Source organism: Sinohyriopsis cumingii, chromosome 12 (assembly GCF_028554795.1).
Source record: "Sinohyriopsis cumingii isolate HCF-2022 chromosome 12, ASM2855479v2, whole genome shotgun sequence".
NCBI lineage: Eukaryota > Metazoa > Mollusca > Bivalvia > Unionida > Unionidae > Sinohyriopsis > Sinohyriopsis cumingii.
This window is the reverse complement of record NC_142972.1, coordinates 42,157,555-42,301,733: the sequence shown is the minus strand read 5'-3', so window position 1 is coordinate 42,301,733 and position 144,179 is coordinate 42,157,555. Positions and strand designations below refer to the sequence as shown.

General features: G+C 38.6%; 1 protein-coding gene and 1 pseudogene across 1 annotated transcript; one reads left to right on the top strand and one right to left on the bottom strand.

Moving 5' to 3' along the window:
- Positions 1–61,816: 61,816 nt before the first annotated feature.
- On the top strand, positions 61,817–119,060 carry LOC149786333 (NADPH oxidase 2-like). The gene is made up of 15 exons (XM_089976743.1): positions 61,817–62,206; positions 64,961–65,053; positions 70,631–70,741; positions 78,091–78,178; positions 79,416–79,555; positions 80,214–80,314; positions 82,939–83,019; positions 85,626–85,764; positions 86,712–86,804; positions 88,640–88,774; positions 90,367–90,485; positions 97,053–97,172; positions 107,402–107,591; positions 112,641–112,765; positions 114,769–119,060. Exons 1-15 carry the CDS (start codon positions 62,165–62,167, stop codon positions 114,884–114,886), a joined length of 1,695 nt encoding a protein of 564 aa, XP_089832869.1. The 5' UTR covers positions 61,817–62,164; the 3' UTR covers positions 114,887–119,060.
- Positions 119,061–124,684: 5,624 nt separating this feature from the next.
- On the bottom strand, positions 124,685–127,122 carry LOC149786332 (uncharacterized; annotated as a pseudogene).
- Positions 127,123–144,179: the final 17,057 nt, after the last annotated feature.

Genomic DNA, 144,179 nt, shown 5'->3' with positions numbered 1-144,179 from the left:
AAAAAATAAAGTCCATTTAGGTAATGGTGACTATACGTATAAAGCTTAACGCCATTGCAATGTGGTTTCTTGTACACGGGAGGAAAGAAAAAGAAAAAATGAAATCCATTAACGCATTGTATTACGAACTGAAAACTTAAGCAATCAAATTTAAACTCAAGTGAGTTGTCTCCCCTGTAATTGTTATCGATATAACTGTTCCAACTTTCAGGTACTTGTTTCTTTTCTTTTTTCTTTATTTTATACGATGCCTTTTGCCATTTTAATTGTTTGCACCGCATACTTGTTAATTTGCAAGTCCAGAAGCGGCAAAGGATGAGAAAAAAGGCGTGATGGCCTGTGTCCTGATGGCACTGGACGGCAAAGGATGAAAAAGGCGTGATGGCCTGTGTCCTGATGGCACTGGACGGCAAAGGATGAAAAGGGCGTGATGGCCGGTGTCCTGATTGCACTGGACGGCAAAGGATGAGAAAAAAGGCGTGATGGCCTGTGTCCTGATGGCACTGGACGGCAAAGGATGAGAAAAAAGGCGTGATGGCCTGTGTCCTGATGGCACTGGATGGCTCCTCTTGATCCAATTTTGAGTCTTTTGCAATTAAACTTGGTTGTTGTTTTTTGAAACTACAACCCTGCACTTTTGGTGGTAAGGTTAGATAGGTAATGTTATATCAGAAAGCGTAATAGTGTGTACCGAATCAAGTTCAGGATTTTCCTAAATTTTGTAAGCAATGTACCTTTATATCATGTTGTATCGTGGACCTGGTGGTTTGGGTTTATGACCACCTTATGTTGTCTTGTTTGTGGGCCTAGTTTTGTCAATAAATCAATACTGGATCTATGTGACCCATAAAATACAGGAAATTCTCTAGCAAGAAGACTTTTTCATACAAAAATAAATGGATGGCATCTGCTAAATGTATATGTTCTTTCTTCATACAACACTACGGAGGTAGAATGTATGACTAAACTGAATGAAACATACGGAACTCCATGGAAAACTTTATATTGGCAAGCGATTATAACTGGGAGAGAGAAGATATTGATCGGAGTACAGGGGTTCTTGACCAGGGTATTTTACTAAAGAAACAAATAAATTTCTTAACCTAGCAAAACTATAGATACATACAGACGTTTAAACATGGTCGGGGGGAATTCACTTCTATATAAGGACAATATGGTAGTAGATTAAATGGGGAAATGGATACTGGAAGTTAAACAACAAAATTCCTCATGAACGAGAATATAGAGACAAAATTATTATATTACAAAAGACGTTTCAGGCACATACACATGACATAATTCACCAATGGAATGACTTGAAATCTTGAATACAAAAAAGCAACAATAGTAGTGAAGGGGGATACATTACGTACAATGGAAATTAGCATTACAGACCCCCTTGGGAACATATACGTACAATGGAAATTTAACATGGCGAAAAATCGTGGGAACATATACGTACAAGGGGAATTAACATGGGAATAAATCGTGGGATACTATACGTACAAGGGGAATTTAACATGGGAATAAATCGTGGGTCAATATACGTACAAGGGGAATTTAACATGGGATTTTTTTTTAAATTTTAAAAAAAGGGGTAGGCAATTCAAAGGCTATCTCTTTTCGAGAAATATGGGGGCCCTGAAAAGGGCCTTTGGGTTTTCTTTTAATTTCTTCTTTTTCTCCACCAAGTTCTTATTTTATCTCCTACACTCTTCTTCCCTTTCTTTTTTTTCTTCTCCTCCTCTTCTTTCTTCTTCTCTTCCTCCTCTTCTTTCTTCCTCTTTTCATTTTCTTCTTCTTTTTCAATTTTTTCGTTCCATTTGCGTATTCTTATTCTTTCCTCTTCATCATCCTTCTCCTCCTTTATCTCTTTCATAACGCAACTAATCTTGTCCTTTGCTTTTCTTAAGTTATTAATTTCCATCTTTACACGATGGGGACTATAGGAATAATGGTCTTCAACCAGTCTTATTAGCATCTGTTCCATTATTCCTAAGTTGTCTAAAACGTCTTGCAAGGTTTGTATTTTGTCCATTTGGTTTGACGCCATCTTCTTTTTATTCTTTGCAGAATGGTTTGAACGACGAACACTGTGGGTTCTTATAGTGAAAGCGCGTACGTGAAGGAAAACATCCCCCTAAAACATAAAATGGATCTTACCTAGATCATGACCCAACAACGCGCGGACGTGAAGGAAAACATCCCCCTACTTTCTCATTTCATATAATATAACCCTAACTATACTCTCTACATACGCTAATAATCAATAAATAAACCCATAATCTACTATTCACACAAACTTACTTCAGCATTTACAAACACAAACACACAAACACATACACTTCCACTATTCATAAAGAGTTAGTGTTTATATTCACACTACTCTACCTACACACAATGGCAATTCGATAGTTATTTCTTTTCTAGAGTATTGGGTAGCCCTTAAAAGGGCTGGTTTTTTTTAACTCCTGATGCACCTATCTAATGGTTGCACCTTCCTGGCCTGGCGCCACACACGCATCTTCTTCCCCAGTCTTCTTTCACCTTTCTTCTGGGGAGCGCAGAGGGAGGATGATTCGCTTCAACACCCCAATCCTCTGTCTCGGGAATATTGAACGACATCCTCTCTTCTCTTTTCTTTTCCTCTTCTTCCCTCTCTCTTCTCTCCTCCTCTTCTTTTTTCATTCTTGCTTCTTCTATGATAGCCTCCGCTGATAGTTCGTTTACTATGCGCCTGGCATATTCCAGGTGCATCTGGAGTTCTAACAGTTTCACTATTCTGCTATTCATTCTTCTGGCTGTGTTGATCAATCAACAAGGGTAGCTAGACTGCCCAGCGAGTTTCAATTTATAGTGAAAGCGCGGACGTGATGGAAAACATCCCCCTAATAACATAAAATTGATCTTACCTAGATCATGACCCAAAACAACGCGCGGACCTAAAAGAAACACTCACTCACTTTTTTATGCTACCCATCACTATTGTAAAATTTTTATAAATCACTTCAATAGACTATCCACATACGCAAAGCAATCCAATCTAACCCAAAATATACACCTCTAACAGCCAAAAAAACAAACATCATTTTAATCTACTATCCATACCAACTTACTTAACCACTTACTAACACAAACACACAAATACATACACTTCCAGTATTAATAAAGAGTTAGTGTTTATTTTCACACTACTCTACCTACACACATTGGCAAATTGATCGTTATTTCTTTTCTAGAGTATTGGGTAGCCCTGAAAAGGGCTGTTTTTTTGTTTGCTATGGCATTCTTTTTTAGTTTCTAAGAATGCGATGTCCTCTGAGGATAGACTTTCTGGCGATAGGTCTGCTTCTTCGGAAAGAGAAGAAGAACTCTTTGGTGTCGATACGGCAATCGACAAAGCCTCTGTCAGCTTCAGGTTGCTGCTGTTGTTGTTGCTGCTGTTGTTGCTGTTGCTGCTGTTGCTGCTGTCTCTGAAGTCTGTACTTCTCTGTCCATTCTTCTTTTTCCCTGTTCATTTCTTCTCTGAAGAGCTCTTCTATCAGGTCTTCAGTGATTTTTAACATTCTCACATTCTCTATTTCTTCTGGCTTCGGTATCAGACTGTGTCTGACCCTATGCAAATTCACGTAGGCTTCGTTGAGCTTAGCTAGTTTGGAGCACATCTTCGTAGGAGGATGAGTCGACAATGGATGGTTAGACTGGAAACAACCCCGGTTCTTAAAATCAAAGCGCGGACGTGAAGGAAAACATCCCCCACACGGTTTTCGAGCCGCAACGTTCAGTGAGTGTCATGAGAGGGATAGTAAGAAATCAAAGAGCATCAATCCAACATTCTTATAGCTAAACAAAACCACAAAGGCATTTTTTCAAAAGACAACATTTTTTATTCAAAAAATCACTTAACACTAAACAACAACAACTCTAACATTTTTTAACAATAATCCAACACTATAACATCAAACAATTTTTTTTTAAATCACAAACATTTTTTTTCTCAGTGGACAATCTACTTTGAACAGGGTTGACAACGTTGTGAATGAAATTGTGATTTCCACTGTTGGAAATCATTAGGCCATTGATGGACACTACGTTTCCTAGCTTGAGACAAAAGATAAGCATAATGGTCACAAAACCATCGATCTACTTTCACATCGTTTCTTGAAGAAGAACGAGGATCAAAATGAGTCACTAAATGTTCTAAGGAATAGCCCAGGCTGCGATGATGCAGAAAATACACACAGTACTGTCCACACACCAAGGAATCTGTGCCTTGTAATTTCACGTTATTGAATCGGGTGGTTTGAGCATTTCTTCTCATAAAGTCAATGATATCGTCTTCCAAAGGGGGCAATCCGTACGAATCGAAATATTCCACACATCCTTCTTGAGGAAAGTAGACGGCTACCCAGTGGGTTCCTGGGAGATGACTGTCGTCCGTGTTGATCACGTAAGCTTGATGGTCTTTAGGTTTGCGATGAGGGAGTTCATCTTTAGCACAGACGACAGGATTCCAAGAAGCCGTATACGAACTGTGGTTCAAAAGGTAATAAAGTTCCCAGGTATCCATTGTTTTGTGTTTTCTTCTTCACAGGTAATAATAAGTCGTCAATTCGATCCTGACTTTTTGCTTGAAAATGTCTGACGAATAAACGGTTATTCGTTCTGTTTCCTCACTCTGATTCAGGAGAGCTTCGATACGATGGATCTCTTGAGTGGTTAATGGTGGACAAGAATGTTCACGCAAGTCTTTATACCACTGGTGCAACACGTCTTTGTTCGAGATGAGACTCCAAGCTTCGTCCAGATACTCGTCCAATTTTTCTTCTTGACTTAACATCAGGCATTTATCGTGTTGAATTTGACTGGGATGATCGTTTTGACATCCATAGCAATTTTTCTTGATCAATTCCGTCATTTTATCGACCAAGTGTTTGGCAAAACAGGAGACTAAATGGGCTTCTTGTTCTGGCCATCTCGACTTCATCATGATCACTTCTTCTTTTTCCACGGTCTCCTCACATTCCATCTTTAAAGTTTCTCCACTAGGTAAAGAGGAATAACAGTCTTCCATGGCTTCTAATAATCTAGAATGACTTCTCTCAAACTGTTGATTTCTATGGTATTATCGAATTCTGCATACAGGATGACGTTCACTGTCTTGTCCAGTTTATCTGCAAACTGAAGTTCCACACGAATCTGGCCGGATTTTATAGGGTGGAAATGTCCCTCGTCGCTGCCTTGGTCTGGAGTGAAATCGAAAGCCCACAAAGCGTAGCCTCCTGCGTAATCGTCGTACGTAATCCCGTGACTGGTGTTGGTTCCTAACTGACCGGTGGCTTCGTACAGGGACAAGTACGATCTCAAGTAATTGTTCTTGGTAAAGTCAGGTTCGAAAGGTCGGGTACACAAGGTCTTGCCATCACGACTGACTTCGATTTTCTTCACGTTGAAGTGTTGAAAGTTGAAAGGATTTTTTTTGAAGGCTCCGTTGAAGGCTTCATTCTCGACCATACCAAGGATTAAACGTTTGGGTAACTGTCCTTGGAAAAGATGATCTTCGATCATGGAATGATGTCCAGCAGGAATGGTGAACGTTTTCACTTCCACACGTCGTATGGGATACTTGGCGGTGGTTCTGCTCAACGTTTGACTGATCTCGTTTCCTACTTTGGGTAACACTTCCACGCGTCGTACGTAGAGTTTGGCCTCCTCGATTTTGCTTTTAGGATTGCCAGTCTTAGTAGCATCCTCATCAGCCAACAAATGGAAAGTGGCACTGCTGCGATTCAGTCTCAAGCGGACATTGACCCCGTTCAGCAAATATTTCTCTTGCAACCACATGTCCAAATGCAAACGATCCATCAGTTCTAAACTCTTTCCACTTGTGATTTTCTTTTGTCTTTCCCCGAAGCCGTTATTGTCTTTATCTGGGTCGTCAAACTCCTTCGCTTCGTCAGGTTCCCACAGCACACAAGCATTGAGATGAGTATCCTTGGCATCTATTCCGTACGACAAGAGATTTTCCAGGTAGGCACGGTAAGGGTAAGTATCCATGCTGCTGCTGACTAGTTTGTTATTCAAGTACAAGTCCACTGAGCTGAACAAGGAATGCATGAAATTGTTGACGGGAGCTATATTCTCAGCGTCATCTACTTCACCATTAGCCTTATCTAGAACTTTGACTTTCAGGTACAAGTAACTGCTATTCAAATCGATGTAATCTTCGGGCTGTCCTTTGATTTCAAACTCGATGGGAGCGGAATCGGCCAATGAGGAGACGGGGTGAAATTCCACCCATTGGGATTCTTGCATGGTCATCATGGTGGGTGGCATGGCAAACAGATCCAGTTCCGTCTTGGAACAAGCGCAAGACTCTCGGTGCATCATTTTTCTCTGTGTTTCAATAATCGAAAACGTCTAAGTCTCGAACGGTTCTTCTTTTCTTGGCCTTTCTAGCTTGAAGTCTGGTGAAAGGGTGTTTTCTTCGTCGTCTCTTTCTGCCTTGTCCTTGCTGAATGCCTGACTCGGTAGCGTGCAGGGCATTTATAGGTGTGTCTCGGCGACCCAAAATGTCTTTACCCGTTTGCAGCAAGACATTTTTGCCTGCCCTCATGAAGGCTTCTTTAGGGTTTTGTTTGTCGATGATGACATTTTGGAGAAATTCTTTGCCTTGCGTCAGTGCCGCATCTTTCAAGGCGTGCAATCCGCGTGTCACCATCGGTTTCAACACCGGGGCCACCGAACGAAAGGCCGATTTTAACATATCTCCTAAACCGTGTCCTCGCTGTCGTGCAACCCCTCGGTACACTGGATACATGACTTACTTACGAGTCGTGAGAGAACCGTTTTCGAAAATGGAGTTTCACCGTGACTTTTCCTTTGGTGAATGGAATATTTTGTCCCAGATCTCCTTTTATAGCAATGTTGACCGTGTCCAAATAAGACTTGCTGACAGGCAAATAGTGAGGATGGACAAATTCGCGGTGGACGTGGTAAGTGTTTCCACCTTCCTCGTCAGTGACCGTGGCAGAATTTACTTTGAAAGGAATGACACGCAGTAACGGTACGGAGGTGTGTCCCACCACGTTGTACTCCACCACATCGGAGTACACGAACATCAAATTCAGTCCTTGGTTCAGTTCTACCGGGAAACGAAAATACCTTGCAAAATGCATGTCGTTGTCAATCTCTGCCATTTTAATAATTTTTTTGGTCTGCTTATCCGTGATCATATTGAGGTCTCCACCCAAAATGTCATACAATTCAGGGCAAAATTTAATACGTATACTTTTTTCCTCACTTTGAAATTTAATGAGTAGACGGTGAGACAGTTTGTGGTACTCGATGGTGACACGTTTTTTTGCTGTGGTCAGAACTTTGTCAAAGGTTGCATAGAATTTGTCAGCGATGGCTTCCACCAGATGTTGACCACTAAAATAATGGCCTGAGTTAATTTTAAAGTGATAAACGAAAAGAGGAGGAGAAGTGTCACTGCTGCGGGGTAATAGGTCCTTTGCAAGATGTGAGTTATGTTGAGGACTGCCCGTCATGGTTTGCTGCAGTGCTGGGTCCAAAATTTCGATGTCAAAAGTGTTTTGAGTTTCAGTGATGTTTTTGATTTGTGTAGGGTGAATCATTTCCACTAAAGCCACTTCCCAATGGGCCTCGTGATCTAAGGGGATGGCCTGAGGTATTTTGGCCGTGTAACAGCACAACGTGTTGTGGGGAAACACCTCCATGGAACTGTCACTGGGTAAAGTTAAGTAAAATTGGTTTTGGTGACTCATAGTTCCAGAGTTCTGTGGCTGTCCGAGGGGTTAGTGGACGTCAGAGGCGTGTCTCCGTCTAAAATGGGGTTCTGATTGTGGTTGTTGGAGTGGTGACTGACACTGGCGCTGGACACAACGTTCCCGTTCGAGGAGAATTTCAGGGAGGGATTAGGAAGCAGGTAACCGATGCAACTGCTCAATAAAATGGTCCACAATTGTTTGTCTCCTTGTTGCAAACTCAAATTGGCGATGGCTGCCCCGATGACACAATACACCACGAAGATTTGGCAGAAAAAGACGATTTGCGTTTTAGGCACACGTTCTCCACACCACACCCACAAGGGTTGTTTTTGTAAATCTTGCACAGAAGAACTAGGTGAAGAAGGACTGGTCGACGTAGCTGCGTCTGCTGTGTGAAAGGGCATGATGGTCACTTCTTCTTTTTATAGTCGATGACTTGCGAAGCGTCGATCCAAGAATCGAAACTGGGTGGATATCCTTTCCAACGTACTTTGACTTCTTTGACACGTCGTTTGCGCACTTTACGGATTCTGCGTTCGAGAATGCTTTCGATGTCGTACACGTCGTCTTCTTTTTTGGTCACACGTTGTAACTCGGGCAAATAAAACGTTCCTTTGAGTACTTCTCCGTTCATGTCTTCCAATTTATAGACGGCAGGATGACGGCCATGCACTCGTCCAGTGACGCGAAACAATTCGGTCGTCCAGTTAGGTAAGTAACCTTTGTCGAAAGTGCGTTTGGTTTTGCCAATGCGCACCCAATCTCCTACGGTCAACTCTCCACTTTTCTTGGGGACAGCCCTCGTCGGGGACGTACCAAACAGGCGCTCAAACACCAGCACTTCGTTGTCGGGAGTCACGTCTTGCGGGGCACGTCCGATGCTTCGATGGTAAGATTGGTTGTACGCTTGCACCAGGTGCGGTAAGATGTCGATGTACTTCAGAGTGTGGTGATGCGTAAAATATTTCCACATGCGTTCTTTCAAAGTGCGTTGAAAACGTTCCACGATGCTGGTTTTGGTTTCGGGATTCTCGGTGGTAAAAAAATGAATGTCACGTTTCTTTAATTCTTTTTGGAAAGCTTGGTTCAGAAATTCGGTGCCTTTGTCCGTTTGCCATCGAAGAGGGTGACGACCGCTTTGTTTCAACACCCGTTGCAGGGCTCGCACTAACTCGCTGCTGGATTTGGAAGTCAAGGGCACGACCCAGGCAAATTTGAAAAGACGTCGATGACACAAAACAAATATTTGTAACCACGATTGTAGCTGGCCAAATGAGAGACATCGGCTAAATCGGCTTGCCATTGATGATCGATGCCTTCCACTCGGGTGCGACTTCTGGCAAACTTGCGTCGAATGGGTTTGTGTAAAGTGTAGGTAGCTTGTTCTTGTAACCATCGTTGCACTTGAGGTAAACGGAGACTTTTCAGTCGCGTTTTGGCAGCACGATACAATTTTTGAACTCCTGCGTAACCTGCAGGATGGGAGGGATCGTAGTAAATGTTGGCTAAGACTTTTTCCATTTTTTGTGTGTTAATAAGTCACCCACTCTTGGAGGATGCTACTCTTTTTCTCTTGGGGTATTTTCTTGGATTGCAATGCTTTGCGTGTGCGGCCAGCAATAGGTGTTGAAGAGGAGGATGTCTGAACGGGGGATATCGGTTCTTGTTTCACTTCTGTCTTCACTTCTGTCTTCACTTTCTTTTTCTCTTGTGATGAAGAAGGGGTGGCCATCATCTTTTTAATCCATCCAATTCTGGAGGTAGGTGGTGTTGTTAACTTGCGTACTTTTTCTGGTGGAGTTTGAAACCCTTCTTCTTCTTCTTCTTTTCCTTTTTCTGTCTTGACCACTGGTACCGGTACTGGTACTGGTGATGGTGCTGGACTTTTCATCAAGGTCTTAAAATCTTTCAAAGTGGGTAGAGCTGTTTCGTCTAAAGCTTTCTGGTGAAAGAGTTGCAATCGTTGCAATAGTTGACCGTACTTTTGCGATTTTTCTGTTTCGGACAAATCTTGGCGATCCATCAAGGACTGCAATTCGTGTTGTAACTGGGACATCTCGCTCAAATTGGGATTGGGAGGTAAATGCGGGGTGCGTTGTTCTTGCCACCGATGGTATTCCATCCATCGTTTGTAAGGCACTAAAGCTAGTTTTCGTCCTTCCATGGGGTTGTCAGGGGTCAATTCTGAGATCTTGGGACTTCCGAGGGCCTTTTTATCTTGCTCCCACCAGTCCTCCCAACATGGTTCCCAAGACTCCTTTCAGTATGGGGCCTAACAAGAGAGGCAAAATGCCTCCACGTTGGACCAACATCTTCTTTTTTTGACGAATGGGAATTTTCTTTCGAACCATTTGGCGAAGAACGTGACGATGTTTGCCTAAGCATTGTTTCTGGTGTTTGGACAAAGGGATCGTGCCTTTCAAAACGTTCAAACAACATTCGCACACGGTATCGATGACCTCTTTGGAGGCCGTTTGAATGAGTTTTTTTCGTAGGGGTGGAGAAGCTTTGGACAGGACAGATAACAGGTCCCCATGTTTGGCTAAACGTGGTGGCAGTCCTTTCCTTTTCTTTCCTTGGGGTTTTCTGGAGGGTGACATCTTTGAGTCTTTAGGAGCACCTAAAAACACTGATACCCTACTTGGTCACAGGCCTTTTTTATACTGGAACGCGTCGCCACTGATTGTCTTTACGTCGTATCAGTTTGAGGACAGGCATGACACGTCGTGCAGGGGTACGTAACGGACTAAATCGAGTCAGTTCTTGCTTGGACAAATCCAGTAAACTTTGTAACATGCCCGATCTTTCATGGACTTTGATTTTGGGAGAAGGTACTTTGTGAGCAGCAGCCACTGCCGCTAAATTGGAGGGTCCTGCCACTGGGGAAGTTCTTTTGGGGGTCATCAACGGAGAAGTTCTTGGTGTGATCAACGTCTCCAGGTACTCTTCAGTTCTGGGTGTCATTAACGGAGAAGTGGACAAACGTGAGGCTGCTGCAGACGCAGTCACCGCTGTGGCAGGTCGTGGTTTGCGAGTGTAAGGTTGCGTCCTGGCCGAAGTGCCTCTCTTGCGACTAGTTTTCTTCTGTGGACTTTTCTTTTTCTGAGGACTTTTTCTCTGTTTCTTTTTCTGGGGCCTTCTTTTCTTTTTCCGGGGTGGTGTCTGGTAAGAGGAGGGTCCTGCCACTGGAGAAGTTATTCTTCTTGGGGACCTGGTCTTTTTCTTTTTCTTCTTGGGGCTTCGTTGGACTTTTGTCTTGGGGATAACTTTGGGGGCATTAGGATCCCATCTTAAGAGTGAGCGAATGATGACCCCTCCTAGAGTACCGCTCCCTCCAGGTTTCAAAATGATTTGTTTTTTGGTTTGAGTGTCGATGCGGGGATCGGCCAGTTGGACCAAAGCGACTTTGTTTCGATCGAAAAAGCGTTTGGTTTGATGAGGAATCTGAATGATTCCTTGGAGTAATTGACGTGCCGTCACCGTGAACCATCGTAAGACTTCTTTGAGACTAGCTTCTAAGACACGAGCTCGTGTTTGTGGGTCTTTTTCTCGACTGATGCCATACAAGGCACGAATCAATTTGACGGGAAGATGCGACTGAAGGGACGTCATGTTCACACTGTGTGAGACAGACAAAAAAGGGTCTGAGGTTTTTATAGATTTTTTTCATGGGGAGTGAAATGAAGTCGAGGACGGAGACGTGTACAGGACAGGCCCTCCGTCTTGGCACCAGTGGTGAAACAAGTGGGTACGAAATCGCAAATCCTCGGGGGTCGTAGGTTTCAAATCGACGAGTAAATAGGCGTGTGGCGTTTGAGTGGCATCGTCGTACGCCTGAGTTAGCCAAGGCGTTCCTAACTGTTTGGCTAAGACTTGCACTTGCGATTTATCTCGAGGGCTTTTAAACAAGACCACGTAATGCGCACTGAGACCGATGGTGCGATGGGCTTTACTTTGTTGAAACAAATTTTGGGTGATGTAAACGACACTGGCATTACGGTGATGCCCTTTGCGCGTAAACCACAATTTAATTTCTTCTTCGTCTTCTCCTAACATGTCGTCGAAAATGACCAAATGGATTTGACGGGAGTCAGAGACGATGCCGTCATCTTCTTTAGGAATGCCTTCCACAAACACGATGGAATCGCCTTGACTTTCTCGCAAGAGGCTGTACGCCGATTGCCACTCTTTGTAACACCACACGATCCTTTGAGGGGGCCGATCTATCAAATGATGTTTATGTTCGATCAAACGTTTGACGAATTCGGTTTTGCCAGAACCGCTAGGTCCAGCAATGAGCATGTTAAAGGGATGGCGAAGATACAAAGCCTCCCAACTGGTACGATCTAAATGTTCGTCGATGACTTTGACAGTAGAGGAAGAGGGAGCAGAGACAGCAGAGGTAGCCATGGTGTGAGAAATGTCACTTGTGACACGAAAAACAAACAAGACAAGAGTTTATATACTTTTTCAGAACACGTTTATTGAATGTTTTTTTATCAAACATGAATACGAAAGACAAAAATACATAAAAGCCAAAGGCTTAAGTACAAGGATAAAAGGCACATGATAACGATGAACGTGGAATAAACACAAGTGTCTGTACAACAACCACATCTTTTGGGTAATGTTCTAACCAGTTCTATAGTAGGGGGTAAGGTCACACAAGTGTCCTCCCGAAAGGGTCTTTCAGGTCTGTCCACGACAGTCCCGTCCTGGGTGACGGGTTCTTCTGGCACCGTCACTAACACGGGTTGAAAAGTAACTTTTTTCCTTGAACAACTCTCGTGCATACTGGGCCACTTCTTGGGTCCAAGCCTCAAAACCCCATTCTTTCCAGGCACGGACATCTGTCCAATGGGAATGTAAGTCACAAGCTACACACACATCGTCATACACGTCTTGGGTAGCTAAAAGTTGACGAATCTTTTTTTCCTGTTGAGGTCGAGAAGTATCCAGATGAAAACGCAAGGCTTTGAGCAAAAGGAGTTTTTCGTGACCATTTAAGGCCATTGAGGTGGTAAGTACTGATCGTAAAGAGTCCACAAAGAATCGGCTGGTAAACGAAATCCCAGAAAACAAGTCACTAAGACACACACCACTTGTCGTCCCAAATTGAATGGATACAGTTGTTGTAATAATTGATGGTAATGATCCACGGTTTGAATATGGTCATTGAGTTCCTTCCACGGAATCTGTTGGATGACATACGACATAAGTCGTGGCATAACAGCCTGTTTTTATGGTCTCTTTGTTTCGAAAAGAATACACGTACTTTCTAGCCAGAGATCTTCGTTCTCCAGTTGGGAATGTAAATCTTGCATACTGTAACCGAAACGTCAGAGTTCGATTAGAAGTTTCCTCTTCCGCTAAGTAGATTCCACGTAACAAATGTTGGTAATCCTTTACCTTGTCTTCCTCAATGGGTTGCTCTAGGTGAATCTCGAAGTAACCAAAATAATCAACACGTGAATCATCGGGGGCCTGGAAGTATTGAACAAGGTCTGACCACTGAAACAATTTCTGACGAATCAGTTCTCTTATACCATTCAGGTACCAGTGGTTAAAGATCTGGTGACGTAACGGATGCAATTGTTCTTTACGTTTCACTTGTATTTTCACCAGCTCTCGGTAAATGCGTTCTCTCAACTCCACAGGCAAAGCACGAATGTTCTCTAGCAAAGTATCCATGAATAGGTCATACTAAATTCTCTTTGGTCTGACACAAGAAATGTACTCTTTGCACAAACATGGTTTCACTTCAGTGTCGAATTTAAATCGTTGAGTCACTAATCTACACATTACAATTCGTTCAGAAGTTTCCTCTTTCACTAAGTTGACATTGTGTTCAAGATGTTGGTAATTCGTTAACTCTTCCTCTGGAATTCGATGCAGTACGTTTACAATGATGTAACTACAATCGTCCATACCAAACCAATCCTTTTTAAAACTAGAGGATCGTTGATCAATGTCTGTCCGATGGAACACTTTCAATTGAATCAATCCTTGTATAGCCTTCAGGTACCAGTGGTTCAAACACCGGTGACGTAACGGATGCAATTGTTCTTTACGTTTCACTTGTATTTTGACCAGCTCTCGGTAAATGCGTTCTCTCAACTCCACAGGCAAAGCACGAATGTTCTCTTGTAAAGTATCCATGAACAGATTATTATGGTAAGAAGTTACTTCAATGTCTCGGTCCTACTAAGGGTAAGTAATGACAATTCGGTGACCATCGAGCATGTTCTACGTAGGCCGAATCTTGCGGTTCCCAGTGGTGAAGTGACACACCGCAACTGAAGCACTTGACTTTATCTACTTCGCCCAAGTAGAAAAATCCGGCTCTGGCTAATTCTTCGGGGGTCGGTCCTCCCAGATACTTAGGCCATTTTCCTTTGAACGATTGAAGACGATTTTCAAAGTCACAGTATTCCGACAAACGCACAGGAAACGAATATTCGTCTTTCACAGGTTCGTTTCGATGAGGGTTGAGTGACATGGGTAGGAGTTTGCTCAGGGCTGGATGACATCCGTAGGGGGGTAGACGTGAAGGTGAACATTCCCCTTTAAAACGAAACCCAGTAAAATGTCCAAGAGGACGAGCGGCATCGCTTTCGCATCCCTCAGGTTTGACACGCACAGCATCACTTTCCATGATAGGGGCAGTGAGAACAAAGTTCCCATGATGCTTTACGGCATCGCTCAGGTCACAAGGTACAGTATCGTATCCATCGCAAGGCTCACAATCGCACTCGTCTGCAAACTCCGTTACGCAATTACAATGGTAACCACATGGACAATCGCAGTTTCCTTCCGGACATTTTCCGTCGCAATGCATGGGTCTTATCCATCCAATATTAGTCACACTAGAGGAAGATACAACTTTTTTACAATCCCCAAACTGGAACGATGCCTCTTTCAAAGTATTCATCTTGTTCGCTCGGTCTTGGTAGTCACAATGAACTATCGATCTTGACCATAGCCCTTTTTTATACTAGTCGCAATGCAGTCTCCAGCTTGTACATCTTTCCTTTTTTACGTTTTTTATGTCTTGTTTCGGAAGGTACCGTCTCTAAGGTACCGTCAACATTGTACCGTAGTGTGATGGGTGGAAAGGCCATAGAAAGGTAAGGGCAGTGCGGAGACCATCGAGTATGTTCCAGAATAGCTGAATCTTTATAGATACATAGATCCATTCGTAACTTCAGACCGCAAGCGAAACACTGTACCTCGTATCCCAATCCTGACTCAGGTCCCAAGTAGACAAATTCTGTTCTAGCTAAAACATGCGAAGAAGGTAATCCTTCCCTATCCGTAGGCCATTTCTGAAACGTGTCCAATCGACGGGCACAATCACAATAGTCAGGTAAGAAGACTGGAAAATGATAGGGTTTGAACTTGGAGTTCTCATCGGGTTTCTCACTCGATTCTTGCTGTGACGAAGTCATCTTTCTGGTGAGTGGCTATCCTCTTACAACCAATGTTTTATACCAACGTGTCCATACGGTAAGGTGAAATGATTGCGAAGTCGAACTCGCTTCTGGTACACGATTTGATAAACTTTTTCCAAAGGTCGACTGACGATGTGGTGAGTGGGTAAACGTACAATCTTGTTCGGTTGGTAAGTGGTCACTTTAAAGTTTCCATCCTCTCCCGATTGCAAGGCTTCTTTCAATACCCCAAAATTGACCACTCGACTGGTACGATAATTCAGAGTCAGTCCTTTCACTTTGCACGTCGTGTGCACTTCTCCTTGTTTGTCCCGGTATTCGTAGCCGTAATTTTTGGGACCGCCACTGACGAAACTTAGAATCTTGTCGTCGGGATGCTCGTCTGTCCAGGCTCCTAAACGGTCTCCTTCGATGTTAGGGTGATGTTGAATCGGGTGATGGATGTAAATGCAACTGTCCGTGTCAAAGTACAGGACGCGTTCCCCTAACAGTTCTAAAGCTTCGTACAATTTTAAGCGAGCATGGGCTGTCACGTAAGCCGCAATGATGACGTTTCCAAAAGGGTCGTCTTGTACAAAGTCCAGATCTTCTTCGTAATTGACCAAGATCAAATTCTCTCGAACGACGTCCACGTGTTTCATGTATTTGGTTTTGTCGTGAATCATCTGGAAGTAGCGGGAAGGTTCTGTCAAATATTCCGTCTTGGGTAAACACGGTCGTTGTGCCATTTTACCCCACAAGCAATTTAACATCACTTTGGCAAACGACCGCCTGCCTTCGTTTTTCTCGATGTGGTCTAAAGTGATGCCTTCTTGTTCGTAGTATTTCTCTTTGAATTGTATTTGGTCTTCGGGAGTGTGACACCAGGAAGGATAGCCGCTGGCTTCTTGCTTCAGTTTCAAAAAGGCATCCACGTAGTCGGCGAAAATGCCTTTCTGAGTAGGGTCACCCTTGTGGTACTGTTGTGTCTTGGGAAAGTGGCAAATTTCGTACACTTCTAACAGTTGGTATCCCATGTCCAAAGCTTTGAACAATTCTACGCTGACCCAGGTTCCCGTCAAGGCCCGTTCTTCCTGGCTGTGATGACAAGGCTGGTCTTGGTTGCACGTTTCGGCACAAGTACGGCACAAGGGAAACATCAGTTTGCCTTGACAATGGTGAGGTAAGACGGGATGGTATAGGTTCGTGGGAGGCAAAACTTTACACTTGATCAAGCCTTCGTATTGTCGAATGTTTTTCAGGTCGATGTGTTCCGTTAACAATTGCGGGTGCCCTACAGGAAAGCGACAATATTTGCACACGTAGGGATACAGCGAACACACGTCCAAGTATTTGATTTCTTCTCCTTTCTCTTCGTCGGCTTGGTACAGCAAACAGGTGGCATTGGTCCTTCCTCCGTACAAACTATCCCTCGGGTTCAGCGGGTCCATGAACTGGTAACTTTCCACGAGGCGTTTAAACTCGGGATCGGTTTTCATACGGTGATCGTACTCGTGTTCCCACATTTCCACCACTTGGTATCCTTGCTGTTCTAACTTTAGGCGTCGCTGACAAGTGTCCTGGTACAAGTCTTGCATGGTTCGTTGCAAAAACTGATTTTTAGTGCCACGGTCAGGGTAACAAACAGGACATCCGTGAAATAAGCAACCGTTAAACTCGTACACGATCTTGGGGTTTTCTAAGTCCCAGCCATCGACCGAATACGTTCCGATGGTCTTTTCGCCCCCTCCGTTGCGGGCATGCTGAATCCACTTGTCTTCCTTGTCGCACAAGTAATGTAACCAGCGTAAGGCTTTGACCGAGTATTGACGTTTGACAAAGTGGGTCGTTTGAGGGCTGATGACAGCCACGGTGTTTTTAGGCATGAATCGTTGTCGATACACTAGGGAACACGCTTTGGCAATGGTGCAAGCTTCTTTCAAAGGATCGACCCCTCCGTGTTCCATGAACAGTTCTCGAAATTTTCCACAGCAACGCCGTAAAATGTCCACGTCGGAACGACAATACTTTAGCATTTCTTCCTGAAAGTCGAAAGGGTCCGAGGCGTGAATCTGGTACCAAGCGTAGAAAGCTTCTCGTTGTTCGGTACGCATGTTGTCGGGGTCGTAATAGTGAGCCTCAGGCAAATGGGGTAGAACGGCATGTTGATTGGCTTCCGTATTGAAAAAGTGTGGAAAGTACCCTTTAGACATTTCTGTCATTCCAAACGTTTTAGGCATTCGACTCAAAGGCATGGCCAAATAGTTCATCGAATCTTTAAACTGTACTTGTCCCACTTGCATGAAAATGATTTTGGCTCCGTTCAAAGTGACTTTAGGACGCTCGGTGCCTTGTTCCGTATAGTATCTTAGAAGAAACTGTCCATCGTATCCGGAAAAATTGTGAGCCATCACTGTGGCATGACGATGACAATCTCCGTAACGTTCGATGTCCTCTTGGCTCCACGTCTTGTCGACGGGGTCTAAGACCCATTGGGCAAAATCGGCTAACGTGTTTGGTCCCCGAAAGATTTTTTCACGCCCTCCCGGAATCTTGCTGCAGTGAGGGCAATGACTGAAGATAGGTTCTTGAATGCACTTCTCGCACGCTCGATGAGCCACGCAGAAATTAGGAATGTGAATGCCAGTCTCTTGCATGCATTCGAAATCGAAAAAGATGAAATTGCCTTTCTTCTTGTGACCGTCCTCTTTCTCTGTTGGGGGTTGGTATTTTTGCACGTAACATTCGTGTTCCAAGTCCACGATGTGGTGACAAATGTGACATTTTTTCTTTCCTGAACATACGTGTGCCTTGGTATTATTGGTACGTATGACTTGTTCACACGTAGAGCACAATCTCAGGAGTTGACAAGCGCATTTTTTCTGTGAACCTTGCGTCTTCAAATGTTGTTGGTAACAGGTAGGGCTGACAAACGTACGCAGACAAGTTGAACAAGGCACTGGTTCTTCGCTCAGACAGGGTGAAGAGGCCAAACATCCTGTGCATTTCGATCCACAATGCTTGTGTTGCTCTCGATTGTTATAACCATGGTCACATTTCTCACAGTAATAACCGTATCCCAGGAATCGGGTGATACTGGTAATGGTATCGAAATGGTCATCGTGATGATAAACATGAATGTATTTTCCGTCCTTAAAATCTTGGCCTCGAAACAATAGAGGCCCGCGCATTTCTTGAGGGTGCACTTTCAAGGTGTATCGTGGAGCTAGGACATCTTGCAATTTTTGCATCTCAGGAATGCCACAGGGTGTGTCTTTGGACAGTCCGGCTTGTTGTAACAGGAGTTCTGCTTCGTTTCGTTGTTTGGCTCGGTCGGAACGTTGAATAGTGTTCCAGGTTCTTTTCCATTCTACCGTGTCGTTCTTGTTGGCATAGGTTCGTCCCACCACGATGGCACGGGCTAAACACATCTGGTCTTGAGGGTTGTTAATTCGGACGAGACTCTTTTTGGTGTTGCGAAGGTCGTCCACCAATAACATCTTTTTGCGTCCAGTCCCTTGAGGAGGAGAGACGTGGGTCATGTCCAGTGTGGCTTTACCATCGGTGATGTCAAACTGATCATTAGATTGTTGTACGTGTTGAATCTTGTCCATGACTTTGGAAGCGGTCAATTCTGCAGTGGTGCTAAATTCGATCCAAACAGGGGATTTCAAACCGTCGTGTTGTATGGAAAGTCTCAAGCGATCGTCTTCTTTGGGTTGACATTGTCGCTTGAGTGCAGTGAGCAAAGAATCCCACACCTCAGTGATGAACCCTTCTGCTTTCTCTAACGGCACTTCAGCCTTGAAATCTTTAAACTTCACTGTGTATTTGTAAGCCGTGGTTCTAAATTTTCTAGAGGAGCGCTTTTCCGTCTCTCGAATGGAATAGTGCTTTTCAGGGTTGACTAAGGGTGGTGAACTTGGTTTAGAGGGTTCGGATTCTGGTTCACTCATGTCCTCTTCAAAATCACTGGCGTGAATTTGTGCCAAGATTTCAGCCCTGGTACGAGGCGATAGATCACGTTTCTGCCTCTTACTTTCTTCTTCTTCTTTCTTCTCGAATGAATGGGATCGTTTCATCTTGAAAGCAAAAAGTCAAATGACTCAAGTTCAAACACCATGAGCTACTTTATAGTCATGGCAGACCAGCGTATATAAAAGGGTGTGTGTCTTGTCCTTTCACTATTCATTTCACTCTCAAGCCGAGCACAACGATGGAAGAGACTAACCAGATGGAACGTTTCGTCAGAGCTTTGTGAGGGGTCATTAGAAAATTCTCTTCAGACCAGCCTACGGACTACTCTCCTTCCTTTAGAGATAAAAGTCAAGATACTTGCTATATCTGTCAGAAGAAAGGGCATTGGTCTTCAGAGTGTCCAGACCGTCATAAAAGAACAAAAACAGGGACTAAAAAAGACAAAAGTCAAGATACCTGTTATTACTGTCAAGAAAAAGGACATTGGTCTCCAGATTGCCCAAAAAAGAAACAAAAGGAGTCAGAAGAAAAGAGGGATTCTTCAGAAGAAGAGAGGGATTCTTCGGAAGAAGAGAGGGATTCTTCAGAGGAAGAAGAGGAAGAAAAAAGACAATTCTATTTACAAGAGGCAAAGAAACAGGAGAAGAAGAAAAGAAGAAGGGAAGAAAATGAGGAAAAGACGGTGAAGAAATTCAAAAAACAGAGAGACTAAACAAGGAGAAAGAAGAAGTCAATGAACTTTTTATTAAAGTGTTGTGTTGAGAATTGTGAATTGGATTGTAAAAAAAATGGATAAAAGAATAAATGAATGATATAAGGTAAGAGTCTTTTAGTTATGATTTTAAAATAAGAACGTACACTCACGCACTCATACACAGAAACGTACTATAAGGGTAAAACGGGTGGGTTTTTTTGAGTTATTGGCAAATTGAAATTGTATTTCTTTTCGAGAAATGTGGGTGGCCCTGAAAAGGGCCTTTTTTCTCTTTATGGTGTAGGGGTGAGTTTAAGCAATCAACTTTAACTGCCTTATGCCTTTGCCACGGCCAAGGCCTACTTCTGAACTGCGTAATGTTGATGATGATTGGGTTGAAATCACTAAGGGTGGTACGGTAGGCTTAGTCACAGGTTTGACGTGTTTGGCTAGGGAAGGTCGTATTCTCTTCGGTCGTGATAAAGAAGTCTGATACATTTGTTTCAGACTTCTTAACTCCGCTAAAATGTCCAACAGTACCGTGACCGTTTGATTTTCACCCTCTTGTTTCTTTGCTGCTACTTCTTCTTGCTGTTGTTGCTGTTGTTTTTTTCTTACCTCTTCTTCTTGCTGCTGTAGGAGAAAAGCTTGTTCCGCTTCCTTTTGTCGTTGTATAAATTTCTCCAATTCTTCTTTCTGTCTCTGTCTAAAATTTTCCACTTGCGGTAATGAAGAAGGTAACGAAGGTTCCGGAACAAATTCTTGCGAGGAGAGAAAATCCACAAAATCCCAATTCACCTCTTCTGAAAGTAAGTCCGGGTTCCCTTGGGCAGTCTCCCCTGTTGGTGCACCCCATTGGATCGTTTTCTGAGTTTCCGTCATGTTGAATCACTGTCGCATAGATTGACTACACACAAGCGCTAGCGAATCTATATAGACTACGTGACGTCACAGACTGCTCTCTTCGGATTGGATGCGGGCTGACTGAATTTTGTAACGCGTGTTCGGATTGGTGAATGAACTCAATCCGTTTCAATCCTACCTCTGCCTATAAATAAGCGCAGTTCAGTGCATTGATTCACCTGTTCTCGTCGCTTCAAGATGTGGACCACAGTTGAGTCATCCACCCTTGTGTCTTCCATGATGTTTCGGACAGACTTGCTCATGTATGTCCGATCCAAGTGGACCGTTGTCCACAGGACAAACACCAGCCTGTGGATACGTAGGATCTACGTTGAAAGACAAGGATGCCTGAAAAGAGTGCTAATTTACGGGCCAACAGTGAGACGCAGCCTAAGGACAAGAAGAAGACCAATGCGGTGCCATTTATGTTAATGAATACATTAACATAAACCCAAAGGCCCTTTTCAGGGCCAACCATATTTCTCGAAAAGAGATAGCCTTTGAATTGCCTACCCCTTTTTTTAAAATTTAAAAAAAAATCCCATGTTAAATTCCCCTTGTACGTATATTGACCCACGATTTATTCCCATGTTAAATTCCCCTTGTACGTATAGTATCCCACGATTTATTCCCATGTTAATTCCCCTTGTACGTATATGTTCCCACGATTTTTCGCCATGTTAAATTTCCATTGTACGTATATGTTCCCAAGGGGGTCTGTAATGCTAATTTCCATTGTACGTAATGTATCCCCCTTCACTACTAACAATAACCTATTGTAGAGTAAGACGGGTGAAGCAACAAATCCTAAAGTGCAACTGAACTATGCCATGAACAGTACAAACACTACAGAGGCTGAAAAAAAGAAGAAAATTTGGAGATTTATACAAATTAAAAAGGTACAGGAAAGATCAATCACACAAATTAAAATAGGAAACGACATGCACACGGACAGGCGTCATATCTTAGAACACATATATAATTGACCTTACGCGAGATGATAGATCGCTCCGTCTACCAAAACACGTGACAACACTACCCGCTAACCTCCGACAAACATACAATATTTGGCAAGAAAATATGTTTCAGCTTAAGTGATATGTTTGTTTAAAATGATTTGTATTATTCTTGAAAATGTAAAATTACAAAGTTACAAAAATGTAAAATTACAAAGTTACATAAATTATTCTGCAGTAGACAATATTTAGATTCGTAGTTTAAGTTCGTATAGTAATAATCTAAGTGTTTTATTTCAGTAAATAATAAAATTTTAAAGCTGCTCGAAAACTTATCCAAGTACAAGGAAATTCGCCCCAAAAGATGCTAATGTATTTAGTGTATAATCTTATCCTTATTAATTTGTTCTGGCTTATGTCCATGCTGCCTTGGAAGTACATTAATTAAAAATTAATAACAAAATCGTAAATAATTGATGTTTAGAAGTATACTGTTGTACATAATAATTTTAAATTTCTACTATGTTCGTCAGATGGAATTTTGAGCAAAGATGTCTGTTGAAGTAAACATGTAAATGAATGCTTAATATGTGAACGATATTTGCCTGAAACCATTGTTTTTGTATTTCTTTATTATTACATTTTTGTATCCCCACCCCTCCTTCTACCCAACGAGAAAGTAAAGAGTCACTCAAGTGTCTGAACGGTTGAGGCGATAAAGCATTGTTTTTAGAACAAGCCAACATTAAAGTGTATATTTTCAAACTTTAAAATAATGCAGTCTGGGGTTCGGTGCCTCCTATAAACGAAAAATAATACACATCAAACCCCGAAAGTTGGGGTGTTCTCTACCCATATTCTAGAAACGTTTATTTTTACATATATTTTTCAATTTCAGTTCTTTTTTCCCTTCAAGCCATCGACGGGCCATGTTTTTCTATATAATTCTATGCAAACAAACACGTTGTAACCGACATCAGTTGTTTCCCTATTCAGCTGATCGTACACGCGACCACAAAAAAAGCCTTTATCCATCGAAGTTTTGTCTATGCTTCGGGAACGGAATGAATCTAATTCCTCCATGCAGTCGATCTGGATATCGACAGTCAGAATTACAATGATCCAACTGACTTCTTACCGATCGAGAAATCAATAAATCATTGCAAAAGTTGTAAATACTTATCATAATCAATTCGTTATTGCCACAAGCAGCTTGTCGGAGGAAAATGGCGGGTGTAGGCAATGCCTGGAGGTGTGTCTATTTTACGTTCACTGACTGGTTAATTGATCAGTATAACTGACAAGTGGCGGTAGGTCATTTACCATAAACAACTATATACCTCCCAAGATAATGATGAGGTAATTATCCTGGAAAATTGTGAAGATTTAAACTTTGTGAAAATAGACACCAAATGTAGACACAAATGTGATGATCCTATACATGGGCGAGACATGGTGAAAATAATGGAGAGTCTAAAGAAATGAAATCACCCGGCTCTCATGGTCTTAGTTCAGAATTCTATAAAACTTTAGCAGCAATCTACTACCGATCCTAGGGTCTCTATATAATAATATTATCTTAAGGGGCGAAATGTTTAGTAATATAAGGGAAGGGATTGTCTCAGTTATCTATAAGATAAAAAGAGAGCAAACTGATCTTAAAAACTGGCGTCCAGTCTCGTTATTGAACACTGATAATAAAACAGTCGCATCATAGCAACGAGGATTAAACTATTGTCCTCACCAAAATAATCAATCCTCACCAAAGTTGCAACGGAAAAGGTGGGAATATTCAGTGCAATATTTAAATATTGATACAGCTATAGACCAAGAAAATGCTTCTGGTCGACTTGAATTTAACTATCGGGAAAATCTTGGAAAATAATAGCTTTGTAAATATTTTCTAGAAATGGGCTAAACCCTTATACAAGAATATTGTAAGAAATCTGCAGTATGCGCAGTTGTTTATAACTATCCATTTTAAGGATTTCCTGGAATTTTTTGATTACTTGTTTGATTATGGGAAGTCGGTGATGGGGAAATAGTCCTCAGACCGAATAATTAGCCAATTACTAGGAGCAAACGTCAAGGAGTGAAGTTTTGGTGAGATTTCATGATGCCATGGTTTACTGTTAGTGAATTCAGGTCCGAACCGCATGAGTGTCCCTGTCGCTCAGCAGTCCCTATTTAAATCAAATTGTAAAAATTGACTGTCGGACTCCATGTGCAGTATTTGTGACTGGGGACTGGTATAATGCACAATGGAATAAACGGGACTCTTCCGTCGTCGAGAGATGCTGTTGTTTGTTGTTATGATGGTAAATATGGTATAGAGTTAAGGCTAAATAAGGCTTAAAATCATGATCTGACTGGCTTAAGGTGGTGTAATAAAAATAGTTCCACGTATTAGGTGGTTGATTGTACATTTTCACAGCGTGAAACACTGACGGTACTTTACGGAAATGTAATCGGGTGAAGCCATGCGGTTGTGAGGTTTACAGGCAACTGTGAAGCTGGGAGATTTGTGATCATGTATTAATTAGAGTAAAATTATTTATAAACTAGCCGCGTTGAAATTTCCAGTTTATAAGATTAGTTCTATAGAAGTCTTTGGAATCAAGGGGAAGCATGTGACTTCTAACAGGATTCACGCCAGGGTTGAAATGGCTCGGTAGAGAAACCCCTTTGGCTGATTACAATATATACTCCAGAGTACAAATTAACAGGATGCTGGAAGTCGAGGGTTCGATCCCCGGCCGAGTCATACCAAAGACTTACAAAAATGATACTAACAGCTGCCTCGCTTGACGTTCAGCATTAATTAAGAGGTTAGTGTTAGGACCGGTCGGCCTGGTGTCAGGATAATGTGACTGGGTGGGACATCATGCTACATGTCTGCGGCATGATGCCCCAGTGCTAGACATCACTATAAACTGCCACAATGCATACATCGTAGCGATATGACTGAATAATTGTTAAACTACGTTAAAAATCCAAATCTCAAACACACACACACACACACACATTAACGGTGCAATTACACTGGTCAACAGTGAAATCATTACTGACTTGAAAAGGCCCTAATCTGTAGTATTTTGGTGTGCCGAACACGAATATAACCGTGAAAAATTTGTATTGGCTCTCGTTTTGAAGATATTCATATACCTCATTTTCTATGTTTCACTGTGTAAATTTCTCCAGTAGGACTGCAGCAACATCCGGAATAATGATGTAACATTGCATAATACCATCATGCTCACATCATCCACAGTTGATTGCATCATTTTCTGATGCAATGCAATACTAATGCCATGCGGCTGCTGAAGTAAGTTGACGTCAGCAGTGTACTATACATGTGTAGGCCTATTATACTAATGCCAGGCGGCTGCTGAAGCTGACGTAAGCAGTGTACTATATAAAGCCCAATCAGATAGGTTCAGCATTTAAAATATTTTAGACGTTGTGCGAGACAGTTCAAGCTACTGTTACATAAAACTTATTATTTTATCCATTTACGTACAATAAAGAACAGTAATGCCTCGAAAGTGTGTTAATACCGCGGACAATTTTTGCTATATTTGTGGGGAAGTGACATTTGCCAACCAGAAGAAAAGTATCAATTTTCAAGTGAAGAAGGCATATCATCTTTACTTCGGATGCAAGGTTGGTGACCAAGACAAGCCTTGGGCTCCGCATATATGCTGTGCTACATGTACAACACAGCTTTCACAGTGGTTGAATTGCAAAAGGTCATCAATGCCGTTTGCAGTCCCAATGGTGTGGAGAGAGCCAAGCAACCACCTAAATGACTGTTACTTCTGCTTGGTTCCTCCTCTTTCCGGCGGAATAACGAAGCGAAAGAAGTCGAGAATAGTCTACCCAAACATTCCGTCTGCATTGAGACCAGTTCCACATGGTGAGGGACTTCCTATTCCAGAACCTCCAGCAGAATATTCTCTTGATTCATCTGACGAAGACAAAGGTGAGTCGACCTGTTCTTCTCCTGGTCCATCAGCATGCAGTGATCCAGATTTTCACTGTGGTGCATCATCAACCCCACACAGAATAACACAGGAAGAACTAAATGACCTGATTCGTGATTTGGACTTATCAAAGAACAAGGCAGAATTGCTAGGATCAAGACTCCAACAATGGAATCTTCTAGAAGAAGATGTCACAATTACTGCATATCGAAAGCGCCACCAGCAATTGGAGCCTTTCTTCAGAAAGGAAAGTAATCTGATATTCTGTTCCGATATTGAGGGCCTCATGAATGCTTTAAAAATCACTCATGACCCACAAGAATGGAGACTATTTGTGGACTCTTCGAAACTGAGTCTCAAGGCTGTGCTTTTGCACAATGGAAACATTCTTCCATCTATTCCAGTAGCGTATGCTGTCCACATGAAAGAGACATACGATAACTTAAGGCAGCTACTGAATTCCATTGAGTATAACAAGTACAGCTGGCACCTCTGTGGTGATTTGAAGGTAGTTGCCCTTTTAATGGGACTGCAGCAAGGATATACAAAATACATGTGTTTCTTTTGCGAGTGGGATAGCCGAGCAAGGGAAATGCACTACATGAGGAAGGAATGGACTCACAGGCAGAATGTAGCCATTGGAGAGAAGAATATCCAACACCCAGCTCTGGTTGAGGCTCAGAAAATCTTGCTACCACCCCTTCACATCAAACTAGGTTTGATGAAGAACTTCGTGAAAGCCATTGACCGGACTTTGCCAGCATTCCGATACCTGCATGAAAAATTCCCTCGACTCAGCGAAGCAAAGATTAAAGAGGGAGTTTTTGTGGGTCCTCAGATTCGAGAGCTTTTCAAAGATGACCGGTTCAACAACTTGCTGGAAGGTGACGCGAAACAAGCATGGAATGCTTTTCGCCTAGTTTCTACAAACTTCCTCGGAAATGTTAGGGCAGAAAACTATAAGGAACTAGTAGAAGACATGTTGATGAAGTATAAGAAACTTGGCTGCAATATGTCTCTAAAGATTCACTTCCTTCATTCCCATTTGGATTTCTTTCCTAGCAACTGTGGTATTGTTAGTGATGAACACGGCGAACGTTTTCATCAAGATATCGCAACAATGGAACAAAGATACCAGGGAAAATGGTCCACTACAATGCTGGCTGACTACTGCTGGACACTCCTCAGAGATGCTCCCGAACAGCTGTACAAGAGACAGGCGAAGAAATCTAAGATGTAGTCAATGACTTGATTTTTTATAGGTAGGCTATTACAGTTGACCTTTTACTATTGGAATGCATTTCGTTATGTAAACATTAATTTCTTGCAGATTACAAAAAAACTAGAGCCAATTTTGCAATTTGACTGTCATATTCGTGTTCAGCACATAAAAATTGATAAGAATTGACTAATTTTATTTCAGTAACATGACTTTTGTAAAAATTTGTTGTCCAGTGTTACTAATGCTTTTCAAATAGAAAGCTCAATGAGACAAGTATGTCCGCTATCTATGCTATTATACGATATAGCAATATAAATATTAATCTTCAACAACTCAAAATAAGGATTTTTAAAGGTATCAACAATACTAACATGAAAGATGAACGGCTACAACATGCTGATGGCTGCACCGAATTTAAATACGACCATTTCTCCAACAAACATCTTGAAAATGAGTAGGATAATTTTGGAATAGCCTCATGATCTAAAATTAATCATGATAAAACAGATATTACTAATAGAAAAACTGGAGGCGGAACCATCCGGGACTACACCCCCCCCCCCCGTAAGATTAAAGTAAATGTCAGAGCACTGGGGGTAATCTTCGGACAAAACAAAGAAGAACTGAACTCTAAGAAAATTATGATATAGATACAAATATAAAATTTGGACTTTGATTTCATTCGATATTATAAAAAGGGTGTAGGTCGCACACCTATATTTACAGTAACATATATCACGTTTTAAAGTCGATCTATACTATATATAAAAATATCTATATACCACAGAAAGGAAAATTATGCATTTTATTTGGAAAGGGAAGCTCTTTTGCCTAATACATGAGTATATGTGTAAAGAAATAGTAGAAGAAGGATTTAATCTAGCGATTCTTAAATGTAATAGAAATGCGAACACCTTCAATAGATTAAGAAAACTGATAGGGAAACCAGCATACGTATGGGAAATCATTATATCATACGAAGAATGTTATTTAAAAAGTACAACTTAGGAACCCAACTGTACAATGGGGGAAATTTAAGAAAAATTGGGCAAGAGTAGCATAATCAAAACAACAAACTATGCTCCTAAAATGCTGATGTATGGCCAACAGGCGAAGTCGCCATACGTCGCATCCTCATTAGAATTTACCTAAATGTCCCCTATGCAACGGGGCGTTATTCACTAAAAACAGTGTTACCCTCTCATGTCAGAAAAACAAACAAGAGAGAGAAAATATAATTAAGAAACTACAAGAAAAAGGTACATTTAACGAGAAAACGAGAATCATATCCTATATATGGATCGCATACCCAATAACAAAATCTTTAATTTAATATTGAGGTGTATTGTGTAACATATGACATATGAACATCTGTTCCCCTTCTCACACTGCTTTAAACAGAGCTGAGGGCATTGTGAGGAAAGTCATGGAGGAAGAAGTAGTGAATTTACAAGGCTATCTAGACGAAGGAAGAAATGAAAAAACAGAAAAACAGAAGTCTTCAGAAAACTGAATAGCAACTAGATCCAGGTCCAGGAACATTTTAGAACAATGGGTCATCCTGACTCGATCCTCGAGGAAGAAAAGAAGAAGATTAATTTACTGCTAAAACTAAGGAAATGGTGGAAGACCGGAGGGCCGAGAGAAAGTAGAAAATACCCAACGGCCCTTTTCAGGGTCCTCACATCGCCTAGAAACTCTTTGACTATTGTCCCAAATAAATTGTACGTCTTTGTGTTGTGTAAGTATTTATTTGTCTAGGTTTGGTTTGTCTCTATAAACACGTCTGTCCCTATAATTCTTTTTGAATCTATAAACATAGAGTAGCTCGTAATGACGTCAACTCAAACACTGTCACTAATTCACTGCCCGATTGAGGTCAGACACTTGTAACATTGTTGCCATTTTTCCCCCGTGTCCAATGTGCTGACCCATGTTAAATTCCCATTATCCTCTAAGTGCCATTTCCATATAAAATTCGATTTGTCCCTCAAGTAGCGACGTCACCCATGTTAAATTCCCTTTGTTTCCTGCGTGCTCTCGTACTTTTACCTATGGAAAATAGCACTATCCCCAGACAGACCCATGCCACAGCTATTCAGAGATCAACAACCAGCTTTCAGATATTATTGAATTGACTGACATTAGCTAAGGTAGTGTGTCGAGTCAGAGTCTATTTAGCTAAATTGCATAGTAGGTAAGTAAATAAAGTAGAACAGCCCAATTCGTCTAAGTACATCAAGAGACTAAAGAACAGATATTATTAAACATCACTGCCTCGAATGAGAATGTTGAAGCCGACTTTAATAAAGTTTGTTATCAGCGGCAAAGTTTCTCTGAAGTCGGATTTTTACTCCATATATAAAATACAAAACAAATTAGTTGCGTGAATAGTGTTCAAGCGTGATTCATTTCCGGAGAGTGTGATTCTGGAATCGAGACGCTATCAGCAAAATACATGTCAATACTGCAGGTAAACGGAGTTTTACATTTTCAAGCACAGCAACAAGGGGGAGTGTTAGTTGATAATTTCTTCGTACGGACTGGGCTTGACGCGCAATTGAGATAGGTGAAAACATTTGGTTCACTCATATTTTATCCTTAATCTTGCCATGCAAATATCTAATTTCTTCATCATAGAATTTTTCAAAAATGAAACTTGAAAAATCACGAGAATACATTTCAGCATGTTATTGCTTATAAATACTTATTTTTATTTTAAAAAATAGCAGGCTAGAAGGTTTTCTTAGCTATCAAGGACAAAGGTCTAAAAGGGTAAAAACTGATCTCCACATAGCAAATAAATTCAACACGTAGTTGGGATGTCGTAACTTCAACGTGGAAGCAAGGGTATTAATATTAGTACTAATCCGATACTCTGAACTGAACATTCTCTTTTATTATTATTCGTTATCTTAATTTTGTTGACTACTAAATATCATTTGACCCATGATTTTCGGGGTGATTTCAGCCATTAAAGAGATTGATGGAAGGACAACAATAAACACACGCTTGTTTTTCCACAGTTGATACGTGTTACTAAAGCATAAACACCCGTACTGGACAGAGGCAATTATTACTGCTTTATTACTTGTAAGGTCCTAGACCAGCAAGTTGTTCTCCACCTTTTTTTTGTTTGACTGGCGGCGGAGACCAACGTTGTTCTGCACCACTCGTTGTGAGACGTCCGAGCTATGTCACCTCGGATGATCGGACCGCGCGCTATTAATTAATAAATTTATTTAGACTAACCTTTGTATCCAGACGGTAAGTATAATCCCTTTTCTAATGATCCACAGCGTTAAATTCTTTAGAACACACACTTTTTCAGTATAAATCCCTGTCATAACAGAACACCTGTGTATTCATCGGCTGTTGACCTGAGATGCGTGTAAAGCAGCATCACCACGAGGCAAGAGTAACACGTGAAAACCGTCAGTAGTAAAAGGGGTGAGATTAGCGTCAATGGGAATTAGCATTAAAAACACCCCCTGGGCGAGATTAGCGTCAATGGAAATTTAACATTAACCACCCTGGGCGAGATTAGCGTCAATGGAAATTTAACATGGGCAAAAAACCCTGGGTAAGATTAGCGTCAATGGAATTTAACATTGGAGAAAGGAAAAAAAAGGAAATATTGAGATTAGCGTCAAAGGCATTCGAACAATGGAAAAAAAAATATCGATTCTAGGGACAAAGGCAATTGAACATGAGGAATAGAGTTTGGGTCTGTCTAGGGACAAGGGGAATTGAACATGGGGAATAGAGTTTGGGTTTGTCTAGGGACAAAGGGGAATTGAACATGTTAGAAAAAAAACTACTTTAGGGACAAGGGGAATTGAACATGGGATTTTTTTTTTTTAAATTTTTATAAAGGGGTAGGCAATCGAAAGGCTATCTCTTTTCGAGAAATGTGGGTGGCCCTGAAAAGGGCCTTTGGGTTTATGTTAATATTAATATTAACATAGACGGCATCTGTCACATCTTCTTCTTCTTCTTAAACTCCTTCTAACTGCAGGTCCATACACAAGTACCCTCTTGAGGCATCCTTGTCTTTCTATGTAAACTCTTCTCATCCATAGACTAGTATCTGTCCTATCAACAACAGTCCACTTGGACCGGACATACATGAGCATGTCCGTCCTAAACATCATGGAAGACACAAGGGTGGATGATTCAACTGTGGTCCACATCGTGAGGCGACGAGAACAGGTGAATCAATGCAGTGAACTGCGCTTATTTATAGGTAGAGGAAGGATTGAAACGGATTGGGTTCATTCACCAATCCGAACACCCGTTACAAAATTCAGTCAGTCCGCATCCAATCCGAAGAGAGCAGTCTGTGACGTCATGTGGTCTATATAGATTCGCTAGCGCCTGTGTGCTGTCAATCTATGCGACAGTGATTCAACATGACGGAAACTCAGAAAACGATCCATTGGGGTGCACCAGCAGTGGAGACCGCCCAAGGGAACCCGGACTTACTTTCAGAAGAGGTACATTGGGATTTTGTGGATTTTCTTGCCTCGCAAGAATTTGTTCCGGAACCTTCGTCTCATTCTTCATTACCGCAAGTGGAGAATTTTAGACAGAGACAGAAAGAAGAATTGGAGAAATTTATGCAACGACAAAAGGAAGCGGAACAAGCTTTTCTCCTACAGCAACAGCAACAGCAACAAGAAGAGGTAAGAAAAAAACAACAACAAGAAGAAGAAGCAGCAAAGAAACAAGAGGGTGAAAATCAAACGGCTACGGTACTGTTGGACATTTTAGCGGAGTTAAGAAGCCTGAAACAAATGTATCAGACTTCTTTATCACGACCGAAGAGAATACGACCTTCCCGAGCTAAACACGCCAACCCTGTGACTAAGCCTATCGTACCACCCTTAGTGATTTCAACCCAATCATCAGAAGTAGGCCTCGGCCGTGGCAAAGGCTTAAGGCAGTTAAAGTTGATTGCTTAAACTCACCCCCTACACCAAAATAAAAAGGCCCTTTTCAGGGCCACCCACTTCTCTCGAAAAGAGATAGCCTTTCAATTTGCCAATAACTCAAAAATCAACAACAACAAAAAAAAAAACATTTTACCCTTATAGTACATGTCTGTGTATGAGTGCGTGAGTGTAGCTTCTTATTTTGAAATCAAAACTCAAAGACACTTACCTTATATAATTAATGTATTCTTTTCTCCATAGTTACAATCCAATTCACAATTCACAACAGAACACTTTATAAATTACATTCACTTCTTCTGTTTCTTTCTTTTTTACTCTCTCTTTTTTTCCAATTTCTTCACCGTCACAGTCTTTTCCTCCTCTTCCACCTCACTTTCTTCCCTTCTTCTTTTCTTCTCCTGTTTCTTTTTCTTCACCTGGCTGCTTTCTTCCTCTGAAGAATCTCTCTCTTCTTCTGAAGAATCCCTCTTTTCTTCCGACTCCTCTTGTTTCTTTTTTGGGCAATCTGGAGACCAATGTCCTTTTTCTTGACAGTAATAACAGGTATCTTGACTTTTGTCTTTTCTAGCCCCTTTTTTTCTTTTTTGACGGTCTGGACACTCTGAAGACCAATGCCCTTTCTTCTGACAGATATAGCAAGTATCTTGACTTTTATCTCGAAAGGAAGGAGAGTAGTCCGTCGGCTGGTCTGAAGAGAATTTTCTAATGACCCCTCGCAAAGCTCTGATGAAACGTTCCATCTGGATAGTCTCTTCCATCGTTGTGCTCGGTTTGAGAGTGAAATGAATAGTGAAAGGACAAGACACACACCCTTTTTATATACGCTGGTTTGTCATGACTATAAGTTAGTCTATGGTGTTTAAACTTGAGTCATTTGACGTTTTGCACTCAAGATGAAACGATCCTATTCATTCGAGAAGAAAGAAGAAGAAGAAAGTAAGAGGCAGAAACGTGATCTATCGCCTCGTACCAGAGCTGAAGTCTTGGCACAAATTCATGCCAGTGATTTTGAAGAGGACATGAGTGAACCAGAATCCGAACCCTCTGAACAAAGTTCACCACCCTTAGTTAACCCTGAAAAGTACTATTCCATTCGAGAGACGGAAAAGCGCTCCTCTAGAAAATTTAGAACCACGGCTTACACCTACACAGTGAAGTTTAAAGATTTCAAGTCCGACGTACCGTTGGAGAAAGCAAAAGGGTTTATCACCGAGATGTGGGATTCTTTGCTCACCGCACTTAAGCGACAATGTCAACCCAAAGAAGTCGATCGCTTGACACTATCCATAGATCACGACAGCTTGAAATCCCCTGTTTGGATCGAGTTTAGCAGACCCGCAGAACTAACCCCTTCCAAAGTCATGGACAAGATTCAACACGTACAACAATCTAATGACCAGTTTGACATCACCGATGGTAAAGCCACACTGAAAATGGCCCACGTCTCTCCTCCTCAAAGGACCGGACAACGCAATCAGGTGTTATTGGTGAACGACCTTCGCAGCACCAAAAAGAGTCTCGTCCAAATTAACAACCCTCAAGACCAGATGTGCTTAGCCCGAGCCAACGTGGTGGGACGAACCTATGCCAACAAGAACGACACGGCAGAATGGAAAAGAGCCTGGAAAACTATTCAACAATCGGACCGAGCCAAACAACGAAACGAAGCAGAACTCCTGTTGAAACAAGCCGGCCTGTCCAAAGACACACCCTGTGGCATTCCTGAAATGCAAAAATTGCAAGATGTCCTAGCTCCACGCTACACCTTGAAAGTGCACCCTCAAGAAGTGCGTGGGCCTCTGTTGTTTCGAGGGAAAGACTTTAAGGACGGAAAATACATTCATGTCTATTATCACGATGACCATTTCGATACCATTACCACTATCACTGGATTCCTGGGATACAGTTATTACTGTGAGAAATGTGACTATGGCTATAACAATCGAGAGCAACACAAACATTGCGGATGGAAATGCCCAGGATGTTTGGCCTCTCCACCCTGTCTGAGCGAAGGACAAGAAAGAGTACATTGTCCTGCTTGTCTGCGCACGTTTGTCAGCCCTGCCTGTTACCAACAACATCTGAAGACGCAAGGTTCACAGCAGAAATGTGCTTGTCAACTGCTGAGACTGTGCCGTACGTGTCGACAAGGCCTACGTACCAATAATGCCAAGGCACACGTATGTTCAGGAAAGAAAAAATGTCACATTTGTCACCACATCGTGGACTTGAAACACGAATGCTACGTGCAAAAATACCAACCCCCACCAGAGAAAGAGGACGGTTACAAGAAGAAAGGCAATTTCATCTTTTTCGATTTCGAATGCATGCAAGAGACTGGCATTCACATTCCTAATTTCTGCGTGGCTCATCGAGCGTGCGAGAAGTGCATTCAAGAACCTATCTTCAGTCATTGCCCTCACTGCAGCAAGATTCCCGGAGGGCGTGAAAAAATCTTTCGAGGACCGAACACGTTAGCCGATTTTGCCCAATGGGTCTTAGATCCCATCGACAAGACGTGGAGCCAAGAGGACATCGAACGTTACGGAGATTGTCATCGTCATCCCACGGTGATGGCTCACAATTTCTCCGGATACGATGGACAGTTTCTTCTCAGATACTATACGGAACAAGGCACCGAACGTCCTAAAGTCACTTTGAACGGAGCCAAAATCATTTTCATGCAAGTGGGACAAGTACAGTTTAAAGATTCGATGAGCTATTTGGCCATGCCTTTGAGTCGAATGCCTAAAACGTTTGGAATGACAGAAATGGCTAAAGGGTACTTTCCACAATTTTTCAATACGGAAGCCAATCAACACGCCGTTCTACCCCATTTGCCTGAGGCTCACTATTACGACCCCGACAACATGCGTACCGAACAACGAGAAGCTTTCTACGCTTGGTACCAGGCTCACGCCTCGAACCCTTTCGACTTTCAGGAAGAAATGCTAAAGTATTGTCGTTCCGACGTGGACATTTTACGACGTTGCTGTGGAAAATTTCGAGAACTGTTCATGGAACACGGAGGGGTCGATCCTTTGAAAGAAGCTTGCACCATTGCCAAAGCATGTTCCTTAGTGTATCGACAACGATTCATGCCTGAAAACACCGTGGCTGTCATCAGTCCTCAAACGACCCACTATGTCAAACGTCAATACTCGGTCAAAGCCCTACGTTGGTTACATTACTTGTGCGACAAGGAAGACAAATGGATTCAGCATGCCCGCAACGGAGGAGGCGAAAAGACCATCGGAACGTATTCGGTCGATGGCTGGGACTTAGAAAACCCCAAGATCGTGTACGAGTTTAACGGTTGCTTATTTCACGGATGTCCCGTCTGTTACCCTGATCGTAGCACTAAAAATCAGTTTTTACAACGAACCATGGAAGACTTGTACCAGGACACTTGTCAGCGACGCCTAAAGTTAGAACAGCAAGGATACCAAGTGGTGGAAATGTGGGAACACGAGTACGATCACCGTATGAAAACCGATCCCGAGTTTAAACGTGCCGTGGAAAGTTACAAGCTGATGGACCCCCTAAACCCGAGGGATAGTTTGTACGGAGGAAGGACCAATGCCACCTGTTTGCTGTACCAAGCCGACGAAGAGAAAGGAGAAGAAATCAAATAGTTGGACGTGTAGAGGAAGAGGGAGCAGAGACAGCAGAGGTAGCCATAGTGTGAGAAATGTCACTTGTGACACGAAAACAAACAAGACAAGAGTTTATATACTTTTTTTCCGAACACGTTTATTGAATGTTTCAAACATGAATACGAAAGACAAAAATACATAAAAGCCAAAGGCTTAAGTATACGGATAAAAGGCACATGATAACCATTAACGTGGAATAAACACAAGTGTCTGTACAACATGTTTTGGGTAATGTTCTAACCAGTTCTATAGTAGGGGGTAAGGTCACACAAGTGTCCTCCCGAAAGGGTCTTTCAGGCCTGTCCACGACAGTCCTGTCCTGGCTGACGGGTTCTTCTGGCACCGTCACTAACACAGGTTGAAAAGTCGCAAGGCTCACAATCGCATTCCACTTCAGAAGCCCCACACTTGAATTGTGCCTTTCTAAACTTGTTTTGTGTTTCTCTGAAAGTATTCATCTTGTTCGCTCGGTCTTGGTAGTCACAATGAACTATCGATCTTGCCTAGGGTTCCTTTTTATATACAGTCGAATACCGACGTGTCCATACGGTAAGGTGAAATGATTGGGAAGTCGCACTCGCTTCTGGTACACGATTTGATAGACTTTTTCCAAGGGTCGACTGACGATGTGGTGAGTGGGTAAACGTACAATTTTGTTCGGTTGATAGGTGGTCACTTTAAAGTTTGCATCCTCTCCCGATTGCAAGGCTTCTTTCAATACCCCAAAGTTCACCACACGACTGGTACGATAATTCAGAGTCAATCCTTTCACTTTACACGTCGTGTGCAATTCTCCTTGTGGGTCCCGGTATTATTAGACGTAATTTTTGGGACCACCACTGACGAAACTTAGAATCTTGTCGTCGGGATGTTCGTCTGTCCAGGCTCCTAAACGGTCTCCTTCGATGTCAGGGTGCTGTTGACTCGGGTGATGGATGTAAATGCAACTGTCCGTGTCAAAGTACTTTTCAACCCGTGTTAGTGACGGTGCCAGAAGAACCCGTCACCCAGGACAGAACTGTCGTGGACAGGCCTGAAAGACCCTTTCGGGAGGACACTTGTGTGACCTTACCCCCTACTATAGAACTGGTTAAAACTTTACCCAAAACATGTGGTTGTTGTACAGACACTTGTTTTTATTCCACGTTCATGGTTATCATGTGCCTTTTATTGTTGTACTTAAGCCTTTGGCTTTTATGTATTTTTGTCTTTCGTATTCATGTTTGAAAAAAAACATTCAATAAACGTGTTCTGAAAAAGTATATAAACTCTTGTCTTGTTTGTTTTTCGTGTCACAAGTGACATTTCTCACACCATGGCTACCTCTGCTGTCTCTGCTCCCTCTTCCTCTACTGTCAAAGTCATCGACGAACACTTAGATCGTGCCAGTTGGGAGGCTCTGAATCTTCGCCATCCCTTTAACATGCTCATTGCTGGACCTAGCGGTTCAGGCAAAACCGAATTCGTCAAACGTTTGATCGAACATAAACATCATTTGATCGATCGGCCACCTCAACGGATCGTGTGGTGTTACAAAGAGTGGCAATCGGCGTACAACCTCTTGCGAGAAAGTCAAGGTGATTCCATCGTGTTTGTGGAAGGCATTCCTAAAGAAGACGACGGCATCGTCTCTGACTCCCGTCAAACCCATTTGGTCATTTTCGACGACATGTTAGGAGAAGACGAAGAAGAAATTAAACTGTGGTTCACGCGCAAAGGGCATCACCGTAATGCCAGTGTCGTTTACATCACCCAAAATTTGTTTCAACAAAGTAAAGCCCATCGCACCATCAGTCCCAATGCGCATTACGTGGTCTTGTTTAAAAGCCCTCGAGATAAATCGCAAGTGCAAGTCTTAGCCAAACAGTTAGGAACGCCTTGGCTGACTCAGGCGTACGACGATGCCACTCAAACTCCACAAGCCTATTTACTCGTCGATTTGAAACCTACGACCCCCGAGGATTTGCGATTTCGTACCCACTTGTTTCACCACTGGTGCCAAGACGGAGGGCCTGTCCTGTACACGTCTCCGTCCTCGACTTCATTTCACTCCACATAAAAAAAATCTATAAAAACCTCAGACCCTTTTTCGTCTGTCTCACTCACAGTGCGAACATGACGTCCCTTCAGTCGCATCTTCCCGTCAAATTGATTCGTGCCTTGTATGGCATCAGTCGAGAAAAAAATCTACAAATACGAGCTCGTGTCTTAGAAACTAGTCTCAAAGAAGTCTTACGATGGTTCACGGTGACGGCACGTCAAATACTCCAAGGAATCATTCAGATTCCTCATCAAACCAAACGCTTTTTCGATCGAAACAAAGTCGCTTTGGTCCAACTGGCCGATCCCCGCATCGACACTCAAACCAAAAAACAAATCATTTTGAAACCTGGAGGGAGTGGTACTCTAGGAGGGGTCATCATTCGCTCACTCTTAAGATGGGATCCTAATGCCCCCAAAGTTATCCCCAAGAAAAAAGTCCAACGAAGCCCCAAGAAGAAAAAGAAAAAGACCAGGTCCCCAAGAAGAACTTCTGCAGTGGCAGGACCCTCCTCTTACCAGACACCACCCCGGGAAAAGAAAAGAAGCCCCCAGAAAAAGAAAAGTCCACAGAAGAAAACTAGTCGCAAGAGAGGCACTTCGGCCAGGACGCAACCTTACACTCGCAAACCACGACCTGCCACGGTGATGACCGCATCTCCGGCAGCCTCACGTTTATCCACTTCTCCGTTGATGACACCAAGAACTGAAGAGTACTTGGAGACTTTGATCACACCAAGAACTTCTCCGTTGATGACCCCAAGAAGAACTTCCCCAGTGACAGGACCCTCCAATTTAGTGGCAATGGCTGCTGCTCACAAAGTACCTTCTCCTAAAATCAAAGTCCATGAAAGATCGGGTATGTTACAAAGTTTACTGGATTTGTCCAAGCAAGAACTGGCTCGATTTAGTCCGTTGCGTACACCTCCACGACGTGTCATGCCTGTCCTCAAACTGATACGACGTAAAGACAATCAGTGGCGACGCGTTCCAGTATAAAAAAGACCTGTGACCAAGTCGGGGGTATCAGTGTTTTTTTTGGTGCTCCTGAAGACTCAAAGATGTCACCCTCCAGAAAACCCCAAGGAAAGAAAAGAAAAGGACTGCCACCACGTTTAGTCAAACATGGGGACATGTTATCTGTCCTGTCCAAAGCTTCTCCACCTCTACGAAAAAAACTCATTCAATCGGCCTCCAAAGAGGTCATCGATACCGTGTGCGAATGTTGTTTGAACGTTTTGAAAGGCACGATCCCTTTGTCCAAACACCAGAAACAATGTTTAAGCAAACATCGTCACGTTCTTCGCCAAATGGTTCAAAAGAAAATTCCCATTCGTCAAAAGAAGAAGATGTTAGTCCAACGTCGAGGCATTTTGCCTCTCTTCTTAGGCCCCATACTGAAAGGAGTCTTGGGAACCATGTTGGGAGGACTGGTGGGAGCAAGATAAAAAGGCCCTCGGAAGTCGCAAGATCTCAGAATCGACCCCTGACAACCCTATGGAAGGACGAAAACTAGCTTTAGTGCCTTACAAACGATGGATGAAATACCATCGGTGGCAAGAACAACGCACCCCGCATTTACCTCCCAATCCCCATTTGAGCGAGATGTCCCAGTTACAACACGAATTGCAGTCCTTAATGGATAGCCAAGATTTGTCCGAAACAGAAAAATCGCAAAAGTACGGTCAACTCTTGCAACGACTGCAACTCTTTCACCAGAAAGCTTTAGACGAAACAGCTCTACCCGCTCTGAAAGATTTTAAGAGCTTGATGAAAAGTCCAGCACCATCACCAGTACCAGTACCAGTCCCACCACTACCAGTGACCAAGACAGAAAAAGGAGAAGAAGAAGAAGAAGGGTTTCAAACTCCACCAGAAAAAGTACGCAAGTTAACAACACCACCTACCTCCAGAATTGGATGGATTAAAAAGATGATGCCACCCCTTCTTCATCACAAGAGAAAAAGAAAGTGAAGACAGAAGTGAAACAAGAACCGATATCCCCCGCTCAGACATCCTCCTCTTCAACACCTATTGCCGGTCGCACACGCAAAGCATTGCAATCCAATAAAGTACCCCAAGAGAAAAAGAGTAGCATCCTCCAAGAGTGGGTGTCTTATTAACACACAAACACAAAAAAATGGAAAAAGTCTTAGCCAGCATTTACTACGATCCCTCTCATCCTGCAGGTTACGCAGGAGTTCAAAAATTGTATCGTGCTGCCAAAACGCGACTGAAAAGTCTCCGTTTACCTCAAGTGCAACGATGGTTACAAGAACAAGCTACCTACACTTTACACAAACCCATTCGACGCAAGTTTGCCAGAAGTCGCACCCGAGTGGAAGGCATCGATCATCAATGGCAAGCCGATTTAGCCGATGTCTCTCATTTGGCCAGCTACAATCGTGGCTACAAATATTTGTTTTGTGTCATCGACGTCTTTTCCAAATTTGCCTGGGTCGTGCCCTTGACTTCCAAATCAAGCAGCGAGTTAGTGCGAGGCCTGCAACGGGTGTTGAAACAAAGCGGTCGTCACCCTTTTCGATGGCAAACGGACAAAGGCACCGAATTTCTGAACCAAGCTTTCCAAAAAGAATTAAAGAAACGTGACATTCATTTTTTTACCACCGAGAATCCCGAAACCAAAACCAGCATCGTGGAACGTTTTCAACGCACATTGAAAGAACGCATGTGGAAATATTTTACGCATCACCACAGTCTGAAGTACATCGACATCTTACCGCACCTGGTGCAAGCGTACAACCAATCTTACCATCGAAGCATCGGACGTGCCCCGCAAGACGTGACTCCCGACAACGAAGTGTTGGTGTTTGAGCGCCTGTTTGGTACGTCCCCGACGAGGGCTGTCCCCAAAAAAAGTGGAGAGTTCGCCGTAGGAGAATGGGTGCGCATTGGCAAAACCAAACGCACTTTCGACAAAGGTTACTTACCTAACTGGACGACCGAATTGTTTCGCGTCACTGGACGAGTGCATGGCCGTCATCCTGCCGTCTATAAATTGGAAGACATGAACGGAGAAGTGCTCAAAGGAACGTTTTATTTGCCCGAGTTACAACGTGTGACCAAAAAAGAAGACGACGTGTACGACATCGAAAGCATTCTCGAACGCAGAACCCGTAAAGTGGGCAAACGACGTGTCAAAGAAGTCAAAGTACGCTGGAAAGGATATCCACCCAGTTTTGATTCTTGGATAGACGCTTCGCAAGTCATCGACTATAAAAAGAACTGACCATCATGCCCTTTCACACAGACGCAGCTACGTCGACCACTCCTCCTTCACCTAGTTCTTCTTTGCAAGATTTACAAAAACAACCCTTGTGGGTGTGGTGCGGAGAACGTGTGCCTGAAACGCAAATCGTCTTTTTCTGCCAAATCTTCGTGGTGTATTGTGTCATCGGGGCAGCCATCGCCAATCTGAGTTTGCAACAAGGAGACAAACAATTGTGGACCATTTTATTGAGCAGTTGCATCGGTTACCTGCTTCCCAATCCCTCCCTGAAATTCTCCTCGAACGGGAACCACGGGAACCTAGTGTCCAGTGCCAGTGCCAGTCACCACTCCATCAACAATCACAACCAGAACCCCATTTTGGGCGGAGACACTCTCTGACGTCCAGTAACCCCTCGGACAGCCACAGAACTATGAGTCACGAAAGCCAATTTTTACTTAACCTTCCCCAGTGACAGTTCCATGGAGGTGTTTCCCCACAACACGTTGTGCTGTTACACGGCTAAATTACCTCAAGCCATCCAGTTAGATCACGAAGCCCATTGGGAAGTAGCTTTAGTAGAAATGATTCACCCTACACAAATCCAAAACATCACCGAAAAGCAAAACACTTTTGAGGTCGAAATCCTGAACCAACAATTACAAGAAACCATGAATGACATCGGGTTTTCAGGGGACACAAGACCATCCAACAATTCACCCTTCAATATCTACACCTTGAAAATTCCAGCAGGGTTTTATTTTAGTGACCAACATTTGGTGGACACCATTACTTCCAGGTTCGAGTTAGCCTTTGGCAAAGCCCTGAACAGAGTCAAAAAAGTGTCACCCTGGAGTACCATAAAGTGGCTCGTCGCTTACTGATGAAATTTCAGGATACCCAAACGTTGTCCATCAGTTTTAATCGTGACTTGTTTGATATTTTAGGTGGAGACACAAAAATGGCTCCAAATTTTAAACGAAGATCAACAGCAATACGGAATTTTACAAGTTTGTTCGATTCCCTGTAGAACTGAACCAAGGACTGAATTTGATGTTCGTGTACTCCGATGTGGTGGAGTATAACGTGGTGGGACACACCTCTGTACCGTTACTACGTGTCATTCCTTTCAAAGTGGATAGTACCACGACCAGTGACCAGGAAGGTGGAAACACTTACCACGTCCACCGGGAATTTGTACATCCTCACTATTTGCCGGTCAGCAAGTCGTATTTGGACACGGTCAACATTGCTATAAAAGGAGATTTGGGACAAAATATTCCATTCACCAAAGGAAAAGTCACGGTGAAACTCCATTTTCGAAAACGGTTCTCTCACGACTCGTAAGTCATGTATCCAGTGTACCGAGGGGTTGCTCGACAGCGAGGACACGGTTTAGGAGATATGTTAAAATCGGCCTTTCGTTCGGTGGCCCCGGTGTTGAAACCGATGGTGACACGCGGATTGCACGCCTTGAAAGATGCGGCACTGACACAAGGCAAAGAATTTCTCCAAAATGTCATCATCGACAAACAAAATCCTAAAGAAGCCTTCATGAGGGCAGGCAAAAATGTCTTGCTGCAAACGGGCAAAGACCTTTTGGGCCGACGAGACACCCCTATAAATGCCCTGCACGCTACCGAGTCAAGCATTCAGCAAGGACAAGGCAGAAAGAGACGACGAAGAAAATACCCTTTCACCAGACTTCAAGCTAGAAAGGCCAAGAAAAGAAGAACCGTTCGAGACTTAGACGTTTTCGATTATTGAGACACAGCAACAAAAAAAATGATGCACCGAGAGTCTTGCGCCTGTTCCAAGACAGAACTGGATCTGTTTGCCATGCCACCCACCATGATGACCATGCAAGAATCCCAATGGGTGGAATTTCATCCCGTCTCCTCATTGACCGATTCCGCTCCCATCGAGTTTGAAATCAAAGGACAGCCCGAAGATTACATCGATCTGAATAGCAGTTACTTGTACTTGAAAGTCAAAGTTCAAGATAAGGATGGAAATGCTATAGACACTGAGCCAGTAGCTCCCGTCAATAATTTCATGCATTCCTTGTTTAGCGGAGTGGACTTGTACTTGAATAACAAACTAGTCAGTAGCAGCATGGATACTTACCCTTATCGAGCGTACCTGGAAAATCTCTTGACGTACGGAATAGACGCCAAGAACACTCATCTCAATGCCTGTGTGGTATGGGAAGCTGACGAAGCAGGCAAATTTGAAACATTCGAAACTAATACAACCAAAGACAACAATGATGGATTTGTAGAACGAAGAGACAGAATCAAAGATGGAAAGAGTTTAGAACTGATGGATCGTTTGCATTTGGACATGTGGTTGCAAGAGAAATATTTGCTAAACCGAGTGGATGTCCGCCTGAGACTGAATCGCAGCAGTGCCGCTTTCCGTTTAATAGCTGATAGTGACGATAATTACAAAACCAAAATCCAAGAAGCCAGACTCTACGTACGCCGTGTGGAAGTGTTAAATTAAGTGGGAAACGACATCAGTCAGACGTTGAGCAGAACGACCGCCAAGTATCCGATCCGACGCGTAGAAGTGAAAACCTTCACCATTCCTAGGGGACAGCGATCCATGATCGAAGATCATCTGTTCCAAGGACAGTTACCCAAACGTTTAATCGTTGGTATGGTCGAGAATACAGCCTTCAACGGAGCTATCGCTAAAAATCCTTTCTACTTTCAACACTTTGACGTGTCCAAGATCGAAGTCAGTCGCGATGGCAAGACCTTGTGTACCCGACCTTTCGAACCTAACTTTGACAAGAAGAATTACTTGAGGTCGTACTTGTCGCTGTACGAAGCCACGGGACAGTTAGGAACCAACACCAGTCACGGCATTACGTACGAGGATTATGCAGGAGGCTACGCTTTGTGGGCTTTCGATTTCACTCCAGACCAAGGCAGCGACGAGGGACATTTCCACCCTATAAAATCTGGCCAGATTCGTGTGGAACTTCAGTTTGCAAAGCCACTGGACGAGACAGTGAACGTCATCCTGTATGCAGAATTCGATAATACCATAGAAATCAACAGTTTGAGAGAAGTCATTCTAGATTATTAGAAGCCATGGAAGACTGTTATCCCTCTTTACCTAGTGGAGAAACTTTAAAGATGGAATGTGAGGAGACCGTGGAAGGAGAAGAATCTCAAGACAAAGACGAAGAAGTTGTCATGATGAAGTCAAGATGGCGAGAACAAGAAGCCCATTTAGTCTGCTGTTTTGCCAAACACTTGGTCGAAAAAATGACGGAATTGATCAAAAAAAATTGCTATGGATGTCAAAACGCTTATCCCAGTCAAATTCAACACGATAAATGCCTGATGTTGAGTCAAGAAGAAAAATTGGACGAGTATCTGGACGATGCTTGGAGTCTCATCTCGGACGAAGACTTGTTGCATCAGTGGTATAAAGACTTGCGTGAACATTCTTGTCCACCATTAACCACTCAAGAGATCCATCGTATCGAAGCTCTCCTGAATCAGAGTGAGGAGACGAAACGAAGAAACGGTTATTTGTCAGACATTTTCAAGCAAAAAGTCAGGATCGAATTGACGACTTATTATTATCTGTGAAGAAGAAAACAACACACAAATGGATACCTGGGAACTTTATTACCTTATGAACCACAGTTCGTATACGGCTTCTTGGAATCCTGTTGTCTGTGCTAAACATGAACTTCCTCATCGCAAACCTAAAGACCATCAAGCTTACGTGATCAACACGGACGAGAGTCATCCCCCAGGAACCCACTGGGTAGCCGTCTACTTTCCTCAAGAAGGATGTGTGGAATATTTCGATTCGTACGGATTGCCCCCTTTGGAAGACGATATCATTGACTTTATGAGAAGAAATGCTCAGACCACCCGATTCAATAATGTGAAATTACAAGGCACAGATTCCTTGGTGTGTGGACAGTACTGTGTGTATTTTCTGCATCATCGCAGCCTGGGCTATTCCTTAGAACATTTAGTGACTCATTTTGATCCTCGTTCTTCTTCTAGAAATGATGTGAAAGTAGATCGATGGTTTTGTGACATTATGCTTATCTTTTGTCTCAAGCTAGGAAACGTAGTGTCCATCAATGGCCTAATGATTTCCAACAGTGGAAATCACAATTTCATTCACAACGTTGTCAGCCCTGTTTAAAGTAGACTGTATTTGAAGAAAAAGGTTTGAGTTATAATGTTGGATTATTGTTTAAAATATGTTAGAGTTGTTGTTGGTTAGTGTTAAGTGATTTTTGAATAAAAAATGTTGTGTTTTGAAAAAAATGCCTTTGTGGTTTGTTTAGCTATAAGACTGTTTGATTGATGCTCTTTCATTTCTTACTATCCCTCTCATGACACTCATTGAACGTTGCGACTCGAAAACCGTGAAGGGGATGTTTTCCTTCACGTCCGCGCTTTGACTTTAAGAACCGGGTTGTTTCCAGTCTAACCATCCATTGTCGACTCATCCTCCTACGAAGATGTGCTCCAAACTAGCTAAGCTCAACGAAGCCTACGTGAATTTGCATAGGGTCAGACATAGTCTGATACCGAAGCCAGAAGAAACAGAGAATGTGAGAATGCTAAAAGTCACTGAAGACCTGATAGAAGAGCTCTTCAGAGAAGAAGTGAACAGGGAAAAAGAAGAATGGACAGAGAAGTACAGACTTCAGAGACAGCAGCAGCAACAACAACAACAACAGCAGCAACAGCAGCAGCAGCCTGAACCTGACAGAGGCTTTGTCGATTGTCGTATCGACACCAAAGAGTTCTTCTTCTCTTTCCGAAGAAGCAGACCTATCGCCAGAAAGTCCATCCTCAGAGGACATCGCATTCTTAGAAACTAAAAAAGATTGCCATAGCAAACAAAAAAAAAAAAACAGCCCTTTTCAGGGCTACCCCAATACTCTAGAAAAGAAATAACAATCAATTTGCCAATGTGTGTAGTTAGAGTAGTGTGAATATAAACACTAACTCTTTTTTATAGTGTGAGGGTATGTGTTTGTGTGTTTGTGTTTGTAACATCTCACGTACGTTGGTGTGGATAGTAGATTAAGATCATGTTTTTTTGGCTGTTTGAGGTGTGGGGAGAGTAGATTTGGGGGGTTTGATTGAATTGCTTTGCGTATGTGAATAGTATATTGGAGTGATTAATGAAAAAAATTTTTAGAATAGGAATGGGTAGTATAAAAAAGTGAGTGAGTGTTACTTTTAGGTCCGCGCGTTGTTTTTTGGTCATGATCTAGGTAAGATCAATTTTATGTTTTTTAGGGGGATGTTTTCCTTCACGTCCGCAGTTTTAGTATAAATTGAAACTCGTTCGGCAGTCCAGCTACCCTTGTTGATTGATCAACACCAGAATGAACACGAGACTGGCGAAACTGTTGGAACTTCATGTGCATCTGGAATATGCCAGGCGCCTGTTGAACGAACTGGCCGCGGAGGCCATTGTGGAAGAAGGAAGGATGAGAGAGGAGGAGGAAAGAAGAAATAAAGAAGAGGAGGATAGAAGATACAAAGAAGAGTAGGAAAGAAGATACAAAGAAGAGGAGAGAAGATACAAAGAAGAGGAGGAGAGAAGATACAAAGAAGAGGAGGAGGAAAAGGAGAAAAGAAGAAGAAATTTCAGAATCCCAGAAACCGAAAATTGGGATTCTGAAGCCACATATCCTGCCTCTGCTCTCTCCCCCAAAAAAGTAAAAAGCAACTGGGGAACAAGATGTGTATGTGGCGCCAGGCCTGGAAGGTGCCACCATTAACCAGGTGTCCATGAAGTTCCAAAAAAAACAGCCCTTTTCAGGGCTACCCAATACTCTAGAAAAGAAATAACCATCAATTTGCCAATGTGTGTGTGTGTGTGTGTGTGTGTGTGTGTAGGTAGAGTAGTGTGAATATAAACACTAACTCTTTTTTCATAGTGCGAGTGTATGTGTTTGTGTGTTTGTGTTTGTAACTGCTCACGTAAGTTTGTGTGAATGGTAGATTATGGGTTTCTTTATTGTTTCTTAGCGTATGTGAAGAGTATAGTTTGGGTTTTGTAACCGCTCACGTACGATTGTGTGGATAGTAGATTATGGATTTTGTTTATTGTTTCTTAGCGTATGTGGAGAGTATAGTTAGGGTTTTGTAACAGCTCACGTACGATTGTGTGGATAGTAGATTTGGGTTTGTTTTAATGATTTGCGTGTGTAAATAGTAGATTTGGGGTTAGCTTATTGTTGCTTCACTTATGTGGATAGTATATTACATGAAATGAGAAAAGTAGGGGGGATGTTTTCTTTCACGTCCGCGCGATGTTAGGTCATGATCTAGGTAAGATCAATTTTATGTTTTTAGGGGGATGTTTTCCATCACGTCCGCGCTTTCACTATAAGAACCCACAAAGTTTGATGTTGGAATCATTCTAAGGAATAACTGAGACAAAATGACTCAAGTATCAGTTCTATTTGATCTATTGAGAGACATCTATTTCTGGATAATGGATGTAGAATATGTTGTAGGAAGAATAGAAGAGGAATGGAGGCATGGAGATATGAAAGACTTTGTAACGAGTCAAGTTCAAGGCCTAAAGACAGCAAGAGATATCATAACAGGGATGATTGAAGAAGAAGTCAATAAGTCAAGAGGCTTCATTAACCCACCTTACTTCAGAGTGGGAAGTTTGAAGGAAGCACTGGATAATGTCATCAAAGTCCGGTGCTTCCTAGAAAAAATATTGTACTGGACAGAGTGGAGGAATGTAAAATGGAGATTGGAAAAGGTGAAGAAAGGGGAAGATCTGATGAGAAAAGTAATGGAGGAAGAAGTAGAGAAGATTAAAGAGAAATGGAGGGAAGAAAGAAAAGATGTGGAAAACAAAAAGAAACAGGCAGAGTTTGAGAGGTTGAATCAGAATTGGATAAAAGTTCAGGAAAAGTTTAGAGCTCTAGGTCATCCTGACTGGATGCCAGAAAAGGAGAAAAAGAAGACAGGAATAGTGACAAAAGTGAGAAGATGGTTGAAGAAGTGGAAGTGTTAGAAGAAGAAGAAGAAACCCAAAGGCCCTTTTCAGGGCCACCCACATTTCTCGAAAAGAGATAGCCTTTCGATTGCCTACCCCTTTATAAAATTTTTTTTAAAAAAAAAAATCCCATGTTCAATTCCCCTTGTCCCTAAAGTAGTTTTTTTTTCTAACATGTTCAATTCCCCTTTGTCCCTAGACAAACCCAAACTCTATTCCCCATGTTCAATTCCCCTAGTCCCTAGACAGACCCAAACTCTATTCCCCATGTTCAATTGCCTTTGTCCCTAAAATCGATATTTTTTTTTCCATTGTTCGAATGCCTTTGACGCTAATCTCAATATTTCCTTTTTTTTCCTTTCTCCAATGTTAAATTCCATTGACGCTAATCTTACCCAGGGTTTTTTGCCCATGTTAAATTTCCATTGACGCTAATCTCGCCCAGGGTGGTTAATGTTAAATTTCCATTGACGCTAATCTCGCCCAGGGGGTGTTTTTAATGCTAATTCCCATTGACGCTAATCTCACCCCTTTCACTACTACCGTCTAGCGAGGCATAGATCACTGGGAATTTACTGATGCTTGGGTTGGAACTGTGTCGTTACGGCAGACATTTAGGAGATAGACAGAGAGAGAGACGTCATGTCAGAAATGTGAGATGGAGTGAATGATAAATAAATTGTAAAAAGACCACAACCTGTATTCAGATGTAAAAATATGCTACACAATAATAATGATAATAATAATAATAATAATAATAATAATAATAATTTATTATTATTACTAGTGGTAGTATCTTCAATCATATTTAATAACATTTACAATGGTATAAATGGATTTTATGACATACTACATACATATCTACATATTAATACTTTTCAATACTTATAAGAAGAACATGATTATTATGATGAATATTATTAATAACATTTGCAATGGTATTTATGAATACATACATACATACATACATACACACATACACACATACATACATACATACATACATTACTTATAACATGATAAGTATGATGAACTTTATTAATAACATTTACAATGGTATTTATGAATACAAACATACATACATACATTACTTATAACATGATTAGCATGATGAACTTTATTAATAACATTTACAATGGTATTTATGAATACAAACATACATGCATACATACATATATATGTCTGTTATAATTTTACACCATAACTTATAACATATGGATAATGTTATATTTTAATCAAAAACAATAGTTTCTTCTTCCCTTCTGACCACTGGTCTTCAAAACTCCTTGATAATTCTGTCCTATGTCTCTTTATCCGTGGAGGAATGATACATTTCAATCAAACGTGTCTTTGCTGATTTTTCGCCTCTGTATACTTGTCTCCCATTTCTTCAACCAACCAGGACCAAACATTAAATACAGCACTGTATGTTCTGAAATATAATAATAATAATAATAACGATCCTTTTCATATGAAATATTCCCCACGCACTGCTGGTATCAGACCATGTACATCCGACTCACTTCCCCATTTCCTGTTTTGACTGCAGATATAAACTTTCTCCATCATACTAAAATCCCTCGCGGAACAAATCGTTACTTATAACATGATTAGTGTGATGAACTTTATTAATACATACATACATACATACATACATGTTAACAAATAACATTACTTATAACATGATTAGTATGATGAACTTTATTAATACAATTTACAATGGTATTTATGAATAAATACATACATACATACATACATACATACATACATACATACATACATACATACATACATACATACATACATACATTATAAATTGACATGTGAGTTGGCGGTAATTTTGTTTCTTTTGTAAAATTTGCGTGATAATTTGTTTATGTGCGAGATGTATATGTGTGGGTTCTTTATTCTTGCTAATGAGCGGAAATTCTGATAAGCTCTGTGATATCTTCCAGGGATTTCTCTTAAGAGTTCCTCGTCCTTCAGTACTCTGACCAAAGTTTCAATATCCTTTCTTCGTGAAAACTTTGATTTTCCTGTCTGGAAACTTTCCGATTCGGAGACTGTTGTAGAGTATATTTTATCTAGAGCATGGCCAACCCCACCAGCCAACTTGCTATGCCTGTCAAAAGTGGCGTCACTCATCTGATGACCGGCCGATCGTTTCTAATTTAGCCGCATTGGGTAATAATAATAATAATAATATTAACAAGAAGACGAAGAAGAAAACATCTAATGAAATACCTTTTCAAGGGTCTTGCTTTGCGTGCGGCAGTTACAAGTGCGCTGTAAAATATGGGAGCCGCTGATTTAACATTCTCATTAACTTCTTCCAAGGCTCGGCTAGCGTGGGTACGTGGGAAAGCCTGCCAGTAGCTTCTCGTGGGTCGGTGGTTCTTCCCTGGGTTTTCCAGGTTTCTTCCACCAATTATACTGGCCGCCATGTATAGCCTATCTTGTGCTGAAAAATGGCGTTAAACCCTAAAACAACAACAACAAAAATCATTAACTTCTTCCCAGTCAAATTTTTCGAAAGATTCAACGGATACCTCTCGTGATAGGGGAAAATCACCCTTTGCCAGTTTCTTCAATCCTTTCCTTGTTTGTTCAATCACAAAATCTACAAGGGCCCTTCTAGCTGCGTGTGATTTATTCCAGTAACACCTGAATCCTTTCTTGTATTCAGAATTTGCAAGGTATGAATGTCCTCTTTGATATGTCTTCTTTCCCTAAAAAAAATAATTTTCCTTGTTTGGTATAATAACATTGAATTGTGGATCATCTTGATTTAACCAAAAATAATAACAAAAAAATAATTTTTTCAGTAAACAATACTGCCATAGCTGTACAGAAAATAAGAAGAAAAAATATGTGAGTGTTTGACGATACATTATCATTAAAGATGCGAGTCGGAAAACATTTAGTAACATTGCATTAATATATATATATATATATATATATATATATATATATATATATATATATATATATATATATATATATATATATATATATATATATATATATATATATATATAAGTCAGGATGTTTTTTTTACAATTATAACGGTAAGAGTTTCTTGCATGTTGGATGGCACATTGTCAGGTTACTACAATCCTGTCTGGGCTGTATGGGCAAAATGTTTATTTTAATGTCGCAGTTCCCATTAACGCAACGCTGACCCTGGCGAACTCCGAAAGCTCATGTCATCGGTCCAGTAGTTAAAATCTAGTTGAATTTATTCTCAGTTAAAAGAAGTGTCTTATCCGAATCAGTCTAGGTTGTAGAATCAGAGAAATCATTAAAGACTTTTAGAACTGTTTTATTCCGATGTTGTTTTAACTCTGCAACAACACACACTCAAAGGCACGCACGCGCACACACACTCACACACAGATATACAGTATCTCTGTGTCAAACTCAAATACATGATTTAACTTCACTAACTTACCTTAACAGGACTACATATCGGTGATCTAATTTTGGATGCAGCAAATTGTGGTGATGCTGTTTGTCTCTTGCTTGGGGTATCGAGTGTAAAATGGAATTTTCTCTTCCTTGCCAAATATGAACCCTCTGGCGTTCTTTCTTGTAGTTCTTTTCTCGCCTTGTCACCATTTCTGGCAGTTCATTAAAGCCGATGGCACTCATCGCATAAAAATATCCTAGTCGTGGCGCACGAGGTGTTAACGTTTCCACATCTAAAATGTCTTCAATTTCTTCTCTTAAGTGTAAGACTGAATATCATTTATATCTGCTTGTCTTTTTTTCAAATTCACATCCACAGTTTCCGCATTGCATTTCAAATGTCGTATTGTTAACGAAATAAATAAAACTTAAAAAGTTTACATAGATGAATTTTGATATTGAACAACACAAGTAGCACTTTTCTATGTAGTAATGCAGGTGTGTGTAACCCCAGACTCTTGCTTACTTGAATTGAATTAGTCCCAAACTCTTACTTGTCTACGCTTTTATATGGACGAGAGACCAAAGAAGAAACACTGTCCACTCAAATGTCCTCAAAATAAAGCACAAATACATATTTTCACTGAAATCTGAATAAGTTGTAGTTATGCGTGCTGTTTTGATCAAAAGGATTGCTTCGGACTTTTACCTACTGGATTTGGAAAGAGCATTTGCTATAGTCTTCTGCCACTTTTACTGGACATTGTAATCTCTCTCTCTCTCTCTCTCTCTCTCTCTCTCTCTCTCTTTCTCTCTCTCTCACACACACACACACACACACATTAAGCCAAACTGATAAGTTTATTTCATTAGACAAAATGCAAACCTTATCTATTCTTTTAAAAATGAACATTAAAGCTGCTATATCTCAAACGCACACACGCATGCAAACGCATACAAATTCAACACGTTTCGACTGTGATATTCGAATTTCCATCTTCTGTCAATCTGAAAATGTTATCTACATTTTATGAGACAATACTTTAGTAAAGTTCAGTATGATAGTAACATTCTTCTTGTCCATTGTTTATTTGTTTTGTTTTTTCACTCAGACTGAACCTACCAAGAGGCACATTTCCTTAGTGATTTCGCCTCTAGTAAGTCTCACCGCCGACCAGTGTCAAGATTTAGGCGAACATGGGATTGAGTGTGCCAGCATCTCAAACGAGTTGAAAGGAGGTGAGGTATCACATACAGGTATTATTGTCTGAACACATAAACCAAGTTAATATGGATGCAATCCAGCAACATGCGTCAAAACATTCGTCTGAATTATAAATCGCGGAAAATTCCAGATGATTTGGATTCATAAAAGTTGACATTACATAGCCCATAACAAACTGAAATATTAACTAATTTGTTTCTTAATATGTTCAGGACTACATAGTTCTCTATAAATTTTGTTATAACGATTACTCAACTTGTAAAAATTGTCTGACTAACTGTCGATTCTAAGAGTAAAATGCTTCCATTTTGTGTGCTTGTTTTTCTTAAGCTTTCTCTCGGAAGATCATCGATTTCATTGTGGAGAAGACGTACGCAAACACACACACACACACACACACACACACACACTTCATTTTAGATTATGCGCACGATTCACCATTGATGAACAGTGCTAATGGTATACAGAGGAAAGAAATCCATCCAACGATATTTTAATAATGATGTAAACTTGGCAAAACAGGAGGTACATCCACTTGCTATATTTCGTTGCGAAATAAAAAAATTTAAAATATATGTTGCAGGTGAAAGTTTGGAAAAGGCCTCGGTCATATTTGCACCACCTGAAGCAGTAATGTCCAGATCGTTATGGTTAGATGAGCGATATCGAGCTCAGTTATGTCTGATTGCTGAGTCGGATGTACATGGTCTGACACCAGCAGTGCGGGGGAATATTTCATATGAAAAGGACCGTTATTATTATTATTATTATTATTATTATTATTATTATTATTTTATTTCAGAACATACAGTGCCGTATTTAATGTTTGGTCCTGGTTGGTTGAAGAAATGGGAGACCAAGTATATCAGCAAAGACACATTTGATTGAAATGGATCATTCCTCCACGGATACAGAGACATAGGACAGAATTATCAAGGAATTTTGAAGACCAGTGGTCAAAAGGGAAGAAGAAACTATTGTTTTTGATTCAAATATAACATTATCCATATGTTATAAGTTATGGTGTAAAATTATAACAGACATATATATGTATGTATGCATGTATGTTTGTATTCATAAATACCATTGTAAATGTTATTAATAAAGTTCATCATACTAATCATGTTATAAGGAATGTTAAGTATGTATGTATGTATGTATGTATGTATGTATGTATGTATGTATGTATGTATTCATTAATACCATTGCAAATGTTATTGATAATATTCATCATAATAATCATGTTCTTCTTATAAGTAATGTAAAGCATTAATATGTAGATATGTATGTATGTCATAAAATCCATTTATACCATTGTAAATGTTATTAAATATGATTGAAGATACTACCACTAGTAATAATAATAAATTATTATTATTATTATTATTATTGTTAGCATATTTTCACATCTGAATACAGTTTGTGGTCTTTTTACAATTTATTTATCATTCACTCCATCTCACATTTCTGACATGATGTCTCTCTCTCTGTCTATCTCCTAAATTTATGCCGTAACGACACAGTTCCAACCCAAGCATCAGTAAATTCCCAGTGATCTATGCCTCGCTAGACGGTTTTCACGCGTTACTCTTGCCTTGTGGTGATGCTGCTTTTCACGCATGCGTGGGTAATTCAACTCTCAGGTCAACAGCCGATGAATACACAGGTGTTCTGTTCTGACAGGGATTTATACTAAAAAAAGTGTGTGTTCTAAAGGATTTAACGCTGTGGATCATTAGAAGAGGGTTTATAATTACCGTCTGGATACAAAGGTTGGTCTAAATAAAGTTATTAATTAATAGCGCGCGGTCCGATCATCCGATGTGACATAGCTCGGACGTCTCAGCACGAGTGGTGCAGAACAACGTTGGTCTCCGCCGCCAGTCAAACAAAAAAAGAAGGTGGAGAACAACTTGCTGGTCTATATATATGGTTGTTAAGAACAACTGGGTTCTGACCAGAACTCGCTCAGAGAATCCAGCAGGGATCAGAAGTGCCATCCATTCTCTATTGAGAACAAAGATGAACACCAATGACACTTGCAATACATTCAAACCACCTATTGAGAGCAGCAAACAATGCTTGTGCTTAAGCCTAATCTTTGCCATCCAATGGTTTTTAAAAACAGAAACTTGCTGTATGTTTTCTTAAATATCAGTGTGGTTTTGATCATGTGTTTGCACGTGTATATGTATGGCGTTGAAATTGGACAATGTCAAGCAATTATATCATTCCTTTTAAGTGTAATAAATGATTTGATAGATGAACTATACAATTTAATTATTTTTATTTAGATTTGATATTTCAATCATTTCTATATGCATACATGAAACGATAGCTTGTTTTCAAATGGATAACGCTTTTTTGGTTACGCACGCTGACCCACCCACCCACCTACCCCTCTTGAGACCTCAAAACACACTTTTTGAGTCTCTAGAAACCACCAACACTGTCTGAGAATTTGGCAGGTATTCATCTCCAAAGATGATGACAGACACAGCCAAGGGAATGGAAGAGAAAGAGAAATGAGAAGACTGTTGAAGAGGTTCAAGTACCTCCTGCTACAACACCCAAACAGTCACCAACACCAAGAATTTGTTGCATGAAAAGTTAATGTCAACGCACTTGCCGGCAGAAGAGGAAAGGAAAAGGAGAAGAAAAATGAAGTCAAAACTCAACTACCGCTGTTCAGATATCATTTAATGCAATTACTCGTCGGACACCAAACCCAGAGCAATCCAAAAAAAAAATACCACACGAAGAAAAAAGTATCAAAAGTTAGATAACTTATTAAGCAGCACCATCACGGGTAAACTTTTGGCCAGCATTACCCCATCGTGTAGATTGGCACGGAAGTATTCTAAACTTTAACTGTACAGTTAAAAACCAAAATTAAAATAAATGTATCTATGTGTGCAAGCAGTATAACATGGTTACAAGAACAATCGACGTACACGTTAAACAAACCTATCTGATGAACATTTTCAAGTGAAACTAAAGTAGCAGGAATCAATCATCAATAGCAAGCCGATTTAGGTCATGTCTCTCATCTGTTGTAGAACAATCGATGGTATAAATATTTGTTTTGTTTCACTTATGTGCTTTCCGATTTGGCATATTTGGTTTATCTGACCTCTTAATCAAGCTCAGGGGTAGTGAGGACTCTAGCACTTGTCTTGGAACAAAGTGGTCGACGCCTTCTGCAATGGCAAACAGACAAAGGCATGAATTTGTTAACAAAAAAAAAATTCTTTGCAAAAAATTGAAATAAACGACACATTCAGTTTGTTTACTACCGAAAATCCTGACAATAAAGCCAGTGTCGTGGAAAGTTTTAAAAGAATTTTTTAAAAGCATCTTGGTGGAAATATTTTACATGTTAGTATACTCTCAGTTGTACCGAAGTGATACAACGACTGTCAAAGCGTAGAATCTGTTGTGCCATCGTCGCATCAAATGTGCTCCAGTAAAAGTGACGCCCCAAAACTAAATTATTGTGTTTGATAAGGTGTTTGGAACGTGAAAACGAGAAAAACGACGTTAGTGTTAAACACCTGAGAGTGGGTTCGCATTGGAAAAACAGAACGCACGTTGAACTAGACAATATAATTGTTCTGTGTCACAAGATAAGTACATCGACATGGCACATCTGTCTATAAATTAGAAGAGATGAACATAGACGTGTTAACAGAAGCATTTCACTTGCCTGGGTTACAACAAGTAGTTACGAAAAGGGTCTAAGATATCAAAATCATTCTCCATCGAAAAACAGCCAAACAGGGAAACATCGTTCCAAGAAGCCAAAATTCGTTGGAAAGGATATCCGCCTAAATTCGATTTTTGGATTACAGATTCATACGTCATCAATTGTAAAAATCAGCAGAAGTCACAAACATGCCGCTAAGGACTCTATCCCCTTATTCGATTTCATCTTTCCATGAACTACAATGATAACCACAACAGTGGCTGTGGTGTGGAGAACGCACTTCTAAAAATAAAACGTCCGTCTCTAGTCAGATCTTTGTGATAAATTATGTCAATGGAATGGCGATGTGAAATTTGAGGTTTCATTAATGTGTTGGATATATTATTCCCAATCCCTCGTTGGAATATACCGACAGTAATAACAGTAGCCAAACCAGACACATCTCTTCCTGTCTTATAAATTCTTTTCAATCCTTGAATTATTATTCACCCTTGATATCGAGTGACTCCTCGGAGACAAAATCCATTAATGAATGATCCATTTTTTTAACATTACTAGTGACAATTCTACTGAATTCTTTCAAAACAACAGATTGTGTTGTTTTACCGCCAAATTACATCACTCCACACAACTAGACAACGGAGTTCATTTGGTAGATATTCATTCATCCCGCTCAAGACTTAACTATTTTCGATGATCAAACCAATTTCGGCCTAGACAAACTCTACGAACAATTCCAAGAACATTTCAACGAAAATCCATATGCCAGATAATCCCGAATTGTTCAATTGAATATATATATATATATATATATATATATATATATATATATATATATATATATATATATATATATATATATATATATATATATATATATATATATATATATATATATATATGTGTGTGTGTGTGTGTGTGTGTGTGTCTGTGTGTGTGTGTGTGTGTGTGTGTGTGTGTATTTCCACTTTACATACAAGTTCAAATTTTAATGTTACTGAGAATTTTAGGTTAGTGTCCCCTTTTAGAGAAAATGAAGCTGACAAATATTTTCATCATTTTGAAAAATATTGCTGAAAATTTGAAATGGCCGATGGAGCGTTGGACTCTGTTATTACAGAGTGCACTTTTTGGCAGCACCCGAAACATCTATGCATCCCTGTCAGTATAGCAAAGTGCTGACAATGATATGTTAAGGAATGCATCTTAAAGGGTTATGAGTTAGTCCATGAGGCGTATCGGCAAATAAATCCGGAACTATAACAATTAAACTGGACTGGACAAACTCATGCCTAATTTGCTAGAGAAAAAAGCAGTTATTTGATAGGTGGTGCTTAGCCAAGAAAGGTGATCAAGAATATGAACATCTAAGACAACTCGTATTACTTGAATGGTTTAATACCTGTGTCCATGGTGACATTAAAACTTATCTTGAAACCATAAGACCAAAACCTTGGAAAATGCGGCTCGTACTGCTGACGAGTATTCCTTACCTCATAAAGTTTCTTTTGTAAGTAAGTCTTCCACTCAGCAGTCTTCTGGTAGAAAAGTATTTAAGCCGACTATAAGCCCTTCTAAATTTCAATCTGGCACAAATGTTCAAAATCAAGTTTCAGATAAGAATAATCAGAAATCCTTATCTCTTCCTAAGTGTACCTACTGCAAGAAGAAAGGACGCGTTTTTCTGACTGCTACATATTTAAAAAAAAAACTAAGAATCAGAATCAAGACAGACCTATTCCAAATACTCTTATTTCTAAGAGGTCAAGGTCACGATCATGTATTGAAAGCATGAAAGCAATACATTTGTTGGGTTTAGTAAACCCTAGTCTGATTTGATTATGGAGAGTTATGAACCATTCATGTTGAAGGGTTCTATATCACTCATGGGTGATTCAGCCAATCCCATTCCTATTGAAATTTTAAGGTACACGGGAGCTTCTCAGAGTCTTTTATTATCAGGTACTTTGCCTTTTTCTGAGACGTCTTCTTCTAATGAGAGTGTTCGTATTCAGGAATTAGAGCGGGGCTTTTTGTTAAAATTCATCCCCATTGTGTAAATTTGTCATCAGACTTAGTCTCAGGACCCGTGACAGTCGGAACTGTGTATTCTTTACCCATTGATATCTTTCAATTATTACTAGGCAAAGACCTATATGGAGATAAGGTTGTGGTTAATCAACTTGTAACTGATAAGCCTTGCTTCGATCAGAAAGTCGATCCTATTGAAAAGAATTCCATGATTTATACCCAGCTTAAGCAGTTGTTAGAGCTATGAAAAAAAAGCTCTTGAGAATGATGTTGATCAGGAAAGTATTCATTTAGCTGAAACATGTATTTGTCAGGCCTTTGATGAGATCACTTTCACTCCTTGTTTGGATTAATCAAAAGGTATTGATCACAGTGATCCTCTTTTAACTACTGGATCTCTTTATTCTAATCAGGGTAACAACTGACGATCACTTGTCGTCGAACAGGAAAAAGATCCCGAGATCTCCTGTTTGTTTCAAGGGGTCATTAGTGAAACTGAAGACACAGAAATACCTGTCTGTTATTTCATTACAAAAGGGATTCTTATGAGAAAATGGAAACCACCTGATGTACCTGCTGGTGATGAGTGGTCAGTGAACTATCAAATTGTAGTTCCAAAATCGTCCTGGCAGGAAATGCTTGGTCTGGCCCATGAAACTTCTTTGGCTTGTCATTTAGCGATTAATAAGTCTTATCGCAAGATCTTGAATCACTTATATTGGCCAAAATTTAAGAGTGATGTTTGTAAATACTACAGATATTGTCATACTTGTCAAATGGAAGGAAAACCCAATGAGAAGATACGCAAGGCACATCTGCAACCTATTCCTGCATTTGACGAACCATTTAGCAGAATATTGGTAGACTGTGTTGATCCCTTACCTAAGACCAAATCAGGTAACCAATACTTCTTGACCATAATGTGTGCGTCAGCAAGATTCCCAGAGGCAATTCCTTTGTGTAATATTAAAACTAAAACAATAGTAAAAGCTTTGATAAAGTTTTCATCTACCTAATTTCGCCTTCCTAAGTCTGTCCAATCCGATCAAGAGTCAAATTTTATGTCTGGAATTTTCCAGCCAGTTATGCCTGAATTTGGCAAGTCAAAAGTGAAATTATGGTTGACAGAACTACAATGGAGAGAACTTTTTTGTTTGCTGATAGAGTTCTGTCTCTCTGGCTCATTCTTCAACATTTTCTTCAGATTAGATAGTATGACCCTTACAAAATTAAAAGGAAAAGGAATGAGTTAAATTAAAATAATAGTACACATGGGATCTAAATAATTTAAAGGAGTACCAGTATGTTGAGAGAGATAGCCAGGTTAATTGTCCAATTAATTTAGTTGTACCTGTCCCACTCATTGAGGATTTACGCGAAGGAATGTAATCAGACTGTACTGATTTTGGAGTAACAAATCTTCGGAACTCAAAAATAATCTGGACCAGAAACTTCCACATTTGCAACAACAAGAAAGGAATAAGCTTAGACAGTTATTACTTGAATATGAGCACTTATTCCCAGATGGTCCTACGACAACAAACAAAATCTACCATGACGCTGATATTGTAAATTCCACACCTGTGAAACAACACCCGTACATGATGAACCCTCTCCAACAAGAATACCTGAGAAAAGAAATTCACTATTTGTTGGAGTTATAGAAAGAAGAGAAACAAATGCAGTTGTAATTTGTGTAATATATATATATATATATATATATATATATATATATATATATATATATATATATATATATATATATATATATATATATATATATATATATATATATATATATATATATATATATATATTCTGTTACTTATTTTAAGAGCACAGACTCGTAACAGAAAATTGGGAGCTCGTCCAGGATACAAATTTTGGCTAAAATATTTCAGAAAACTTTGTTTTTGAAATTTAAATTTCCCTAGTTTCAGAATTTTTAAGTCCAAATTATTATTTCACATTTTAGAAATCTTTAGTGAAATCAACAGTCTTTTTTTTACAATGTCATCAAAGGTGGAATTCTTTCTTTCAAATCCTACCCAGGAACAGTTAGATTCTTTGAAAAAGATCACTTGATTCAGCTTCTAGAAAATATGATCTTTCTGAGGCAAAAGCTTCTTTGACGAAGCAAGAAATATTTATTTTAAAAAGAAGTATTTTGGTCCGGTATTTGGTGGAAAAGAATGTTTTGGATAAAGGTGTTTTAGTTTCGATCAGTAAGTCTGTATCAGACTCTGACATAAAAGTAAAGGAATTAAAATAAAAATACAAGATGGAATTAGAATTAAGAAAGCTTGAAGTTCAGAAAGAAAAAGTGGAAAAACAAATGCAGTTGCAAGTGGCGAAAGAGAAAGAACAAATGCAGTTACAGAAAGAAGAGAAACAAATGCAGTTGCAATTTCTGTTATATATATATATATATATATATATATATATATATATATATATATATATATATATATGACCTAAACATTCAGCTCTTTTCAACAAATCAGTTTGGTAGGAGCAGTTGATTCTTCAAGTATTTTCGATTCCCCATTGAACTGAACGAATGACTTAATTTGATGGTTTCATGTCCTCGTGTGCTACAAAGTGGGAATCATTGCTGTTTCCTTGCTGAGACATTCCTTGCCAAGTGCATTCTGCCATTGCTGTTTACGATGAAGGAGGAAATACATATGATCTTTGACAAAATGTAACCGTGAAACAACATTTTTGTTAAATAATTGCCCATGTAATTGTAACTGACGTATCCTGTGTAGCGAGAAGTAGATTGACAACTCGGACATGATTTGGAAAAATATATTAAGATCTGCTTTTCGTCTTAAAGCCATGGCAACTCGAAGAATGCATGCTTTAAAAGACGCAAGGATAACAATTTCTCAAAATGTGCACATTGACCAAAAAAGTCCTGAACAAGACCTAATGAGGCAAGGGCAAAATTTGTCGATTCAGACAGAAAAAGAACTTATTGTTCGCGAATATATCCCTATCAATCCACTTTATACTCCTGTCGACAACGACAATGCTAGATCAGTAACACAGATGCACTGCTGTTTTCTACCGATTTCAAATTGTACATTTTGAACTGCATAACCGCTGTACATGTTTGTAAATACTTTTGACTTTCTTGAACTTTCAACGCAAACAAGTACTTTTCACAAGAAAATGTTTGGTTTTTTATTTATTTTTTTTATTTTTTTTTTACTTTTAACTATACAGAAATAAGTGATAAAGACCAGATCTAGTTTCTAGAACGTGTTACGTACCGTAATGATATTTTGAAAAATATAAGCTACATTAATTTCCAGCACAAACAACAGTTATAATTATTATTATTATTATTATTAATCAATCTTGTAAACGGTCCTTTTTAACCCGGGCCTTTTCCGTCTGTCCAGGTCCTTTCTGACCCGTTACTGGCCTTTCTGGACCGGGCCTTTTTAACCCCGGCCCTTTTGGTACCGGTCTTCTCTGACCCGTTATCATATTTAGACACATTATTTAGACACATCACCCGTTATATTTGTTATGGGGTGTGATAGTACTAAAACAAAACCAACATGTGCTATGTCTTACATTGTAGGACTACTATAACACCAATGTCAGTTTTGTATACGAATAAAGCCGTGTTAAGTTATATAATTTCTACTGAACGGCGATAATTACATCTCAGTGAAATCAATTAGAAATAAGAATAAGAACTTTTGTGCATTTGAATGGGAAGTAAAGGTGAACGATATTCAGACTGGTTTCAAAGCGCAACAACTCTTAAACTGGGGTGAAACGAACCGGAAAACAGGAAACGGTGTACTTTATTTACATGAAGGCAGGAGAAAAAAGTCAGTTTTCACAAGTACATCAAGAGACGACGTACATGAGTGTCTAACTACCATAGCCGTAGCATAGGGGAGTGGTAAAATATGGGGCGACTTTTGAATGACATCCCGCGATGGATCGTTATAGTAAGTTTAAAGAGAGAATCAAAAACATTTATATATAAGAAGATGCAGTTTAAAGAAATGATCGTCTTATGTATGTATGATGGAAGGTGAGAGGAAGGCGGCCTTAATACATGCCACGGTCAATGGCTAGTTATCAGATGAATGACGTCTGCCCATGTATTTATATTTGGCTTGACCAAAAATACAAAACAAAACAAAAACACATAAACGCCCGTGTAGACGTTTTACATTGTAGGACCAGGTCGATGGCATACATTGAAGGACTATATTTTACATCCTGATCAGACAGGGAATTTCTCTCAAGCCAGGTTAGAAGTATATCTGAGTTTAACTATTACTTTATTTTTTGAAGCAAATACATGATTTCACTCAAGATAGATGATCCTAACTTTTAAACAATAGTTAGATATACAAAAAATGGCAAATTAAATAGGTGTTTAATGATTCCAGAATGCTTCTTCTTTCATTAAAATTCATACAAGGAAAATCTTGGATAATGCTCTCATTGTTCCCAATTTTAATTGTTGCTCTGACCACAGAAGTCTGACGTTTTATCAGTTAAGTACAGCAAAATCTCTGACAAAATGAATCACCTTATTGGTAATATAGATGAACACAAGGAGTGCAAGTGTAACCACAACCCTCCACTCAATTCGACTTTTCTCAAGCATCTTTTATCACTTCAGAATGGCAAGAAGACTGAAAAACTACACACATACATTAAAAAGACAGTGACATACCAAGGTTAATTCGCTGGGTTGGATTCATGTGATGGTCGTCCAAGAGCTATGCGTTGGTACGTCACTGTCTTTTGAGCTTCCTAGCACAAAAACAATCATTTGCAGAGATGCAACTATAAATATTAAGTGCTGATCTGCCATAGCATATTTTGACTGCAGACCAGGATCTGTGTTGTTTGTTGTACTTATTGGTTTTAGTAAATACGATATGCTTCAAGACAGACTGGGAAGCTTTAGAAATTAGGAAGTGCAAGTTTTAACAACCATCAAAAGAAATACAAACACATCCCAATGTCGTGCAATGTCATGGAAATATAAACATCCCAATGAAAGGATAAACTATTTAAGTTCAAAGCTGATAGAATATTCCAAATGGGGATAGTCCTTGGAAAGAAAATGTGTTTATACACAGTTCAAAGCTGATAGATTATTCCAAATGTTTATACACAGTTTCTTTCCAAGGAATATCCCTACTTTGAGTAATCTATCATCATTGTTTATTGGGAGTTCAGTCATCTTAGATTGCAGTAATGTAATGTGGGTAAACCTGATCAAGTATTTTCAGCTAAGGCTAGAACTGTGTTGGTGGGTAGAGAACCCTGGGAGGCATCTGGACATGGATAGGTTTATACCTGAGAGTGAAAAATAGGCAGTGGAAAAATCACATTTCCTTTATCCACATTCCTCACTCTTTATTTTAATTCACGTGTATTCTAAACAGGCTTTCAACTCCTGTTTTGCATAAACACAATGCAAGTCAGCAAATAGATAATTATCAAGTCTGACAGTATTGAAAGACACCGTGCAAGTCAACCAGTAGATAATTATCAAGCCTGACAGTATTGAAGGACACAATGCAAGTCAGCTGTCCAGTAGATAATTATCAAGCTTGAAGAGTACTGAAAAAGACAATGCAAGTCATCCAATAGATAATTATCAGGCCTGACAGTTTTGAAAAATGATGGATAGGATTTGACTAAATTCAGTTTCATTTCTTTTCCCCAAAATTTAACACAGTTGAGTAGAAATCTTCTGGACAAGGAACTTTTATTAAAAAAATTGAAATAGATGGTTAATCAGTTTTGCTTATTGAGTACATTTGTTTTAGAGTGTTTGACAAATGGATGGACCAGATTGAAAATAATCAGTTCAGTATTTTGTCAGAATGTTACAATGAATCCTTTTATTTCTTTATTTTTTGTGATCAGAAAACTAAAATGTCCATTGTGTTTATCTCACCTGATTGAGCTTATGGTATGGTCCTGTACCTATTGTGATGAACTTTTACATTTTTATCAAAACTGCCAAACTTTTAGTAAATATTACCACCATTAATAAAAAAAAGTAACACTTTTCAAGAACTCCATGAAAACTGTTGAATAAGGGAAAGACCAAACTTGGCAGAAGGCATCCTGTCATGAAGACCTTTCAAATGCTAGTCTTTCATCAAATATGATGACTGTTACTTAATATCGAAGAGTGTAGACTTCTCAAAAAAACATGCAACAGAGATATCCATGACCAAATGTTAAATTTAAAAAAATCTGAAAGAAAGATTTTAGTTTACAGAAGTTCAACCATTCAGTCAATGTTTACCAAACTACTGTAACAAATATAGGGCAGTGTGATATTGCAGATGTTTCTGACATTACAGCTGTATGCATTCCTGTCTCTTTGACATCAATGCTAAAAAATAATTTTCAATTTTAAAAGGCACAAATGGCCAGGTAAGTGGTCATTTTGAATTTAAAGTTGATGATACACATATGTGTAATAGTGATTTTGTTTTTCTAGGAAAGACCTGTCACTTTTTTCTGATCTGATTATGGTTTAATGTCATTGAATTGGCAGTTGTTTGCAACACGTTGCACACACTGTTGTGTGAAAGTAAAGAAATGGTTATGTTAGAGCGGTTACTACTGAACGTTTTTTCAAAATGTTTGTTTTCAGCTTTGTATATTAGATAAGATATGGATGCACTGGTATTATAGCTTCTTGACCTTTTTACTCACAGACAGTATGGATAACTGCAAACATTGGAATGTTTGTATATACCTACTTCAAATACAAGGGGGATGACTTCTACTACCTGCGTCTTATACTTGGGGTAAGTGAGTATTTCATCTCTATAATATTTACAGTGATCAAACATACTTACTGATTTAATGAACAGCTCATTAGGGATTTTCCTACACAAATATTGTCAGATAGGAATCCTATTCCAACTCCAACTAAAGCATATTTTCCCATTTAAAACTGATCAGCATTTTCCTTATCTAGACTTTTAAAAAAATCTTTAACATTTTGACATAGAAATTCACAGTTCCAGTTTTGAGGATACATATATGTAATGATACTACTTGAAATGTGAACACAATTTTATCTGTCTGTCCATCCATCCATCCATAGAATATAAAATAAAAAGGTAACACATGAAAAATCCTTAAAATATGTAATCAAAATGTATACATTGGGACTTGTATAATCTTTATTTTATGATATTTAAAAGACTTCTGTTTTAATATAGCTTACAGTTAATGTATCACATTTTTGAATATGATAGCCATGGGGCTCAATTGTATTAATATAGCTTACATGTGATGTACCACTTTTCAGAACCACTCCAGTGGCCTAATGGTTAGAGCGTCCACCACTGATGTGGGAGGTCGTGGGTTCAGTCCCCGGCCGAGTCATACCAAAGACTTACAAAAATGGTACTAACAGCTGCCTCGCTTGGCGCTCAGCATTAAGAGGTTAGTGTTAGGACTGGTCGACCTAGTGTCAGGATAATGTGACTGGGTGGGACATCATGCTACATGTCTGCGGCATGATGATCCAGTGCTAGACATCACTATAAACTGTCACACTGCAGACATCGTAGCGATGTGGCTGAAAAATTGTTAAAGCTACGTTAAAAGTCCAAATCACACACACACTTTTCAGAATATCATAGCCCTGGGGCTTAGGTGTTTTAATATAGCTGACATTTAATGTGACACTTTTTTGAATATGATAACCATGAGACTGAAGTGTATGAATATAGCTTACATGTAGTGTACCAGTTTTAATATGATTTATATGTAATGAACCACTTTTCTGAATATCATAGCCCTGGGGCTAACGTGTGTTAATATAGCTTACATGTGATGTAGCACTTTTCTGAATATCATAGCCCTGGGGCTCACGTGTTTTAATATAGCTTACATGTGATGTAGCACTTTTCTGAATATCATAGCCCTGGAGCTCACATGTTTTAATATAGCTGACATGATATGTAGCACTTTTCTGAATATCATAGCCCTGGGGCTCACATGTTTTAATATTGCTTACATGATATGTAGCCTCTTTCTGAATATCATAGCCCTGGGGCTCACGTGTTTTAATATAGCTTACATGATATCTATCACTTTTCTAAATATCATAGCCCTGGGGCTCACATGTTTTAATATAGCTGACATGATATGTATTACTTTTCTGAATATCGTAGCCCTGGGGCTCACATGTTTTAATATAGCTTACATGATATGTATCAATTTTCTGAATATCATAGCCCTGGGGCTCACATGTTTTAATATAGCTTACATGTGATGTCGCACTTTTCTGAATATCATAGCCCTGGGGCTCACGTGTTTTAATATATAGCTTACATGATATCTATCCCTTTTCTGAATATCATAGCCCTGGGGCTCACATGTTTTAATATAGCTTTCATGTGACATAGCTTTTTCCTGAATCTCATAGCCCACGGGCTAACATGTTTTAATATAGCTTACAATGATGAACAGTAGTACTTTTCTGAATATCATAGCCCTGGGGCTAACACGTGTTAATATAGCTTACATGTGATGTCGCACTTTTCTGAATATCATAGCCCACAGGCTGACGTGTTTTAATATAGCTTACAATGATGTAGCACTTTTCTGAATATCATAGCCCTGGGGCTAATGTGGTTTAATGTAGCTTACATGTGATGTAGCACTTTTCTGAATATCATAGCCCTTGGGCTCGGGCATTTTAATATAGCTTGCATGTGATGTAGCACTTTTATATTGGATGTGACATCATACAAGGTAAGTGCATCATAGTGTAATACCATAAGATACACCCAATCAAATATCTGGTAAAAACAATGCACATTTTGTTAAGAGTTATTAAACAAACATTAATAACTCACATGAGTCTGCTGCATGACAGATTTTTGGTTATGACCCCTGCGTGACTGGGGGTGCCTGTTTGTGTGTGTGATATAAATTAGTGTGGAAATATGCAGTGGTGACTCATCATTGATGCCCAGAATTTGTATTAAAGTGATCTTCAGATTCATAGCAGAGGGATCAGTGAAAGGGAGGCAATCCTGTTACTGGCATTGATAATTAAGGCTTGTATTGGTAGGAAAGGACTTCACAGCTATGTTGATCTATTCTTGGTGATCTAATCTGGTGAGATCAGTCCCTAAACCTCCACCTTTATTTTCTACTAAGAGAAACCTCCATATGATAAATAGAACCAAACTAATGCATGACATCCAAGCAAACCTAACAACTTGCCTACCTCCTACAGGAGAACAACTCGATAACTGCCTCCATTCATTGCTTGACAAACATGCCCCAGCCACCAAGTGCAGAGTATCAATTCAAGTGTTCTTCATGGTATATCAGTGTTAGGGACCAGCTTCGCACTGCTAAAAGAGACCGCCGTAAAGCTGAGAGACTTTGGCTTTCCACCAGGCTCACCATTCATAAGCAGATCTATGAAGCTGCTAAGAAGAACGTCACAAACATAGTCCATGCAGTGAAATCAGCCCACTACAGTACTAAGATCATGGAAAGTTCCAGCTGCAAAGAACTCTTTGAGATTACTAACAGGCTAATGTCAAGGAACAAATGTACACCACTTCCAACTACCTTCTCTCTAGTCGATCTTACAGACCTGTCTGCAAATTTCTTCTGTGACAAAGTACAAACCATTAGAGATAAGTTTGACAATACAATTTCAGTTGACTTGTCATCACCATACAGTTGGGATACAGAATATCAGCAACAACTATTAGCAGCATTTGAACCTGTCTCTATTGATTTAGTATGTACAATCCTGATGAAGAGTGCACCAAAGTCATGTGAACTTGATCCAATTCCAACATCACTGCTGCTTGAGTGCTTAGATCCAGTATTGCCTTCACTAACTGATGTTATTAATACCTCTCTCTCATCCGGGGAATTCCCATCATTTTTAAAAACTGCCATTGTAAAGCCTCTGCTGAAGAAACCAACACTTGACCATAATGATTTAAAGAAATACCGCCCAGGTTCTAATCTCCCATTCATATAAAAAAAATCTTAGAAACGGTTGTTCTGTCCCAGCTTGTATCTCATCTGAATTCAAACAGTCTTTTTAGCCATGTACAATCTGCATATCGCCCTTGCCACAGTGCTGAAACTACTCTTCTAAAAGTAGTTAATGGCATTCTGTCTGCTTTGGATAGCGGAAGGATTACAGTCCTCGCCCTCCTTGACTTGTCTGCAGCATTTGACACAATAGACCATGATATGTTACTTCACTGTCTCCAGCATGTATTTGGCATTCATGATACAGCCTTACTGTGGTTCAAGTCCGACTTGGTGAACAGGACACAAATTGTGTATGCAAATGGAATACATTCCAGCCCAGTTAATCTATGTTGTGGTGTTCCACAGGGGTCTGTTATTGGACCTGTTCTGTTCATTCTATACACTCAGCCGCTTTCAAGTGTCATAGATCATCATCCAGTGTCTCACCAACTGTATGCTGATGACACCCAAATATACAAATCTAGCCACCCAGCTGAAGTTGATGCTACCATCCAAGGTGTAGAGAGGTGCATTTCTAATGTGAAATCATGGATGACATGTAACAAGCTGCAGATGAATGATGATAAAACTGATACCATTCTGATCACAACACAAAGACTTTCTCAGTCACATCCTTTTACCTCAAACAATAAATATCAGCAACACCAACATTAAATTCACACAGTCAGTATGAAATCTAGGTGTCACTCTGGACAGTACTCTCATGTTGCACCAACATGTCATGAACATATGCAAAGCTGCATATCTTGAGCTGAGATGCATCAGCTCCATTCACAAATAACTTTCAGTTGATGCCACTAAAACACTTGTATGTTCATTAGTACTTTCAAAACTGGACTATTGTAACTCAATTCTGTCTGGTTCATCACAATATCTACTTCAGAAACCTCAAAAGTTAAAAACACAGCTGCTCAGATCATACTTAGAGTACCACGATCAGAGCACACCTCACCGCTGCTCTGTACCCTACACTGGCTATCCATTCAATCCAGAATAAAACACAAAATTTGTTCTCTGTGCTACGTTTCACTGATGGACTCCAGTCCAACATACCTATCTGACCTCAACCATATATACACACCAGCAAGATACTTACGCTCCTCTTCTGACAATCGTATACTCATTATTCCCACTGCGAAAACGATGTCATATGGACACTGTTCTTTTGCATACCAGGGCCCAGCCATGTGGAATGAATTGCCCACTGAACTTTGACACAAAGACAGTGATCCCATTCAAAAGTGCTCTTAAAACTCACTTATTTTGAATGCAGGAACAAAGTTAAAGACCTAATACTGTGCCCTACCTTAAATATTTTTAGCATGTTTTTTATGTTTTTTAATTTCATGGTGTTTGTTTTTTGTAATATCATCATTATATATGTTTATTATGTTATAGGTGTTGTCTAATGTTGTGAAGTGCTTAGAGCTTCTGAAGATTAGGCACTATACAAAGTCCTCATTATTATAATTATTATGCATTACAACAGTCACACTTTTATGTCTATTCAGTTCTTTAAAATTGAATTTTTCTTCATTGACTTGAAAAACGGCTACTGATACATTCAGGGAGTATCTTTGTGTCCTTGGGAGATGTACAGGTACCTAGCTCCCATTTCCTCTGCATGATGTAGCTATAATGTGCTGAAAAGTGCTGTTAAAAACCAACCAATCAATTAATTTTTAATCATACCTGTTGTACATAAACAGAGATCTATACCCTGGGAAGCCTTCATTGGATACAAACATAAAACAAAAGCAGTCCACATTGCCTTTAATTTAAAATCTTAATGCATTTAGTCTAGATTTATGTAAAGAGATACCTATAAATAACACATATAGACTTGGAATAGAGTTAAGTAATTTAATATAATAAAATGTTGTTTATAGTGCAGACTGAAATCTTACATGATTTCAGGAAATGTATTGCAAATGAGTACATTGTTCATATTTTATGTCATAAATGGCTGACTGTTAAGAGTTTGAAAATTATTGCTAAAGATTTTTTCTGTGCTGTGTCCAAGTAATTCATGAAAGTTAACACTTAGTTGTATAGCATGCCAAAATTCTTGACAGTTTACACTTTGCTGTGCAGTGTCCAATAAATTCATGCAAGTTAATACTTTGCTGTACAGTGTCAAAACATTCATGAAAGTTAGCACTTTGCTGTACAGTGTCCAATAAATTCATGCAAGTTAACACTTTGCTGTATAGTGTCAAATAAATTCATGAAAATTAACATTTTACTGTACAGTGTTTGATAAATTCTTGAAAGGTAGTACTTTGCTGTACAGTGTCAATAAATTCACGAAAATTAACATTTTGATTTGGTTTCAGGAGGGACTTCCTGTTGCCAGGGCTGGTGCCTCTTGCCTCAACCTAAACTGTATGCTGATCCTGCTACCAGTGTGCAGAAATCTCATATCTTTTTTACGAGGCTCTCTCAAGGTTGGGATATAGTCTAACAAAATGTATAGTTGCCACTGTTCTAATCTTTGCCATTCTGGTGTTATTATGTCTGCAGTTGTTGATATTGATTGTGTGCATTCATCTTTTTTTCTTCAAAACTGTGCGGTACATTCAGATTGGAGTGTACTTATTAAGCTCTGCCATCTAAGGTGGCGCTATACAGTTTCGCATTTTGCATAGGGTTAGGATTTTAAAGAAAAAGAATTTCCCCGGCTTTCCTCACTGGTTATACTGGCTATTTAAAAAAGACCTTGTATATCTTAGGTATAATGCAAAGAACCTTTAATTCCCTTTATTTTGGTGTATGATTGATGGGTGTACTATGGGTTATAGAGTATACAGCTTGGCCTTACTTCAAATGTGCACCTTTCAAAAAAGTGCTAGCTCTACTTGGTCATTTTCACTTCCTGAACTTCAGAGGTAAATTGTATAAAAAAAGAGCCGATAACTTTTTTTACATTTTATATATTTGGTAATTCATTCATTGCACTTTCAGAAGCTGGTTTTGTCTAGTCTGGCAAAATTCATTTTCCCTATTTTAATAGCTGCTATGTATAGTGTACTTTAGACTAATTCAGACTGATTTTTTAACACAAGGGAGCAGTAATTTTAGTTAGCAGTGTGCTTAAATCATGTAAAATTTCCCAAAGTACAATATCCAAAAGAAATATCATCCACATTACATTAATGTAGCATAGAGGTATGCAAACATTCTCTCCACTGTGCATGTTTTAAATGCGAACTACAGAACTACTTCACCTTACATATGTCACTCTCTCAAAAGTACATATTATCTGGTGAGTGCCACCTAAGCAAACTAAGTAACCTACTCTACCCACCATATTGATTAAACACACACACATGCACATATATATATAGACACAGGAGTTGGAGAAGTCTTTTTTGACATAAAGCAAGGTCCTTCTCAGGGGACAGCAATTACTGTACAAAGAGACTCGCACAAGAGTAACTTGACTTTGTGCAGAACAATAAATATTTACATTTTATGACAGAAGAAAAACTTTCAAAAATAAGGAAGAGGTGATACTCAATAAAATAAAAAAGAAATAACAAGAAATAACTACATTTCCGGAAATGGATCTGTTATCTATGAATAAGGCAAATGAGTTTGGATGCAAACTATCAACTCATTAGATCTATACTGCATGGTAATACAGCTCCATAATCTTAAAATGAGTAATAGAAAAAAGGGAGAGAATCCCAAATAAGCCTAATGCAAAGTCCTGAAGATTAAAGTTCTGAATAAACTTAGATGTATTTCAAAATACATCCAACACTGAAATTGTTGATGTGCCTGTGATGGCCTGAATAGTAATGATGTGCCAACAATCTGTTGTTAAATCACAATAATAATATCTAAGAATATATCCTTGTTTGAATTTCACTATAAATCCAAGTCTCTGTTTCCAAGAATATTATTTCTGAGCACTTTGTATTTCCAAAGGAACATCTTCAGTTTAATAACTTTAATGAATACATTCCAGCCCAAATAAAGTACTAGACAAAACAATAATACAACTTATTCTGCTCAGATCTTAAAGCATGAGTAAATAATTTCTAGATAAACAAGATTATTTTGTCCTCTACTTGACCTCATGTCACAATTAGCATTTTCTAAAAAGAACCATTACCTAATGGATAATTTTATTCTGGAAGGTTCAAAATGTTTACATGATGCAATCATAGTTATAATTAGAAGGTCTGTTACAAACATTATCATGTAAAATGTGGTAAACAACAGCTGGACCTGGCATTTCATGGGGAATTTCCAATGTTCTGTACTCAGATTGAGATAAACATGTTTACAAAACCAAAATCAGTGATTCAGGTCAGGTAGAAAATGAAATTGATTTTGGATAAGGTCAAGTCCAAAGTACAATTATCCATAACACATGTTGAATAAAAAGAAACCTAATATTGCTTATTAAATATCCATAACAGTGGTGTAACATTGTTATCTATGTCATTGCTACAAAATTGTGCTTCATCGGGCACCATCTGTAGTAGTGTGACCTAGATGTCATTCCTAAGAGAGTGAGCTTCATAGGGCATCACACATTGTAGTGTGACCTAGTTATCTATCTCATTGCTAGGAGATTTGGCTTCTTATAGCACAGCTAAAGCAGCACATTAGTTTTCACTTCTGGCTTTATATCCACAACATACTTGACATTATGAGGAACAAAATTTTAAATCAATATGTTTATATTACAAAGGATGGAGGTGGATAGAACTAATAATGATAATATTATAATAATAATAATAATAATAATAATAATAATAATAATAATAAACAACTAATGCCACTTCAGGAGAGTGAGGCTGAGAAAGGAAAAAGATTTATGTTGGGTTAAAAAGATCACTTTTGGACTCGAGAATTTTGTTTATTTCAAATTTTAACTGCATCCACTGTATCACATATTTATCCAAAACTTTTCAAAGATTAAACACATCTCCATAGGAAGCGTATGCCTACATATATAATTTTGGACAGGATAAAAGTCTACAAGATCTGCTGATCCTAGACCCTGTTTTTGGTCACAATTGGTTAGAATGACACATATTTCTCCCGCACTATGATACCATTCTTGTTTTAAAATGGGTCATGAATCCCAATATATTATGTAGCAATAAAATTTTGTCTCATGTACATCATTATAAGGCATCTCACTCAAAGGCAGTACTCTGCTAATCATTATGAGGCATTCTCACTCTAAGGCAGTATATTCTGTGGACATTGTGTTAATGAGAGTACTGTATCATGTATATCATTATAAGGCAGTCTCACAATGAGAGTACTGTATCCTGTATGTCATTATAAGGCAGTCTCACTGTGAAGCAGTGTACTCTGTGGGCATTGTGTTAATGAGAGTACTGTATCATGTGTATCATTATAAGGCACTCTCACTGTGAGGCAGTGTACTCTGGACATTGTGTTAATGAGAGTACTGTATCATGTATATCATTATAAGGCAGTCTTACTATGAGGCAGTATATTCTGTGTACATTGTGTTAATGAGAGTACTGTATCATGTATATCATTATAAGGCAGTCTCACTGTGAGGCAGTGTACTCTGTTGTCATTGTGTTAGTGAGAGTACTGTATCATGTATGTCATTATAAATGGTCGTCCATTAATTATGTCAACAAAATGGGGGGGAGGGGGTTTGAAGAAGTTTGACAATTGTTGACATGGGGGAGGGGGGAGTTCAAGATAAATTGACGTCAACAATGTTATTTTTTGCAAAAAATTCAGCCACTATGCCCATTATAACAATTGAGGAATATTTGGCTTCCCTATGGAAAGATGATAGAAGCTAGAATATAAACTCTCGATTTTTTCATGAATTCAAAGTGTTATAGTCAATTTGAAATCTGTTAAACAAGTAAAAAAAATTTATTAAAATTTATTTGTAGACCTTTTAATTTCCATAATTCTATTTTTAGCATATTTTTAGCATAAAAGCCAGCCGTATAAAATATTGTTAGTTTGTGGGGGGGGGTAAAATTTTATTAGGGGGTTCACTGAAAGTTTGACAATTGTTGACAAGGGGGGGGGGTAAAAAATTGTTGACATAATTAATGGACGTCCCCTAAGGCAGTCTCACTATAAGGCATTATATTCTTTGGACATTGTCTTCATGAGAGTACTGTATCATGTCTGTCATTATAAGGCAGTCTCACTGTAAGGCAGTATATTCTGTGGACATTGTGTTAATAAGAGTACTGTATCATGTATATCATTATCAGGCAGTCTTACTATGAGGCAGTGAACTCTGGACATTGTGTTAATGAGAGTACTGTATCATGTATGTCATTATAAGGCAGTCTCACTATAAGGCATTATATTCTTTGGACATTGTGTTCATGAGAGTACTGTATCATGTATGTCATTATAAGGCAGTCTCACTGTGAGGCAGTATATTCTGTGTACATTGTGTTAATGAGAGTACTGTATTATGTATATCATTATAAGGCAGTCTCACTGTGAGGCAGTGTACTCTGGCCATTGTGTTAATGAGAGTACTGTATCATGTATATCATTATAAGGCAGTCTCACTATGAGGCAGTGTACTCTGTGGACATTGTGTTCATGAGAGTACTGTATCATGTATGTCATTATAAGGCAGTCTCACTGTGAGGCAGTGTACTCTGTGGACATTGTGTTAATGTGAGTACTGTATCATGTATATCATTATAAGGCAGTCTCACTATGAGGCAGTGTACTATGTGGACATTGTGTTAATGAGAGTACTGTATCATGTATGTCATTATAAGGCAGTCTCACTGTGAGGCAGTATATTCTATGTACATTGTGTTAATGAGAGTACTGTATCATGTATATCATTATGAGGCAGTGTACTCTGTGGACATTGTGTTAATGAGAGTACTGTATTATGTATGTCATAAGGCAGTCTCACAATGAGAGTACTGTATCATGTATGTCATTATAAGGCAGTCTCACTATAAGGCATTATATTCTATGGACATTGTGTTCATGAGAGTACTGTATCATGTATATCATTATAAGGCAGTCTGACTGAGGCAGTGTACTCTGTGGACATTGTGTTAATAAGAGTACTGTGTCATGTATGTCATTATAAAGCAGTCTCACTATGAGGCAGTGTGCTTCATGGCTTTTAGGGAAAACATTTTAACGAGAGAGTACTGTATCATGTACATTTTTAAAAGGCAGTTGTTACAAGCTGAAGCTCTTAAAATAAGTAACAGAAAGGAGTGAAAGGCAACAAGCTTTCTAAAATTCAACAAATAATTTATTTCCCTAGAAATACAAACTGAAAATGAAAAAAAGAACTAATGATATTGTGATTTAATTCCCAAAATTGTCCAAAAATTACAGACACAAGTTCTAATAATTTAAAGTCCTGAATAAAATTCAGTAGAAGTCCAGAATAAATCCAAAAACTTCTGTGTCTGGTAGCTTGGTGTGTCAACAGTCTTTTATTAAATCACCGTAATATAATTCCAGGTTTTAATTCCCTATAAATTCCAGTGAATGTCTCTATCTGAGAATTTTATCAGAGAACTTTTGTATTTCCAGCGAAAATAATCACTTGAATGAAATAATTTGAAGAAATAAAATTCAGCCCAACTGGACACAACATGTAATACAACTTCAAAGTGCTAGATCTTAAAGCACAACTGAAAATCCACTCAGTTATAAGATTATGTAGTTCTGCTTGACCTACAGTCACAATTAGCATTTTCTATTTAAAAAAACTATTACTTAATGGAAAATAACCTTCTAGTATGATTCTGATGTTTACAAAATAAAAACCATAACCTGGATTATAAAAAATACAGAATCTAACCTTGCCTAGGGCGCCAGATAGTCTGGCCGGGTAAGTGATCACTTAAAACCTTGCTCCAGCTTGTTTCAAAACATTTAATGTGTACCAGCAAAATTCTTGCGTATTACATCACTGTTTCTTGCATGTGAATGTGGATACATTTTACTTTTACTGTAGATTCAGAATCAAACAAGATTCTTTATTTCTAAAACAGTGAGATTTATTTAGGGAAACTACATTGTCAAAATCAATTCTAACAAAATTATATTAGTAAAATACTGAAGCTTGATTTATTTGCAAGTTGTATCAAATTTCTGCTCATACTACAGAAAAGCCTCTGAGTGCCAATTCAGGAATTTGAAGTTCACTATAAACTTAGGAAGATGCTTCTCCATAATGATCGCTATCTTTGAAACTAAACTTATTATGCATCTTTGACACCTTTCACTTGGTTCCTGTACTACCATTAATCACATTTTCAAATGAGTATAGCAGACTGATTAATGTTAGATACTTTAATTGTGTTATGTGGACTGGCAGTTTGTGTTTAATTAGTCAATTAAATGAGTTGAATTGCTGCCATGACACTAACTCTCATACAGGTAGGATTTGACTGCCTTTTAACTTTTTCATTCAACCCCTTTGTTTGATTTGATACAAAAGACTAATAAACATGATAATACAATGTAGGTCAACTTTTAAGTGATTGTAACAATGCAACTATCACTTCAAAAGTCAAATTAAAACAGTCAGATTTTCACAAAAACACTCAGACAGAGCTGTGATGGTTAATTGACATTATTCTCAAGCACATTACATTTATGATGGTTACACTAAAACTGAATTCAGTGTTAAATTGAAACATGAACTTGATTTGACAAGACTTTTATAATTGGTATTTATTTCTTAAAGTATCACCACTAGCAGGGATTATGGACATTTTTGCTGATTCATATTTCATCATATATTGTTATTTATATTGTGCTGAACTTTTTTAAAATGAAAATTTAACAAAATACATGACTTTCATTAAAAGTTACAAATTTCATAGCTGTTAATAAAATTTCAGGACTCTGCTGTTTTTGATGATAAAACAAGTGATATTTCAAAGTTTTATTTGCCAGTTTTGATTTCAGTTTTCTTCATATTCAGCAGTAAAATGAAATGGGTTTCATGCCTACCTCTTGTGTTATATGCAGGATTCATGAGTTATCTGGGCATGAGTTATCAAGGGATGGGCATATTTATAATTATTCATCTATATGACTCCATTGTATTAGTTGTGTTTTTACCATAGTTATCTTTCTTCTCACCATTTCTTAGTGGTTTTTATTTGTTGTACAGTGAATTTGCATACTTTCATGGGGTGCCAAAGTTCTTGGAGTTCTAGGTTTTGTTGTTTTTATGGGGTGCCAAAGTTCTTTGAGTACTAAGTTTTATTTTTGTTTGTATTTGCTGTGAGCCATGATGTTGAGGAACCATTTGATTGTATGATCCTTCAGTGGAAGCATTGGAACTGACTCCCCTGTCCACAAAATTTAAGTATTGATGAAATTGTTGATTTTTGCAGAACCACAAAAACTGGTACCCATGAAAATAAATGAATTCACTGTTTTAAATCTTTTTTTTTTTACTTGCAGCTAGAAATATGCCATTAAAACAGTTGTAATTGCAATATAATAACGTAAAAAGCTGCAACAACAACAAAATTTCCCCAAATGAAACAAATTGCTCGCTTTTGTACATGTAACTTACTGTATATACTCACTTATAAGTCCAGCCCAACTGCAGGTAACATAGTCCCTGATCTGCCATTGTATAATGTGTCATCAGATTGAGGTCTGTGCTGTTTTTCTACTGATTACTCCTGACAAACTGCATAGAGCAAGAACAGCCAGTGCATTATGCAGAAGCAGATGTGGGTCTGTGCAGTTTGCAGTTGGACTCCCCTTACAACATGATATATATACAAGAGTATGAAATTCATATTTTCAGAGCTGCTGTAACAAGATAGTACTGAGACAGCTGGATAAGCAACTTACATTCCACAGATACATTGCATACATGATCTGCTTACACACAGGTAACCATGCTTACAATCAGGTAGCCATGCACAATCTGCTAGATGCAGGTAGCCATACACAATCTGCTTAGACACAGGTAATCATGCATGATCTGCTTACACACGTGTAATTATACATGATCTTAGACACATGTAATCATACATGATCTTAGACAGAGGTAACCATATATGATCTGCTTAGACACAGGTAATCATACATGATCTGCTTAGACACAGGTAATCATACATTATCTGCTCAGACACAGGTAATCATACATGATCTGCTTAGACACAGGTAATCATACATGATCTGCTTTGACAGAGGTAACCATACATGATCTGCTTAGATACAGGTAATAATACATGATCTACTTTGAAACAGGTAATCATACATGATCTGCATAAAAACCCAGGCAATCATACATGATCTGCTTCAACACAGGTAATCATACATGATCAGCTTAGACACAGGTAATCATACATGATCTGCTTAGACACAGATAATCATACATGATCTGCTTAGACATGTGTAATCATACATGATCTGCTTAGACACAGGTAATCATACATGATCTGCTTAGACACAGATAATCATACATGATCTGCTTAGACACATATAACCATATATGGTCTTCTGACACATGGGTAACAAATTATGTGGAGCGTGGTTGTAAAGAATAGTAGATACTTCATGTGTAATAATTGAAAATTCTTCTTTCATCAGAAAATTGCAATTTTTTCAATATGATTATTGGGTATATTAAACTGTAAATTTGTTGTTACTATATAATAATTTATAGGGGAGATAATCTTGGGTATTATGCAGCATAACAAATTGATATTGACTGTCAATAATACCTTTTTCCTGTCTTTGTCACTAGTAATGATTCAGGTCACACCAGTTACTATTATTTTAGGTTAGAGTTGCTAGGTTCTAAATGCAGTTTTCATTAGTTGAATTTGGTTTTGGTGTTTTATGGCACCGGAACACAAATAGCTTATTTTGAGATGATTCATTTGGAACAAAGTTTCTTGAACAACGACATGCTATGGTAGCTGACCAAGACTAAATCCAGTGGTGGAGTTCAGCCACTAATCAAGCACACTAAGCACTGAATCACTGCAGCTCCTATTTTTTCAGTTGTTAAAATGTGTGCAGCTTCATGTGTAATTTTGTTCACAACAAAACCCAATTAATTGATCATAAATTAGTTTATCAAGAAAAGGTTTTACATTTTCTCTTCCTTTTTCTTTTCAGCTATCCACCTTGGGGCTCATATATTTAATGCTGAGAGATTTTTAGACAGCTACTCTCAGCCTGGAATCTTATCTGCCCTTAGTATTCTTCCAACAACACCAGATGGCACCTTTTTAAATTTCATTAGAATCGAAGCAACAGTAAGATATTCAAGCTTTCTTCATTCTGTTTAAAAAATTCATTTGCATGTTTGTAACAATTGTTATGTCAGACACAAGAAGATTGTGTTCATTGTCTGGGTCATTTGGTTTGAAGAATTCAAAATAAATATAAACACTTTTTGTTTTTCATGATGTAAAAAAGTTAAGCCATCATTTGATATGCTGAACAGTTCAGAAGCAGAAGGGAATGTATTGTTTGACTGCTGTCCATCTCATTGCCTACAAATGTGGATATTATTTATACATGATTTAGAGATAACTCTATATGTACTCAGATGAATTGAAATAAGTTTCCACAATGTGATGCTACAATCCCTAAAACCCGACCCCAAAGTACTATTAGATTTAAGATCTGTTCAGTTATCATTGTATTTTTGTCAAGATATCCATCTTTACTGTCAGTTTTGTCTACTTATGGCCAGCACACACTTTCTGGAGTTTGAAAACCACGTTGTAATGAAATCTTTTAGGGCCAACACATGAGAAATAAATTTACTTAAAATGGTGAAATAATTTTAGGAATTTATAGCTAAAGGAATCAAAGAATAGAAATTACATTTGACTAAATATAAGTTATGAGTTCATGCATGATGAGAACTTATATAAATCTTCATTAATATTTAGTATTTTGTTACAGGATCCAATAAGAGAAGTGTGTAAAACAATAGCTGGAGTAACAGGGATAATAATCACACTTGTTCTCATTCTTATGATGTCATCTTCAACGGAAACTATCAGGTAACATGACGAAAGATTGTTTAAGCTAGCAAGGAGTGGTAATCCTGGCAATCACAAAATGAATTTGGCGAATGCAGCAAAGATTACAAATTGGCATAAATTCTTAATACAAACTAGACATGCCTAATTATTGTCATTTTGAAGAGTTAATTTTTTTATTATGTAGACCCTGATTGTTTCCTTGCTTCGTGCATCATTTAGCTCATATCAGGCTTGGAAAAAAATTGATTTTCAGTGCCTTTAAAGAACACATAGGTCTTTCAGATACATTTATCTTTTTCTTTTAACTTTTTATGGCAAGATATAAATATCTGTTTTCCATTGGCAGGACCAGCAGCACTGAATTTCTACCACGATATGTCCAGGTGCCCTGCCCTGTAAATATTAACAGTGGAGAATGGTCTTATCATTGCATAGGGCTTTGTAATATAAAACTTGGTGTAGATTTTGTAAAAGTTTGAGAATGGACTTAATGATCAAGCATGGGTTTATCATTGGAGATACATGTTATGTTAAAGATTTTGAAGGATTCTGTAGTTATTTCCTGGTATTGGTAGTAGGTTAGATGTCAGGTTCCATGGAACCCTTGCAGTGACTCCCATTTTCTTTAGCTTTACTTTTACTTTTTCTCTTGCTGTAAAGGATTTTTACGTGAGAAGACGTCATTTCAAATTGATAAACCAGCAATATGATCAATTAATAAGTGCTAAATGATAATATACTTAAATGAAAAATTATGACTTGAACCTATAGGTGGAAACTGCCTACTAGCAGATGTATACCCATGTTGACCCCAGACAGACAAACTAACTATTTAGTGCGACTGCATTAGATTCACACAGTCATTATTTGATTACTCAGCAGACACATTGAATATTGTAAATACATTTATTTTCATCGTTTTGTGAAAATTTCTTTTCATCATTACTTAACTTCCACAGAAAGATAATTTTTTATTGGATCTTTAAAAAGAAACTTTTTGTGATTGTTGTACCAGTCTTTAGTATTACAGTTAATATTCATTATATTTGTATGAAATAAACTGCTTATCAGATAGTACACTTTATATGTGGTGTGTGCAGTTTCATATTTATGGTATGACATGTTAAAATATCACATTATGCAATTCTGATTAGTCCAAATATGCCCTTGAAATTCTTGCACAATATTCTCTTGACTGATTGGCTCAGATTGTAGGACAATTTTCCTTAGCCCACCTGGTGGAACTTTCTGATTTTAATATTATAACGAATAATTTGGCAGCTATTTTCGAATCGATTGGCAAAAGTAAATTTGGGATCATGTGCTAATATAGTCATTTTACTCTACAGGTGTACACCATGTATAGCCTGTCATGCATTGGTGTTCAACCCCAAACAAGAACAAGAACACCAACAAATGAAACTAAGGATATTGGTCAATGGATAGTAGGTGTGGGGACAGGGGTATACCTGTAAAATGGAATCCATCCTATATACAAGAGTGGTTTAAATATTAACTGTAAATGTAAATAAACTCACCTCTGTTCATAGAAGAATGTGGACATAAATGGTCACCCAACTTACAAAATATTATCCAAACAATCATTGTTATGTGGTAAAATAGCTCAAACAATAATATTTTTCAATATGTGATGCAATTCCGACTCTAAATTTGTCCAAGTCTGCTGTTCCAAATCATATCATGCAAATATCTGGTCACAACAACATCCAATCAGTTAATAATTACAGCCAAATGAATGCAAACCAGCACTGACTAATCCAAATTCTCAGCAATACGTCTACATCTAGCAGTTTCTGCATCTAGTAATATTCCATTCAGAGAAATATCCAACAATTTGAATGCTATTTCTTCTGTCACATTCAGTACTGCATCTGTGTTGAATGTTTCTGTGGAGGAATAAATGCACTTGTCAGTGAAAATGGTCTGAACAGCCGCATGCAGATTCACTAACCCAGCAGGCCTAACTAAGACAACTATGTATTTGCAGCAGCTATCCAGTTTTGAAATGTTTTCCTGTTCATGACAAATGCCCTATTGACTAAAAGGACAGTTGATCTTGTAATTGCTATTTGTTTACAAAAATATACTTCGAAATGCTATTTGTTATAAAATTGTTCAATTCTGCTTCAAGTCTCATCTGGGATTATTTTCTCACATGCAAGGATTGAAAGGTACAGCATATGCATCAGAAGAAAATGCAGAAAAAGATGTGTACTTCCTTCTCTTTCTTTCTACCCTAAATAATAACAAGTGATAAATAGAATCTCAAATGGGTAATGATTTAATATTTTAATTTATGCAACTTGTTGAACAATGTCCAGCTTTGCTCACCAAAACTTGCAAAAGCTAGACATGATTCAACTCATTGAATAAATTCAATATTAAATCACTACCCACTGAAGATCCACTATTTATATTTTAGAAAAGTTGTCAATTCTGACACACACAAAATGTCATTGTGGTAGGTTTATCCTCAAACATTGCATATTTTCACACACACACACACACACACACACACATATATATATATATATATATATATATATATATATATATATATATATATATATATATATATATATTGAAAACAGGCACTAAGAATTTTCATATTTATTTTTCAGACGCTCTTACTTTGAAGTATTTTGGTTTACTCATCATTTGTTCATTGTATTTTTCATTGGAGCCAGTATACATGGTTTAGGGTAAGTTCCTTATGTGTTTTCTGCATTAAGTAAAAATAGTTTTATTTATTACACAGCATCATCAGTAAAATTTTATTAATATTTTTGTGTTGGATTTGTGTAATGTGAGTTCAAAATTAGGCTATGAATCCTTCAAGATGAAGTTGTAATACCTTTATATTTGTGAATTATTTTCCTGGATATTTGTGGTCTATTTAATAATATCATTTACTGTTGCCTGAAAAACAGAATTTTGCATTCGTGCTTATTTGGCATGAAATTTGGGGAACATCTTTGATCAAAATCAATTTTTGCATGCAGAAGCTCAAAAAGGAATTGTTCAACTTTGTGTTTCACAAGAAAGGAACACATGAATAAGAACCTTTACAAATCCAGAGATGGTGCTAGGATGTGTGCATGTACACAAATCACACAGAAGTTGCAAATTATTTGTGTATTTGGAAAGCAGTGCTGTAAGAGAACTCCTGCAAAAATTTTATAAGTCTCATTAGGGTGACTAAAATATTTTGCTCTATACAAACCACAACCTTTTTCATGATTGCTGCTTCTTCCAGCAACAAATGCTATGATCGATCTCTCTCCCTCTCAATAAATAATTTTTGAAAAACATGGAATGTCATTTTTATGCTTTTCATTGTCAGCAGATGTCAACTTTATTTAATCAAAGCACTTAAGCTTTATCCGATGTTGGTTGATTAATTTTCATATTGGAGATAACAAAGGTTAATGCAGAGTAACCTGTTAAATGTCATTTAAGGACTTATAATGATAGTATGAAGATTTTTTAAATTTATACATTCATTGTTATCTTATGTTCAGAGCTTAAATAAAGTACATTTTTGTATTTTATGGAAACAAATGTGCGCAAAATATGAAGTGAATTTTTAAGATGCATTAGATTATTTATAAAAAAAATTCTGTGACAAGTCTGTATGTTATTATGACATTCAATAAATGACAAACCAGGTGATCAGGAAAAGATCGTTATCATTGTTCACTTTTGAAAAGATCAAAGAGAGCCATATAATCAAGTGCAACCCAAGATAGTCTTGATCTCTAAGCTCTGTGATATTCTCTCTAAGGCATGATAATTGTCTTGATGATATAAACAGAGCCATATAATCAAGTCCTGGTCCCTTTAGTCATTTTATGCCTTCTCAGAGGGATGATAATTGTCTTGATGATTTAAACAGAGCCATCTAATCAAGTGCAACCCAAGATAGTCTTGATCTCCAAGCTCTTTGATATTCTCTCTAAGGGGGCGCTCACCAGTTATTATATACTTTTGAGAGAGTGACATATGTAGGGTGAAGCTGTTTGCATTTAATACATGCACAATGGAGAGAATGGTGGCATACCTCTATGCTACATTTATGGATATTGTACTTTTGGAAATTGTATATGATTTAAGCACACTCCTAACTAACATGACTGCTCCCTTGTGCTAAAAAATCAGCCTGAATTAGTCAAAAGTACACTATCCATAGCAGCTATTAAAATAGGGAAAATTAATTTTGCCAGACTAGACAATACCAGCTTCTGATAGTGCAATGAATGAATTACCAAATATATAAAATGTAAAAAAAAGTTATCAGCTCTTTTTTATACAATTTACCTCTGAAGTTCAGGAAGTGAAAATGACCAAGTAGAGCTAGCACTTTTTTGAAAGGTGCACATCTGAAGTAAGGCCAAGCTGTATACTCTATAACCCATATTACACCCATCAATCATACATCAAAATAAAGGGAATTAAAGGTTCTTTGAATTATACCTAAGATAAACAAGGTCTTTTTTAAATAGTCAGTATAACCAGTGAGGAAAGCCAGGGAGATTCTTTTTCTTTAAAATCCTAACCTATGCAAAATGCAAAACTGTAGAGTGCCACCTAAGGCATGATAATGTCTTGATGATTTAAACAGAGCCATATAATCAAGTGCAACCCAAGATAGTCTTGATCTCTAAGCTCTTTGATATTCTCTCTAAGGCATGATAATTGTCTTGATGATTTAAACAGAGCCATATAATCAAGTCCTGGTCCCTTTAGTCATTTTATGCCTTCTCAGAGGGATGATAATTGTCTTGATGACTTGCACTCTATGGGTATTGTAAGCTTGTGTTATATTGTGCACACAAAATACTCTTAAAAATTACAAAAAAAAACTAATAGTTCCAAACTAAAGAGAAAATTATTTTTTTTAAATAATCTTACATAGAACTCTGCAGAATTGTACTGTATTACCATCAGTCTTTGTACCTAGATATTGTACAGGACAGTTAGAATTCCAATGGGTCATTTTGTTACAATTATGAAGATAACAAGGGATATCATTATTATCAACCAGAAATCCTGTTTGTAGGAAAAAATATTTTAGCATCATTAGAGTTTTACCAACACAATCAATGCAACATAGAATGTTTGGGATAACTAATGTTTAAAACTTTATTATTTAATTGTTGTTGAGAAATATATTTGCAAGTATGGCTTCCTTGCAGAGTTTGATAAAATAGTTTGCTCATTACTTCAAAAATAGGCCAAGTAATGGAAAATCAATTTGTTTTCTTCATTAATTGTGTTGAGAGATAAAGTTAATATTTTTGAATTACAGAGAAATTGTTAGACATCAGACCAATATTGATGTACACAATCCCCATGTCTGTCAAGATAAATACACTGAGTGGGGAAAGAAAGATGATGCTGGGAAAGTTGAATGCCCTTTACCACAGTTTGCTGGCTCACCTCCTCAGGTACATGATATAGTTATAATAGAGTTAACTCCCTTTCAGTAGCTTGAATCCTGACATTTAAGAGCCACATACATTTATAAATCCATTAAACTTATTGGTTTAAACATTTCTGCATTAGATACGTTGTATATACAATATATATTTGTAACATTATAAATATTTTCTACATTTAATTTCCTCTTGAAACTGGCAATAATTTTACATTCTTAAACATGTATGATTTACAGTGTTTTAATTATTTTTTTTTTGTATTTTGCCTAAATTAAGTAAGAATGATACTGAAATTGGGTTGTTCAGAGACTTATTGAATTATATACATGTATTTGTCTGTGTAAAACTGTCTGGGTTTAATTTGGCGATGCGTGTAACAGTTATTACAAATTACTTTCTTTTTAAATCCATGAGGATCCAGAGAAACTGTTAATTGTGCAGTAGGTATTTTCCATTGAATGCTAATATCATACATGGTAATATATTTATGGTTAGGTTAAAGTGTAAGACTTGCAGATAGCCTAATCTCTAATTGTTCATATCTAGTAAATTACCATGTTGTAGGTGTTTTTTGTGGTGGCGATATTTTGCAGTTTATTTCTAAACAGCTCATTGTAAATTTGGCAAGGCATTATTTAGTAATTACATCTTTTTGGAGGTCACAATCCAGAAGGGAATGGGAATATATTTTCAGGGGATTTATTTTTGCAGTCACATTCCGAGACTGCCACTGCTAATAATACCTAGCGTATGGTATTGGAAAACATTTCAGGTGGCCACTGCATCATTGTCATCACTGTCAATGTCATCAAAATTATTATCAATAACTTTCCACAACAGATTTCCCTGGTTACCTCCAATAAACTGAGCATCATTTTTTTTTAAAAAATTTTATTTTCTTTTTGGTTGCTATGTTTTTATTTGAAAACTGCATACCATTTTGATAACTCTTGCAGTTCTGGAAATGGTGTATTGGACCTGTTGTATTTTATTTGATGGAGAGAGGAGTTCGTTTCTACCGAAGTATGCAGGAAGTTATCATTTTGAAGGTTGGTTCATTTCTTCTTGTGCAAGTGGTTGTTGCATTTGTATATCTAATTACATATTATTAGTTTTGAAGAGAACATATGTACATTGAAACCCTGCTATAGCACAATGATCAGGGTCCACAGAATGCCATTATGCTATCAACGATATTGTACTTTAGGCAGACAAGTCAGCTAACTGAAACAGTCTTGCATGCATTGTATATCCTTTTATTTAAAGAGTGGCAGGAATATCAATGGACTACAGTGATGTTGTTATCAACTTGTTGCATATTAAAAAAGAATTACTTAAAACAGTTATAATTACATGTTCACTGTTAATTTTCTTTGGCAGAGGTATCATTCACTGGTATATATACATATATTCAAGAATCGGCAACTTAAATGTAAATAGGATACATGTAGTCTCCAGTCACCAGTTTATCTGATTGTAATCATAATAGTAATTCCATCAAAGAGGCCCCGAGTGGCCAAGTGGTCTAAGGCGCTCACAGTTCCGGATCACTGCCATCTCACCTTTGTCTGCATGGGTTCAAGTCCAAGGCTTGGCTAGCGTGGGTACATGGGAAAGCCTGCCAGTAGCTTCTCGTGGGTCAGTGGTTCTTCCCTGGGTTTTCCAGGGTTGTTACTCGACAAGTTATATTGGCCGCCATGTATTGCCTATCTTGTGCTGAAAAATGGCATTAAACCCTAGAACAACAACAAACAATTCCATCAAAAATATGCAAAAAGAAGCATAATTTCTATTTTAAAAAATCTGCTAGATCGATTCAAATCCAGAACGAATTTCTTACTAATAAACTCACCAACTTAGTAAACACTGTATTTGCAAAAACATTAATATTTGCTGGACACCAACAATAGAATGCATATATCAGTTGTATTTAGACTTGAAAAATACTTTAACAAAACATTCCTGCAGGATGTCAAGAGGTACTGACCACATCATCTACTTTAGATTAAGACCGGAACAGTTGCATATAATTGGTAGTGAACCATTCAGTTTCATGGGTAATGAGTGATCTCCATAAAAATGTTGAGTCATGCTCTGATGGACAGAGGATAAAATAAATCAAATAATTCAATATTCATTTACATGCTATTTATAACTATGACTTTGCACTATAGCAGAAGATGAATTTTTTATAAAAAGTTGTTTACTTAATTTGCAATCAAGGTCAGGAACTAGGTCAACAGAAAGATAGAAAGTTCTATTTTTAGAAGTTTTTGACTAAACAGTCAGATCAAACTAATTTCTGGAAAATATCAAATTCCAGTAAACAAAATTACATTACATTAACATGTAAAAAAATGTAAACAACTTGGGGGAAAAACAGGAAGGGCAGCAGTTGTGTTTATTGGACTTGTGTTGATAGAGTATGTCTCATGGAGGGAGATTTGATTGCTGTTGGCATTAAAAATTTAAGAAAAATCCAAGAATTATGTCAAGCCAAGAGATAGCAAGAGCTGCAGTTTGTGAAACTGTACTGGAAGTAGTTGAGGTCTAAAGGGTCTGCATACAATTTAGTTGATCATAATGTTTACAGTTGCTGCATCTATCTCGAATATAACTTTTAGAATGCATGATTCCAGCTTTACAATAGCAGTATGTGATATTTTGTTACACCTTACTGAAAATTGGTCTACCTGAAGGAAAAAAAAGTCAATTGTCTTACTAACAAGGTAATGTTAGTGTTGACAGGTCTGTATTGTACATAGTTCAATTTTTTCCTTTTTCAAACAGCAATATTGAACTTTTTGACTGATGTTAAATTTAAATTTACAGATTATACTGAATATGCAGGAGAAATAAAATAAACTTTTTTCTTTAATTGCAGGTGGTAAAACATCCATCCAATGTGTTTGAATTGCAAATGAGAAAGAAAGGTTTCTCCATGGGCCCAGGACAGTACATCTTTATCAAGTGTCCCACTGTGTCCCACTTTGAATGGCATCCATTTACACTCACATCAGTAGGCATTGTTTACGCAAAATGGCTCTTAAATATGCAGATGCACACCATTTTGAGCTAACGTCTTAGGATAAGGATTCATCCAGTGTGTTTGCATTCCTAAAACAAAAGATAAAAGTATCCATGGGCTTTGAACAAAACATCTTTATCATGTGTCTGATTTCTTCCAACTTTGATATCATCTGTTTACACTTGCAGTAATAGCTATATGAAATAATTCAGTGAACAAGTCAAATGTTGAGTCTTGTACTTTGATGTTCAGTGTCAAATATGGAGTTTTCGTTTCACACTTATTTTTTGGAATCATTTATACCCAAAACCCTTGCACTTATAAAATCTTGTTACTCCGTTTGTTAAAGATGTGAGTCTTTATGTAGTTTTTAACTCGTATATCTTACAAGTCACAGAGAATCCACTGTAGTTAACTAGTAAATAAAGTACTCCCCCTTTTAAATGTTACTTCTTTTATACTAACATAATTTTTCACCATGTTTTATTATCTGATATTTGCTTTTTTTTTTTCTTCTTAATTCATTGGTTATTAAAGCAAAAGTTAGAAAGAAGAAAAAGAATTTGTTGCCAAAATCTGTCTCTAAATCCTCTGTTTGCAAGGATTTATGATGAATTTTTCACTTTAAATTTTCTTAATATTAAATTTAGAACTAGAATTTAGTATTAAATTTAGAACTAGAATTTTAGTATTTAGAACAAATGGTATAGACAAAGCTAATAATGATACTTCCTTACAGGACAATTTTTGAATTGTTTTTTCACTATTTTCATTACAAGCTTGGGGATTTTATAGGGAATACAATGCACTAGAGCATTTTTTAAAAATAATTTTCATAATTTCTTTATATAAAAAAATACAAATTTGCTAAATGAAGATTTTGACCTTCAAGATTTCAACCAGAGCTCAAGTTATCTAATTGCAATCCAGTATATGAAATATGATTGGCTTTATTAGTTCAGAAAATAGCTTCATGACTAAAATGTTCGTGTATCCAAGCATGTCAGTAAAATTAAATGAAACCCTGCATATACCACTTAAGCTAGAGACTTAAGTTGACCCCTTGGTAAAATGAAGAATTTCCTCTTTGTAATTAGCTTAAAACTATTTCATACTGAAAAGAATCAGGTATTTTATAGGTTTCTATACTGGTTGTCAGCTTCAAAAAACTTTGCCCACAGGTGAAATTTGTTAATGCTACAACTCACCAAAATTGCCAAAGGTGATCAAAGATTTTGAATGATGATTCCTTTAAGTAAAGCTAAATTTTTTAGGAACTGTTGTGTTGTCATCAGATTTTTAGCAGTTTAAAGTCATTCTCATCCATTAGTCATATTTTCATGTCAATCACATTGTTTCATTTGCTTAGGTGACCCCAGTGAGTACCTGTTTCACTACATTAACAATACAGACACATGTAGTCATTGTTAACATGTACACCTTGCTCATTGGGCCAATGGATGTCTGTAATGGAAAAGCTGATTGCTAGCTACCACCTGTTCAAGAGGTTAATTAGGTGCTTTATCAGATTCAGGTAATCAGAATAATCCTGTCAGCTTCACAATCAATTATTTCTACTTCAGGCCCCTGATGATGAATATTTCTCTGTGCACATCAGACAAGTGGGCAACTGGACCAACGCAGTGGCCAAAGCTGTACATGCGGATAGCGAGGAGGTTCAGAGTCACTCTAAACTCCCAAGGTATACTGTCTGGAGTGTAATTTTGCAGTTATGTTCAACAATATTCACAACCAATCTTGATTTTAATTTTTTTAATAAATATCTGAAAATTCCAAAGAATATATATTTTTTTACAAACTCACTGTATATTGTTGTTGGACGCAACATAAAACATGAAATTAAAACACTGTAAGAATGTTCAAATCAGAAAAATGGCATTAAACCCCATAACAATACAACAATCTCTAAAACCACACCATGTGGAAGCCTTGTGCACCTGCCCATTCAGCTTTAGTTCAGGTGTTTAGTTGAGATCAGAAACCAGGCGGCACAGAGTTGCCCCTCCATCTGTCAGGGGAAGCTCCCATATCCAGATATCTGGATGTCCTGCTCTTGGATCATTCCAGAGAAGGAAAATCATCAGCAGGGATACAGTGGAGGCAATTCCCAATGATGACAGAGTAACCATTACCAGGTGAATGATAGGAGATCTTACCATCTCTCAGGGATGGGATATAGTAAACAAATCATTTCCCTCTTCCAAGTCTCCTGTGAGGTCTAGTGTCCTTTTTCATCAGGCTTGGATCAACATCTTTCCACAAAGTGATTGAGTGATCCAGTCATGTCAGTGTGCCTTAGAATCTCATTTATCTGGCTACCTCCACTTTTGACATCTGCCTTCATGATGGAAACCCAAAGCAATCCCATGAAGACAGTGATACTACAGAAGGAGATTCATCTTTTACTTATGAAGTGGGCAGGGTACAAAAGCTTTATACTCGGGGCTTCTACTCTAGACTGCTTCTGGTGATGAAGTCCAACAGAAAATTGAGACCTGTAACACTGGACAACAAATTTTTACAAAAGTCATGTTACTGAAATAAAATTAGTCAATTCTTATCAATTTTTATGTGCTGAACACGAATATGACAGTCAAATTGCAAAATTGGCTCTAGTTTTTTTGTAATCTGCAAGAAATTAATGTTTACATAACGAAATGCATTCCAATAGTAAAAGGTCAACTGTAATAGCCTACCTATAAAAAATCAAGTCATTGACTACATCTTAGATTTCTTCGCCTGTCTCTTGTACAGCTGTTCGGGAGCATCTCTGAGGAGTGTCCAGCAGTAGTCAGCCAGCATTGTAGTGGACCATTTTCCCTGGTATCTTTGTTCCATTGTTGCGATATCTTGATGAAAACGTTCGCCATGTTCATCACTAACAATACCACAGTTGCTAGGAAAGAAATCCAAATGGGAATGAAGGAAGTGAATCTTTAGAGACATATTGCAGCCGAGTTTCTTATACTTCATCAACATGTCTTCTACTAGTTCCTTATAGTTTTCTGCCCTAACATTTCCGAGGAAGTTTGTAGAAACTAGGCGAAAAGCATTCCATGCTTGTTTCGCGTCACCTTCCAGCAAGTTGTTGAACCAGTCATCTTTGAAAAGCTCTCGAATCTGAGGACCCACAAAAACTCCCTCTTTAATCTTTGCTTCGCTGAGTCGAGGGAATTTTTCATGCAGGTATCGGAATGCTGGCAAAGTCCGGTCAATGGCTTTCACGAAGTTCTTCATCAAACCTAGTTTGATGTGAAGGGGTGGTAGCAAGATTTTCTGAGCCTCAACCAGAGCTGGGTGTTGGATATTCTTCTCTCCAATGGCTACATTCTGCCTGTGAGTCCATTCCTTCCTCATGTAGTGCATTTCCCTTGCTCGGCTATCCCACTCGCATAAGAAACACATGTATTTTGTATATCCTTGCTGCAGTCCCATTAAAAGGGCAACTACCTTCAAATCACCACAGAGGTGCCAGCTGTACTTGTTATACTCAATGGAATTCAGTAGCTGCCTTAAGTTATCGTATGTCTCTTTCATGTGAACAGCATACGCTACTGGAATAGATGGAAGAATGTTTCCATTGTGCAAAAGCACAGCCTTGAGACTCAGTTTCGAAGAGTCCACAAATAGTCTCCATTCTTGTGGGTCATGAGTGATTTTTAAAGCATTCATGAGGCCCTCAATATCGGAACAGAATATCAGATTACTTTCCTTTCTGAAGAAAGGCTCCAATTGCTGGTGGCGCTTTCGATATGCAGTAATTGTGACATCTTCTTCTAGAAGATTCCATTGTTGGAGTCTTGATCCTAGCAATTCTGCCTTGTTCTTTGATAAGTCCAAATCACGAATCAGGTCATTTAGTTCTTCCTGTGTTATTCTGTGTGGGGTTGATGATGCACCACAGTGAAAATCTGGATCACTGCATGCTGATGGACCAGGAGAAGAACAGGTCGACTCACCTTTGTCTTCGTCAGATGAATCAAGAGAATATTCTGCTGGAGGTTCTGGAATAGGAAGTCCCTCACCATGTGGAACTGGTCTCAATGCAGATGGAATGTTTGGGTAGACTATTCTCGACTTCTTTCGCTTCGTTATTCCGCCGGAAAGAGGAGGAACCAAGCAGAAGTAACAGTCATTTAGGTGGTTGCTTGGCTCTCTCCACACCATTGGGACTGCAAACGGCATTGATGACCTTTTGCAATTCAACCACTGTGAAAGCTGTGTCGTACATGTAGCACAGCATATATGCGGAGCCCAAGGCTTGTCTTGGTCACCAACCTTGCATCCGAAGTAAAGATGATATGCCTTCTTCACTTGAGAATTGATACTTTTCTTCTGGTTGGCAAATGTCACTTCCCCACAAATATAGCAAAAATTGTCCGCGGTATTAACACACTTTCGAGGCATTACTGTTCTTTATTGTACGTAAATGGATAAAATAATAAGTTTTATGTAACAGTAGCTTGAACTGTCTCGCACAACGTCTAAAATATTTTAAATGCTGAACCTATCTGATTGGGCTTTATATAGTACACTGCTTACGTCAGCTTCAGCAGCCGCCTGGCATTAGTATAATAGGCCTACACATGTATAGTACACTGCTGACGTCAACTTACTTCAGCAGCCGCATGGCATTAGTATTGCATTGCATCAGAAAATGATGCAATCAACTGTGGATGATGTGAGCATGATGGTATTATGCAATGTTACATCATTATTCCGGATGTTGCTGCAGTCCTACTGGAGAAATTTACACAGTGAAACATAGAAAATGAGGTATATGAATATCTTCAAAACGAGAGCCAATACAAATTTTTCACGGTTATATTCGTGTTCGGCACACCAAAATACTACAGATTAGGGCCTTTTCAAGTCAGTAATGATTTCACTGTTGACCAGTGTAATCAATCTTAGTAGGCTCAGTATATTTCTACTCAAATGCTTCGGCTGGAGAAGGCAAATTCCGTCCATCTTTCATTATGACATGATGACTTTGTGAGCATCCTATACATGTCTTGTGTGTATTTTCACAGATTCAATCCATATGACATGAACTATTTTTGCTTTCCCTATTGAGGCATAATATGTCAGTTCTGTGTTCTTCCTTTCTGCCTCAACCTAAGCCCTTGGGCCTTCACAAAGACTTTTAAATGTGTAATCTCAAGGTTCAGGACAACCTCCCCCAGTGATGGTGGCATACCTTTAAAAAATTCAAGCACAGTTTTTTGGTCCAAGATATGAACAACCTTCTTGCCCTCAGTTGTAGTCTTGGATGGATAAATAAGTTCTTCACAACATTTTATCCATCTAGGTATGGAGTTTTTCATGCACCTCAGTCTTGTACATTTTCCACCCAAATGCTCATGTATTTGAGAGGATTTCAGCCAAAACGTTTCTTTTTGAGGGAATTTCTTCAACTCCTTGGCCCATTGAAAAAATGGCAGAACAATTGCTATCCTTTGGTCACCTTTACATGTACCATTACAAATGGTCCTTCTAGCACAATGGCAACCTTTCATGGTCCATCTAGCACATTGGCAACCTTTCATGGTCAATCTAACACAATGGCAACCTTTCATGGTCTTCTAGATCAGTACATTGTTATTTCATTCAACATAAAATACTTCCTTCTCCAATGGCAAGGCAAGAGGTGGCACACAGCTAAACAACCACAACTGGAAATAACAATTTGCAGAGTTATCATTCGGTCAGTGGCATGTCTACACTTGAAGAGATGGCCTTCACATCAACCTCCTGGAAATGAAAGCCATTCTAAATGCCTCCAATACTTGGGTGGAATGCATCCATGTGGTCCTGCTACCATCGGACAATCTAGTTATGGTCACATACCTCCTCAAACAGGGATGGACAAAATCACAGGACATTTGCATCATGGTATGGGATTAACTTTGATGGTGTACCAAACACCGGATAAATAACAGGATGGCTCAACATGTTAGCTGATTCACTGTCAATAAGAGGACTTCATACAGAGAGATCTCTCCATCCTTCCACATTTGATCGAGTCGGCATCTTGTGGGATGATGGAGTAATAAATCTTTTCACAACAGTGTGGAACAACAAATTGCATACCTTCATCTCACCTTTTGTGAGACCCAGAAGCATGGGACAGTGAGCTGGGAGGGAATGTTTGCCTATACCACCCTTCCATCAGTCAAGAAGGTGGGACACATGAGCTGACATAATTCCGACCACCCCTCTATGATAGGACAAATCCTGGATCAGTGATCTACTTGCTCTAGTTATAGATATACCCAGGAAAGTCAAAGCAGCCCCCACTCTGATCAAGAATCAGTGGTTGTCTTTGTTGCATATATGTCCAGAGAAATTCTTCCTTTATGCCTGTTTCTTGTGTGAGATTCCTTGCATGAAAAGGAGTTCAGAATTTTAGTTGTGGAGACAATCACGACAGCTAACTGGCCCTCCACTTAGAAGGAAAATGGCTGATCTTCCAAGATTGGTTCCCCATCAGTGACATCACACCACTTATCAATTGCCAGCTTCTTTCTCTTTGAAGACTAGGAGTTACCCCACCTGTCACCTTGATAGGTTACTGGTCTGTGTTCTCAGACATGTTCCAATATCATGGACAAGACAATAATGTATACAACAAGAACTTTCCATTCTCACTCACATTAATCCCAAGATAAAATCCTGATTGTTTATATGGCTTAACTCATTGAAGTTTGAGACCCTGTCATCCAAATCCATCAATCAATTTCCGTATAAAACTTGCTTTCTGATGGCAATTGCCTCAGCATGCAGAGAGAGTGAGTTAGTTAGACATGAGCTATATGCAGTTCCATCCCAAGGGGTCATTTGTCTTAGTGACACTGCCTGGTCTTATTGCTAAAAACAGTTTGCCGTCACTGGGCAATGAATGAATAGCTGTTTATCCTCCCTCCTTGATTGATACATCTGGATAGGTGAAGCTCCAAGATTACGTATCAGCTGAAGCATGAAGAGAGATCAACAATGGCTAGACTAGGTTTTTTCTAGTCCAGATCACATTACAAGTAATCCTCCCACCTGTCCCTGCAATGTGAGCATCCTTGAAGGTTTTTCTGAAGTAAAAAAAATGGTCACATCCAGATATAACAATGGCCACCTAGCAGGTTGGAAGGGGGTTGACCTGTAAGAGTTGCTTCCCTTTGCCTATACAAGACAAAGACATTTTCCATTTTATGAGAGAGCTGGATTCTGAGATAGCCAAGAAGATTATCATATTACATATGTGATCAGGTAAGCATTATCAAATAAACATAATGTACTAATACTTTGCTTTCTTGTAAATATTTTAAATTTTCAACTAACTTTCCATATTTTCATGCCAAGACAATCATATATGCTGTTTTCATTCCATGTGATAGATGCAGTTGTTATGGTGGCAATGGTTGCCATGCCAGTCTCATGACTTATAAGGTACAGGTATGAATACTTACATGGAATCATCCCAGTTTGGCTACCATGGTGTGTCCTTAGGCAAGCTACTTTACTCCAATTACTTTGGTGCTAACATACATAATTCTGCTGGGGTGGGCAAGTGGTCCAGGTGTTCACCTTTATAGATGACTCACATCTCACCTGTCTATTCTTGTTCAAATCTTGGCTTGACCAACACAGGTACATGCGAAAACTTCCCATGGTTGGTGGATCTTCTTGGGGTCGTCAATGGCTCTTTATCTATCAGATATACTCACTGCCATATATGGTCTGTCATGTGCTAAAAATGATATTAAACTGCCATAATCATAAATCATTGATGATGCTGTGTTGTAAATGCCAGACTAAATCCAAGTGGTAGTTATTTGCTTTTAAGCAGGTGTCCTTGACATAGAAGTGAAAATGTGAATAAACATTAAGAAAAGAGGTCTATAAATTATTTACTCTATGGAGAGACATCATTGACATAGAGATGAAAATGTGAATTAATGGTAGATTAACTTTAAAAAAAGAGATCTATAAATGATTTACTCTCTGGAGAGGCATCCTTGATGTAGAGGTGAAAATGTGATTTAACTGATTAACTTTAAGCAAGGAGGTCATCAGTGATTTTCTTTGAGAGGCATCCTTGACAGAGGTGAAAGTGGGGATAAACTCATGAGGTCGAAAAATTGTGTCTTTTATAGACAGATAAAAATGGTGCCAAGCTTAAAAAATAGATCTATGAGCAGGTATTCTTTATTTTTGGGTGACTACTAAGGCAGGTTTTACTGTATCTTTGTAGGATATCAGTGGATGGTCCATTTGGCACCGCAACAGAAGATATATTTAGCTATGAAGTAGATGTCTTTATCGCAGCTGGAATTGGAGTCACACCATTTGCTTCAGTTCTGAGGCACATATGGTAAGGATTTTGTTTAGCAGCTAGTTGGACATGTATCACTTTTAAAGCAGTAATGGTGGCAGCTGTCTTAATTGTTTTCTTCATAGAGTGTGTGGTTTTAGTAATATTTACGTTTGCATAATTTGAGTAAAACATTGGTGGAATATTGCTGCATACCCGAAATTTTTTATGAGATATACCAGAAATCCTATCTGCCTGCATGAATAGAAAGCACCATTATCATAGCAGGCAAAACTATGTGGAATACTTGCCCATATTACGCTGAAGTTTTATTGTGTCAAATACTTTGTAAAAAATGGTAAGTTTCCTCGATCCCAGTTGTAATAACAAATGTATATGGAACACTTTAAAGAATGGTGCACTTTATTGGCTATTAACCAGAAGATGTTTTAAATGATGTAGTTATATGTTTATTTTAATCATCCATCTGGTAACAACTTTCTTTCTCTTGTGAATTTGGAAAATAGTCAGCGAACTTGGAAACATTTTTCACACACTTTAAGGTGAAACTCTGCACATCATGCATACCATCCATCTCAGATTATTGAAGTCAGAGGGTATCATAATACTGGAGAAAGTCTACAGTGCCATGGTAAAATTTGAAAGCAGAAACAAATCCAACTTGTGACTTTTTGCTCCCCATAATCTTTACTTATTTTTGCACTAATGATACTGTGGGCTTCTACTAGTGTTTGCTGACCCCTCTAACATCAACATTTTAAGTAAGTTGTTGTGCTTGGAATTTACAGGAAGAATCCTGGTTCACGGCTTTCAAGTTTGTACTAAAGATCCAGTCCACTTTAAACATGGTTATTATGACTAGAACTAGAAAAACTTTTAAACAACTTAAAAACTTCTAATCAGAATATGATAGTTTGACAGAAAACATTCTCAAAGTGTATAAGCGATGCTGATTTGCTGTCAAATATGGCTGCCACTACTAAATTTTAAGAAGCTTTAAAACACTTTGTAGAAACTGCTGAACACAATTTAACTAAATTGTACACAAAATTAAACATCATGGCATGAAATGCTTTGAAATTAGTACAAATGGTGTCTATTGCCATCAAATATGGCCACTGTTCCTCAGAATGGAAAGTCCTTTGAATGACTTTTAGACAAAAACCACTCAAAAGAATTTTACCAGATTTGTAAGGAAGCGTCCTGGCATAGAATTCTTTTAATTTTGCAGAAATTATCCTGATCTATCATCATATACCGCTGTTACTGAAACCATAAAAACCATTAACAACTTCAAAACCTATGAATATAATCTGACCAATTATATTCGCTGGAAGGACTTTAAGTTAGATACAAATAATACTGATCAAAAATCAAATAGAGCCACAATCACTAGAAGTACAAACATATTTCAGCAACTTTGTCTCAACAAGTGCTAAGCAGATTTCAGATTTTGATCAACCTTGACAGAAAGCATCATATTGTAAAGGCCTTTCAATAATGGGCAATTGATGTTGATGTGACTTCAAATATGGATAAGGATATTAAAAAGTAGAGAAGCCTTACAACAAGCTTTTTGTTAAAATACAGTCAACAGAATTGGAAGGAATTTTTAAAGAAGCATCCTATTTATTGATTAACTGCCCTTGCGTTTTTGCTGTTAGGCACAAGTCAGTCAGGTAAGCATTATCCAGTCCAGGTCCCCTTGGTCTTCTTGTTATTTACTAATACATTTCCTACTATGATTGCATTGGTTCTGTTTTCCAGGCTGCAAATCCACAGTCCAAGCTAAATATACCCTCTTCAAATGGACTGGTTTCAGTTTAAGTATATCCTTCTCATTTTTAGTTCTGGTTCATTTTGTTGTATTGTTTTTCTTTCAAATTATAATTATCTTGCAAGATGTGGGAAGATGTAAGCATAAGAAGGCCCAGTTAGACACTCACCCCGTCTTTTTATTGTGCAATAGGTGTGCACATACTGACGCTGTTCAATTTTGTTGTCTTTGGGATGTTGAAGTGTGGAACTTGATGGAAAGTCACTGCACTTGCAGAGGGAGGAAAAAGGGCCCCTCTTCCTCTTTTTTTCAAGAAAATACTGTCCATTCCCTCAGGGGTTCAGGTCATTTCCTGTTTTAGGGATGTAAGCACCTCTAGTGAAAGAGGATTTTGCTGTATTTTGTTATTGCTTAAAACCATTGAATCACTGACACTGTAATGAAAGCTGTCAACTGTCATTAGTGAGAGATGGTAATAAATCAGATGCTAACTCAAGTTTTCCAAACAGAGAACCTTGTATCAGATCATTATCACTGGGTTGGTCGAAAAACTGGGCACCAGTCTGCTACTTTAAACTGGACACTGAACTCTGGTTGCCTAGTGGTTAGAGCATCTGCCTCGGATGCCTGAGGTCTTTGGTTCACACCCTGGCCAAGTCATACCAAAGACATAAAAATGGTACTAACAGATGCCTTGCTAGGCTCTCGGCAGTAAGAGGTTAGTGTTAGGACTGGTTGTCCTGATAGGTGTAAAACTAGCTCTATTTTTAGAGACTTGGTTGGACATAACAGATGATGTGTTGGTCCTTTACTCATTCAATGAAAACTACTCACATAATTTCCAAGATATTTTCTGTTTCATATACCTACATTTCCTTTCATCAATCACAACTGGTAACACTAAGGGAATAGGTGTACACCCTTCTACAAAAGACGGCAGGTAGTAAAAAAGACAAACCTGCATTTATATTACTGGATCCTTTCTAGAAAAGCTATACAGTTTTTACTTGTAATTAATTTTTTGACCTTATACAGATATTTTCTTGGAAAATTGAGACATCACATCATTCAGGAATGCAATATGGTCTAATGATAAAGTCCAATGACTGGATTGTTTCCTTAAATCTTAAGGATGCATACTTTCATATACCATCTTTCCATCCCATAGGAAGTACATCTGGTATTTTTAAGGCCAGATGTTTCAGTTTTTGGCTCTTTCATTCAGCCTTACCTCTTGCCTCAAGAACCTTCACTAGAGTGTTAGGGGTAATAGCAGCGCAATTGAAACCCTTAAGGGTCCCATCTTCCAATATTTCTCCTACTTGGGGGTTGATATTGATATTTTGGCATCCATCATTTTCAGTTGCCTTGTTTTCGGAATAAAAGAGCTTATGGGACAGAGAGGAATCTTTCTTATTTGAGAATTAAAGCCCATGAGGTTAGGGCTTTTGCTTTATCTTAGGCCAAACTTCTTGGAGGATTAAAGCCCATGATGTTAGGGCTTTTGCTTTATCTTAGGCCAAACTTCTTGGAGAATTAAAGCCCATTAGGTTAGGGCTTTTGCTTTATCTTAGGCCAGACTTCTTGGAGAATTAAAACCCATGAGGTTAGGGCTTTTGCTTTATCTTAGAATGAACTTAATCATTCCTTCTTGGAGAATCTCATGAGAGCTACCTTTTGGAAGTCTCACTCTACTTTTTCATCTCTTAGCTCTTTGCTGCACCAGAATGAAGGTTGGTTGGTTGCTATGGGTTTACTAATATTATTTATCAGCACATGGTAGGCTGTACATGGTGGCCAGTATATTTGATGGAGGAAAAACCCAGGAAAATCCTGTGAAGAACCACAGGCTCATAGGAAACTACTGGCAAGCATTCTCACATACCCATGTTGCAAAGATTCCCTCCTCCCAACTGACTGATGTACTGTGGTCTCAGTCCAAGTCAGAATAGGAAGAAATTCCATAAGTTGGGCATGATGAAGGAATCAAAGTGGTTGATGTTCTTTGAGTTTCTGGCCTCCAGTTACCAATTGGAGTAGGGAATATATAGCTTGGACTAGAGATTTAGCATCCTGGAAGGGTTGGCAATGCAGTAATAGCATGTAAGTATTACACAATTCAGATAAGTTACAACTACCACCACCACCTGCCACCCCTTAACAAACTCACCTCATTTTTGTTATTGTTTTTTAATGTGTGTTTTCTTGTTAGTTTCAAGCATATTTATTATCTACACTACTCATTTTCTTTCTACGTATCAGAAAGACAATCCAAAAGGAAAGTAAGTCAGACTTGGGCAGTTTCCATGCATGATTGAATTCTTTTCTAACATTTTGTTTTGGCACATGTTGATCAGTTTGCTTAGCATCCTAATGTTATCCCATTTCCACCAAGGCATGATGATTTGATACTTACAAACTAGAATTTGGTCAGATTGTATTAAATACTTTGCCTGTGATCTTTCTAAAGATTGAAATTTTAGTGGTAAAATATATAATTTCAAAGCACAAGCCAGTTCATATGTATGAATGAGCTGTTAAATGCAGAAGCTGGAAAGCAAAAACTTTTTTTCATTAATGTAAGTGGTAAATTGTAACAAGTTCAGCTTTCATTGATTGATTGTTGAGTAAAGATGGTTGAAATTCTGAGGATGTTTTCTAGCCCTAAGAAACATTTTATGTTTAATGCATCATCATTTGTCTTGCCTGCAGCAGCAGGCAAATGTTCTAAAAGCCAGGATATCTTTGTCACGATGTCCAGGAATCTGTCTGGTATCAAAATTTGGTTAAAGTTCTTTTTTTTAGTTCACTTCTTTGAAAGCAGTTGTACTAACCCCACCCCAACCCCATCAGTCTGCACAGATGATAGCATATACATGAACATTCTTTCCTCCTAAGCAAGTGTTTGAAATGTATTTTGTACAACCTACCCCCAAGATGACTAACTTTGGCATTCAAAGGGAATTCATCTTGATACTCAAGACCCTTATTACAAAAATAGGACAGTGTGACTTTTATTTAATGCATCAATGACTTTGTTGATATTTGGTTTTATTTTAATTACTGGGTGCTGTTAGAATCATCAAACTTTAATGCTTGATGCATCTCTGTTTCTATTACATTCTTACAACAAAGGAAGGTCACTGTCACTTACAATTTAAGATTTATTAACTTTTTACCTCATTTAAGCACCTTTGGACTCCTCTGCTCCATTCTCATGGATGTGCCTTTGGATGCATCTACCTGATTCGCATGGAAACTCCTTTGGATGCCTCTACTCCATTCTTATGGAAGTGCATTTCATAATTTGCTATTTAAAATAATGGGATTGGATTCTCCATTCTCCAGATGGAGGCCACAGATTTTTTTCATTACTTCTGGAGTTTTTACAATTAGAATCACTACAGTGAAAGCTTTAATAATATAGGTAAAGGCTCTGATATAGGTGTAGGCAACATTGAGTTTTTATAATTGATCAAATTCGGATGATTTAGTGATGTAGACATGGAGAACTGGTAAATTTTGAGTAAAAGAAACAGCAGCTATGGTTGGTTACATGGCTTCACTGGCTTGATGGTGAACAAGTTCTCTCAAGATTTTAAAGCACATAAAAAATTCTTCCGTGAAAAATAATTATACAACTAGAACGATCAGATTCTACTCTTAACTCTTTCTATTCATAATAGATGTGTACCAAAAATGTAAAATGGTAAAAATTTATGTTGAAAGTAACTGCTATAACAATTAACAGGCAGGCCTATGTGTATGGAGTCAGCTAGGTAACAGGTGTTCTGTTTATAGTGCACTGCACTGTGTAACTTTGCTACATGTACATCAACTGCCTACAAAGCCATACACTCGTTGAGGTAAGGGTTAATAATGTAGGTTACTTATTTGAGTTTTCTGTGTGACCATATAGATTTTTACATGCCGTTGATAGAAAATGACACTTATAATCTAGAGTCAGGGTTTAATACCAGCCTGGATCCCAGGCCAGCTTGGCTGGACCGTATCTGTGTGTCCATGGATAAGGTACTTAGCTCCATTTGATATAGGTAATAATGTGTTGAAAGTGCTGTTAAAACAACCAGCAAGTCTTTTCTATGCTCTATACTACCCCATGTGGCCAGTTTGTGTATTTGGAAGTAGGAATAAATATGTTTATTCAGTGATAAATATTAATGTATGTTTAGTCTGAAATATAGACAATTACTGGTGAAATATTATTCAATGATTATCAAGGTAATTACTGATATGAGGCATGGGCTTTACAGACATATCAAGATAATTGATGTGAGTCATGAGCTGTAGACTCTAATCAGAGTAATTATTAATGTGATGCAAGAGCAGTAGAGACTTATCAGAGTAATTATTGATATGAAGCATGAGCTGTACATACTTGGGTAATTAATGTTGTGATGCATAGGCTGTACAGGCTAATAAAAGTAGTTATTAATGTGAGGCATGAGCTGTAGAGGCTTATCAAGGTAATTATTGATGCAATGCATGAGCTTTACAGATTTATCAAGATGATTATTAATGTGAGGCATGAGCTGTAGAGGCTAATCAAGGTAATTATTGATGCATGAACTATACTGTCACTCAGAGGTTAATCAAAGTCTGTGATTTTCAGACAGTAAAATATGGTTTCTAGTAATTGACAATGATAATAGCTTCTTAAACTGATTTTAAGAACAATGATTTAAAAAAAAAAAGAAAAAACTGCTCTTCGGTTTCTGTCAGCTCATTGTAGTATCTCTGTGTTGATATCATAGAAAAGAACATTCTTATAGTTATGTCTTTTATACCCTGTGACATCATGTATGTATGTGGTTTTACAGTGTCAGCTCAATACTGTATATATTGTGCTACGTAAGAGATGAATATTTGTTAAATCTTGAAAAATGATTAAAGATCTAAAAACTGATTTAAAATTATTTTTTTGCAGAAAAGTGACCAATATTTTCTCAAGATAACATCAGCCAGGGTTTCTTTCCTGTGTGATACCAAATGTTTGTAAGACTGGAAACTTATAAAAGTTCAATGGAGATGAGCTATGCAATCATTGGTTACACAGTAGTTTTAAAGAACAGTATCTCCTCTTTTCATCAGTATCAGTGAGGAATATGCCTTGAGAGTAAGGGTCAAGGAGGTCAAAGGTCAAGGACATAAGCACAGATAGTTTCAATTCTAGGTCATGATCATGGCTAAAATTTGGATCTGGCTGGACTATTGGTTATTGTCATGGAGTAATTGTCATTAGATGGAGTAAAGATCATTTACAGTTGGATATAAAATAGTGCTACTTTTTTGGAGGTGAAAGGGTGAAAAATGAAGGTCACAGTGGTCGATTTATTACATGGTGGGGAGGCAGCTTACGTGTCTCAGTGGAGGTATTGCACTGCAGTATCATGTTTCCATACATGTCTTGTTACAAGAATAAAACTAGTCCTTAACAAAAATACCAACGGAGGATGTGAGTGAAATACTGCATGAAACAGTTTTTACTGTGCTATGAAATCTATTTTAATTAAACACTATTCATGTCTATAATGCATAATTTTTGATACCTATTTGAATATCTGTGCTAAACAGCAGGAAGTTTGGTTGAATGCATGGTCTGTCCTGGTTGACCAGTACAATAAATAATCCAGAAACTTAACAGCCAATTTAGCAACCATAATTTACTTTTGGACATGCTAATATAAGCAATAACAGTGAATAAACACATCATGACCATACATGTGAAAGTATAAATAAACTGAGTTAAGTGGAGAGTACATGTATGTCACTTCTACATGCATTTATCTTGCAACATCTTCACTAACCATGGGTCATCTAAGTTAATGTAGAATCTAGGTTGGTGTAGAATGAAACGGACCAATGGCCCTTGACTAGAGAAGATGGGATCAGGAGTATGTCTAGTTTTTTAAAAGTATTTATTATATGACTTGTTTTACCTTTTCATTATTTATTTATTAATTTATTAATTAATCAAATTAATGGGCTGTCTCAGCTTACAATATTTTATTTGACATACATGATGTAAATTCGCTGTTTGACTGGGATGGTTCACCATTTTCCTTGGTATACACACATTAACTATACATATGAAGCCTTTCAGCCTACAAGCTAAAGTAATATCCAACAGTTCTCTGATTAATTGGTTATTATGAAACTTGTCCATTTTAGCAAAAAAATTTAACCTGGTCACACGTCCTGAAAATTTGATCCAACTTAAACAATAAAAAAAAAAAATTACAAAATTTCAGAAACTTTATTGCAAATATTTTGTTTATGGAATTGCATAACTCGAGATGAAAATTTTCAAAAATGTGTGCACCATCCTAATTCTTCCCCACCCAAGTATCAGTCCGTAGAGCTAAATTCTAGGTTTGACACTGCTTGTCCTTACAAAACACCAAATAGTATCATCAGCCACCCTCCATTGGGATAGATAGAGTTCATGTTATAAAGCAGAACTGTGATGGATAAATAGACAGGCTGATGAACTGATGGACATGACAACCACCAGCAGGATGCATTGAAACATTGATTTTCTGGATGTTGATTATCTGGATTGTATGTTCATATGGACTACTGACCCCCCCACCCCCCACCCCATTGTACTTATTACTTTGTTGATATATTCACTAATCACAGTGCTAACACATCAAACAGAGGATCGGAAACAAACACAAGCAAAGATAATCTTGTACAGGTATACAGTGGTAGTATGATTAACTAAATTCTCCTTTTTAAAGTAAAAGAAAATAATTAAAAGTCAGAGAAAGTGAGACACAGAGAAGTTTTTTAACACCTGATTGCTGCTAAGTGAGTAATACAATGTCAGTATATGTAATTTCTCATACAGAAATACCAGGCTAATCAAACATAATCAAATTCACTGTGTAGTCCAAGCTAATGTAATTAACTATCAGTCAGGGTGACATAACAGGTGGTTAAATTTAATCACCTTCCTGCACTGGTGTAAATATTGGGCATCAAATTAACTTTTTCAGTACCAGGTCAATTTTGATGTATTATTTTATCAAACATCGTGATATTTCTGGTGTCACTAGCATATTTCATATTTAGAAGAAAAAAATTTAAACATGAAAATGTCACTAACAAGAAACTTCTAATTTAATTTTTGTGTTTAGCAATGTCCTAATTGTTACTAGCAATCTTCTTGCCTGCTAGCATCAATCTGCAGCCAAGTTTGTCTTTATGAAAACCCTTTGACACTTGTGTTTACAAAACCACATATAAAATCACTGTCAGTGTTGTCATTCAGTCATGGATAGTGCGGATAGGTCTTTAATAGCTGTGAAGTATTCAGTTAAATTATCCTAATAATGTTCTAACATTAATTTATGCTTAATTACTGTTTATATAATTTTATATGTGTGTGTGTATATATACATATATATATATATATATATATATATATATATATATATATATATATATATATATATATATATATATACACACACACACATACATATACACACGGTGAGATGTATGATTATCACGCTTATTTATACCAGATACTTATATTCACAGTTCTTCTTTTGACCAGAGTTGATTATTTGGATGATAAAATCTATGCCCCACCCTGCTCATGTATATGCAAAATGCAGATATAACAATTTATCAGTTTTACTGTATATGTTTGTTTGATGCCACCAGTCAAAGACCAGTTTGATCACTAATATCTTTACAAGAAGAAAGAAAAAATTATTCTAGTTTTCTTTGGCCATGTGACATTTTACTGCTCTATCAGCCCAGGTTAATGAGGATAAGGAACAGTTATGACAATGGTATGTAAATTTGGCACCATAATTTGGTATAAAAAGACCTTTAAATTATGACACTCTAATTGTGTTGACTCAGCAATGTGAAGGTAAATGGTACCTCACATAGTATAGTGGTCCTTGAGTGTATTGCTGCCCTTTTTATGTGTACTATATATACTTGCCTATAAGAGGGAGTCCAACTGCAAACTGCACAGACCCAGATCTGTCATTGCATAATGCACTGGCAGGTGTCTGTCTGTTCAGTTTGTTAGGAGTAATCAGTAGAACAAACAAGATAGACCCTGATCTGCAGGTGCATTATGCTACAGCAGATCTGGTTCTATGTTGTTTCATTTTGACTAGACATTTAAGTGAGTATTGATGATATTGTGATGGATTTCATCCCATTGGTTATTTTTGTTCTGTTGCTGCTTTGTCACTTTGTCACTTGATTTTAGTTCTTGACCATTGAGAATTAAATATAATCTTGTTTTACATAATTATATGTTAGGCTGTTTTTAGCATTCTGTGCACTGTTAGGACACAAGCCTTTTGGAAAATACCTCAGTATAAAGTTACCTCACTTATGACTACCATTATCTCAAAACAGAGTGGTATTATTGAATATATTGTGTATATGGAAGAACCTAAGGTTTTCTTATAGAAGCCATCTTCTGGTTATTCAACAGGTGTAAAGAAATAAAAGATGCCTCCATGGAGCTGAAGAAGGTTTATTTTTACTGGATATGTCCAGATCTGAATTCCTTTGAGTGGCTACACAAACTGCTGAAAGAGTATGACACCAAAATGGCAGAATCAGGGAAGACCAATTTTCTTAGCTACTTTATATACCTCACTCAAGGCTGGGACAAGAACTTGGTAAGATAATTAGGATTTAGAATCGTATTGTCCATTGTAACACAGGGACAGAGTTTTTGAATTTGATATGCCTGCCATAAGGCAGCAAGTATTATGGAGTTGTCCATCCAGCTTGTTTCATTTCTATGCAATAACTTGAGTTCTACACAATCTTAAGTTACCAAACTCAACTGATTACTTGTAGTTAGACTAAGGAAAAAGTCAATTGTTTTGTATGAAAGGTTCAAGGACAATGTCATCATGAATAAAAGAAGATTGGTTTGTGCACAATAGCAGTACTGTATCAGATCAGTGGAAGGGGCCTTGAGTGGTCTAAAGTGCTGTCTGTTAAGGATCACTGCCATCTCACCTCTGTCTGCGTGGGTTCGAGTCTCGGATTCGGCTAATGTGGGTATGTGAGAAAGCTTGCCAGTAGCTTCTCGTGGGTCAGTGGTTTATTCCAGGATTTTTCCGGGTTCTTCCTCCACCATTAATACTGGCTGCCATGTATAGCCATTGTGTGCTGAAAAATGGCGTTAAACCCTACAACAACAACAACAACAGATCTGTGGAGCCATGAAAGCTCATTTGTTTGAGCACCTGATTCGTGATCCAATTTCATTGGTTTGATACCCACCCAGGTCTGCTGTCTTGTTCCCTCCTTCAGAAAAGCACTTAGCTCCCACTATTTTCAGAATTATACAGTCAGTATTGTGTTGAAAGTGCCCTTAAGTTCCAAGAGAACAAAAGAAACATCACATACCAGGACCTAAGTTTGTGGATGGATCACATTTGAATAAGGAAGAAGATTTACAGCTGATTTTGACATAAAAAGGAAGGAGATCAAGGGCTTAGCAGCTGAAAAAAAGAAAAATGGTTTCAACACAAAAAATTTAATTTCTCAACCAGGAACCTTAACCAAAGTCTTGTGGATGACTTGCATGTTAGGGTACGAGTAAGAAAGAATGCATTTTGGATCAAATCGTCAAAGGTCAAGGAAACTGAAATTTTTTGGTATGGTTACTTTAGTTCGAGATTTCATATTTGAACAAACGTATTTGGAGGATTTGTATCTTGGGTTTGAAAGAGGCCTATTGATTCTGAGATCTAAAGTGGAACAAAAAAGAATTTCATAGCATAGGTTCTTCCTCCACACGTTATGCAGGCTGCCATTCATAGTCTATTGTATGCTGGAAAATAGTGTTAAAAACCTACAACAGCAACAGGACTGTGCCCAAATTTTGTGGATGGCTTGCACTGAGGGTAAGAAAAAGCCTGTAGATTATGGAGTTTGAAGATCAGTGGTCGTGCAGTCTTGATAAGTCTGGTAAGAAAATAATGGTTTCTGTACAGTAAGTTTAATTCAAGACCACATACCTTGACCAAAGATTGAAGTCATTGCGACTCACTGACCAATACTGTCAAAAGTCAGTCATGCCCTACTAGTGCCTACACAGAGGATTGTTGAACTCATGGTGGGCATAAATTGTTTCTTCTTTGAATACATTACCCAATCATAATACCTTAGGATAACTACCACTGCCTCGCAAATCCAGCCCTCCCAGATAATACTTTATCTCAAGGGAGCTAAAAGTTGTTTGCCAAACCATTGGCAGTTGGGCAGAGCGATCTCCTTTACATATTAAACTTGGCAGCAAGTTGTAAGGATACATTAGTTATTACTTCCACTTGTGCCAAGAAGCACACTCTTGTCATGAGAGACCTCGCAAAGCCAAAACTACATGGAAAATGTCACTTCAAGTTGAAGAATTTTATCACTTCTAAGGAAACTATACTCCATCTATATTTCCAACATTTTCTCTTTCTCTCACGACAAAGTTCTGCCTTTACAAATTAGTCAACACTTTGTCATCGTCACACATTGGGTACTGGCACATGGAGCCTAAGTGACTTCACAGTCCATTCACACTAAGCTTAGTTTTATGTGCATCGAACAGGACTTTACATACGTGTGCAGGAACCAGTCTAATTCATACCACCTCATAACACTCGTTCAGCCTGACACTACAAGTAGATCCTCATGATTCAACAGATCTCGCCTCGCAATTTCTCTGCACTCTGCTTCAAGAAGAGCCCTTTTACTCAGCGACTTTCTTGAAGTCATGGTTTCTAATTCATGGCGCTCTACATGTTTAGTGAGCTGTAGACCGCATCACTCTTTGCCAGTCTTAATGTATTACATGGACTGTAGCGCTATTCAGACAACCAGATAATGTTGAACATTCTACGAGTATCATCAATTCTATCCTACACAAGGGCATGGGAAGTTTCTGCCTTCCGACCTCCATTGAGGACATGTTTCCGCCCCCACAGTTATGTCCTCTTCCAGCTCCAACATCAACATACACCAGTGCTCCAGCATCTTTTGATCTTACAATGAATGGAAGGTTCTGAATTAGTTACGTTCAGTTTTTGCAGCGCTATGGCCTTTCTGGCCTACCGTTATCAGTTTGTCAGTCAATCTACTTTTACACTCCCACCAGCTAATCATTCAGTACCCCAGCATTGGGGATGGTAAAGCCGCATTCCATACACATGGATCAGATGGCCTTTGTTTACACTTACGATTTAGTGCACAACATCGTTAACGTAATTCACTGTGGAACTTTTATTTTCTTGGGTTATCTTCCAACCAACTTAACGGTACCTTATCTTAAAACTACACACAGAACACCTAAGGCATACATGGAGTCACTCTCAAGCTAAGAACAGGACCTCGGTCCTCTACCACTCTGCCTAACGTCCCATTGGGTGTGTACTCTAACAAGCCATCAAAGAGGCATGTTTCCCTCCCTCCACAACCACAGTGTCAATACAGGGATAGTGTGGGGATTCAAGAAAAGGACCCAAGGGTAACTCATGGGACACGAACCTCTGAAAGCTGTCCTGTCATAGCTCCACCAATCAAGTACCATTTGGATATAGCACTGAGGAGGTTCTATCATTTGTTCGACACTTTTTTCTTGGTTCTATTGGCAGTCGACTCTCTATGTGTGGTCATCGGCCGAAACACCCTTAATCATTTTTCCATGCCCCTCAGTTTCCTTCAGGAACCCTACAGCGCATTTTGAAAGATATCCATGAGAGAGACATTGCCTTCACTCTGGGCTTAAACAGCACCTACCTTCATGTCTTTCCATAGCCTCCAAGGACATTCCTGTAAATTGCATACATCATCATATATACATTCAGAGCACCCAATTTGAGGCTCCTCGTCAGCTCTGGGGTCTTTCCTCATCTGACAAATCGAGTAATGGCACATACCTGGACTATTTTTCTGGTGGCAACCTCAGGTTACCTGAACAACATCCTGCAGCAACATCAGCGAGCTCTAATAGTCATGATTGCCCTTGTTACTAGAATTACTGCATGATGTGTTCAACATATGAAAATTGTGTATTATTTATTTTACTGGTTTTGTTGATATTTAATTAAACTCCAGTTGATACAATAAAACCACCTAGCTATGCATTTTAAAATCCTAAAGTGCAAAATTCTTATTGCCTATAGAGCTGCTAAGTCTAAGAAAAGGTATATCACAGGTAAGAATGTGTATATCACAAGTAAGAACATCGTTAGATGTACTGTGATCAGTTAGAAAGGTTTTCTGGTAGCAGTGACTTGAGGTTTTCATTATATTGCTTCTTGCAATATTTAATTTTATTTCTGAACGAAAATGGTGTAAATCTGACCACCAACATATCTACACTTATTTTGTGAAATTTGAAAACCAGACCTTGGGTACAGGTCACAGGGCATTGCTTGCATTTTAGTACTTATGGACACAGTGACTTGTACATATACAAGTTCATGTTAGCCTTACTTTTTAGTTCAGTTGCATTCTAATGAACAAGTTAATAATCAGAACTGACATTGATTTTGAGTCTAAAGTCTTGATGTGGATTTGAACTGTCCTGACATGTAAGCATAATTTATCCCAGTTTTTGATATATCTGAAGAATACCTTGAATAAAATTAAATAACTTTGTTGTTTTTTTTCTCTCAGGTATTACTTATATATACATTGAACCAAACTTAGCATGTAGTTACATCTTGACATTGTCAAAGACAAATGATTTCTGTCAGTGATAACAGGTTCAAGGTCCAATACCATAATAAGGAAATTTGTTTTTGTAATTACAAGTATCTTGTGAACATGTCAGCTTAAATATAAGAAAATAGTTTTATTACCAAATTTGATATGTTGGAGTTTCTTAATTTCAGTACTCAGCAGTTAAGAAGAAGACTTCATGGATAATTATTTTTTGCCACTAAAGTGGCAATCCCTTTGAGGGACTCTTGTTCAGTTTCATGATAGTAGAAATGTGAGTCTCAATATTCTTCCCAGTCAGTCTGCTTGTCATTTAATTTTTTTATTGTGTAATTTTTTAAAACAATAAAGCTCTTATTATTTCTCAGTTTCAATTTTGAGTTAAGTTAATGTCTGAATTGATGCATTAGCTGGGGACAGAACTTAAGCCACACACACATCTTTACAGGTTGACATGGTTTCTACAGCCTTGAAAAACCCTTGAATTTGATCAGTTGCCTTGAAAAATCCTCGAATTGGATCAATTGCCATGAAAAATCCTTGAATTGGAGGGTTTGCCTTGAAAATAAGTCTTGTATCCTTGAAAAGTCCTTGAATCTCTTGAGAAACTCCTTTAACTTTTCCCAAAATTCCTCTCATTTTTCTTAAGGAATACAAAACATCAAAAGTATATCACTTTGTAAGCTTAACAATTTCATTATTTACATATGTTCCAAAATTAATAGATTAAACATACAACAGTGGATAAAAAGTGGGTGGATCCAATGACACATGATGTGGATAGTTACCAAATAGTGTCCATTTGTTCATGTGGCATGCTAATTATGTTTTTTCTTCTAATTTTGTACCTATTTATTTGGTGATAAGCAACCCAACTTAGTTAAGTTGCCATAACAGCAAAATATTCCTTGTAAACTTTTGGAAGTCCTTAAAAACTTGGAAAACAAATCTATTGGTCTTTACAAACCATAGTTATCTTTCATGTCTCTTTTTTGCAGGCCAAGAACATCATCCTACATGAGAACGAAGAGTTTGACCCAATAACAGGGTTACAACAGAAGACTCATTATGGAAGGCCAAACTGGAACAAGATCTTCCCATCAATTGCTGATGCTCATCCAGAGTAAGTTATTAGTACTGTATTCTCTTACATTTTGTAACTCATGCCATGTCCTTGCATTTGGAGATGGGACGTGATATCAGTCTTGGAATCAGTTATCAAAAGCTTATGATTGATAATATTCTGATAATTTTTCTCTGCAGTTATAATCTTCAATCCTTCTTTTCTCCCACTACTCTGAGTACCATAAATTGTACCATTCAGCCTTTGCTTTTGTAAGTTGTGGATCTAAATGTGATTGGATTGGCATAATGACAAAATATGCCCTGTCTTGAATTCATCAAAATGGGAATCAAGGAATATTACCAGTCAGTGTCTTGTGAATTACAGCCATTATTGCCAAGCCTGCCATGGGAGTTGAAGTCTCATTGCTTTTTGAGTGGTGTTAAAATAAAATTGCTAATGATAAATTTTGATCCACCACTCACAGATGTCACATATAAAACAAGTTAGATGTAAAAGATCTTACCTGCCATGAGATTTTGTTTATTTAATGCAGTAGCGAGAATGTTTTATGTTGACCGAGAACTCGGATTTCGGATTTGTGATTGTATGTTATACCACCCAGCAGTCTGCAGGAAGTATTTGAAGTACTAAGATCTAATTAAATTTACAGCTGTCTGTTGAACTACAGACATATATTAAGGAAAGAAAGGCTTATTTAATTGCTCAAAAAAAAGTTTTAATAAAATATATGTCCTCATTTTCATCCATTTCAAACATATCTTGAGTATAATTGAGACAAATATTTTTGTTCAGGAATTTAAGAGTGAATTGGACAGGAAAAAAGAGTTCCTTCAGATGATCAGTTTCTACACTTTAGAAACAATCTTTCACCTTTCCAAGTTACCATCATGATAGCCACTATATTTCCACTCATACCTTGCACCCATCTCAAATTTTTCTTCTGCCCATCAGCATACGCTCGTATTTGCCTTTGTTAGAAACACTTGTGGACCGATGACTACCAGTTTTGACAGACGTCATCTTTTAAAAAGCTTCTCCAAACCAAGCATCCCTGCATGACGGTTTATCAGTTCTATATAAATATTGCATTTTTTTCATCCAATATGGCATCAGTTACAAAAATAGAAAAGCTTAAATTGTTTTCTCCAAACCATGAGGGCCTTTCATTTTTTTTTTACAGATGATGTCAATGTCACTATCCAGTACAGCTGCCATTTGTAGAATTAGAAAATATTTAAGCCAGTTCTCTCAAAACTTTTGAAGAGAATTATTTGAATCATCATATGAAATTGTGTTGTGATAATTCTCAGTTAATATATTGACAACTGATTTTAGCTCACCAGTACAAAAGTCATGAAACGCTTATGCTAGTTGTGGGTTTTGCCAGAATTTTCATATTGTAGTATATTATGATCTTAACCAATCAGTTTTGTTGTATGCAGGTTGTTCGCAATGTACATAAACACAAGTGGATTGGCAAACTTAGTTGTCTCTCAGACATTGTTTTTAGTCTCTTACTTTGTTTCTGTTATGTTAATCTATCTGTTCATCCATCCAAAGAAACTTGTTTTTACATTTACACAAAAACCACTGAATGTAGACAAATTAATCTCATAATTTTGATCTATAAGCACATGTCGATGACCCGATTTAATATTTAGGTGATTACAGCAATTTAAAAATTTTCTCAAACTAAATTTAGTAGGCACAATTTTGCCCCACAGCAGAAATATACTATCCACCCCCCAAATCCAGTTCAGTCTATTGTTACTTTGATCTATCCACTCATGGCATAAATATTAATTTATAGTATCCCCTTACTGATTGAGAAGCAAATTAATTCACATAAACAGTAATTCAGGCAACATTTGTATTACTCTGAATGGTTATTTCTTGAGAAATCATTTCAATCAAAACTTTGTTTTCTTTGACATCTACAGTCCAACATTCAAGATAGATTGCGTAGTAATTTTTTATTCTAGATTCATGTTTCAGTAGAGTTGTTATACCATCTTATTTAATTTTGTGTTTCATTTCAGAAAAGAGATAGGAGTATTTTTCTGTGGACCCAAAAAGTTATCAAAGACCCTTCACAAAGCTTGTAATCAGTATTCCAAAACTGGGACCAAATTCTTCTACAACAAGGAGAGTTTTTAAAATATTACTGTTACAGTATGTTACAAAATTTTAATTGTGATAACAAAGTTGGCAGTTTGCTTTGCCCAACCTGGATGCCAGTTGTCCCTATTCTTGCCTAGTCTGAAACCTTCTCCAAGGAACTTCATGAAGAACATTTGTACATGGAGACATTTTGTACACATAATTGTGGAGGTGACCTTATAAAGATTTTGCACTTCCTATCTAACTTTTAATATATTTATAGCAAATGTTTTTTGTCAAGCCCACATTAGAGAGAATCAAGACAGCAATTACTTTTCCTGAAATGTCAACATTTGTAAATTTTGGGTTAATGTATTTTAGCAATGTTTTCAATTTGTCATGGCTCATGGGCTCAACTTGTGGGCCCTGACATTCTTGTAGAATTATCTTGTCATGTCAGTATAACTACAAAAAGCTATTTAATGCATAAGTGATTCATACATTTCAGGATGAGCACACAGTGGATTCTTCTATAAATTGTCAACTTCTCATCAATATTGCAGATTTGCTGAGGATGTGATAATTTGTGCAAATTCATTTAGTTATTTGGCATTTTTGAATTATTTCATCTCTGTAGATATTTCTGAAAGCTAGTAATTATAAAACTTTCAAGATATTGTTGGTTAGATCTGAATTACGTGTAGATTATTATATTAAAGATAATGCCATGGTGAATAAAAGGAGTGTGTTTGGGGACAAGACGAAAATGCCGTCCATTCTTGATGTTTAAAGAATGGATTTTGCAGGCAGAAAATTTTTACATTTATTATATTCCAACATTTTTGTGTGGATTCGGATGATATTTTATATATCATTTCGTTGCATTATTGTGGTCACCCTGCATGGTATTTCTTCATCTATTTCAGTATATCCTGATCAACTAATCAGAGACATTCTGTCTTACTCTCATTGAACAATTTGACTTTGTCACTTCTCCTTGTGTTTGAAACCTAACAATTATGGGTTTATCTTATGATAAGTATCTAAACATACAGGCCAGATTTCAAAGATATTTAAAGACCATCAGTATTTTCTTTTAATTTCAGAGTTTTTAGTTTTATTACAGTTCTTGTGCTCAATATTTTCGTGACTAAATCGCCTGATCTTTTTCTCAAATTAGACATAATCTTTGCAAGTGACATAACATTAATATGGCCCTGTCTGTTTTATAACTTGAAGATCGTTATTAGTTTACACCATGTAAGAAATTTATGAAAACAGTTAATTTATATTATATATCATATGCTGCTTGGTGTTATATCATTCTGATTGGTTTCATAAATATCATGCATGGTATAACACTCTGACTGATTTCATAAATATTATGTGTTATCATTCTGACTGGTTTCATCAAGGTCAAGCATGTTTTATCATTCTGACAGGTTTGATAAATATGCATCTGCTATCTTTCTGACTGGTTTCATAAATATATGTTGTATCATTCTAACTAGTGTCAGAAATAACATGCATGTTATATCATCCTGATTAGTTTTATAAATGTCATGTATGTTAAATCCTTCTGACCGGTTTTCATAATTATCATGCGTGTTATATCATTCTGACTGGTTTCATAAATGTCATGCAAATTGTGTCATTTTGATTGGTTTCATATTGGTTTCATAAATGTCATATTTAATGAACACAGCTTTAAGATTTTCTTTCTCACCTAATCTTTTTAGTTCATGGAAGCATTTGTAAGTAATGTACAAAGGTGGTATGTCACCGTGACATGAAAGTTTTATGACATTATTAGATGAATCTTATCCAAAAGAGATGAGTCTAGATTTAAAGTTTTACCTTTGTTCACATACTTGCATATTTATTTCTGTGATGCTCAAATTTGCTTTAAGATTAACATGTATGCTTACAGTATCTATGGTTATGATGCTCAAAATTGAAATGCCCCTACCAACACATACTCTAATGTGAAGTAAGAGTTCTATCCCATTGCAACCTGTTGGTGGTCTTTAGAGAAAATAAAGCATTACTTTCAATGACATGTTAATTCAGATGCATTTAAAAAATTAAAAAATATCAGAGACATTTTTGTTCTGCCCTGTCCATCATCTTTTGTCCCACTGCTTACATCAGGGACATTTTTATTCTGCCCTGTCCAACTTTTGCCCCACTGCTTACATCAGGGACATTTGCATTCTGCCCTGTCCATCATCTTTTGCCCTACTGCTTACATCAGGGACATTTGCATTCTGCCCTGTCCATCATCTTTTGCCCTACTGCTTACATCAGGGATATTTTTATTCTGCCCTGTCCATCATCTTTTGCCCCACTGCTTACATCAGGGACATTTTTATTCTGCCCTATCCATCTTTTGCCCCACTGCTTACATCAGGGACATTTTTATTCTGCCCTGTCCATCATCTTTTGCCCTACTGCTTACATCAGGGACATTTTCATTCAGTCCTGTCCATCATCTTTTGCCCTACTGCTTACATCAGGGACATTTTCATTCTGCCCTGTCCATCATCTTTTGCCCTACTGCTTACATCAGGGACATTTTTATTCTGCCCTGTCCATCATCTTTTGCCCTACTGCTTACATCAAGGACATTTTTATTCTGCCCTGTCCATCATCTTTTGCCCTACTGCTTACATCAGGGACATTTTTATTCTGCCCTGTCCATCATCTTTTGCCCTACTGTTTACATCAGGGACATTTTCATTCTGCCCTGTCCATCATCTTTTGCCCTACTGCTTACATCAAGGACATTTTTATTCTGCCCTGTCCATCATCTTTTGCCCTACTGCTTACATCAGGGACATTTTCATTCTGCCCTGTCGATCATCTTTTGCCCTACTGCTTACATCAGGGACATTTTCATTCAGTCCTGTTCATCTCTTTGTCCCAGTAACCTAAGCTTGTTTTCATAGTTATACAAAAACCACTTGATATAGACAGGTAGGCATACTTATTTCCATATTGAGATGACTTGATCATATTTTCATTAAATTTTGTTAATTTTTTGTTTAAATAAGTATTCTTTTTACTTGGATTGTATTTTTATGTGCAAACTGATTTAGAGATTTTTAAAAGCTTTTTATACTTTTAGACTTGCATGTTTTGGGTGAAAAATTGTTAGCACAACTGTGCAAACAGTATTAAACCTTGTCCCATGTTGTTTAGAATAAATATTTATTTGCAAATGTGCAATGACCTGATTTATGTTTCTGTGCTGTTTAAGTTATTTGCAGCTGTATCAGGTTTTCAAACCATGTTGACTGTTTTTGTTTGCACTGTGAGCATGTGTTCACAAATGCAGACACAAAATTTAGTTTTCAACGTATTATTAAAAGTAGCATTTTCATCATAGATGGTTATAATTTTCTATGAAAGCTCAGAATAGTTTTTTCAGTCTATATCCTAAGTTTCTTGCTCAGATGAACAAATTTTCACAAATTAGTACATTTTTATTTAGAAATCTATTCATGTTTGTTAATCTTTCTCAGTTGTATAGAGATTTGCATGCATGTATTATAACACCATGTAGACAGAACATAGAAAACATGTTTTATCTAGAATACTATATGTATTTCAATGCCATTTGTTTAATAAAGCCAAAATGTATTTTCTTTACTTGTCAATAATATTTATAACAATGAAGCCTTGGGTACATAATTTTTGTTCATGTATTTAATATTTAGATTTATTAACTCATTTTGCTCTATTGATAGCAATCAGAGAATGTCATGTTTTACCATTACTTTCCTTGCTATTCCAGTCTGTCATCTTTTGGGATATATATATAAACTAAATTTTGCATCACAATATCACAATAACTGACACTTCAGTGTATATATTGTTTGCAGTTGGACTCAATTTCTAAGTGAGTATATACAATAGCAGTGAAAATGAATGAATTCACATTATATTGTTTTGTGTATGACAGATGATTAGAGAAAATGAAGGTTGATTTACTTATTAAATTTATTTATATGTCTACATCTCATATATTCTCATATAAAATCTTTTCAGTTCTGCTTACCTAGTCATAAATTTCCTTTCCTTAAAGGTTAATTATATAATCAATGTGATAAATATGTTTCAAAATGTAATTATGCAACATTGGTAAACTTTTGACACATGTTAACATATTCATTTTTGTACTATATAATGTATTCTCATATGTCTATTCAATACAGCTAATTTTTAAAGATTTCATGGTTTTAAATCTTCTTCATTCCCCAGTCTGTAAGGCCATGTAAGCTAATTCTGTGATTCTGCGTCTGTCATGTGTCATCTGGTATACATTGCTCAGTGCCTACTGTTTTCAACTCCTTGCAAACAAACTTCTGGACTAAACTCAGTCTAATTTAATAATAAGCATTCTGGATTGGAAACCTTTCAAGTTTGTGCAAATGATGTCAATTAGCACTCAGATGTGACCACAGAAAGACTCAACAGTGTTGCATATTTGACAGAAAGCCTCTTGGTAACATTTGAAATTTGTACAAATGATGCCAATCTTCTGTCAAATATGACAGCTAATAACTAGCAATTTAAAAATGTTTTAAACGATTTCTTGAGAGAACTACCCAACAAAATGAAACAGAATGGATCCTCATATTATGAATGATGCTCGCCTACCATGGAAAATAACCACTGTTATTAAAACAAAACTTCTAAATGGCTTCTTCTCCAAAGTCACTGTACAAAAATAGAATTGTAATACAATTTTACAGACAGCATCCTGGCGTCGAAACCTAACAATTTTTTACCACTGCTGCTGACCAGTTTCATATGTATGGCATTTTTAAAAGTAGGGAAAACTTTAAATGAAATCTTTTAAAAAACCACGCTCTAGAACATAACCAGATTTGTTAAAAGCATGTCAGTACCAAGGCCTTAAAAATTATCGCATATGGACATCTGTATCCATATATGGCTACCAGACTAGAAAACAAACTTTCAACCAACTCTCAAAACACTTGAGAGAATTAAAGTAAAGTTTACAGATAGCATCCTGTATGCCCAGAATACTTGGCCAGTCGCTCAGGTATTTGGCTGTTAGGCCAAAGTCAGTCATGTGAGCAATCTCAATCCCACCTGGGCCTCTTGACTTTTATATCTGCATGAATTCTGCATCCTGCAACAGGAGTACTATAAATGCTACATTATATGACTGCCATGTGGTAAATAGTATTATATTTATTGTATGCAAATCCCATTTCTTTTGTAAGATAATTTGGTACTAAAAGATAAAATGCCCATTTAACTTGACTGCTGTCCTACTGTTACTGTGACTTTAACCCTTTGCTTCCCATATAAAAATCTAACCCTGTTAACTGTGCCTCCCACAAGTCATTCACGACATCACAGTGTGGTTCCCCATAATAAAAAAACATCAACTGTAAGGCAACGTCATCATGAGGAAATTAAATTCTTTATATTCTTGCATTGCTGGATGAACCTCAAAATAAAAACTATTCATTTCCACCACAAGTTAGCATTTGTTTTCATTGCTGGATTGCAAGGTACTTTTTGTCAACAATTCATAATGAAAAAAGTTTTGAAGCACAAGTTGCTATGTTTTCAACATAGAAACTTGTGCTTCAAAACTTAAAACCTCAACATGAAGATACCGGTATGTATTTAATAAGCATACATGGTGAAAGCATTTTTACAAATATTTTGGTGAACATTTGCACTGCTGTGCTTGTGTTATATTCTTTGTAATATCAGTCTGAAGCCACTAGTGAATTGGTCAACCGCCAGTTAGGTAATAATGGCGGACATCATGGTATATAGGCAGTACCTCTTCATTAGACTGGCTGTAATTCATTGGGCACATACATAAAGGATAATATTGAATTTATAAGAAACATATTATAAACCTCTTGTGATTTAATATTTAGCTATTTTTAAAAAAATTATGGTCCAAAATGTATTGGACTATGCAAAGTTGGAGAATTTAATGTCAAGTTTGTTTTCTTACATCACTTATTTTGTGATAATAAAATAAAATAAATCATGTCTAACCAGTAAGCAACAATATTACAAGTACATACTAATTATTAAAACCTATAATTTGAAAATACTTTTTATAACAAAATTAAAATGTGTTGTCACATTTTTTTAAAAATCCATTTCTAAAAATAGATGCACAGACATGGTATGCGTGGCACCATTTTACTCTTGGTCTTAGTCCAATATATTGGAAATGGGGATCTATTTCATTCAAGGATGGACTTTACTGCTTCAGTTCATTGTCAAAGAATAGCCAAGTTAATGCTTTGTTGACAACAATGAAATTAAACATCAAAGTCTTGAAGTTATTATAAATTTAGAGCCTAAAAATATTTGTACTTAAGGTGTTACTAATTATAGATTCTTCATGTGGAATTAAATTGCTTTCACAAGAACATATTTTCTAAAGTTGTTAATTCTCTTGGCCTGATTTCCGTATTTGGGCATATTAAAGGTTATTACAAACATATTTTAATATGTGTTCTTATATGCCATTAATGTTGTGGTTACAGATAGGTAAAGTCATACATGTGTATATAAGAAAAAAATGTCTAATGTTTCATTTCATTGAAGACCTGATCTCAAATATAAATATAAACTATTTAGGAAATATCTTGTTTTCAGACTTTCATGTTGAGGAAATATACCCAAACATGACAATAACAAAAACTTTCTATAATTGCATTGGAGTACATCATAGTTGTAAAATATGAAACAGTATTCTGCAAATTTTGTGTGAAATATGAAATACAATGGGAGATATTGCAGTGGAAGAAACCACATTAAAGATGAAAAGTATTCTATCAGGATAAGCATATGACATGTATACTTAACAACGAGAAGTATAGCACATACTCCAAAAATAGAAACAAGATAAATTTGTCTCTGTTTTGCAATGGTTATTTGGCAAATTATGATAAACTTTCTCATTAAAACTGTTACATTAATAAGACAATGGTTTCTTATGGAAACTTTATCAAAATGTTAGAACCAGATTCTCTTATCAGCGGTAAAATTATTTTTCATTTGTTCTGTCTTGATGATGAGAGTTATATTATTGCAAAAGCTGAGACGTTAAAAATATCTCTAAAAGTCTTATATAAGGGGTGTTTCTGGATCAAACCACTATTTTGTTTGATGACGGCAATGATTCAATAACATGTCCTCAGTAAGTAAACAATTATGAAATAAATTTTGCTGCCTCAATAAAATTGTTTTTGTAATTGTTTAGACTAATTTGAGGGGGCCGGGGGGGGTGAGAATTATGTTGTCATCCAATACAAAATAGGGTTTTGGGCCAGAAACCACCTTTTAAAAGACTACTCAGCTGATCATCAGCCGACGGTGCAATCACATACAAGTGATCCGATGTTAACCATCTCAAAATTATATCTAATGACAGCTGAACTTTTCCTGATCCAGCTGTACAATGATTACTGCACGAACTTTTGGGGGGAAATATTAAATCGGTTCCATCGGAACTATGCAAAGGTTGTTTAGGTGATGCTTGTGCAGAGAAATCATTGACAGCAAATTTTCTTTTTTGTGATGCGACTGAATAATACAATTATTGTAAAATACAATCATGTCTTCATATTGTGTGCAATGTCGCATGAAAACTCATACTGCCAAATCCAACTTGAGTTTTAACATGTAATGGTAGAGCAGCAATAGCTGCAACTTTTGTAGGATGTCAGGCATAAACGTTCACATTCTTTTGAACTGAAAATTCTGATTTTAAAAATTTCATCGGCGGTGTTATTGCAGCTGCATAACAAAATTACCAGTAGAGTAACATCCTAGTGATACACATACAGCTGGATATAATTATTGTGGGCTTAGTAAACAACTTGATATACGACTTGTCTTGATTCTAACAACCAGTCAAAGCCCGAAGAAGCACGGATTAATCGAATTGATGCTGTATGCTACCGTCACGATCGTGTTTATAAAACATCATAAGATTTCTGTGTACGTAAACATGCTGATATAGATCTAATCCATGACTTGAATGTGGTTAATCTAAGACATTGAAGAACGAATCACTAGATGAATCATTGAAGTGGGTATAAAGGTCAAGATTGCTTTGAGAGGTTCCACCTCCCGCAAATAAGATCAACTCATTGGATGTAAAACATGTTAATATAATCAGCACAAACATTTTTTCTGTGCGGATTTTATCCAAAATATATTGCTATCTCCACGGTTATTGAAGAGGTGATGCTGCTGTTGACAAAATGGCAAGTGCATCAGAGGTCACCAACGATGCTGCTTGAGCACGGTTAGCCAGACAAGTGTAGTGGCAAATTTAAAACCAGGGCCAATAAATGAAAATTGCTTGGTTTGATGTACAAATACCAAATGAGGTTCATCAAGCCTCTACTTGATCATATTCGTGATTGCGGCTCACAAGCACATATACAAATAAGCGTTAACCATTGTTGATGATGCAAGCAGATACAAAGAAGCTGAAACATTCATGTCTACTGATTTAGCAAATGTCAATGATGCTCTTAAACTTATTTATGCGTGCGAACCATTAACCTAGCCACAATTATTACAAGGTGATCCAAGTAAAGAAGGTTTCAGATTTGTTGCTGCACTGTTAAGAAAATATAAAGTGCGAGTTCGTGTTAGACATATTAATACACATCATGACCAAGTTATTGTGGAATGATTACTCGCATACTCATGGAACGATTATTTGGACATCAATACGCACAACAAATATTAATGCAATTTTGGAGTGCTCACATTCTGAATGCAGAGCGATCACACAAATGGATAACACAACTTCCATTAGTCACACAAGGACTAAATTATTAAACCATACATGTAATTGGTTTAAAACCAGGTAATGCGATTCAACAAAAGGCTGTCACTGTTACTCATAATAACCACTTGAGGCAAGGCCTCTAGCTGAGAATTTGTGCGAGAGGAGTTGCAAGTTGTTCCAGCAATTACGGAATTACCCTCAAGAAATATTGTATTGATCATAAGATGATTCACTACCCAAGACACTTCAAGACTGTCCCAAAACAATCTCACCTACCCATTATACATTTATACAATTAAAAAAATAAAATAAAAAGTAAAAAAGTAAAAATTATAATTATGCATTGCATAATTATCGTTTAACATCAGTAGAATGTTTACCCTTGTCTGTCATCGCCAAAGGAAAGACCCCAGGACACCCCAAGATTCTATAAAACATCACAAGACACCTAAAATTATGTTTTACATTTTAAATTCTTTATCACTTGACCAAAAAAATGTTTTAATTTAATCTTAATTACCCCCAAAATTGAAAATTACAAATACAAGAAATGTTTTAAGTTCAGTCCACCACAGTGGCGTAGAGTTTCGTTCGTGCATCTGATTCTAAGTACTGAATAAGAGCATTCTGTTACATATGGATAAATGAATAATAAAATAATAAATGCTCTGCAAAGTAATTGAATGCTCATTTAATTTTCATTTATCCCTATATATCCAGGCCATACCACGAGGAGGCGCTCTTTCCATGGCCCATTTTTTTTGGTGTTCTTCGTATATTTTTTTCTTTTTTTTTTTTCTTTTTTCAATTTTTTAAAAAAATTATTTCTAATAGATTTCGAGTACATTTTTGTCTTCTCGGTTGCTGTTTGTTCAAATTTCCATGGCCCATTTTTATTGATGTTCTTCGTATTATTTTTTTATCATTTTTTTAAAAAATTTTATTATATTTTTTATTTCTATTAGATCTTGAGTACATTTTTTTTTTGCTGATTTTCCTTGTTGGTATCATTTATGAAGAAGTCTCAAAACACACAATCATCGTTTTTTTGTCCTTTCGTTCACAGGACGCCGTCGCTGTCCCGGTTTACGTGCAATTCCTTTCGCCTTATTAATGACGCAAAATTTTCCATCTTTTGATTTTAAGAATTTTGCATTTTTCCTGCATTTTGAATCCACGAGAAAATTTTGGAAAAGTTCGTTTTTTTCTTCTTCAGACTTGCAACGCCAGACTGCATCATGAACACGGTAGATTCGTTCTTCATTAGTCAGTTGATAATTTCCTGTGTCATGTAGAGAACTTCTGTAATCCATAAAATGCAAGTCTGTAACGCCGTAAAGTTTGTGTATTAAATCTTTAGTATGTTTAGGCTTCCAGTCAACGGAAATTTTTAAAATATCGTTGATGGACTCTGCATTGTTATTGGTCCAGTGTTTGTTTTCTTTGTTCTGTCGATTTGGTTCAGACACAAATTTTCGAAGTCTTAGGTCTAGATTCTTGACATAGTATTGTTCTTTTATTAATTGCTCAAGTTTTTCAGAACGGTTTTCAGACTCGATGGTAGTATTGGCGTCCACGATACCTTCGCTACCAAATAGAGACCTCATGACTGTATCGCGCTCTACCTTGTCAATTCCTACCTTGTTTTGTAGATAAAACTTAATCTTGTCTTTTAGATGTTTTGTGTACAAATATCGTCTAGAAGAAGGAAACACGTGTTCGATAGCCTTGGTCAGAGCTTTCTCGTCATCCGTGCCTAATTCCATATTCTCTGATATTCGCATTTCTATATTTTCCACATCATTATCAAGTTCTGTTGCCACGTGTTCCAGGAATGATTTGTACGTTTTATACGACGCGTCTTTGTGCAGAAGTAGAGGACCAAGAAATATAGGATGGTCATTTGTATTTTTCCTCATAACTCTCTGATTTTTGTACACAAACAATGTCACATAAAAGTTTCCAAGGCCGAATGTTCGGTCAGTGCCAATCGGTTGGTTCTTTGTGTTTGTTAAGAAGTGTTTCAGATTCTTTATTTGTTCTTTTGTGTAGCAGATAATTGATGGCACTTGTAATTTGTTGTGTATCACAGTTTGTACGTAAGGGTGTTCATTTAACATTCCCAACACATCTAAAATCTCATCAGCTATATTGGTGTTTCTTGCGCAGTTGCTTTTTTCTCTTTTTCTGGCATTATACTTCTGGTTTCGTATCACTCTGAAGTCATGTACACAATTCATGGAGTCATTTTTTTCAAGTAACGAAATAATTCTCTCGGTTGCTGTTTGTTCAAATTTTCGTTCAATTTTTCTATTGTTTTAGTGTTTGTTCTTGTGAATGTATGTCCACTATGCGCGTTCCCATGCGATTGTGAAGTTACTGGTTGAATTCCTTGGTATTCGAACAGCGCAACATTGCTCAAGGTTTGATCAACTTTATTTACAAAGTATGAGACCCTTTTCTTAAAATTTGGATCTCTCTTGAGAGTAGCGTAGTACCGGCTTAAAACGACAATGCTATCTTCAGCAGGTTGTGGTTCGAGAGGTTCCCAGTATACCTGAACTTTGCATCTTTTCTTAAGGCAGTACTTTTGATTTTTGTGCTCAACATTTATCAAGTGTCCATTTTTAATCCCAAATATTGATTTAACTGTGTTTCCCTTTGCAGTATCCCATACTCCACAATCGTCGTAAAATTCACATTTTTTCTTTGATTCCAATCGAGTTAAATTCATCGAGTTTTCCACTAACAGAAAACAATTAGACTTATTACCCGGTGGCATCTCACTGTGTACATATTCTTTTTTAGTGATCAGTTTGTATGATTCTTGACCAGAGTGCCACTGTCCTGATGTTAATTGTTTCACGTTTATAGGAACTGGGAAAGAGGCAGGTTTAGCATCATTTTCAACTTTCTCATCAGTGTTGTCACCGTTTTCTTCAGTTGACATAACAGAGTCATCATTGGTGATTGATTGATCGCTTTGCTGATCTACATTGTAATCTTTTTCTATTGAGAAACTGTGTATTGTCTCCGATAATGTCTTTGATGATGCTGACTTCTCGGTTCTGGTAATTTTAACATCCTTCTCCATGTTGTCCGTGACTTCGAAAGAAAATTTCTGCTTATTGCTTACGATTGGTGTACTCATTTCTGGAGGCTGAAATTGTTCGTTGTTTGCATGACTGCCAATATTTTTTAGAACCGGGACAAAACGATTGGCAGTCCAGATGTTACCACTTTTTGGACCAATTTTGCTCCATACTATGGTAAGCTGTGCATTGTTTATGATATCTTCTGCAGAAAATAATTTAGTCAACACTTCATGAGTTTTGTCCAACGGACCATTCATTCTAGGATACAGAGTCTGAACTGGTAAACCTACTACAGCAGAAAGGGCCATTATAGTCCATATTGATGAATATCCATCATCTGTGCAGCATGAAATGAGGGATTCCTCATAGTCATTGTCCATTAACTGGTCGAAGTCAGATCGTGACTTGTAAGTTTCAGCATTTCATGACATAGCACCCTTCGGATCTAATTATTAAGCGGACCCCTATTTGTCAGAGAAAAAGATTTTTTTGAAACAAAAATTTGTAACCGATTTATTTTATTTTTTTAATTGTATAAATGTATACTGGTTAGGTGAGAGTGTTTAGGGAGAGTCTTGGAGTGTCTTGGGGTAGTCTTGGGGTGTCTTGGGAGTAGTAAGGTGGGGCACCCTAGGGACAATGGGACTTAGCATTAAAAAGACCCCTGGGCAACTCTAGGGACAATGGAAATTTAACATGGAGAAAAATCGTGGGTTACTCTAGGGACAATGGGAATTTGACATAGAGTTTGGGTCTGTCTAGGGACAAGGGAAATTAACATGGGAATAGAGTTTGGGCTTGTCTAGGGACAAGGGGAATTGAATATGGGATTTTTTTTTTTTTTTTAAATTTTTTAAATTTAAATTTAAATTTAAATTTAAAAAAGGGTAGGCAATTGAAAGGCTATCTCTTTTCGAGAAATATGGCTGGCCCTAAAAAGGGCCTTTGGGTTTATGTTAATGTATTCATTAACATAAAGGGCACCGCATTGGTCTTCTTCTTGTCCTTAGGCTACGTCTCACTGTTGGTCCGTAAATCAGCACTCTTTTCAGGCATCCTTGTCTTTCAACGTAGATCCTACGTATCCACAGGCTGGTGTTTGTCCTGTGGACAACGGTCCACTTGGATCGGACATACATGAGCATGTCCATCCTAAACATCATGGAAGACACAAGGGTGGATGACTCAACTGTGGTCCACATCTTGAAGTGAAGAGAACAGGTGAATCAATGCAGTGAACTGCGCTTATTTATAGGTACAGGTAGGATTGAAACGGATTGAGTTCATTCACCAATCCAAACACGCGTTACAAAATTCAGTCAGCTCGCATCCAATCCGAAGAGAACAGTCTGTGATGTCACATGGTCTATATAGATTCGTTAGCGCTTGTGTGCAGTCAATCTATGCGACAGTGATTCAACATGACGGAAACTCAGAAAACGATCCATTGGGGTGCACCAACAGGGGAGACTGTCCAAGGGAACCCGGACTTACTTTCAGAAGAGGTGAATTGGGATTTTGTGGATTTTCTTTCCTCGCAAGAATTTGTTCCGGAACCTGCGTTACCTTCTTCATTACCGCAAGTGGAGAATTTTAGACAGAGACAGAAAGAAGAATTGGAGAAATTTATACAACGACAAAAGGAAGCGGAACAAGCTTTTCTCCTACAGCAACAGCAGCAAGAAGAAGAGGTAAGAAAAAAACAACAGCAACAACAGCAAGAAGAAGTAGCAGCAAAGAAACAAGAGGGTGAAAATCAAACGGTCACGGTACTGTTGGACATTTTAGCGGAGTTAAGAAGTCTGAAACAAATGTATCAGACTTCTTTATCACGACCGAAGAGAATACGACCTTCCCGAGCTAAACACGTTAACCCTGTGACTAAGCCTACCATACCACCCTTAGTGATTTCAACCCAATCATCATCATCATCAACATTACGCAGTCCAGAAGTAGGCCTTGGCTGTGGCAAAGGCTTAAGGCAGTTAAAGTTGATTGCTTAAACTCACCCCTACACCATGAAAATAGGCCCTTTTCAGGGCCACCCACATTTCTCGAAAAGAAATACAATTTCAATTTGCCAATAACTCAAAAAAAAAACCACCCATTTTACCCTTATAGTACGTGTCTGTGTATGAGTGCGTGAGTTTACGTTCTTATTTTAAAATCAAAACTCAAAGACACTTACCTTATATCATTAACTTATTCTTTTATCCATTTTTACAATCCAATTCACAATTCACAACACAACACTTTAATTAAAAGTTCATTGACTTCTTCTTTCTCCTTGTTTAGTCTCTCTGTTTTTTGAATTTCTTCACCGTCTTTTCCTCTTCTTTCTCCTCATCTTCTTCCCTTCTTCTTTTCTTCTCCTGTTTCTTTGCCTCTTGTAAATAGAATTGTCTTCTTTCTTCCTCTTCTTCCTCTGAAGAATCCCTCTCTTCCTCTGAAGAATCCCTCTCTTCTTCTGAAGAATTCTTCTTTTTTTCTGATTCCTCTTGTTTCTTTTTTGGGCAATCTGGAGACCAATGTCCTTTTTCTTTACAATAATAACAGGTATCTTTACTTTTGTCTTTTTTAGCCCCTGTTTTTTTTTTTTCTTTTTTGACGGTCTGGACACTCTGAAGACCAATGCCCTTTCTTCTGACAGATATAGCAAGTATCTTGACTTTTATCTCGAAAGGAAGGAGAGTAGTCCGTGTGCTGGTCTGAAGAGAATTTTCTAATGACCCCTCGCAAAGCTCTGACGAAACGTTCGATTTGGTTAGTCTCTTCCATCGTTGTGCTCGGCTTGAGAGTGAAATGAATAGTGAAAGGACAAGACACGCACCCTTTTATATACGCTGGTCTGCCATGACTATAAATTAGTTTATGGTGTTTACACTTGAGTCATTTGACGTTTTGTACTCAAGATGAAACGATCCCATTCATTCGAAAAGAAAGAAGAAGAAAGTAAGAGGCAGAAACGTGATCTATCGCCTCGTACCAGAGCTGAAATCTTGGCACAAATTCATGCCAGTGATTTTGAAGAGGACATGAGTGAACCAGAATTTGAAACCTCTAAACCAAGTTCGTCACCCTTAGTCAACCCTGAAAAATACTATTCCATTCGAGAGACGGAAAAGCGCTCCTCTAGAAAATTTAGAACCACGGCTTACACCTACACGGTGAAGTTTAAAGATTTCAAGGCCGACGTACCATTGGAGAAAGCAGAAGGGTTCATCACCGAGATGTGGGATTCTTTGCTCACCGCACTCAAGCGACAATGTCAACCCAAAGAAGACGATCGCTTGACACTATCCATAGATCACGACGGTTTGAAATCCCCTGTTTGGATCGAGTTTAGCAGACCTGCAGAACTAACCCCTTCCAAAATCATGGACAAGATTCAACACGTACAACAATCTAATGACCAGTTTGACATCACCGATGGTAAAGCCACACTGAAAATGGCCCACGTCTCTCTTCCTCAAGGGACAGGACGCAAAAAGATGTTATTGGTGGACGACCTTCGCAACACCAAAACAAGTCTCGTCCGAATTAACAACCCTCAAGACCAGATGTGTTTAGCCCGTGCCATCGTGGTGGGACGAACCTATGCCAACAAGAACGACACGGTAGAATGGAAAAGAACCTGGGAGAACATTCGAAAATCGAACAGAACCAAACAACGAAACGAAGCAGAACTCCTGTTACAACAAGCCGGACTGTCCAAAGACACACCCTGTGGCATTTCTGAGATGCAAAAATTGCAAGATGCCCTAGCTCCACGCTACACCTTGAAAGTGCCCCCTCAAGAAATGCGCGGGCCTCTGTTGTTTCGAGGCCTACATTTTAAGGACGGAAAATTACATTCATGTCTATTATCACGATGAACATTTCGATACCATTACCAGTATCACCGGATTCCTGGGATACAGTTATTATTGTGAGAAATATGATTATGGTTACAACAATCGAGAGCAACACAAGCATTGTGGAATGAAATGCCCAGGATGTTTGGCCTCTCCACCCTGTCTGAGCGAAGAACCAGTGCCTTGTTCAACTTGTCTGCGCACGTTTGTTAGCCCTACCTGTTACCAACAACATTTGAAAACACAAGGTTCACAGAAGAAATGTGCTTGTCAACTCCTGAGATTGTGCCCTACGTGTGGACAAGGCATACTTACCAATAATGCCAAGGCACACGTATGTCGAGGAAAGAAAAAATGTCACATTTGTCACCACATCGTGGACTTGGAACACCAATGCTACGTGCAAAAATACCAACTCCCACCAGAGAAAGAGGACGGTCACAAGAAGAAAGGCAATTTCATCTTTTTCGATTTCGAATGCATGCAAGAGACCGGCATTCACATTCCTAATTTTTGCGTGGCTCATCGAGCGTGCGAGAAGTGCATTCAAGAACCTATCTTCAGTCATTGCCCTCACTGCAGCAAGATTCCTGGAGGGCGTGAAAAAATCTTTCGGGGACCGAACACGTTAGCCGATTTTGCCCAATGGGTTTTAGACCCCATCGACAAGACGTGGAGCCAAGAGGACATCGAACGTTACGGAGATTGTTATCGTCATGCCACGGTGATGGCTCACAATTTTTCCGGATACGATGGACAGTTTCTTTTGAGGTACCATACGGAACATGGCACCGAACGTCCTAAAGTCACTTTGAACGGAGCCAAAATCATTTTCATGCAAGTGGGACAAGTGCAGTTTAAAGATTCGATGAGCTATTTGGCCATGCCTTTGAGTCGAATGCCTAAAACGTTTGGAATGACAGAAATGGCTAAAGGGTACTTTCCACACTTTTTCAATACGGAAGCCAATCAACACGCCGTTCTACCCCATTTGCCTGAGGCTCACTATTACGACCCCGACAACATGCGTACCGAACAACGAGAAGCTTTCTACGCTTGGTACCAGGCTCACGCCTCCGACCCTTTCGACTTTCAGGAAGAAATGCTAAAGTATTGTCGTTCCGACGTGGACATTTTACGGCGTTGCTGTGGAAAATTTCGAGAACTATCCATGGAACACGGAGGGGTCGATCCTTTGAAAGAAGCTTGCACCATTGCCAAAGCGTGTTCCTTAGTGTATCGACAACGATTCATGCCTGAAAACACCGTAGCTGTCATTAGCCCTCAAACGACCCACTTTGTCAAACGTCAATACTCGGTCAAAGCCCTACGTTGGTTACATTACTTGTGCGACAAGGAAGACAAGTGGATTCAGCATGCTTGCAACGGAGGGGGTGAAAAGACCATCGGAACGTATTCGGTCGATGGCTGGGACTTAGAAAACCCCAAGATCGTGTACGAGTTTAACGGTTGCTTATTTCACGGATGTCCCGTCTGCTACCCTGACCGAGAATCAGTTTTTACAACGGACCATGGAAGACCTGTACCAGGACACTTGTCAGCGGCGCCTAAAGTTAGAACAGCAAGGATACCAAGTGGTGGAAATGTGGGAACACGAATACGATCACCGTATGAAAACCGATTCGAGTTTAAACGCCTCGTGGAAAGCTACCAGTTCATGGACCCGCTGAACCCGAGGGATAGTTTGTACGGAGGATGGACCAATGCCACCTGTTTGCTGTACCAAGCCGACGAAGAGAAAGGAGAAGAAATCAAATACTTGGACGTGTGTTCGCTGTATCCCTACGTGTGCAAATATTGTCGCTTTCCTGTAGGGCACCCGCAATTGTTAACGGAACACATCGACCTGAAAAACATTCAACAATACGAAGGCTTGATCAAGTGCAAAGTTTTGCCTCCCACGAACCTATACCATCCCGTCTTACCTCACCATTGTCAAGGCAAACTGATGTTTCCCTTGTGCCGTACTTGTGCCGAAACGTGCAACCAAGATCAGCCTTGTCATCACACCCAGGAAGAACGTGCCTTGACGGGAACCTGGGTCAGCGTAGAATTGTTCAAAGCTCTGGACATGGGATACCAACTGTTAAAAGTGTACGAAATTTGCCACTTTCCCAAGACACAACAGTACCACAAGGGTAACCCTACTCAGAAAGGCATTTTCGCCGACTACGTGGATGCCTTTTTGAAACTGAAGCAAGAAGCCAGCGGCTATCCTTCCTGGTGTCACACTCCCGAAGAGCAAATAAAATTCAAAGAGAAATACTATGAACAAGAAGGCATCACTTTAGACCACATCGAGAAAAACGAAGGCAGCCGATCGTTTGCCAAAGTGATGTTAAATTGCTTGTGGGGTAAAATGGCACAACGACCGTGTTTACCCAAGACGGAATATTTGACAGAACCTTCCCGCTACTTTCAGATGATTCACGACAAAACCAAATACATGAAACACGTGGACGTCGTTCGAGAGGATTTGATCTTGGTCAATTACGAAGAAGATTTGGACTTTGTACAAGACGACCCTTTTGGAAATGTCATCATTGCGGCTTACGTGACAGCCCATGCTCGCTTAAAATTGTACGAAGCTTTAGAACTGTTAGAAGAACGCGTCCTGTACTTTGACACGGACAGTTGCAGTTACATCCATCACCCGATTCAACATCACCCTGACATCGAAGGAGACCGTTTAGGAGCCTGGACAGACGAGCATCCCGACGACAAGATTCTAAGTTTCGTCAGTGGTGGTCCAAAAAATTACGGCTACGAATACCGGGACAAACAAGGAGAAGTGCACACGACGTGCAAAGTGAAAGGACTGACTCTGAATCATCGTACCAGTCGAGTGGTCAACTTTGGGGTATTGAAAGAAGCCTTGCAATCGGGAGAGGATGCAAACTTTAAAGTGACCACCTATCAACCGAACAAGATTGTACGTTTACCCACTCACCACATCGTCAGTCGGCCCCTAGAAAAAGTCTATCAAATCGTGTACCAGAAGTGAGTGAGACTTCCCAATCATTTCACCTTACCGTATGGACATGTTGGTATAAAACATTGGTTGTAAGAGGATAGTTACCCTACCAGAAAGATGACTTCGCCACAGCAAGAATCGAGTGAGAAACCCGATGAGAACTCCAAGTTCAAACCCTACCCTTTTCCAGTCTTCTTACCTGACTATTGTGATTGTGCCCGTCGATTGGACACGCTTCAGAAATGGCCTACGGATAGGGAAGGATTACCTTCTTCGCATGTTTTAGCTAGAACAGGATTTGTCTACTTGGGACCTGAGTCAGGATTGGGATACGAGGTACAGTGTTTCGCTTGCGGACTGAAGTTACGAATGGATCTATGTATCTATAAAGATTCAGCTATTCTGGAACATACTCGATGGTCTCCGCACTGCCCTTACCTTTCTATGGCCTTTCCACCCATCACACTACGGTACAATGTTGACGGTACCTTAGAGACGGTACCTTCCAGAACAAGACATAAAAAACGTAAAAAAGGAAAGATGTACAAGCTGGAGACTGCATTGCGACTAGTATAAAAAGGGGCTATGGTCAAGATCGATAGTTCATTGTGACTACCAAGACCGAGCGAACAAGATGAATACTTTGAAAGAGACATCGTTCCAGTTTGGGGATTGTAAAAGAGTTGTATCTTCCTCTATTGTGACTAATACTGGATGGATAAGACCCAGGCATTGCGACGGAAAATGTCCGGAAGGAAACTGCGATTGTCCATGTGGTTACCATTGTAATTGCGTAACGGAGTTTGCAGACGAGTGCGATTGTGAGCCTTGCGATGGGTACGATGCTGTACGTTGTGACCTTAGCGATGCCGTAAAGCATCATGGGAACTTTAGTGTCACTACCCCTATCATGGAAAGTGATGCTGTGCGTGTTAAACCTGTGGGATGCGAAAGTGATGCCGCTCGTCCTCTTGGACATTTTACTGGGTTTAAAGGGGAATGTCGACCTTCACGTTTACCTCCCTACGGATGTCATCCAGCCCTGAGCAAACTCCTGTTCATGTCACCCAACCCTCATCGAAACGAACCTGTGAAAGACGAATATTCGTTCCCTGTGCGTTTGTGGGAATACTGCGACTTTGAAAATCGTCTTCAATCGTTCAAAGGAAAATGGCCTAAGTATCTGGGAGGACCGACCCCCGAAGAATTAGCCAGAGCCGGATTTTTCTACTTGGGCGAAGGAGATAAAGTCAAGTGCTTCAGTTGCGGTGTGTCACTTGACCACTGGGAACCGCAAGATTCGGCCTACGTAGAACATGCTCGATGGTCACCGAATTGTTATTACTTACCCTTAGTGGGACCGAGACATTGAAGTAACTTACCATGTCGTTGACGAAGAAACCAGATTGGCTAGGAGTCAAATGTTGGACATCACCGAGACCAGTATTTAAACTTCATTTCAAAAACGATATTGAATCATTGCCTAAAGAACTGCAAGAGAAGATTTACAAGGAAGTTTGGCAGGGACTTGCCAGAGTGAAATCTCAATGGGTCACTGTAGAACTTTTGTGTCGAGAAATTCACAAGAGGAAAGTGAAAAAAGTCAACCAGCGTGTTAGATTTCTCTGGGTCAAGTGTGCATTCATCCTATTATATCGCTCTAGACCGTTTACATCAAAAGAGTTCGGTGAGATTCTTGGACGTTACCCTGAATGGCAGTGGTCAGAAATTACTTACTATGTGGATTACTTTTGCTCTAGAAGAAGATTGTGAATTGTACGGACTGACCTATTCATGGATACTTTGCTAGAGAACATTCGTGCTTTGCCTGTGGAGTTGAGAGAACGCATTTACCGAGAACTGATCAAAATACAAGTGAAACGCAAACGCAAAGTGATTCAACCGTTTTTAAATTATGCTCTGTTCCAAAGTACAAGAAGGATGATTATGAGTGGATATTACATTAGGCACAAAGTTAAACGAGGCTATTGGCTACCACCCAACGATTCCAAAAACAGTGTATATACTTATGGATACTTTACAAGAGAACATTTTGGGCTTGCCTGAGGAGTTGAGAGAAAGGATTTACCGAGAGCTGGTGAAAATACAAGTGAAACGTAAAGAACAATTGCATCCGTTACGTCACCAGATCTTTAACCACTGGTACCTGAATGGTATAAGAAAACTGATTCGTCAGAAATTGTTTCAGTGGTCAGACATTGTTGAAAACTTTGAGGTCGCCAATGATGTACATGTTCATAATTTTGGTTACTTCGACATTCACTTACTGCAACGCATTGAGGAAGACAAGTTAAAGGATTACCAACATTTGTTACGTGGAATCTGCTTAGCGGAAGACGAAACTTCTAAACGAACTCTGACGTTTCGGTTACAGTATGCAAGATTTAAATTCCCTACTGGAGAACGAAGATCTCTGGCTAGAAAGTACGTGTATTGCATCCGAAAAAAAGAGAATATAAAAACAGGCTGCCATGCCACGGCTTATGTCACATGTGATTGAACAGATTCCGTGGAAGGAACTCAATGACCATATTCAAACTGTGGATCATTACCATCGATTATTACAAGAACTGTATCTATTCAATTTGGGTCGACAAGTAGTGTGTGTCTTAGTGACATGTTTTCTGGGATTTCGTTTACCAGCCGATTCTTTGTGGACTTTTTACGATCAGTACTTACCACCTCAATGGCCTTAAATGGTCACGAAAAACTCCTTTTGCTCAAAGCCTTGCGGTTTCATCTGGATACTTCTCGACCTCAACAGGAAAAAAAGATTCGTCAACTTTTAGCTACCCAAGACGTGTATGACGATGTGTGTGTAGCTTGTGACTTACATCCCCATTGGACAGATGTCCGTGCCTGGAAAGAATGGGGTTTTGAGGCTTGGACCCAAGAAGTGGCCCAGTATGCACGAGAGTTGTTCAAGGAAAAAAGTTACTTTTCAACCCGTGTTAGTGACGGTGCCAGAAGAACCCGTCACCCAGGACAGGACTGTCGTGGACAGACCTGAAAGACCCTTTCGGGAGGACACTTGTGTGACCTTACCCCCTACTATAGAACTGGTTAGAACATTACCCAAAACATGTTGTACAGACACTTGTTTTTATTCCACATTCATGGTTATCATGTGCCTTTTATCCTTGTACTTAAGCCTTTGGCTTTTATGTATTTTTGTCTTTCGTATTCATGTTTGAAAAAAAAAACATTCAATAAACGTGTTCTGAAAAGTATATAAACTCTTGTCTTGTTTGTTTTCGTGTCACAAGTGACATTTCTCACAAAATGGCTACCTCTGCTGTCTCTGCTCCCTCTTCCTTTACTGTCAAAGTCATCGACGAACACTTAGATCGTGCCAGTTGGGAGGCTTTGTATCTTCGCCATCCCTTTAACATGCTCATTGCTGGACCTAGCGGTTCAGGCAAAACCGAATTCGTCAAACGTTTGATCGAACATAAACATCATTTGATCGATCGGCCACCTCAACGGATCGTGTGGTGTTACAAAGAGTGGCAATCGGCGTACAGCCTCTTGCGAGAAAGTCAAGGCGATTCCATCGTGTTTGTGGAAGGCATTCCTAAAGAAGACGACGGCATCGTCTCTGACTCCCGTCAAACCCATTTGGTCATTTTCGACGACATGTTAGGAGAAGACGAAGAAGAAATTAAACTGTGGTTCACGCGCAAAGGGCATCACCGTAATGCCAGTGTCGTTTACATCACCCAAAATTTGTTTCAACAAAGTAAAGCCCATCGCACCATCAGTCTCAATGCGCATTACGTGGTCTTGTTTAAAAGCCCTCGAGATAAATCGCAAGTGCAAGTCTTAGCCAAACAGTTAGGAACGCCTTGGCTGACTCAGGCGTACGACGATGCCACTCAAACGCCACACGCCTATTTACTCGTCGATTTGAAACCTACGACCCCCGAGGATTTGAGATTTCGCACCCACTTGTTTCACTACTGGTGCCAAGACGGAGGGCCTGTCCTGTACACGTCTCCGTCCTCGACTTCATTTCACTCCCCATAAAAAAATCTATAAAAACCTCAGACCTTTTTCGTCTGTCTCACACAGTGTGAACATGACGTCCCTTCAGTCGCATCTTCCCGTCAAATTGATTCGTGCCTTGTATGGCATCAGTCGAGAAAAAAAATCCACAAACACGAGCTCGTGTTTTAGAAGCTAGTCTCAAAGAAGTCTTACGATGGTTCACGGTGACGGCACGTCAAATACTCCAATGAATCATTCAGATTCCTCATCAAACCAAACGCTTTTTCGATCGAAACAAAGTCGCTTTGGTCCAACTGGCCGATCCCCGCATCGACACTCAAACCAAAAAACAAATCATTTTGAAACCTGGAGGGAGCGGTACTCTAGGAGGGGTCATCATTCGCTCTCTCTTAAGATGGGATCCTAATGCCCCCAAAGTTATCCCCAAGACAAAAGTCCAACGAAGCCCCAAGAAGAAAAAGAAAAAGACCAGGTCCCCAAGGAGAACTTCTCCAGTGGCAGGACCCTCCTCTGATCAGACACCACCACCACCCCGGAAAAAGAAAAGAAGCCCCCAGAAAAAGAAACAGAAAAAATTCCCCAGAAAAAGAAAAGCCCACAGAAGAAAACTAGTCGCAAGAGAGGCACTTCGGCCAGGACGTAACCTTACACTCGCAAACCACGATCTGCCACAGCGGTGACTGCGTCTCCGACAGCCTCACGTTTATCCACTTCTCCGTTAATGACACCCAGAACTGAAGAGTACTTGGAGACGTTGATCACACCAAGAACTTCTCCGTTGATGACCCCCAAAAGAACTTCCCCAGTGGCAGGACCCCCCATTTAGCGGCAGTGGCTGCTGCTCACAAAGTACCTTCTCCCAAAATCAAAGTCCATGAAAGATCGGGCATGTTACAAAGTTTACTGGATTTGTCCAAGCAAGATCTGGCTCGATTTAGTCCGTTACGTACCCCTCCACGACGTGTCATGCCTGTCGTCAAACTGATACGCCGTAAAGACAATCAGTGGCGACGCGTTCCAGTATAAAAAAGGCCTGTGACCAAGCTGGGGTATCAGTGTTTTTTTGGTGCTCCTGAAGACTCAAAGATGTCACCCTCCAGAAAACCCCAAGGAAAGAAAAGGAAAGGACTGCCACCACGTTTAGCCAAACATGGGGACATGTTATCTGTCCTGTCCAAAGCTTCTCCACCCCTACGAAAAAAACTCATTCATTCGGCCTCCAAAGAGGTCATCGATACCGTGTGCGAATGTTGTTTGAACGTTTTGAAAGGCACGATCCCTTTGTCCAAACACCAGAAACAATGCTTAGGCAAACATCGTCACGTTCTTCGCCAAATGGTTCAAAAGAAAATTCCCATTCGTCAAAAAAAGAAGATGTTGGTTCAACGTGGAGGCATTTTGCCTCTCTTGTTAGGCCCCATACTGAAAAGAGTCTTGGGAACCATGTTGGGAGGACTGGTGCGAGCAAGATAAAAAGGCATTCGGAAGTCCCAAGATCTCAGAATTGACCCCTGACAACCCCATGGAAGGACGAAAACTAGCTTTAGTGCCTTACAAATGATGGATGGAATACCATCGGTGGCAAGAACAACGCACCCCGCATTTACCTCCCAATCCCAATTTGAGCGAGATGTCCCAGTTACAACACGAATTGCAGTCCTTGACGGATCGCCAAGATTTGTCCGAAACAGAAAAATCGCAAAAGTACGGTCAACTCTTGCAACGATTGCAACTCTTTCACCAGAAAGCTTTAGACGAAACAGCTCTACCCACTCTGAAAGATTTTAAGACCTTGATGAAAAGTCCAGCACCATCACCAGTACCAGTACCAGTACCACCACTACCAGTGACCAAGACAGAAAAAGGAAAAGAAGAAGAAGAAGAAGGGTTTCAAACTCCACCAGAAAAAGTACGCAAGTTAACAACACCACCTACCTCCAGAATTGGATGGATTAAAAAGATGATGGCCACCCCTTCTTCATCACAAGAGAAAAAGAAAGTGAAGACAGAAGTGAAGACAGAATTGAAACAAGAACCGATATCCCCCGCTCAGACATCCTCCTCCTCTTCAACACCTATTGCCGGTCGCACACGCAAAGCATTGCAATCCAAGAAAATACCCCAAGAGAAAAAGAGTAGCCTCTTCAAAGAGTGGGTGCCTTATTAACACACCAACCAACACAAAAAATAAAAAAATGGAAAAAGTCTTAGCCAGCATTTACTACGATCCCTCCCATCCTGCAGGTTACGCAGGAGTTCAAAAATTGTATCGTGCTGCCAAAACGCGACTGAAAAGTCTCCGTTTACCTCAAGTGCAACGATGGTTACAAGAACAAGCTACCTACACTTTACACAAACCCATTCGACGCAAGTTTGCCAGAAGTCGCACCCGAGTGGAAGGCATGTCTCTCATTTGACCAGCTACAATCGTGGCTACAAATATTTGTTTTGTGTCATCGACGTCTTTTCCAAATTTGCCTGGGTCGTGCCCTTGACTTCCAAATCCAGCAGCGAGTTAGTGCGAGCCCTGCAACGGGTGTTGAAACAAAGCGGTCGTCACCCTCTTCGATGGCAAACGGACAAAGGCACCGAATTTCTGAACCAAGCTTTCCAAAAAGAATTAAAGAAACGTGACATTCATTTTTTTACCACCGAGAATCCAGAAACCAAAGCCAGCATCGTGGAACGTTTTCAACGCACTTTGAAAGAACGCATGTGGAAATATTTTACGCATCACCACACTCTGAAGTACATCGACATCTTACCACACCTAGTGCAAGCGTACAACCAATCTTACCATCGAAGCATCGGACGTGCCCCGCAAGACGTGACTCCCGACAACGAAGTGTTGGTGTTTGAGCGCCTGTTTGGTACGTCCCCGACGAGGGCTGTCCCCAAGAAAAGTGGAGAGTTGACCGTAGGAGATTGGGTGCGCATTGGCAAAACCAAACGCACTTTCGACAAAGGTTACTTACCTAACTGGACGACCGAATTGTTTCGTGTCACTGGACGAGTGCATGGCCGTCATCCTACCGTCTATAAATTGGAAGACATGAACGGAGAAGTGCTCAAAGGAACGTTTTATTTGCCCGAGTTACAACGTGTCACCAAAAAAGAAGACGACGTGTACGACATCGAAAGCATTCTCGAACGCAGAACCCGTAAAGTGGGCAAACGACGTGTCAAAGAAGTCAAAGTACGTTGGAAAGGATATCCACCCAGTTTTGATTCTTGGATCGACGCATCGCAAGTCATCGACTATAAAAAGAAGTGACCATCATGCCGTTTCACACAGACGCAACTACGTCGACCACTGCTTCACCTAGTTCTTCTGTGCAAGATTTACAAAAACAACCCTTGTGGGTGTGGTGTGGAGAACGTGTGCCTAAAACGCAAATCGTCTTTTTCTGCCAAATCTTCGTGTTGTATTGTGTCATCGGGGCAGCCATCGCCAATCTGAGTTTGCAACAAGGAGACAAACAATTGTGGACCATTTTATTGAGCAGTTGCATCGGTTACCTACTTCCCAATCCCTCCCTGAAATTCTCCTCGAACGGGAACCTTGTGTCCAGTGCCAGGGCCAGCCATCAGTACAACCACAACCAGAACCCCATTTTGGGCGGAGACACGCCTCTGACGTCCAGTAATAACCCCTCGGACAGCCACAGAACTTTGGAATTATGAGTCACCAAAACCAATTTTACTTAACCTTACCCAGTGACAGTTCCATGGAGGTGTTTCCCCACAACACGTTGTGCTGTTACACGGCCAAATTACCTCAGGCCATCCCCTTAGATCACGAAGCCCATTGGGAAGTGGCTTTGGTAGAAATGATTCACCCTACACAAATCAAAAACATCACTGAAACTCAGAACACTTTTGACGTCGAAATTTTGGACCCAGCACTGCAGCAAACCATGACGGGCAGTCCTCAACATAACTCACATCTTGCAAAGGAGCTAATACCCCGCAGCAGTGACTCTTCTCCTCCTCTTTCCGTTTATCACTTCAAAATTAACTCAGGCCATTATTTTAGTGGTCAACATCTGGTGGAAGCCATCGCTGACAAATTCTATGCAACCTTTGACAAAGTTCTGACCAATGCAAAAAAAACGTGTCACCATCGAGTACCACAAACTGTCTCACCGTCTACTCATCAAATTTCAAAGTGAGGAAAAAAGTATACGTATTAAATTTTGCCCTGGATTGTATGACATTTTGGGTGGAGACCTCAAAATGGCCACGGATAAGGACACCAAAAAAATTAAAATGGCAGAGATTGACAACGACATGCATTTTGCAAGGTATTTTCGTTACCCGGTAGAACTGAACCAAGGACTGAATTTGATCTTCGTGTACTCCGATGTGGTGGAGTACAACGTGGTGGGACACACCTCCGTACCATTACTGCGTGTCATTCCTTTCAAAGTAAATTCTGCCACGGTCACTGACGAGGAAGGTGGGAACACTTACCACGTCCACCGCGAATTTGTCCATCCTCATTATTTACCCGTCAGCAAGTCGTATTTGGACACGGTCAACATTGCTATAAAAGGAGATCTGGGACAAAATATTCCATTCACCAAAGGAAAAGTCACGGTAAAACTCCACTTTCGAAAACGGTTTTCTCACGACTCGTAAGTCATGTATCCAGTATACCGAGGGGTTGCACGACAGCGAGGACACGGTTTAGGAGATATGTTAAAATCGGCCTTTCGTTCGGTGGCCCCGGTGTTGAAACCGATGGTGACACGCGGATTGCACGCTTTGAAAGATGCGGCACTGACGCAAGGCAAAGAATTTCTCCAAAATGTCATCATCGACAAACAAAACCCTAAAGAAGCCTTCATGAGGGCTGGCAAAAATGTCTTGCTGCAAACGGGCAAAGACCTTTTGGGCCGACGAGACACACCTATAAATGCCCTGCACGCTACCGAGTCAAGCATTCAGCAAGGACAAGGCAGAAAGAGACGACGAAGAAAACACCCTTTCACCAGACTTCAAGCGAGAAAGATCAAGAAAAGAAGAAGAACCGTTCGAGACTTAGACGTTTTCGATTATTGAGACACAGCAACAAAAAAATGATGCACCGAGAATCTTGCGCCTGTTCCAAAACGGAACTGGATCTGTTTGCCATGCCCCCTACCATGATGACCATGCAAGAATCCCAATGGGTGGAATTTCACCCCGTCTCCTCATTGACAGCCTCAGCTCCCATCGAGTTTGAAATCAAAGGACAGCCCGAAGATTACATCGATCTGAATAGCAGTTACTTGTACCTGAAAGTCAAAGTTGTCGAAGAGGACAATTCGCCCCTAGAGGACGATGACGTAATAGCTCCCGTCAACAATTTCATGCATTCCTTGTTCAGTGGAGTGGACTTGTACTTGAACAACAAACTGGTCAGCAGCAGCATGGATACTTACCCTTATCGAGCGTACCTGGAAAATCTCTTGACGTACGGAATAGACGCCAAGAACACTCATCTCAATGCCTGCGTGCTATGGGAAGCTGACGAAGCAGAGCAGTTTGAAAAATTCGAAATTGATGGAACCAAAACACCAAACAATGATGGATTTATAGAACGAAGAAACAGAATCATAGGAGCCAACAAAAGTTTAGAACTGATGGATCGTTTGCATTTGGACATGTGGTTACAAGAAAAGTATTTGCTGAACGGAGTGAATGTTCGCCTGAGACTGAATCGTAGCAGTGCCGCTTTCCATTTGATAGGTACTACCCCTTGCAAAACTGTCATCGAGGAAGCCAGGCTCTACGTACGACGCGTGGAAGTGTTACCTAAAGTGGGAAACGAAATCAGTAACACGTTGAGCAAAATGACCGCCAAGTATCCCATACGACGCGTAGAAGTGAAAACGTTCACTATTCCTGCTGGACAGCATTCCATGATCGAAGATCATCTGTTCCAAGGACAGTTACCCAAACGTTTGATCCTTGGTATCGTCGAGAATGCAGCCTTCAACGGAGCTTTGGCTAAAAATCCTTTCCACTTTCAACACTTCAACGTGTCCAAGATCGAAGTCAGTCGCGATGGCAAGACCTTGTGTACCCGACCTTTCGAACCTAACTTTGGTGACGCGAAGAATTACTTGAGATCGTACTTGTCCCTGTACGAAGCCACGGGACAGTTAGGAACCAACACCAGTCACGGCATTACGTACGAGGATTATGCAGGAGGCTATGCTTTGTGGGCTTTCGATTTCACTCCAGACCAAGGCAGCGACGAGGGACATTTCCACCCTATAAAATCAAGCCAGATTCGTGTGGAAATTCAGTTTAAATTCCCAAACCCCGCTGTTACTAATCCAACGTTGAACGTCATCCTGTATGCAGAATTCGATAATACATAGAAATCAACAGTTTGAGAGAAGTCATTCTAGATTACTAAAAGCCATGGAAGACTGTTATCCCTCTTTACCTAGTGGAGAAACTTTGGAGATGGAATGAGAGGAAACTGTGGAAGAAGAATCCCAAGACAAAGACGAAGAAGATATCATGATGAAGTCAAGATGGCCAGAACAAGAAGCCCATTTAGTCT

Excerpts from the sequence above, each read along its gene's own strand:
- LOC149786333 (XM_089976743.1), top strand. The coding sequence starts at position 62,165 with ATGGGGCGACTTTTGAATGACATCCCGCGATGGATCGTTATA. Across the intron at positions 85,765-86,711 it reads TTGCTGGCTCACCTCCTCAG|TTCTGGAAATGGTGTATTGG; the intron begins GTACATGATATA and ends TAACTCTTGCAG. Across the intron at positions 97,173-107,401 it reads TCAGTTCTGAGGCACATATG|GTGTAAAGAAATAAAAGATG; the intron begins GTAAGGATTTTG and ends GTTATTCAACAG.